The 140,323-nt window shown below is 54.3% G+C and overlaps 1 protein-coding gene and 1 pseudogene across 3 annotated transcripts; both read left to right on the top strand.

Annotated features, from left to right (window-relative positions):
* The first annotated feature begins 49,031 nt into the window (after positions 1-49,031).
* LOC118549886 (large ribosomal subunit protein uL11 pseudogene) lies at positions 49,032-49,572 on the top strand (annotated as a pseudogene).
* Positions 49,573-54,926: 5,354 nt separating this feature from the next.
* Positions 54,927-120,252, top strand: RUNX3 (RUNX family transcription factor 3). Of its 3 annotated transcripts, XM_078073621.1 has the most exons (9): positions 54,927-55,082; positions 56,775-56,931; positions 58,608-58,668; positions 60,026-60,097; positions 91,057-91,343; positions 93,198-93,354; positions 101,212-101,316; positions 111,932-112,090; positions 117,174-120,252. In XM_078073621.1, the coding sequence occupies exons 3-9, from the start codon at positions 58,638-58,640 to the stop codon at positions 117,701-117,703; spliced, it is 1,341 nt and encodes a 446-aa protein (XP_077929747.1). In that variant the 5' UTR covers positions 54,927-55,082; positions 56,775-56,931; positions 58,608-58,637; the 3' UTR covers positions 117,704-120,252. The 3 variants fall into 3 exon arrangements, with proteins under 3 accessions (XP_077929747.1, XP_077929748.1, XP_077929749.1); XM_078073622.1 differs by lacking the exon at positions 56,775-56,931; XM_078073623.1 differs by lacking the exons at positions 54,927-55,082; positions 56,775-56,931 and adding an exon at positions 59,321-59,588 and having other exon boundaries at positions 58,613-58,668.
* The last annotated feature ends 20,071 nt before the right edge of the window (positions 120,253-140,323 follow it).

Below are 140,323 nucleotides of genomic sequence, written 5' to 3' on the forward strand. Positions count from 1 at the left end.
GAGCAGGACAGAGAGTTCTTGTGTCTCTGGAAACTAAGAAAAAGCCTTGGAAAGATCCAATCAAGGAGAGTTGTGCAAGAAAGAAAACAAAACGCCGCTGAATTAGGTGTGGGCAAGACGGACGACAAAGAAGAGTGGGGAAAACAATTGTTAAAATCCACGAAAACGTGCAGTTGAATTAGGTGTAGGTTAGAACTGGGGAGAAGTTATTAAAGATCCAGACAGCTTCTGCTGCCCGGTCGCTTCACGAGCACCTCTAAGTTCTCCCTCCACGTGGGAACCATGACTGTGCCCCGCAGGCTTGTTTTGTGCAGAAAGACAAGGTAGGACTTTGGCCAGAGGTCTTGGTCTCAAAGAGCTTGGCCCTGCATCAAAAGATCGTCTAATAAATGTCCATGCGCACGTGTTACGTTCAATAAATGCTTATTTTATGTATCATAAGATGTCCTGCTTTAAATATTTTTGCTATTAACCAACCGCTGGTTTTGCTCTCATTGGATAAGAGGTGTCTTCTATTAATAGCATTTACCTCACAGGGCGGATGTAAGGACTGAACAAGGTAACGTATGCAAAGCATTTGGCCCAGTGCCTGGTAACACAGCAAATGTTCTGCAAATATTGGCTATTAGAATTATATTCCAATCCAGGGCCCCACTTGGCAGATGAGAAAACTAAGGTTTAGCGGCTGAGTAACTTGTAGGGTCACAGACTAAGTGGGTTGCAGATCAAGGCCTAGAAATGGAATCTTGTGACTCTGAATCCGATTCCTGCCTTCTGGAGGGCCTCTCCCCGGTCCTGAATTTTAGAGGGGTAAATGCTTCCCAGAGGGGCACTGGAATGCAGGCGGCAGGTAGGTACCCCTCACAGTGGGTACCCCTCAAGATCTCAGCCCCCCACCGGCTTCCCCCCCCAACTCAGGGCTGGTACATGAGTTCTCCCCACCCCCCCAGTTAAATTTGCGTAAAACGCTAACTTTATCATCTCAGTGGCCCTTCTGTGTTCACAGATCCCGTGTATTTTTATCTCAAAGAGTTTCATTCATGATTTGTTTCCATGTCTGTCTCCTCCAGCAGACTGGGAGCCCCCGGGGAGTGGGCACTGGGTCTGATTCATCTCAGACCCCGGGGCCCAGCCCAGTGTGTGGCACAGAGTGGGAGCTTCACAAATGTTTGTTGAACAACTGCACAAATGTGAATAACGGGGTGCCCCAGATTTCTCACCATCTCCACAGTAGACTTTCTGGCTGGGGCTGTCGTGGAGAGAGGTCTGGAACCCTTGGCCTGGCCTGGTGTCCAGCCCCCTCCCGCATCTTTTTCTCGTTCTCCACCCCTCCATCCCTCCGACCTCCAGCCTCTTCTTCCTAGGCCTGAGAGGTGGAGGTGGGGCAGGGCAGTCTCTGGGAACCCCAGCCCTGAGGTGAAGCTCCCCTCTCCAGGGATGGATGGGGTGTGGCTTGGGGCTGTGTCTCCTCTGAGTCACCTCCGTGGTGCAGTGGGGCTGACTCAGAAGGAGAGCAAGAAGGAGAACTTTGTTGGTCCTCGGGTCCTGAACCCCGCCTGGGCAGGGCTGGGGGGGCGGGGGGTGGAGGGGAGATGCCCATCCCAAGGAAGGTGTTCAGACCACACATAGGGAGCACTGACACAGATCTCGGATCTCCTGGAGCGGTCTCACACTTTCTGTGCAGGTGCACTGAGACTTGGAAGGGGCAGCTGGGTGTGGTGGAGGGTGGAGGTCCTCTGCCTTTATCTTCTCCCCTCCCTGGGAGCCTCAGCTTCTTCACCGTAAGCAAGAGGGTTAGACCCAGTTCCCCTCCAGCTAACTCCCAGCCTGAGCGCCAGGGCTTTGCCCAAAGGCCACTGGGGCCTGGAAGCCAAGACCAAGGAGTAAGAGCTACCGTGGTGGGAGCACCTCCCTACTGCGTGCCAGGGACTGGCAGGTCCTCCGTGTGCATGAGCTCATGTAGTCCTCATAACAGCCCTCCGGAGCCCTGTTTTGCAGATGAGGAAACTGAGGCTCACAGAGCCAATGACTTGCTCCAGGTGGTACTCTGAATTAAAAGGGGAGCTGGGACCCCAGGTCCACCTGACCCCAAAGTCCTCATCTTTGATTACTAGCTCCCAAAGATGCTATGCCTCCCCCATCTACCTGTGCCCCAAGATGCTCCAAGTGGTGTCTTCTGACCCTGAGAGAGAACTTTGGAGGCCGGCCAGGGCCACTGGTCCTTGTCCTCTCTTGTGTCTGTAGCCAAATGGCCACTCGCTGGGAAGCCTGTCCTGCCGACCACAGCCGTATCAGGCCACCCCTCCCTGAAACCTCCTGAGCTCCAAGTTGGGTGGACCATTCTGGGATAGGCATCTAATCTCCATTTTTCTTTTCTTTTCTTTTCTTTTTTCTTCCTTCCTTCCTTTTTTCCTTCCTTCCTTCTTTCCTCCTTTCTTTTTCTTTTTCTTTCTTTCTTTCTTTCTTTCTTTCTTTCTTTCTTTCTTTCTTTCTTTCTTTCTTTCTCTTTCTTTTTCTTTCTTTCTTTCTTTCTTTCTCCTTTCTTTCTTTCTTTTTCTTTCTTTCTTTCTTTCTTCTTTCCCTCTCTCTTCCTTCTTTCCTTTCTTTCTTTTTCCTGTAGCACATTTGGAGAATACAGATACACACAGAAAACAAAAAGAAAATTCATTCCTTCTCCTCTCCACTAGAATATTAACCTTTGGTGTGTTTTATTTCAGTTCTATTTTATGCACATGTAGCCACAGCTTTGTTTTTACAAAAACAGGACCGTCTGTCAACAGACATTTCCTGAGCAGGGGCTGCACTGGGTCCTCCTGGTCCACAGGCTCCTCTTCTTGGCTCATCACCAGGTGCTGCTCCACTGTACGGTGCTCCCGAGGCATTGCAGGGGTGGAATAAGGTGGGCACCAGGAACACGGGGTTTTGTGGCCTAGCAATGCAGAAGTGGGGCTTTGGAGGGGCAGATGTGAGTTACTGGCTGTGTGGCCAAGGTGTCACTCGACGTCTCTGAGCCTCGGCCCCCTCATCCATTAAGTGAGAATCACACCTGTCACGGGACAGGTTTGAGAATAAAGGGGCAAATGCATGGAAAGTGTTTGGCACAAAGTTAGTGCTCGACAGATGTTCTGTTGTGCTCTCTGTGGGCGACGGGGGCCTCTGTGCTGAGGGGTTTTCTCTTCCTGGTGTTCTCAGGTTGTAAAGGCAGATCCAGGTCATGGGAGACACCTAATGACCGTTCGGTGATTAAAATCTTGCCTGTTCGGCTTGAGGTTAGGGCCTGGAAAACCTTTCACCGCCCTGTGGTGTTTCCAGAAAACACAGAATCTGGCCCCAATCACCTTCCTTCCCACAGGTTGCAAGTGTGGGTGTGATTCTCAACCGAAAAACCAAAGCCAACTTCACAGCTGAAGACCACCAGCCAGTCTCCTCTTGGTAACAACCGCGACCCCTTGGAGTTCCACACCAGCTTCCCCCACCCCCTTTCCTGCTGGGGGAGAAGGGGGAAAGAACGGGGCACACTCAACTGGGTGACAGGCCAGGATTCAGGTGGGTCACAGGTGCCAACAGCCAGTAGGGGCTCAATAAATACTTGCTGCATGAACCACTGGATGGACAAGCAGACAAGCCAGCCGAGGGAGTGGGTAATGGGAAGAATTTGGGAGAAAGAACCTTCATCGTCTCTGTCTAAATTTCAAACCCCAGCGCTCACTATAGAACCAAGGGGTACCTAAAGGACTCAGCAGATTAGTGACCTCAGACACCCCTCTGCGACCCTGCTCTGGCCTCTGACTGCCTCAGTCCCCACGCCTGCTTAAGTATCCAGTGCACCCCTGGGTGTACTTGACCCCAAAGGCTGGCTGGCTAATGCTGGGCTTTTTGGCACCAAGGGCAGATATTCCAGAGAATCTCCTGTACGCAACAAACTGCTCTACCTGCAAACAAAGCCCGTCCCAGAGACGTGTCAAAGCAGTGAGTGTACCCAGCAGTCCCCAGTGCCCCAACTACCCAGTGCCGGGAGGCAGCCGACACACAGTGTGGCAAGAACAGGGCCGGGGGCTCTGTGTGCTGAGAGCTGCCATGGGGGCCAGGCAGGTGGCCTGTCCTCCCAGCCCCCTGCCCAATGAGGGGCACAGCCCTGAGGGCCGGAGGGCAGAGAGGGCAGCGGGGGTTTCCCAGATCAAGGGCAGGTGGGCACTCCACAGAGACGCAGTGGAAGGTCACTGGATCTGAGGAGGCAGGGCCACAGCATTAACCAGGGAAAGCAGAATGAGATGAAGAACAGTAATAATAATATGATAGTAACTTCCAGCGCTAAGCACAGTGAGCGAGGAACTTCGCTCAGATGATCTCCTTTAATCTCCACGATAACCCCTCTTGTGTAGCAGGTGCTAAAGACCATGGAATTTGGAGTCAGACGGTCGGGGTTCAGAACCCCGCCCACCAAGATTCATTCCCTCATCTCCCACAAGGGGTACTCAGAGCCCCTACCCCACTGGTGGTTGGGGGTGTCTTTCGAGGAATAGCTTGGAACAGTAGCAGAGAGAAAGGGCTTAAATCATGTGATTATTAGTGTTATAATGATGTTTACTGGTGCAAAGATGGGGGCTCAGAGAGGCCAAGTCACTAGCCCAAGTCCACACAGCAAGTAGCTGGCAGAGCCAGAATTTGCTCTTAGATCTCTGGGCTCAAAGTCCTACTCCTTCTCGACACCTGCTGCCTCAGTCTCCCTTGTGTCCCTTCTATTCCCTTAGTAGAGTAAAGTATTCAAAGCCACAGATGCCCTGACAGGAAGAGCCAAGAGGCAACATTCATTCTAGAGGAGCAGAGAGGAGAGGAATTTGCTGGAAGTCACACAGTGAGTCTGTGGTCCAGCCAGGATGGACCCTCAGACTCTCATGAGGGCAGACTCTCATGCCAATGCCCCCCACTCATCTCTGTGAGCCTGATGGTGGGGTCACCCTCTTTTCTAGTTCTCTGCTTGGCCATCACGTCCTCTGGGGCTCAGGAAGTGATGGCTATGGTCCATTCTAAACCACAGTGGAAATTTTTTGTCTGGGCCAGACTAGAATCCGGCCAGGGCACCAGGTCAGGCGTTCCCAGTCATATGCAAAGGGCAGGGGGTGTGTAAGTGGGTGAGGAATGGGCATTTCATTTCCACAACCATCTGGCTTTGGGATTTCCCTTGCATGGTGGGGAGCTATGGACCTGGTGGGCTTCCAAGCCGTGGATGGAGGCTCTTAACCTCGCCTGCCTGGACCATCCCGGGATCGTGCACAAGCCCCGTGTCAGGTCAGCTCAGCTGTCTGATCAGAGCCAGGTGCTGGCTCGGGGACAGCAGGTGGACTTCCCCTGCCGGCTCTGCCCAAACTTGTTGTGTGACCCTGGATGGGCCTCTCATCCCCTGACCCCCAGCTCCCCACTGCCTCAGAATCCTTCGCAAACTTCCCTTCTGGGATTCACAGGGAACTTTCTCAGAAGCATTTCTGCCTCTAAAGGATCCAGCCTCCTGAACCCAGCACCAAAGAGGAGAACTGAGGACAAAGTGGTGTTTTAGCCAAGCCGGTGCCCCTGGCTTCTTGTCTGTCCGTGGGCTGGTGTGAGGCAGTGAGCTCGGGGAGGAGAAATTCTGCACACTTTAGGGGCTGGGTAAAGTGCAGATGATTCCTCCTTAGGTTGATCTCAGAAGGCAGCGCTAGCCCTGCCAAGGCCTAGCAGAGCTTGGGTGCTCAGCTCTGGCCTGGCCTCTCGAGGGCTCTCCTGGAGGCGGCTTGGGTACCGGTGGAGTAGGCATCCCCGGGCCCCGGGGCTGGTAAGGGTGGGGTTGCAGCCGGAATCAGACCTGGCTGGGCACACGTCTGAGCAGCCCCGGACAGACCAGTGTTTCTGGGGCCCTTGATAAATCTTTAGTTTTGGTGGTGGAGGTAGTCGGGGGACACAGGGCAGAGAACCACAAATTAGGACACCTCAAGTCTAGTCCCTGCTCTCACTTGGTCTCCTGGGGAGCCTCAGACAAGTCCTTTGCCCTTGCTGGCCTCAGCCTTCCCCTCTGTACAATGGGGAGACACCTACAGTTCTGAGGCCAGCACAGGGAGTCGGAAATGGACAGAGCAGGGGCCTGGGTTTTCAGTGACTCTGTGGCTTTCTGCGTGAGGTAGGCAGCTGTGGCCTGGCGAAGGCTGCTCTCTCTGGGTTGGGGCATTTCAGCCAGAAGGGAGGCTGGGGTGGGGGGTGGGCTGGAGAGGCTCAAGTGCACAGCCTTCTGTTCATCTCCACTTGCCTGAACCCCCAGGACTTGTTCCCCCCACCTCCGCCCCAGGTCAAGCGCAGTTCCCTCCCACCCCCCTGCTGAGTTGCTGTGTGACCTTGGCCAAGTGGCTCTACATCTCTGGCCTCCATTTGGGGTAATGGAGCTGCAGCGGTCTCAGCGAGCAGCGGCCTGCGCTGGCCACCCGCTCCCCTTCCTTTAGCCACATGCCTCCTATTGTAGAGCCACCGGCTGGGAGAGCCCTTGGGGATGGCGAGGCCAAGCGGTTTTCCAGATGACAGACACTGAGACCCCCGAGAGAGGAGAGGCCCACTCGGGGCCCACCATCTCCGCTCCTCATGCCCTGTTTCTCTTTGCAGCTTCCTGCTGCCCATGTGCCTTTCCTGCTTCCTCTTCCAAGAGCATCCGAGCGATGGGTCGATCTCACCCAAGTGACAAGCCTGCGGCTGGGGCTTCGGGTCCTGGCTCCCCACCTTTCAAGTTTGCTGACGTCCCGAGCCCCTGAGTTCTCATCTGTGCACCGGGAGAACAGACCCTGTTCCGGGCGGGGTGAGGACCAGAGGGAGGAGGGGGTGCGAGAGGCACTTTGGGGCTGGGAAGGACGCCGCCAGCGTCCAAGCCGGCCCTTGTTCTCCCCAGCCCTGCTCCCCGCCCCCCCAGGGCCTCTCTCCTGCCACCTCCAGCTCTCTGGCCGCAGTGTCCCTTCGTGTCCGCGGTCCTCATGCCTCCGTGGGCCGGCACCGCCTCTTGCAAGGCCTGAGAGGCAGTTGGAGCTGCATGAAGGAGGGAAGAGCGGTGGCCAAGGCCCCAGCATCTGCACGCAACAGACAGCATTTGCAGTCAGAGGGGAACTTGGCTTCTGCGGTCCGCTGCCCTGCCCCTGCCAGCGCGGCCGCTCCAGTGCTCGGTGCTCGGTGCTCGGCCCGGTTCCTACCGCCGGCCTGCCCGCCCCCGCTGCTCCCTGCCCTGCCCCTGTCGGTGCGGCTGCCGCGGCCGTCAGAGCCCACAACGTTCCGTGTTCATGGCAATTCTCGAGGCCCCCACCAGACGTCACCAGACGGTAGCCACGGCTCCGCCTGGCAGGGCCACCCAGCCCCACTCCCCGTGCCATCACTCAGGGCGGCCCGGCTGCCCTCAGACCCTGGAGACCCGAGACGGCGTGCTCACCTCTTCCCTGGCACCTCTCTCTGACCCCAAGCCTACCCTGTAACGAGCGCCATCTGGCCTGACCCTGGTGACCTCTGGACCCTCAGGGACAGGGCTGAGGGCTCCTTCCTCAAGGGACAGCAGCCGCTTCCCAGGGTGGCAGGGAGTGGTGGGGGCATGAGACACACTCCCTCCATCTTACTCCCACGATGTTCCAGGGCCAGAAGCACATGACCCGGGATGCCCACATCCATGGAGGGGTGGCCACCTGCTGTCCTGAGAAACTGGGCTTTCTTCAAACTCCCTCTGGGACCCTCCTGTCTCCCCTAAAACCTTATGGAGCAGCAGGTCTAAGGGCCTGCTTCTCCCAAAGGGGTTTCTATTACAAGAGAGAAGTTCCTGGAAAACTTTCCCAGTGAATTCTCCTCCATGCTTCGCCCAGCCCCTGGACACGTTGGTGGCACTTGCTCAGTCCACAACCTTGAGAACCCCTTGTGTGCCAGGAAATGTGCTTGCCCAGGAAATGGGATGCAGCAATGAGGGGCCAGACCCATCCCTGCACTAGGGACACTCACAGTCTGGGTAGGAACCCAGGCAGACAATGGCACTGGTCATGAGAGGGACCGTGTGCCATGAGGGCACCTAAAAGGCAATCGTGGAAGGTTCCAGGAGGAAGTGACCTTCCAGCTGAAGTTTCAAGCTTGAGGAGGATATGGTCAGGCAAGCGGACTGGAGTCAGTCTCCAAGCAGAGGGAACAGCATGTACAAGGCTCTGGGCAGAAGAAGCATGCTCTTCGTAGCTCTTAGAATCCAAACTTTTCTCAGCTACCTTGTGCCAAGCTCCTGGGACTGGCGGTTAATGGCTTGGGCTCTGGGGCCTCATCACCCAGGTTTGAACCTTGCTTTGCATTTACTAGCTATGAGATAATGCATACGTTACTTGACTCCCCGTGCCTCAGTTTCCTCATCCATAAAATGGGAGTGATACTAGTAAGCACTTCCTAGAATTGTTAGAAGTAAATGGGATCATTCATGTAAAGAGCTTGGCACAAAATAAGTGCTCAATAAATGCTGGCAACTCTCATCGGCGATCAACCGCACCCACTGAGCACCTACCTTGTGTCAGACACTATGCTATGAATTCTACAGTTAATCTTCATGCAGATCTGTAAACTTGGCCTCACTGCCCCACTTCACAGATGGGAAGACTGAGGGCAGAGGACTGAATTGCTCAGATGGGGATGGCTTGAAGTTTTGGAAGAATCAGGGGCACCTTCTTGGAGGAGGTGGTGGCTGTGGTGAGTTTTGAAGATAGGCACCCTCCCAGCAGAATGTTTCAGCCCCTGGCCTCCCTGGGTCTGGTGACAGGACCAAGGGGCCGCTCCGGGCACTTCCAAGGCCTTCCAGGAGTCCCAGAGAGGGAAGGCCCCATCAGGCCAGGTTCTCAGACCACAGAGCCTCGAGCGAGCGTCAAGCAACAAAAAGGCTTTTCTCACTCTGGATGAGTCACCAGACCGAGAGAGAGCAGACGCCCAGTCCCTGTGCTGAAGAAGACGAAACCACACATCTGAAGAAGTTTCCCACGGCCACCACTTGCTTTAAATAGTTGCAGAGAAGTGGAGGAGGGAGGGAGAGGGAGGGCTGGGGGAGGCAGGGCTCTCCCCACCAGGCCCTGGCTGGGGTCTGCACCCCACCCGACTCAGGACTCTGACCTGAAGGCCCCTGGAGGGATAGCTGTTGATGGGAACTCAGGCCTCACAGGCACCAGGGGGACTGAGCTGAGGTCCTGAGCCTATGGCGGCCCGGAGGCCAGAGGCCAGACAGACAGACAGCTGAAGAGACATCCAGCCGGGCAGCCGGGTGTGGGGGCACAAGCCCAGGAAGAGGGAAGTTGACCTCACTCTGCACCCCGGTGCAGCCTCCAGGCCCCCAGCCAAGCTTCCTCGCAGGTCACCTGACTCCCCTCAGTGCTCCGCTGCCCCCCCAGCCCGCCTGGGTTCGTGACTGAGCCCTGAGCGGCGTTTCCGGAGGCAGGCCAGGACCCGGGGCTGCTGACGCACTTGCTGCCCCCCCAGGAGGGCCAGGTGAGAAGAGCGAGCCCCCATCTCCCTTTCCCGTAAATGAGCTCACCCACCCAGGCCTCGCAGGGATTCTAAGAAGTGGAAGCCTGAGCACCTGCTCCTCACCCACCATCTCGGCCTCCCCACGGTGGGGGATGGGGGTGGGGGAGGGGTGGGGGGAGAAGTGAGCCATCCTCACTTCTCTCAAGCTCAGCCCTTGGGCCCAGGCTGGGGTTCAGGGACTGGCCAAGGCTGCTCCCCTTAGGTGTGGAATAACACCCTCTATGTCCAGGCTGTGCCCGGTTTAGTTCAGGGTGACTCAATTTCAGAGGGTAACCTGGGAAATCAGTCTAGTTCCTTCCCAGGCTGGGACTAAGATCACCTCCCAGGTATTCAAGGAGCCTTTAGGGGCCAGCAGCGGCTCACTGTCAGCGCTTAGGAACTATCTGAGCCAAGGCCCAGAGAGGGCAGGAGCTTGCCCAAGGTCACACAGCAAGCCAGTGGCAATCCAGATGCACCTCTCTGCTGCACAACCCTGGCCGGCCCACGGGTGTCACTAATGAACATTTCTTGAGCATCTACTAGATCCTTTGAGGAGTGACCCAGCATTAAATAAGACTATTAATTTTGACTAATAAGTCAGGAGACCCTAGTCCTCAGGGCCCTGAGCCGGGGGTTCTTGGTGCTGACTTCTCCAGGTCTCTAGATCTCTGGGCTTGGAAAAAAATACAGATGCTGGGACTCCAGCTCTGAGACTACGATTCAGTAGATTGGGAAGGGCCCCAGGAATATGCATTTTGTAAGATTCCCCAACTTGATCAGGTGACTAAGCAGCTCCGGGACAGACTACGAGTGGCTAGTGGGCAGGTGCTGACCCCAGGAGAGGGTGATTTCCAAGAGGCCCCCAGAAGTGATGCAGCACTTGGGGCGGGGCTGAATGAAGGACGCCCCCCACACCTCCCTGCTGCAGGGAAAGGACAGCTGCCGCGGCACTAAATGTTTGTTCCCTCTTGCCCTGGCCCTCAAGGAACATGGTTCTCTCGGCCTGGTAGTGCTTGGTGGTGACTCTTGAGGTACTTTGGGAGGTAATGTGGAGCCCACATGCTGGCCTGGGTGGATTTTAGGGGCTGAGCCTGGAGCAAATGGGGCTGGCTGGCCCCTGGCAGTGGGCTGAGATCTGCCACTTAGCCCAACCCTGTGCCCAGCGCTGTGTCCGGCTGAAACCAGGATCAGGGAGGTCTCCTTGACTGCTTGACTCAGGGGTCTGGGGTGCTGGAGCTGATCTCTCTGACCCCGTGGTGAGGCCGCCCTTGGCCCTGCACGTGGTGCCCAGCTCTGCCACCTCATAAGGCCACCTGTCCTCTCAGAGACTCCGTGTCCTCTTCTGTACGAGGGGCAGAATAATTTCTTCCAGTGGATGAGGACAAGGTGGGGACACAGTGGCTGGTCCAGCAACCCGGTGAGCTAACAGGAATGGCCAGGCCTTTCTGCTGGCCCAGATCACCCCCCAGGTGGGGTACGTCCCCAGAGCCTCCCCGGCCTGTGTGGAGGTCACCGCGGCGAAGCAGAGTCTTGTCCCCACCCCTCTGAGTGGGACTGCTGCTTGTCAGCTCTCCGGCCCCCCATGTCCTAATCTGTCACACACACACCCCCAACTCCAGAAGGTCGTTGTGAGGATTAAAGGAATAAAACCACGTGACTGTGTGAAGAATAATAATTATTTCAACAAGCATTATCGGGTTGTTTTTTTTTTCTCTCACTAGAATGTAAGTTCCAGGAGTGGGGACTGTGTCTGTTTTGTGTCCGGGGCCTGACACGGGGCCCGACACTGGGGAGGTGCTGTTTGTGTTTGTGCAGAGGAGAGAGGAGCAGACAGGCTATCCTCTCTGAGCCTGTGCTTTCAAAGGCCTCCTTGGCTCTTGTTTTGCACGAGCGTGTGTGCACTCATGCACACGCATATGCACTCCTGTAGGTGGGTCTGACCCAGTGTGGAACTGTGTCTCGGGGCATGGGCCTGTCTGGGTCTGTATTTTGCATATGAGTCTAGCGTGTGTGAATTTGCATGTATGTCTCAGTTTGTATGCCTGGATGCAAGGACCTATGTGTATGAGTGTGCTCACCCCACAGGTGTCCAGGCCTTCTGCAGACATACGCCTGGGGGCAGGTGGTTAACTCTTTGTGTGTGTGTGTGTGGGGGGGGTTACCCTTGCTCTCCTGACCTCACTCTTCCCCAGGGGCTCCAAGTTATGGGCACACCTGGGGGTGCTAGACTATGCAAAGCAGAGGCCAGTCCTGGGGAAGCCCCTGGAGAGGGGTCCCTGAGGATTGGCCAGGGCTCCTCCCCCACCTCTCTGGGTCCCTCCACTGCCACTCCCTAAAGTAGAGCAGCCTGCCCCCTTCAGAGCCCCGTGATCCTCCCTTCCAGGGCCCTGTGTGTCCAGATGGCCCCGCCTCCCCGTCCCTGCCCCTCCTGCTCTCTCTCTCTTCTCTGCTGGTACTGCGCATGGCATCTCTCTCCTTCCTCCCGGAGACCCTCCTCACTTCTGCACCCTCCCCAGCTGCTTCTGGGAGCCACACTGTGCAGCAGGTGCTTGGGTTTCAGCTCCTTCGTGCTGACGATTTGCCTGCATCATCTCCCCACAGCCCCAAGAGAGAGGTCTGGCAAGAGCTCCATTTGACTGTTGAGGGAACTGAAGCTCAGGGAAGTTAGGGAATTTGTCCAGGCTCACACAGCAAGTGAGAGTCAGACACAGACCAGAGACCACACTGTCTCCATGCTTCAAGTCACCTGAATGGCCAAGCCTCGCTGGGCTGACCTTGTGAACCCACCCACCCCCAGATGGGATTCAGGGGTCTGGGCCCTATTCCATATGCCCATGGGCTTATGAGATGGAGACCCTAGGCTCAGGAAAGGGGCTTTTGCCCTCCCAATGGAGGACCCGTGGCCCATCCCCTGCCCCTGGTCTGAGCCACGTTAGGGCCTAGAAACTTCTGAGCCCACTGTAGTCAGGCCAACTCAAAGCCCCCCAGATCTTCCCACTGCCTGGTGATCCCCACAGAGAGATCAGAGTCCCTTCAACAGGGGCATTATTGTTCCCCCGGAACATGCTTCCATTTGGCAAGGGTGTGTGTGTTGGGGGAACCATGTGGCTTTGATTTAAATTTCACCCTGGAAAAACAATGGTTTGGATTAAGGGAAGAAACAGTTGGTGAAAAGTCATGAAAAGAAAGGAGGGGAGAAGGGGGGGCTGTTGTAGCAAAAACGGGCCTCAAACTTTCAAACCCACATTCCAGAGGTTTCTCAAGGCCTGCCATCCAGCCGTAACCTCCTACCCCAGCACACTCCCGTCTTCTTCAGTAGCTGAGCGGGAGAAGCTCTGGGAGCTGGAGGGGGCGGTCCCAGTGGTCCCACACCCTTCTCTCAGAGAGAAGGAAACTGAGTCTCAGAGAGGGGTGGCCACCTGCCCAGGGCTGAGATGGCTTCTATGGCATGCAGAGGAAGAGGGATAAGGGGTGGACCATGGGATCTTGCTGGTCCCGCTCTGTCAGCAAGGAGCTTGACTTCTCTAGGCCTGTTTCCCCACTGAGAAAGGGAAGAAAAAGGTGTTATGGTGCCTTAAATCACCACTGGAGCTGAGTAAAGCCCAGGAACCCCACACAAGGGCAGTATTTTGGCTCTGACATGCTGACCCTTTGCTCATGCCAGGCTCTGTGCCGAAAGCTTCCCGTCACCTGCATGAGACTTCCCAACGTTCAAAATCTCCATTTCACAGATGAGCAGACTGAGGTTCTGAGAGGCGAAGAAACTTGCTGAGGTCCCCCCCTGGGTCTTGAGGCCAGGTCTATGTGGCCCCAAGGGCTGTTTCTAACCCCTGGGCTGTGAGCCTGAGGCCAGGAGAGCAGAGTGGAGGGGATTCAGACTAGGGAAGTAAGAGCCAGGAAAAGTCTGGAAGCACTCCCACAAGAGTATTTCATGTCTCCTGAATCACCAGCTGTCAGAACTGGGAAGGTCCTCAAAGGTCATCCAGTCAACCCTCAGAGGGCAGAGGGGAAACTAAGCCAAGGAGGGTGGGACGTGTCCAGGTCACAAGGGGGTAGCGCAGGGCCCATATCTCCCAAGGGTCAGCCAAGGACTTTGTAGTGTGTGTCCAGGTTGCTGTAGAGCTGTGTGGATGGCCTTCACATTCAAGGATGACGCCGTTGGCCCAGCAGGCCAGCCCCAGGGAGTGAGTGGCCTGGGCTCTTCCAGAAGCCACATCTACATCTCTGACATGGCTGCTTAGGATCAGGATGCTATGGCTGTGCTTATGGGTCCATGGAGAGCAGGGTCAGGCTCGGTGTGGCCAGGGCGATGTGCCACGACGAATCAAGGCTTGGTCTGTGGCTGGGGTCAAGGCCGAGGACCCCAAGGCAATGAATTGACTATAGAGGACCAAATGGACTTCAAGCCTCTAGACCAGGGTTGCAGTTGCGTGGCTGCGGGAGCTAAGCAGGCTAGGACAGGGGTGGGGCTGCAAGTCTCCAGACCGGGGCTCTGGAGTCTCTGGAGGCAGGAGCTGGGGCTCTCCACGCCATGCAGCCCTCCTTCACACCCCCACTGCCTGGCTCCAGTGTGCTCGGATAGTGGCCAAACCCGGCTCTCCTCCCCTTCCCCCAGGACAACCCCACCCCTCTCCTCTGGGGAGAAGCCGCTGGTGGTCAGGCCCTGCCTCTCTCCTGATTTGCCTCCTGTGGGACCAGAAGAACCATCTGCCCCCTGGTTCTAGGTCCACCTGTGCTCAGAGCCCAATCTCACCCCACGTGAGCAGGAGAGGAACCATCTGGAGGCCAAGAGAAAGGCCGTTCTGCAGGGTTGGGTATGGGGATGCCGAGCAATGGACTGTCGTGGGCATCGCTCCCATCCAGGACACTCTTCGAAACGCTTAAACCCACCCCCGCCCCCATCCGGAACTATTCCTATTACTGAGCACTTACCCCCAACCAAGCCAGATGAGGTTGAGGCCGATACCCCCACTTTATGAGAGAGGAAGCGGAGGCTCAGACCTGTGCCTTTACTTGCTCCAGGTCGCCAGCTGGTCAGGATCGGGCTCACCCCAGGCTCACCAACTCTGAGACTGGGGCCATACCCACGCCTTGCATGGCCTCCTCCGCTCCTCTGCCCATCCTGGGCCCCAGGGGAGGACACACAGGCTGACTTCGACAAGGTGGGTGAGCAAATGCTGAGAAGGCCAGACCTGCTTTCTCAGAATCATAGGAGAAATGGTTTCCCTGCGGTGGGGAGCGAACCACATGACCGGCTGGCCCACCAGCCCTCTGGCGTGTGCACAGGGTGGCCCACCCTAACCCAGTGATGATAATGACAGCAAGCCGTCCTTAAGTGCTGAGTATGTACCAGATTCTGTTCAAAGCAATTTCCATGCATTTGCTCCTTTTTATCCTTCCAACCACCCTATGAAGGAGGGACTCTTATTATTCCCGTTTTAAAAAAAAAAAAGATAAGCTTTAGTGTTTACAAGTTTCAGATATACAGAAAAAACTGAGAAGATAATGCAGAGTTCCCATACACCCCCCCACACACATACCCAGGTCCCCCTAATGATTACTATCTGACATTCGTATGGAGCATTTGTTTTTTTTTAAGATTTTTTTTTTTATTTATTTATCTGAGAGAGAGAATGGGAGACAGAGAGCATGAGAGGGGGAGGATCAGAGGGAGAAGCAGACTCCCCGCTGAGCAGGGAGTCCGATGCGGGACTCGATCCCGGGACTCCAGGATCATGACCTGAGCCGAAGGCAGTTGCTTAACCAACTGAGCCACCCAGGCGCCCTCGTATGGAGCATTTGTTACAACTAATGAGTTGATGTTAACATCCATACCTTATTCAGATTTCTATAGTTTTTACCTGATGTCTTTTTTCTGGTTCAGGATCCCACCTGGGATACCACACTACACTTAGCTCTCATGTCTCCTTAGGCTCCACTTGGCTCAGACAGATTCTTAGACTTTCCTTTTTTTTTTTTTTTTTTTTTAATGACCTTGACAGTTTTGGGAAGTGCTGGTCAAGTACTGTGTAGAAGGTCCTTTTATTGGAATTTCTCTCGTGTTTTTCCTATGATTAGCCTGGAGTTACAGGATTTGAGGAGGAAGACCACAGAGGTAAAGTGCCATTTCATCACATCATATAAAAGGCACATACTATCCCCATGACCCATCACTGTTGATATTGACCTTGACCACTAGCTGTTTGTCAGGTCTCTCAACTAACAAGTTACTCTCCCCACCCTCAGACCCTTCCCTTTCTGTACTGTTCCCCCTCAAAGGAAGTCAGTAACCCATTTTACAGGTGTAAAATCTGAGGCACAGAGAGGTCAAGTAACTTGCCCCAGGTCACACAGCAAAGGTAAGAGCCAGGATTTGAACCCTGGCAGTTTGGCTTCCGGGGCCAGGCTTCTAACCAACTGCCATAAACTCTCAGGAGCATAGGGAGACATTTATAAATGTAGCATTAGCACTATTTTAGCAAAATAAGGCAGTGTGGGACCAAGTGCAGAAACTCAGAGCCAAACAGGCCTCAGTGTCGGGCTCATTCCTCCCACTGAGACTTTGAGCAAGTCACATCCCATCACAGGGCCTGACACACAGCAGGTGGTCAACAAACGGGAGCTTCAGAAGGTCGGGACAAACGGTAGATTTTTCGAACCAGGCTCCTGGCCGGGAAGATACTGCACGGTTGGGACAGGAGAGCCAGCCTGGGCCTGCAAGTCGTGTCCCATCATGCATGGGCGATGGGCAGCATCGCCTGCCTTGGACTGTGCCCAAAGGATCAGGGGCCGATGCCAGGTGTGGCTCTTGGCCTTGTCTGCTCCAAACGCGTGACTACCACGTGCTCTGAAAGCAGTAACAACTCAACCCTGAGCAGCTGGGCCGGAGGGACCCCAAAAATCACCCTCCTCCTATTTTACAGAAGAGGAAACTGAGGCTTCAGGGTAAGAAGGGGCTTAGCCAGGGCCGCACAGTGACATACAAGCTCACGCCGGGCCCCAAGAGGGATGTCTCGTGATAACGACAGGCGCTTACGCTTGCCCGCAGGAAGCCCCCTGCCATGTCTCATCTCATCTAATCTTGCCACGGCCATTCAACCACTGGCCCCATCTTGCTGAGGGGTGTCCACTCGGGGGCAGTTTAAGGCTATATTCACCGGACCAGCAAACGGAAGGGGTGAGAGGAGCCTGGCTGCTGGGCACCGAGCCATGTGTCCCCACTGTGCCACCAGCCTCACTGACTGCAGGCCAGGCCACGGGGGCCCCCGGAGTGGCCCCCCCTCACGCCCAGCTCCCTCACCCCAGCATCTTTGCAGAAGTATGGCCCCTCTTCATTCCACAAGGAACGCTGCTCTGTGTACTGTCCAGCCCATCTCATGAGACGTAAGAGGAAGACAAACCCACAGACAGAGGCGAAAGGACCCCACGCCTGCCACTGTTTGCCCTGGTGGATTTTCCCTCTGCTCCTAAATGCAGAGGAGCCAGCCAATCCAGAGGAGAGATCAGGCTGGGGGCTGGGCAGCTGCGGCCAGGGGTGGGCGTGGACGGGGTGGGGGTGGGCAGCACACGACCAACCAAATGCAATTAGTTTATTTAGCATCAACCTTGAAAAGTGTAGAGTCCTGCTGGCTTGAGGGACCCCAAGACCCGGTTCTAGTGCCACTGACTTGCTGTGTGACCTTGGACAAGTGACTTGGCCTCTCTAGGCCCTTGTTGCCTCACCTAAAAAATGAGGGGCTGGGGTCCATCAGTGATTCTCGACCTTGGTTACACTGGGGGTCTTTTAAAACACGTAATTAAGGTTTGGGGGGCACCCACCCCAGGTGATTCAGCTGAGCAGCCAGTTGAAAGCCCCTGAACAGATCCTGTGTCGGAGGCCTTCTGGCTCTGACATTTTACCCGAGTGTAGGGATCAGTGTCCAGCTCTATGACTTACTGCTATGTGCGCTTGGGCACGCCACTGCACTGCTCTGTGCCTCAGTTTCTCCATCAGTGGCTAGTCTTAGCCTTCCCTGCACGAGGTTGTTGGGAGGATTAACTAACCTGGTTGTGTGAAGTTCCGCCACATGCAGAGGAAGGACTGGACAAGCTGGTGTGGAAATAGTGGGGTTGACAGTCCTGGGAAGTGGGCCTCAGCGGGTCACATGGCCCTGGGGAGGAGGGGAGGATGCAGTGAGCTCTGCCCCAGGGCTTTCTCAGAACAGGTGCTTTTCCACCAGCCTGCGGGGGCTCCCTGGAGCCAGGGCAGCCGGGAGTGCGGCAGGGGCCTCACGGGGCAGCAAGCTCCCTCCTGGTGGGTGTGTGCAAGCAGAGGCTGGATGACTGCCTGGCTGACCAGGGGCAAGCTGCTTCGGGCATATTCGAAAAGGGTCAGGCAGAGATGGGGGCCCAGCCATCTGGAGAATGTCTGCTTCTCTCATCCCAAGATCCGGGCAGTCTAGGATTCCTTTGGCCAGTTCTTGGCCTCTCCCTCTTGGCAGCTGCAGCCTCTGGCTCCCCCTCCCCTTCCCCCTGTGGGCCAGGGGTGTTAGAGCTGCGGCAGGGGGTACCTGGTGTGAGGGGAGGAGGGAGACTAGAGGCGGGGGCTGGGGGCCCGTCCTGGGGTGCAGAGGAGGCTGCTGGCTCCCGTGGGGCTCGGGGCGGTCACCTCAGAGCCAACAGAGCTCGCTAAATGCCAGAAATGTGACTTTGGACAAGTCGCTGCCTCGGTAAGCCTCAGTTCCCTGTGGCTGCTAAGGTCTGACTGTGACGTGGTGGTGAGGCGGCCGTGACGTCACGCTCACAGCTGACGTCTCACAGGGCCGAGCATGCACACGCGTCATTTCCGTTTCTCGCCTCGAGTCCAGGCGGCTGGTGCGCACACCGCGCCGTCCTCTTGCCGCCTGTCCGCTCTGTGCTCACCTCGAGGCCGGATGGCGAGGCCTCTGGCCCACGGTGCATCGGCAGGAAGCGCCGGAGGACAGACTTGAACTCAGGACCGTCCGGCTCCCAAGCTCTCAACCAAGACAGCCCTAGTCGGCTGAAAGGGGCACAAAGAACGTGGTCGCAGGGCTCCCGGCTCGCAGCGGGTGCCACACCGTGGCAACGTTGTCGTGTGGCACAGTGACACCTGCTAGAATTCAGAAAGCCTGGGCTGCCAGTAGAGAGAAGGGGGTGGGGCTTCACTGCCGGCTCCAGACTGGGGCTCGCTGCAGGGGAGCGAGAAGTGTGCCTCCCAGTGCCCGCAGGACTGCTCGCACCTGGTGTGGGTGACAGTGACACCTGCGACATGGCCTGAGCACCTACTACTGCCTGCCGCACTGTGCTCCGGTCACTTTCCGTCCCCTCACTTGCAACCATCCAAAAGTGGAACTGCCCTGCTCTCCATTTTACAGATGAAGAAGCTGGGGCACTGAGAGGTTTAGTAAGCTGTCCGGGGTCACAGAGCTGGGAAGGAGCAGTCAAGGCTTACGTCCAGACTCCATCCGTGGACAGCTGTGCTCTAAGATGTTAAGTGTGGACACCTGCATAAAAGTCAGAGTTCTCTAGATGAAGCACCTAGACTCTCCGGACTATTGCTTGGAATCCAATCCGGACTCTGCCACTCCCTGGCTATGTGACTTTAGGCAACTTATTCAAGCTCTCTGCACATTCCAGTTTCTCCCTCAATGAAATGGGAATGAAAATCAAGTTCCCACCTTCTGGGCTCTTGTGACACTTCGTATGTAAAGTAGCCTGGCTGAGAGCAGGCCCATGTAAGTCAGCTGTGATCATTGTTATGGTTATTTCACGTTGTAGACAGCGCAGTGGTTACTTCTGGGAGTGTGATGGCAGGAGGCCTTCCACTTTGTTCTCACCACACTTTGGTAGCATTTTGCATTTTTTTCAATGAGCATTTACCTCCATTGTGATATACATATTTTTTTAAATAAAGAAAACCCTCTGGCTGAGCTGAGGTGTGAGTAGGCGGCAAGAGGTCTCTTGCGGCTAGTAAGCTACTGTCTTTAGAGAAAACAAGAGGGAGCATTTGATTGTACTTCATATAACCTGAGTCACGGCTTGTGGGTATGCGAAAGGCCAAGGCATTTCCATCCAGTTTAAAAACGATTTTGCTCCCACTGCACACTTGGCCGCAGAGGGAGCACTGGACCTCGAGCCCAGCACCTTAGGTGCTAGCCTCCCATTTTGCCACCACTTGCCATGAAACCTTTACTTCTTTGCCAGGCCCTGTGCCCCATGGGTTCTGGGTGTCCACTGTTCACCAGGCCCAGTGTGAGCCCTTGGGGACAAAACAGAGGACAAGGCAGAGGTGACCCCCATCCTTCTGTGACCCGTAGTCCGGCAGGGGAGGCCAGCACTACCAAGTCATTAACAAAGAAATATTGAATTGCCACCTAATGAGTGCAGGGGGGAGGGGCAGGGTACAAGGGCTCTGAGAGCCTCTATGAAGGCAGGAAGTGGTCAAAGCGAGGAGCAGATGAAGGATGCATCACAGGGAGAGAGGACAGCATGAGCAAAGGCCAGGTGGTGCAAGGGATCATAATGAGCCTAAGGGAGTGAAAGTGTGCCTGGAATAAAGGGGGCAAAGGGGAGCTTGGCATGAGACAAGGGAGGGTGCGGTGCAGGGTGGGCCATACAGAGAGGGTTGTGGTGCGGATTTGGCCTTCATCCCCAAAGCCACGAGGCCAGAAAGGGAACCAGTGAGATCCTACCTAGTGAGCTCCCTCCAAATCCTAAAGAGAAGAGATTAGGTAGAGGGTCAGAGTAGACCCCTGCCAATCTCCAGTTCCTTGAACTTCATAGGCCTGGGCATGGAGCAGCATCAATAAATAGCTCTTCCCCATCCACTTATCCATTCTCCATCTACTCACAGACACAAAATTTAGATAGCATTCTAAATTCTATAGATAGTAATTAAATTCTAAAAAGAATTTACTTCTTTTTTCATTTAATTCAATAACTTCTTTTTCTGGTTACAATATATGTACTCTATAGTAAAAAGCCCTGATGCTGGGATATAAGCCTGGGAAAGATTTTTGCAGAAAGCTGACTGGCCCTGTAGAAGCCTCCTCATCTCTCTGCATCCAGTAATAGTGCTCTGAGTGGTGAGTTGATGCCAAGGGAATTAGGGATTCAGCTCACTTCCTGAGGTTCTCCTTCAATGAAGAACAAGAGCTAGAGGATGTAGCTAGAAGGATAAGGAAGAGCTCCTAAGCCTGTTCTAGGAGCTGTCCTAAGACTCCTGAGGTCCTTGATAGGTAGTGAGTTCCCCATTCCCAGAGGTATGTAAGCTGTCAAAGTATATACAGATATATATTTTTTAAAGTGTGACTCCCATGCAAATATAGATTGAACAGATGTTAAAAATTTGTGTAATTCATGAACGAGAGCCGCAGTAAGATGGCAATGTTGTTTCAAAGGAGACTAGAGGAACACTTAAAGAATACTAGAGAAAGAATGTTAGAATAAAATGGCTCAGTTAGATACAAAACTTGTTAATGTCCTAAAGGGCCAACAATCCATAACCTTTGGGCGTTTTCTATTAGACAGAAATCCGTAAGTTAACAATTAACTTCTAAAGTCAGGCCTTTTAATAGCAGACACTAAGCCAAAGGTACATCCCTCCAGATAATTAAGCACCCATGGCAGGCCTGTTAAACGGTGCCCCGATATGACCGTGCAGAGACATGCCGCCTTCTCCTTGCCTATTTCCAAGTGTTAGATGATTTTCTCAACAAAGCCAGGCAAATAGCTGCAGTGCGAAGGTACGGGAAGCTCCGCTGACAGAGCGCTGGGCTGGTACATTATCTTTTGCTGTGTAAAAGACTATCCCCGAGTTTAATGGCTTAAAACAATAAACATTTATTATGTTGCAATTTCTGTGGGTCAGGAATTGGGGAGCACTTCAGTCGCTCCTTCTGGCTCCGGCTCTTTCGTGGGGTTGCAGTCATGCATCTTCCCTGGGGCTCAGTCCCATCTGTGGGAGCAGCCAGGGCACCATGAAAGGTGGAGCCAGCTCAGGGAGCTTCCACCAAAGGTTTGGTCCCTGCCTTGGCTGGGCGTGGGGGACAGACAGACCACCTCCTCCTCCCCCCTTGCCTCCCAGACCAGTCCTCACTGAAAGAAGAGGTGAGCAGCCAGGAGGGAGGGTAGTGACCTCCGGGGACCCCATGCCCAGCGGATACCCAGGATCCGATCTGGGAGGGCAACTTCAGAGGGAAGCGAGGGGCAAATCCAGCTGGGAGGGAGTCTGCCAGTTTAGGGGGTAATTATTTTGCAAAGCTTTACAAAGTTTTGGAAAATCTTGTTTCTCCCTCCACTGAAACCATTGTTTTTCAAGGGAAATTGAATTAGAAGGTGGTGGCTGGAGGACCCAGAGAGGGAAGAGTAAGCCACATGTTTTTCTAACTAACTGGGCATCTGTCCCGTGCCAGCAAAACCAGGAGCTCCTCGCACTCTGTGTTTAGGACCACCAGGGCTGTGACCAGGGATGGGAGAGAGCCCTTAGCAGCTCTGGGGACAGAGGCAAGGCTGGAGGTACCCCCTAAATCAGCCCCCTTTGTCTGGACTGGGAGGACAGTGGGACTTAGCGGAAAGGTGGAGTCAAGCCCTTGGTGCTGGGATGCAAGCCTTTTGCAGAAAGGCCTTGTTGAACCTCTCCAGCTCTCTGCAGCCAGGAATAGTGCCCTGAGTGGTGAGTTGATCAGAAGGCAAGACAGGACAAAAGCTCTTCTGTAAGGTGAAAAGTCCTGCTGTCTTCGTTACAATTAGATCACCGACATTACTTTTTTGAGAAATGGCCAATCGGCACCATCCTTCTGGCCAATTCCATGTGACAGTAGAGACTGGCTGGGGGCTGTGGAGCTGAAACTGAGCTCAGTGGGAGAAAGTGCAGGGATCGACTAGTGATGCCTGCTGTGGACGTTGGGGAAGCTGTGATATGTATGCCAGGTATTTGCCAACTCCGATCTAGTCCAATTCCCTCTACCTATTGATAAAGAAGCTGAGCGCTGAAGAACTAGAGGGGCATTAAACTTTCAAAAGGTGACTCTTCCTGCTTCACCTGCTTATTGACATATCCTCCTTCGAAACCCTTCCAGGGCTCGTGCTGTCTAAAAGAATAAAGTCCAAAATCTTTCCCTGGTCTTTCAAGAACCAGCCTGACCTGGTTCCAAGCACACTTTCCAAATGTTATTTCCCTCTTGAGGACTGATCCAACTGGGCAGGACTGCACACGCCCCGCATTCCCCGCCTCCAGGCTTTTGTCCGTGCTGGGCCTGGGCCTGGGATGCCCTTCCCACGCCTCCCCTGATCAGCTTGCTCTCCCACCACTTCTAGCCCAACCCCTACAGCCCGCCCTCTCTATTTTCCCTCCTGGTCCCGGCCAAACGGTGCACCGTAACAATATTCCCATGTGTCCTCTCCCCTGCTGAACAGCGAGTTCTTGGGACTAACCGAGTTGGCTCCATTTTCCACCTCCCCCCTTTCTAGCACAGAGCCAGGCATATGGATCTTCAGCAAATGCTCACTGAGTAAATTAAATGAATGTCTGCGCTCACAGAGGAAGGCAGTGGCCTCCTCGTCGCACTGGACCCTGGGCCTCTGACTCCCTGTGCAGTGCTCTCCTCGGAGCCCCAGGCGTCCTCCTGAAAGTCTGACTCTCCCACCTCAGCTCTCTTGGCTTTCCCACGGCCAGCTAACCTTCCTTTCATTCTCCCATCCCCCCGAGAGGCATTAGGAGGACCCCACTTATGCCTGGCCTGATCTGGACTGCTGCCTGGTGGTGCAGCCAAGAATGGAGAAAGCCATGTCAAAAATCCCACTATAATCTCCCCAAACCTTTGGCTCAGGACATTCATCTCTCCACATATTTCTCTCTCCTTCCAGTGGGGTGGAGATGGGGACCTGAGGACACTCTGATGCTCCTTTATCCCTGAGCACGAATGAGCCCAGTGCAGAGGAAAGACCCCCTGCACTGGGAATCTGTCACAGGGTCTGACTGCATGACCTTGGACAAGTCTGATACCCTCCCTGGGCCTCACCAGCACATGAAAGAAAAGGACCCCTCCAGTTCTAGCAGACACTGCTCATTCCTGCCTCCCAGGAGAGCAGGAGGTCTAGGACTGTCTCCTGGGGGAGGAGAAGGGGCCCCACCACTCTGTGCCCTGAGGGCCTTGCCTCTTGGTCCCACACTCAAGCCCCCTCCTCTGGGGCCATGTATCTCGGGCTGCCAGGGAGACTGTTTCTCATAAACCCAACTGTCACGAAGCCCTTCCTGGGCCAAAGTGATCTGTGAGCTGGAAACCAGAAGATGGATCCATCTTCTCTGTACATTTGGCAAACTGAAATAACTTTGAGGGGGGCCAGCTTTGATTAAAGACATTTACCTTGTTAAAAAAATTTATACACATACACACTGTGTGGGCGTGTGTGTGTATTTAGACTCATTTACATTATAAAAAAAAATACATTCCTGCAAAGAAAGGGAGGCTCTGGTTGAAAGAAAGAGAAAGAGAGAGGGCGGGAGAGAGAGGGCGGCAATGGAGAGAGGAGAACTGAACTCTAATGATTTGGGCATCTCCGTAAACAGCACTAGCTGCATGCAGACGCCCTGAGTGGGCTTCCAAACCCTCCACCTCCCACTCCTCTTTGCCTTCCCCGAGCTACAGGAAGCAGATTCCAGCCTCTAAGCCTTTGCTCCTGCACTTGGCCCATGTGGAGCGTCCTCCCTGTCGGCTCAGTCTGACAGTGCGCTGGGGAGGCAGGACAGATGATGGATTCGGGCTCTGGACTCAGAAAAGCATGGGTTCCAGCCCTTCTTCTGCCTCCTTCCTGCAAGTTACTTCACCTCTCTGAGCCTCGATGTCCTATCTGAAAATAGAGATAGTAGGAATATCATCCACTGGCTTTAAATAGATGTAAATATTCTAACATGCTTAGAAGGGTGTGTGGTATACATTAAGTGCCGAAGTTTAAATAATGAAAAGGTCCATAAGAGCTCCAGCATGCCTTTGCTGACAACTCAGCCCACCATGCTCCTGCCTCCTTCCCACTTCACTCGACAAGGCTGACCTTCCATACGACACTGGGATGCAAGTGCCACGGGGGCAGGAACAGGTCTCCCAGCCACTGGACACACAGTGCCCAGTCAGTGTCTGTAAATGAATGAATGAATGAATGAATGAGTATGCAGCATGGCCGCCCTAGGGGGGTGGGGCGGTTCATTGCAAGACTGAGCACCTGCAGTCCACCCCATGCTGGGATTTGGTAGCTTCATCTATGTCCCCTCCTTCAAATTAGGCCTCCCGTCCCCACCTCCCTGCTGCCTCTGGTACGCACGCCTACACGGCCCACGAGGCAAGGCATGCAGGAGACACTCAGCAAACGTTTGTCCCTGGTGAGGCTGGGAATGGAGAGGCTGCAGCAGCCCATCAATGCCCAGCCTCTGGGCAGGCCAGCTGATTCCAGACTCTTGGGCTGTTTGATTTTTTGAACCACATGAATGTGTCACTAATTGGTCCATTTGCTCCTGCTGCATAACAAATACCCCAAAATGCAACAGCTTAAAAGAAGCATTTGCTTTTTTGTTGGCGATGTTGTGGTCAGGAATTCAGGAGGGGCTTGGAGGGGCGCTTCTCATTTGGCACCTTGTAAGCAGGTGCAGTCAGATGCTGACTGGGGCTGCATTCATCTGAAGGCTTGACGGGGCCGGACGTCCAAGCTGGCTCACCCCCACGGCTGGCGGCTGATGCCAGCTGGCAGCTGGGAGTTCAGTGGGGCCGGCAGCTGGAGTGCTGACACGTGGCTCTCCAGCACGGTGGCCTTAGGGTAGTCTGAGGTCTCACGTGAAATCTGGCTTCTCAGGCACAGGTGTCCCAAGAGAACCAAGCAGAAGCTGCATGGCCTTTGATGACCTAACACGAAAGTCACATCCTGTCACTGCGTCTTACTCTAATGATGGAAGCACAGTCTGCCCCCAACCACCCCCCCCGCCCCAGCCCTGGATTCAAGGAGAGGGGAGGTAACATACCTCTGCATGGTATGAATGTCAAAGAATTTTATTTTGCCACACTGATTTAAAAAATTGAATCGATTTTCCCTTTTTAAAAATTTAAGGAAACCTTATATCTCCACATCAAAGAGAAAACCAATATCAAGTGACTGCAAAAGGAAATATAAGGATTAAAGAAGGCACGTATTGAATGGAGCTCTGGGTGTTACATGCAAACAATGAATCATGGAACAGTACATCAAAAAAATAAATAAATAAATAAAGTAAATATAAGGAAAGCAAAAACATGGTATTGCTTTCCTATTGCTGTGGAACGAATTTATCAGCTTAAATCAACACAAACGTATTACCTCGCAGCTCCCATAGGTCAGGAGTCCAGGCACGGGGGCCGCTGGGTCCTCCGCTCAGCGTCTCACCGGCCTGGAATGAGGATGTTGGCCGAGCCAAAACCTCACTGGGGCTGAGGCTCCTCTTCGCAACTCACTGGTGGTGGCAGAATTCCCCCCACGGGAGCTGTGTGGCAGCATCTGTTTTCTTGCTAGCTGTCAGCCAGGGACCACCCTCACCTCCCAGCGCTCCGAACTGCCCACAGCTCCTTCCTATGCAGCCGCCCACAGGCAGTTCACAGAGTGGCTGTTTGGTGTCTTCCAGGCCAGCAGGAACGCACCTCTTGACGCTTGACCTTCTTGTAAAGGTTCCTCTGATTAGTCCAGGCCCACCCAGGATAAACGTCCTTCGATTCACTAAGTCGCATTCCCCAGGTCCTGTCCACACTCAAGAGGACGGGCGCGTACTCGGGGGACTGGGGGGGGGGTTGGGGGGGAGAATCCCGGGGCCATCTTAGAATGCCGCCTACTGCAACTGTTATAAAGCCCCAGCTGGAGACTCTTCTGCCGAAGCCTCTGGCTCTGAGACACTATGTCTGGGTGGGAGGCCGGCAAGTATAACAGGGGTGTTAAAGACCCTCCAGCACCCAACCAAAGCTTCTGCCCTGGTGGTAACCGAAGCCTGAGTGAATGGGAAGTGTGCTCCATTGTCGCTCTGTGAGTCAAGGCTCCTTTAACGGCCCCTCAAACCACCTCACAGACCAGCCTCTGGGAAGCACAAGACCAGACAAGCTTTCGCCTTTCTAGCAGTCACATTCTGGGACCTTGACCATCAGTGTCAGCTCCATCCTCTCTGCTCATGTGACTTAGGCTGGTCCCAGTGAGCCTAGGATTTGGGAATGGGCTCTGCAAACCATAAAGTGCTGTGCTAATATATTAAGGGTTATTATGATTAGGCCTGCCTCCTGAGCTGAGCCAGGCTGGACTCCAGAACTCCTCCAGCTACGCCTAGCGGCGGGGCAGAACAGCGTCCGGCTCCCAGGCAACCCTCATGACGTTAAGCAGCTTTCAGGGCTCCTGTAGCTGGAGATGGCTCCCAAGGCACCAGGCTTGTCATCTCAGGTGTCTGAGAAGAAATTTGGCTCCTCCACAGGAATAACCTCCTCATTGCCCCCCAACGGCTACATTAGAGATGGTACACGGACCAGCATTTGCTCGTTTCATGGTTATTTATTCTGTTTTAGGGGCAAAATCTCCAGTGAATCAAATCTATGATTCCACAGGTAAGATTTCTAAGGATGAGGCTAAGTTTAGTTAAATAAAAAGAATTCACATGTATAAAAATATATATTAAATGAGGAATATTATGTGTGATATGAATTTAGAGTAAGAAAAATTGTGAGGTTGTTACCGGAATGACTGAAATTTGGAAAAAAAGACATCTTTGGGAGGACAGTTCACCACAAAGTGGCCTGCCGCCCAAGACTGTGAGGTGTGGCTTGGTTTCTTCCTGAGTCATCAAACCCAAAGTCAAGGAGTTTAAGCCGGGTCCCTGCCTCACCCCCCTCCCCACCCCCCTTCACCCCGCCAAGTTCAGGATGCTCTTCTTTAACAATGGGCAGAGGCAGAGAAGCAGAAAGCATCTCTTTGTAGATCCAGCTGCCCAGCTGGACCGGGCAGGACAGTGGCCCTGCTGTGTTCTGTGGAGATGACCAGTGTGTCCTCTGCGGCCATCCCCACCGGGGCCAAAGGGCGGCCTGGCCGAAGCCGGCTGCCCATGGGGCCCGACTTCCTGCTCAGAAAGACCCGAGGGGACCTGGAGGCTCCTGGGCCTGACTTCTGGTGGCCAGGGAGGGGACCGGAGGGAGAGCTTGTGGCAAGGGCGCAGGGGCGCCAGGGTGGGGCGGCTGGAAGACATGTCCACCCCGGCACCAGGCAGGGAACACCCAGGCAGGAAACATGGGCAACCAGCAAGCCTTCACCTCAGAGACAGAAAAACCAGCATCGGCAAAGAGTAAATAAATCCACCCTTCCTGGCCTGCGCCTCGTGTGTGGTGGGCAGGGCGGGCAGCGTATAGTGGGGTGTGCGGGAGGAGCCGCCGGGGGGAGCAGGAGCAGATGGGATGGGGGTTCTGGTGTGGCCTCTCCAAGGTGCCGGAGCACCAGCCCACAGCCCCCTGGCCTGGGCCGGGGGCCCGCGGGCGCTCAGAGCTCGGTTCCTGCCGGGATGAGCTGCGGGAGCTTTGTTGTCTACTGTCTGTTGTTGGGGGCTCCTGGGACAAGGGAGCTGGAGGGCGGGAGGAGAGGCAGGCTGGAAAGGAAAGCAGAGGAGTTCAGGGCCTCTGAGCATCTCAGAGTTGCCATAGCTGGAGCGGCTGACAGTCACTGAGCACTGCCGTGTGGAAGGCCCTCTGCGGCGCTGTCTCCCCGGGCCCTCTCAAGGCCCCTGGAAGGGAGGCGCTAATGTAATCCCCAGGTTACAGCTATGGAAACTGAGGCCCAAGGAAGTTTAAAACAAAACAAAACAAAACCCCTGCCCACACGCACACAGCAGGGAAGCGGCCAGGCCCTGCCTGGGTCTAGCTGTCACCTCTGCCCTCAAGAGTCCAAGTGCATTTTTACGTCGAGAAAACACGTCCTTCGTATGAATGTAATTTACCAAGATGCGCTCACACCCACGTACCTATCCGTAACCAGCTTTTCACTCCGTGCACTGGGAACCTCGTGCCAGCTTCCTGACTTCGATCCTGACACTTATCAAGGCTGCCAAAACCCAGGTCGGGGCTGAGCCTCTGCAGTGTGCCCTGTCCCGCGACCAGCATCCTAGGGGGAGGGCGATGGCTGGCGGAGAGGACAGCGTCTCTAGGAGTTGCCGACGACAGCACCTGGCACCTGGTGAGGGCTCAGGAAGTTCATCCAGTGCACATTTGCTCTTGTCTCCTCTGCGACAGGCCCCGGGCTGGGCATCAGGGTACAGACATCCGACACAGATCTCCTGGTTGGAGAGCTCTCAGTCAAGCTGGGCCATGGGCCGCAGGGAGTCAGATAACTCCAGGATGGCGAGTTGTACTACCTGGCAAGAAGAAAGACCCTTAACCCTCAGGATACCTGAGAGCTGACAGGAACACCACATGGGATAGATACTGGGGCGGCAGGAAGCCCCAGGAGGGAAAGGCCTCTACAGATGGACCGGTCAGAGACAGCTTCCCCGGGGAGCTCCCTCTGAGAGTCTTGGGAGGAGGGCCAGGCATAAAGGAGGGAACATTCGAAGCAAAGACCTCAGGAAGGAGGAGTCTGGGAAGCACTGCTCGGTGAGCGTGATACCCACGTGGTTGACGGCGTGCCGAGCCGGGCCCCCGACCGGCAGGATGTCACATAAGCTTTACGACAGTGCAGTGGGGGCAGCTCACGATGGGCCCATTCTCCAGAGGAGGAGGCTAGCATGCCCAACCACCCTGGTTTCCTGGGACTGTCCTGGTTTTAGCATAGGAAGTCCCATGCCCCAAGAAATCCCTCAGTTCTGGGAAAACTGGGACAGTTGGTCATCATAGAAGTGCTCAACCTCAGCACTACGGACATTTGGGACCTGCTCATCTTGGTTGTGAGGGGCTGTCCTGTGCTCTGTGGCATGTTTAGAAGCATCTCTACCCACTCGATGTCAGTTGGACCCCCCCACTTGTGACAACCAAAAGTGTCTCCAGGCATTTCCAAATGTTCCCCTGGCGGGCAAAATTGTCCAGCATTGGAACCATCACCCTAGAGGAAACCGAGGCTGTATGGCACTTATCCAAGCCCACAGAGGTGTAAACAGCAAGCCTGGGGCTATTTGAATCACAAATACATGGACTTTCCACTGAGCCACATGGCTGCTCCTGGCATGGGGATCAGGACATCTGGAAAGAGCTCTCCGACGTGCTGTGTGTCAAAGGCAGGGCACTCCTCAACTCTGGGCCCTCGTTTCTTCATCTCTGAAGAGCAGGCATCAATCTGACAATCTAGGAGGCCCTTTGGGTTTAGATGCTCTGCCTTCCCAGGGACCAGGGCAGGGGCAACTCAGCTGGCATGGGTGGGAAGGTGGGGTGCCGCACGAGGTCACAGGCAGGGAAGCTGGGGGTGGGGCCTGGGTGGTGGTGAGTGCAAGGCCCTGTTGTCTGCACACAGGGCAGATCGCATCTGGGCACGGGAGGGCTCTGAGCTGCTCACCGCGGGTGCCTTCAGAGGAGAGCGGAGGGAGCTAGAAGACAGGGGCTGGTGGGGTCCCATAGCTGTCTTTGTAGCCGTCATCATCACTTCTTTCTTTGACCCCTGCCTGCCAGCTCTTTGCACTTGGTGAGTGCTCAAGAAATCGTGTTTTGAATGAATGAATGAATGAATGAACGAATGAATGTCCAGCCCAGCTCCCACCACAGCTGTGCAGAAACCAAAGTCCCCAGGACCTCCGAGCTCTCCCAGGCCTGTTGTTGAGCCATCACCCCCACGCTGCTCCTGCCTCCCCACCGTCTCAGCCTCCCCCACCGGGCCTGGCACATGGGGGCCACTGCAGGGTTTGCTCCCTTCCATGGGGTTATTCTCCCTTTCTCTGGCAGAGAACACCTGGTGTCTAAGCTGGGGGATGCCTGACGAGGAGGGGCTCAGAGCCCCCATGCTCCCCACCTCTCCCGCCCCCCACCTTGTGGTTTGCTTGCAGAGGAAGCAGCAGCTGGGCCCAAACACAAGGCTTAGAGATGTGCTTACTGGGGCCGTGTGGAAAGTTACAGCCACCACCACTGAGGTCTTTGAAGACCAAACTGTTTGTGTTCCCCACAGCTATTTGTGGCCAAGACGCCCACCACCCCCCACACGCCCTGGCTCAGAGCTGGAGACTGAGCAGAACTCAGAGCACTGTGGCTATCCCCCAGCCAGCCCAGAACCCAGGCCAGACCAAGCCAGCCCGGAACTCAGCCCACCAAGCCAGCTTATCCTAAGCCAGACAAGCCAACCAACCCAACCTATCTAAGCTAGCCCAGTTCTACAAACCCAAGTGACCTATCCCATCCCACTAGCTCTACCCAACTAACCCTGCCCATGCCAACCCAAACCAATCACCCAACCAACTAACCCAAGCCAAGTAATGAACTCAACCCATCTAACCAAGCCTAATTCAACCAACCAGACCAACTCAAGTAGCCCTACCCCACCCACCTGATCCAGCCCTCTTAATTAGTTAGCCAAACTCAACTGACCCATCCCAAGTCAGCCAACCCAACTTGCTATGGACTGAATGTTTTTCATCCCCCTTTGAATTCATACCCTGAAACCTAAATCATCAATGTGGTGGTGTTTGGAGGTGGGGCCTTTGGGACATAATTAGGTCATGGGGGTGGAATTCTTATGATGGCATTAGTGCCCTTATAAAGGGACAAAGAGAGCAGAGCTTTCTCTCTCCACCTTGTGAGGATATAACAAGAAGATGGCCATCTGTAAACCAGGAAGAGGGTCTCCGCCAAGAACCTCACAGTGCCGGCACCTTGATCTTGGACTTCCAGCCTCCAGCACTGTGAGAAATAAATGTTTGTTGTTTAAGCACCCAGTCTATAGTGTTCTATTATAGCAGCCTAAGACTCAACTCAGTAGCCTAACACAACTAACCTAGCTGAGGCCAATTAACCAGCCAGATCCATCTAGACTAGCCCAAACCAACCCAACTCACCCAACCCAGCTGAATAAACCCAGCTAAATAAAGCCAGCCCAATATCCTAGCTCAACTATCACAATCCAACTCACTTTACCCAGCTCAAGCCAATCTAGTCCTCCTAATCCAAGTAATCCAACTCAATGCAACTCAACAAGCTATTTTCCCTAACCAGTCCAGTGTAACTAAGCCAACTCTACTAACTAGCCCAATCCAATTAACTCAGTTTAACTAATCCAGTTGAGCCCAGATAACCCAGCTGAACCTGACCTGGGTGGTGGGCCCATCTAACTCAAATCCACCTGGTTTAGGATAAATCCTCCTAATCTAGCTTGTTCCTGTTTAACCCAACCCCCTTCTAAACATACTACCCATGCTCTCGATAGAAGGGCAGTCCAGCTCAGTGAAGCAGGTGCTTTCTTTCTGTATTGAGCAAGGCCCTGAGGAATGTCATGAAAAAGACTGAGGCCCTGTCCTCAGGGAGCCCACAGTCTCCTGGAGTTTGGGAGGAGTTGGCGGGCTCCCTGCCATGGAGTGATCCTCCTGTTGTGGGGGCCTCCTCAAATCTGACCCAGGCCTGCAGCATGGAGGAGACTGCAGTCAGGGCTGTGGGAGCTCTTAACACCAGGAACTATGGCAGACATGCCCTGGGTGCGGGTCCTGAAGAAGCAGGGTTTAGATAGAAGGAAAAAGGAGGGAAGGCATTATGGGCAGTTGGGAGGACCAGAGCAAAGGCCAAGAGGTGGGGAAGCCCTGGGTCCTGCCTGATGAGGCTGAGCAGCCGGCTGTGCCCGGGGAGCTCGACGTGGGGGTGGCGGGGGGGTGGGGACAGGAATGGAAGGGTGGGCCGACATCAGAGCACAGAGGGCCCCAAGTGTTGCCTGGAGGATTGGATCTCTGTGTCTTGGGCAACAGGGAGTCAGGAAGGCTGCTGAGCAGGGTAGGGTCTAATCACACAAGTGCTTCAGAAGGTTCTTCTTCTTCTTCTTCTTCTTCTTCTTCTTCTTCTTCTTCTTCTTCTTCTTCTTCTTTTAACTTTTTAAAATTTTAAGTAGGCTCCACGCCCAATGTGGGGCTCAAACTCACAACCCCAAGATCAAGAGTCACATGCTGTACTGACTGAGCCAGCCAGGTGCCCATGAAGGTTCTTAAAGAGTAGAGGGGAAGTGGGGAGGGAAAGGCTAGCCTGGGTCAGGAGGACTGAGGATGCCACAGGTGGAATGGAGGAGGAGCTCCTAAGAGGGGAACAGCAGCAGACAGGGGAGAGAGGAAGAAGGGAGGGAGGGAGGAAAGTCAAGGAAATGCGGGGAGAACAGAGAGAGAGCATGCATGTGAGGACATCAGCTTGCAAGGGCTCTTAAAGCTGTCTCAGCTCAGCATACCCCTTTTGCAGATGGGACGCTGAAGGCCAGAAACCAGAGTGTGTCTAGGGCTTGGGACCCAGCCCAGACCATCAGCCCAGTGTTCCGTGCCCAACAAATACTAGAGCCCAGTTCTGGGGGCCATCATAAGGACCCTATCTGAAGGCCCAGCTCCTGAGGTCCCCTTTCTGGAGGCCAGCTTTTCCCCATAGAAATAGCCAATGTCCCAGGGCCCAGTCCCTGACCCAATGGGGAGCTGTAGCCTTCTTAGGAGACAGGGGCAGGCCCCAGGGTTGGGGATTGGGTATCATGGGGCCTTTAGAAGGGAAGTTGCCAGGAGGGGTAGGAATGTGTGGATAGGGGACAGTAACTGACACTCTGGGTGTGAAACAGACCAGTTATGCCCCCATAAGGGCCATGTCCACTCCATGAGCCCTCCCCGGGGAGTGCAATGTGCCCAGATAGGGGGGAATATTGTCACCCCCATCACTGAGGGCAAAGCAGACTGTCTTGACTGATCATTGTTCTGACTTCCTCCTTTGACCCCTGGGGAAACTGAGGCCCAGAGACAGGGACTTGCCTAAGGCCACATGGCAGGTCAACGTCAGAGGGGGACTAGAACCAGATCGATGACCCCAGCCCAGAACTGTGAGACCTGTGCCGCCAGGCTACTTACCAGAGGGAGATAGCAATGAGGTGAAGCACAAAGTTGCCAAAGCATGGGGGGTTGGACCTGAGCCCAGAAAGTGCCCCCTGGCCCCGGCCTCTTCCTCCCCACAAGCCAGGGCTTCCCAGCATGCTCTGCAGTCTGCCATATACCAGCTGACTCTCCAAGCAAAGTGTTTCTGAAACTCAAAGGGAACTATTCCTGGCTCCAAATCCTCCACCCGCATGCATCTGCTAGGCTGAGTCCCATCGATTTCAGCTTTGGAGGAAAACAGCTGCTTTCCCTGTGCTGACAGCACCGATCAATAACAACAGCCCTGCCCCTTGCCAGGCCAGACAGGCTTGTGTGGCTGGGGGCAGTGGATCCATACCAGCCCAGAACCTTTGGATCTCGCCTGTCGCAGCCGTCTGCCTCCCTGCCACCATTAGGGAAGGGAGACCAGGAGATACACAGCCTACTGGTTTGAAGAGTGAGTGCCCAGGGGGGCAGCCAGGCTTTGGGGAGGAGAGGAATGGACAACATGGGACAGGGATTGAGTGTCGAGTGGTGCTAAGAGCCTAGCTGTTCCCAGAAGGTGGGAAGAGCATGGAGCATCTTTGAGAACATAGCCCATTGATAGAGGAAAACTGAGTCTCAGAGAGGAGCCAAGGGCCATTGGGCAATCTGCCCATCTGGCCACATGTCAAGGAGGTCGGAGCTGGACTCCCAGATCTGGGACACAGCCCATTCTGCCTCCTTAAAACCAGAGCCAACCAGGAAACCATAAAGAGAGGCCACGAGCTGCCATCCTCACTCCAGGAGGACAGAGATGCTCTCCCCTCCGGCTCCGTAGAGATGGTCAGTCCACAGCCTGACCCTTGTTTTGCTCAGTAGTCCAAGGACATGGCCAGTGAATCAGACGCTTGGGCTCAAATCGCAGCTCGACCACTTATCTGCGGTGTGAACTTTTGGTGTCTCCATTCTCCTACCTGTAAAATGGGAATACGAGCGTTTCTCTCGATGCAAAGTGTTCAGAGTGGCACTGGGTGCATGAGGACCCGGTAAATGTTAGCGGGTATGATGACTTCTCAGCACTTGACAAATAACTGTTGTGTAAATAAATCAGAGGACCCCCCAAGATCACAGAGGGAGTCAGTGGCAGAACCAGGACGAAAATCAGGCTTCCTGACTCCTTGTTTCCTTTTATAAGAGGAGGAGAAAGATGCTGAGAAGGGTCAAGGAATTCATGCACAAACTTGCTTGGAGCAGTGACAAGCCCCCAGCAGATGGCAGACATCATGCTCGCTGGGATCCTTCTGCCTGGACTGGGCTCTCCGTGGCCCAGCGTGGGTCACATGCCCACCCCCAAACCAATCAGGGAGGCCCTGGTGGCTAGGTCTGGACTAGGGGCTGTCGAGGGCGTGACCAGGTCCACCTGAGCCCCAGGAACTGTATGGGTTGTGACGCGGTACAGAGGCAACACGTTCATGCCCACAGCGCCTGGAATCTGAGCCACCAGGAAGGGCAAGAGTAATAATCATTTCCATGGTTTCCAAGCACTGCTCAAGGGATGTTCACACCCATCTTATCAGGTGGGGACTGTTAGTACCCCAAGTCTCAGATGAGGATTCCAGGGCAGCACAGGGAGGCTAAGAGCCTCTTAATGATGATGTCTGGGAGGACACTGTATGGAGAGTCCCGCCCAGGAGCTTCCTTGAATCTAACCAAGAAATGTCACAACGTTCTCCTGTTCAATGCCCGTTAGAGGCGTGTAAATTCATGATAACAGCAGACACTGATTAAGCACTTACTATATACCAGGTGTTGTTTTAAGCACTTTTTACATATTAACTCATTGAATCCATGCAATACTCCTACGTGGTAGGTCCTATCATAAGCCCCACTTTACAGATTAGGAAACCGAGGCACGGAGAGGTTAAGTAATGGGCTTAAGGCCCCACAGCCAGTTATTGGAAGTCTCAAGGGAATTTCAAGCACTCATGGTTTTGCCGCACAACAGGGTAGAGCGCAGTTAGCATTTCTGTAGAACACCCCCCTCTGCTTCCTCCTGGTTGGACAGAGAGCTAATGGTCCCTCCCGGCCACCTGCCTGCCAGGCATTCTGCCGGCTGTGTTACCTACATTTAGCCTCACTAGCCGGACCCCAACGTCAGCCTCCTCATCCCCATTTTACAGGTAAAGACACTGAGGCTCGGAGAGGCAGTCTGACTCATGCTGGATCATGCCCCAGTGGAAAGAGGTAGAGCTGGGCCTGGACTGGTGGGGGCCCACCTTTCGCCCTGCGGCGAGGGCCTGGATGAGTGGGGCACAACCACGGCGTGCGGTGGAATGTTCTGTGCCCGTCCCAGCTCTCTCCCAGCACACGTCCAGAAAACCTGTCCCGAGGGAAGGCGGCAGCGGCCGCGGCGGCGGGGGCCTGGGCGCCCCATGGGCCGCACTGTCTGAGGCTGGATTCCAGCTGACCTTGGCATTGGCTCCTCCAGGTCCACAGCCTGACCCTTGTTTTGCTCAGAAACCCCACACATCATTTCACACAGGAAATTCAACCTGGCCTTCTCACGTCCTGTTCTCAAGAAGAGGGGAAAAAAACCTGTAAAGTCAGTCACTGTGTTGTTTTTTAAACAGACTTTGAAATGTTTCCTGAGAGGGAGGGAGAGCTCGAGAAAAGGAGAGAGAGAGAGCCCCGCAGACAGAAGTGGGAGGGAAACCGTGTCAGAAGGACAAAGAATGAGAGAGAGAGAGAGACAGGACAAGGCGCTTCTGGGAGGGAGCCGGTGTGGGAAGCTTCAGGAGCAGCCGTGGGGAAAACCTGCGGGCCGGCGGGGTCCCCTGGCCCCCAGCTCCCCTCCACCTCCGCCCAGGCCAGGGTGGAGGGAGGGAGCCGACTGACCTTGGTGGTGGCCGTGGCCGTATGCTGGGCTCGCTTGTGGGGGGCCACTGTGACATACTCGGGAATTTCGCAGCTGGAAATCGGCCTCGGTGGGAGTATTTACACCACGGAAACTGGCCAGCGGGACAAATCAGGACTTCTTTCCTTTTCTTTTCTTTCCTTTTTTTGTTCCTTTGATCTTTTCGGAAGAGCCAGGTTACCACCAACACACCACCTCCCTGGGGGTTCATTCCAGTCCTGTCTCTTGATAGCTGACTGACCTGGTCTTGTAGCACTCTGACCCTCAGTTTCCCCACCTGTGCTATTAGAAGACCAATCCCCATCCCACAGGGCTGTTGGGGAACGGAACTCGGACTCTGCATGAAACGCCTGCACACGGACACCAACTCACAGCCCCTTCTTCCCTGGGACAGCTCCGAAGCCCGACCCCCTTGGCCCTCTTCATGTCCCCTTTCGGGCTGAGGTTTCCCTGCTGGAGAAAAATGGATTTAAGCCTCACCCTCGTTCAGTAGGAAAGCACTGATCCTCCTGACGGGGGACACTGGTATGTTTCTAAGGCCTTTGCCATTTTAATGCAGTGTGTACTTACTGAGTTCTCTGTGAGCGCGGCATGGCAGGGAAGGGCATGGGAAGGGGATGGGGAGGCAAGAGGAAAAGATAGAGATTTCCTAGAGTCACAGGAAAGAGAGATGAGGTGGCATCCAGAAATGACTGGCACTAAGAAATGGATGACATGTGGCTTTGAAACATGGAAATCAGGGGAGGCTCCCAAGAAAGATCATATTTGAACTGGGTGGTCCTTCCTTCCCTCCCTCCGTTCCTTCCTCCTTTCCTTCCCTGCCCCCTCCCTTCCTTCCCTCCCTCCCTTCCTTCCTCCTTTCCTTCCCTGCCCCCTCCCTTCCTTCCCTCCTTCCCTCCCTCCTGCCTTTTCTTCCCTTCCTACCTCTCTCCTTTCCTTCCTTCCTTCCTTCTTTCCTTCCTTCCTTCCTTCCTTCCTTCCTTCCTCTTTCTTTCCTTCTCCTCTCCCTCCATCCTTCACCCCTCCCTTTCATCATTCAATTATAATTTATTCATCCATCATTCATCATTCATCCGATATTTCCTGCCCTCCCACCCAGGCTAGGTGATGAGGACAGAGGGAAACAACATGCCCCCCCCCCCCCGGCCTCCAGGAGCTCACAGGCAAGCGCAGAAGACAAACCCACAAGCAGCCACTTGCGGTGTGGTGTGGTCCCCTTCACAGGCCGGTGGGATTGCAACCGTGGGGACAGTGAGGGGGACATTCCAGGGAGCAGAGGTCTGGAGGCCTGGAGGTTGCACTAGGCAGAGCATGTTCAGACGTCGTGAGGAGCCCGAATGGCTGCAAGGGGCACGGGAGCTGGAAAGGGAAGTCAGGCCCTTGAGTACCTGAGGCAGGACACCTCTTCATCATCCCACGGCAGGAGCCGCTCCACGGACTGGCAGGATAAGGAGAGGAAGTGGGAGGAGGAGGGTCACTGGAGGCCAGGCTCCCCCACACCAGACTGCCTTCTGAGGAGCTAGGGAGCTGCCATCCCTCTGCAGTGGGTACCCGGGGCCTGGGTGCCCTCAGCATTTGTCCTCTTCCTCTGAAAACAACATCTGGGCTTTCTTAGAGGAACGGCCCCTCCTCCGTGCTCCCTCCAGATGCTTCTGCATCACCTCATCATGAGTCAGAGCAGGTCACTCCTCTGCTCCCAATCCTCCAGTGGCTCCCAGTACCCTGGCAAGAGAAGGCCATCTCCAATGAGCTTCAGGCCCTACACAGTCTGGCCTCGTTACTCACCAACTGCCCCTTTCCTGCCCGCTGCCCCCAATCACCAGCTCCAGTCACACTGGTCTTCTCGCAGCTCCCGGATCAAGCCAGCCTGCTCCCACCTCAGGGCCTTTGCCTGTGCTGATCCTCTGCCTGAGATGAGTAAGGGCACAGCTCACACACTCGTTTCATTCAGGTCTGTGCTTGGATGTCCCCTCATCAGGGGGGGCTTCCTGACCCCCGAGTAACTTCCAGCCCGCTCATAGTCATCAGATGGGGGTCAGCGGGGAGCCAGCGGGAGGCGTGAAGAACCCAGCATCAATCACGCCTGGATTGATGTAGTTCGGCCGCTTACCAGTGTGTGACCTTGGACATGTCACTTAACCTCCCTGCACCTCAGTTCCCTCACCAGTTAAATGGGATACGATCGCCTCTACCCTGCAGAGTTGCTGTAAAGATGGAATGAAATGAGACCATGCACTTGAAACCGTTGTAGGATGCTTGACGCACGATGGACGCTCAGTACGGTTTGGCCGTGGTCTTGACCGCAGCTACTTGCGATAGGGCCCCAGCCTTGTCCTCCTGTGTGGGTTCCAGTCTCAGCTCTGCACACCCTGGATATGTGACCGTGGGGGAGTTACGTGACCCCTCTGGGCCCCCATGTTCCTTGCCTGCCAGAGAAGGCAGTAGCCCCTGCCTCACAGGGCTCTCGTCGGGCTGGAAGTTAGGAGGGATGGTGGACACGAAGCACGTGGCCTGTGCTCCGCACGTGGGAGGTGCCCATAGTCAACTGGGACACGTGACCCAATAGGGAGGGCCCAAGCTTACAGATGCCCGCAGTGGCTGGATTTGGGGCTAGCTAATGGTGCCTCAGCTGGCTGGAGCCATGGCTGGTCTTACGCATTCATTCAACAAACGTTCACTGAGTATCTGTATGGGCTGGACACTGTTCTGGGTGCTGGGGACACAATAGAGAACAAGACAGGCAAAGACCCCAGCCTCTGTGGAGCTTTCATTTGTGGTAATAAGACGAAGTGTCAGAGGATACACGTCAAAGTGCTGGACATGGGTCCAAAGTATTGCAGGAAGAGGCTGGTCTGAGCTGTGGCGCACGGGGCAGGGACCCAGCCCTTGGAGATGCATTGACTGGGTGACATGGCTGCTAAAATTGACACCGGGATTCTTTTTTTTTTTTTTTTAAGATTTTGTTTATTTATTTGACAGAGAGAGACACAGCGAGAGAGGGAACACAAGCAGGGGGAGTGGGAGGGGGAGAAGCAGGCTTCCCGCTGAGCAGGGAGCCCGATGTGGGGCTCGATCCCAGGACCCTGGGACCATGACCTGAGCCGAAGGCAGACGCTTAATGACTGAGCCGCCCAGGCGCCAACACCGGGATTCTTAACTGCATTACTAAAGGTAGGGCACCCAGAGGAAGAGGTGAGAGTCACCTTCTCCCCAATAAGGCTCATACACACCCCCCAGTCCCCAGCAATAGGGAAGGTCTGGCTCATGAGTGGACCTCTGTGTCTGTGCTCGCTGCCACCCACTCTCGCTTCTTCTGTAAACACCACCTCTATTCTCTTTTGAGAACTCCCCAACACCCTCTCCCCCAACAAATACACACATACTTTCGGTCCATGTGGTTTGAGTGAAAATGACACCATTCCCCAGCTCCAGAGATGAGCGTGTGACCCAAGTCTGACCCGTCAGGGCACAGGATCCCGCATCTAGCCACTGGCTTAGGGGGGAGCACATTACCCATGCCAAGCCAAAGAGAATCAGTCCTGGGACTTTGCCTAGAACTCTCAAGTGCGAGGCAACTGGAAGTCTTTTCCCTGGGATTACTAAACTGATAAAATGTAAAACTTTGGTTGCTGAAGGCCACTAAGGAAAAAGGCCTGCCTGAAAATGAGGCCAAGACAGAGAATAGCATTATGGAGAGCTGCAGAAGGAGAATAAGAGAGCCTGAGTCCTCATAATATTGCTTGAACTCCAGCCATGCCTGAAGCCATAACCCCCTGGAATTTTGCAGTTATATGGGCCCACAATGAAGCCAGTTTGAGAGAGAGTTCCAATATGGAACTACAAGAGCCTTTACCAATACAATTCAGTCCCAGACAACCCACTCGGAGAACTGTTGATCGACTGGATCACAACCAGAAAAAAGCAAGGATAGCAGGGGGTTCTTCTTAAAACCATGTCATTTGAGGAGCAGTTGAAGATGGGGTAACCTGGTGGCAAAGAACATGGGTTTTGGAGTCAGTGCGGGCCTCCTACTCGGCTCATATTCCTCAGGTAGCCTTAAGCAAGCCCCTTCACATCTCTGAGGGTCAGTTTCCTCCTCAGTAAAATGGGCACAATAACAGTGTCCCCCTCAAAGAGGCCAACATAAGATAACATGGGTAATAGAAGAGCTGACTTAGAGGCCTGGAGGGCCTCAGAGTGGATGAGGGATTGGCATAGTGCTGGACTGGAGCAGGAAGGGGTGGGGGTGGCTAGAGGGCAGAATGGGGGCTGATGAGTGGAAGGATAGAGGCAGACTTCAGTTCAACATGATGAAGAACCTTCCCCTAGTCAGAGGTAGCCAAAAATGGCATGGGCTGCCCTGATGGGTAATGAGCTCCCTGTCACTAGAGGTATGCAACCACTTGGAATGCTATAGAAGGGATTCAAGCATTGGGCAGAGGACTCCTGAGCTCCACGAGGGGTGAGGAGGAGTCATGAACCAGACTTCAGTTTTAGCCAAACTGCTTTCCAAGGGAATGTTTAAAGTTTTGCTCTACCTCCAACCCCCTTCAAATGAATCCCTAGGCTCCATCACGCTGGTGTGCTTTTTCTTCAGATCTGCAATTCCAATTTCAGGCTGATTCAGTTCCTTGGATCTGCCTCAAGGCAGGGAGCAAAAAATATGTAGGAACCATTGTCAGGCCATAGAAAGGAGGGCCACCTGGCCTCCTGGCCCAGTCAGAGTCCTAGCAGTTGGCTCAGGGAAAGTCACATCACCTGAGCCAAGCCAATGAAGGTCAATCCCAGAACTTGCTGAAATTATTGAAAAGGAAGCCCTCCCTTTCTGTGGTTTGCTAAGCTTAGACAATGTTAGAACTGCTGGCATCTTTCTTGGTGCCTCCTGAGGAGGGCCTGCTCATGAATGAAGCCAACACAGAGGAAAGGAGAACAGAGAGAGAAAGAGAGAGCACGTGAGAGATTTTAAGGAACTGGCTCACTCTATGGTGCAGGCTGGCAAGTCCTGAATCTGCAGGGGGGGCCAGCAGGCTGAGACCCAGGGAAGAGTTGATGTTGCAGCTCCAAGTCCAAAGGCAGACCTCTGGCAGAATTCTCTCTTCCTCGGGGAAGTCAGTCTTTTTTCTCTTAAGGCCTTCAACTGATTGGATGAGGCCCACCACATTATGGAAGGTGATCCGCTTTACTCAAAGGCTACTAATTTAAATATTAGTGTCATCTAAAAACTATCTCCCCAACAACATCTAGACTAGTGTTTGGCCAAATATCTGGGTCCTACGGCCTAGCCAAGTTGGCACATAGTATTAACCAACCCAGTTGGGTTTCTCTCACTTGAAATGACCAAGAGTCCTGATGGGAGGCAGGGGGGACCAGGTGACCTTTCTGTGCTTCTCTCTAGCTCAGGCACTCCACCTGGAACAGAGGCAATGAATGAAAGGAGTGTCTTGGAAAGAGCACTGGATTGAAGAGCCAGACCTGAACACAAATTTCTTTTGTTGTAAGAAAAAAAATAATGAAGAAGAAAGAGCAGGTTGAAATCAAAGTCAATGCAAAAACAGCAAACCATTCCTCTCTGCTTCTTCCAACACCCCATTGGGTGTTCTAGCTGGAAGTGCAAATCGTGGAGTAGAAACCCACAGATCCTGAACTCAGGAATGGCTCAGAGTAATCCCAACCCGGATACTTGTTTGCTGTGTGACTATGGGTTATTCCTTAGCCTCTCTGAGCCTCCATTTCCTGACATGGAAAATAAAGACACCACATTATCATGCAAAGATTAAGGACGTGAGTATGTGAAATTTAAGGCCTGTATATAGTAAGTGCTTAATATTTGCGAGCCAAATCTGAACAAGGTAGAAAAGCCACTGAATGCATTTACCAACACCCATGTCACCCAGTACGCTGTGCCAGGCACTGAGGGAACACGAAGAAATGGAAGCTGACACCTTGGCTACGAAAAGCACAGAAGAGTAGAAGAATGAGGCTTGCAGCTGGGGACTTCCTGGAGGAGGGGCATTGAAGCGGAGCCATGAACAATGAGCTCGAGGTTGAAAAGCGCAGAGCTTATTTCTTCCTGGTCAGTGCAACATGTGTGATGAGAAACAGCAAGAGGGTTTCCTGGAAGGCCTCCCTCCACCTCCAGGCTGAGGAGTATGGAGGTGATGCTACCAGTCCTAGGGAGCTACAGGAGATTGTAGACCAGGAGAGGACCAGGCATTTTGCATCCAGTGGGGCTGAGGATTCCACCCCAGCCCTGGCTCCAAGAGTGAGTGGCCTCTGCCTGCGCCGTCCCCAGGCTTCCCAGGGCCCAGCTGAGCAGTGAGAACCACGCAGGGAAGCAGAGAGCAGCCGGCCCGTCTGACACCTCGACCACATACAAGACAAGAAGTTTATCTGATGTGCCTTAATGTGCAGAGCTGACAGAGCAGGCGAGGGAAGTGTCTTGATTTCTCTCTTGCTTCTGGCAGCTCTGCCTTGGAAATACCACCGTAGTCTTGCTGGTGGGCGCGGATGGGGCTGTCATTACTCCCCACGGAGTGGCAGGCCCCAGAAGGACATGGGGCCCCGTGCGCTCACACCCAACACTTCCACGGCCATGTGCGGGCAGGTGATGGCCAAAGTCCTCAGTCTTCTCTTGCGGGCTCCAGAGCTATACATCTACCCGCCTTCGACATTTCCTGCAGGAGACCTGCTCAGACATGGCGGGACCAACCCGAACCCTCACAAGTCTGGACTCCACAGGCTCCGCCTCGTGCCCCTACTACCATCCGCCCAGGCTCCCCACCACAAACTCAGAGTCATTCTCCGCTCATTCACCCCAGCTTCCTCAATGCCTCTTGACTCCATTCCCCTACCCCCCACTTCTACATAGCCATGGTCCTATTTCTGGCCTTAGTGCCCCCTCTTGGACATCCCCCTGCCTCCAGGTGCCCCCTCACATCTCCCACCCAAACCCCTCCTCCCACCCAAGTAACTCTTCTCAAATGTAAATCAGAGCCTCCCCTTCCCTGCTCAATACCCTACCCAATACCCTGCATGGCTCCCCATTGCTCACCCAGGGCTAAGCGCAAATGCTGTTGCAAGGAACACCAGCTATGTCTTTAGAATTGACCCTTGCTGGGGCACTTGGGTGTTTCAGTGGTTAAGTGGCTGCCTTCGGCTCAGCTCATGATCTTGGGGTCCTGGGATCGAGCCCCGCATCGGGCTCCCTGCTCAGCGGGGAGTCTGCTCCTCCCTCTCCCTCTGCCCGCCCCCCCCCGCCCCGCCGCTTGTACTCTCTCTCTCTCTCTCTCTCTCAAATAAAATAAAATAAAGAATAAAAAAAGAATTGACCCTTGCCGCTGTGAAGACCACCTGTCCGCGATCCAGGCCCAGAGAGGATTGCCAGATAAGATACAGGGTGCCTAGTTAAATTTGAATTTCAGATAAACAATAAATCATTTTTTAGTATATCCCATGCAATATTTTGCATCCTGTATTTTTATTTGCCAAATCTGACAACCATGGGCTCAGAGCCAGCTCAAGCTGTTGACCCCCTTGCCTACCAATGGCCTTGACTGAGGGCTGCCTAGATTGACCCTCGGCACGCCAGAGCCAGCCTACTACATGGGAGGGCAGGGAGACAGGGGCCTTCTAACAGTTGTTCGGCATAGCCTCATCCTTGCTGCCACCTCAGCCCAGAGCACATTTCCCTGTGCCCACGTGCATTTGGCACCCCCATCCTCCCCACCCCACCCCCACTCTCCACCCGTTTCCACATCTCACCTGCTGAGTGATCTCCCTGACCACCTACCCAATCCAGTCCCTTTTCCTGCTCTGGTCTTCCAGAAGCGGGACCACACTTGGCCCAGAGCTCACTTAGGTTTGTTGCTCTTGACCATCTGTCTCCCCGATGAGGACCCAGCTCACTGTCCACCGTGAGTCTCAGAACTGAGATTTGTGCCTGGTACATCGTAGGTCTACTGGGCATGGAAAAAAGCAGTCCATCCTTCCATCCGGCTCACTGCCCCCAGGAGCCACGCGGGAGGTGATAGGATAGGTCTCCCAGGCTCCCTGAAACGAAGGGGCACCTCACAGAGCAGCGGGCACTTGCCAGACATTTCAAAGCACAGGAGGGGTGGGGCTGGAAGGATCTTTGGAGGGCTGTCACATAAGGGTGGGTGGAAGCTGGGCTACAAATTTGGGAATCCGTGTTTTCACAAAACCCAAATGCACGTGGGTCACAGACCTCTGACCCCAAAACACCCATTTATCGAGACCCTTACTGCAGAGACGCCTCCAGCACCTCGAGAACACATTCCTGGGGCGATCATCCCCCAATTCAGGCCCAAATGCTTAGCCCTTCACAGGACAGCTCCTTTCTGTGACCGGGCCGTCCTCCTCTTAGCCTTTCTTTGGGTCCCAGGATCCTTCGGGAATGTTATGAGAGCTAGGGACCCTCTTCGTGGAAAACTCACATTTTCCATGACTTTGTGTGTGGTTTTCAGGACCCCCCCCCCAAAGCTTCTGTACTCAGGGAAAGAATGCCTTTGGTAGGATAGGACCTATCCATGCGGGAGAAGATTGATGAACATTTAGGCATGGTGATGACATTTGGGGACAGAAAGGAGAGGAAAAGACACTGACTCAAGAGAAAGATGTGCCCCCAAATTCTGACAGTGTTTAATTCTGGGTAATAGGACTAGGGCAGTTACACATTATTTTCTTTGGTCTTTCCAATGGCTCAGCATTGAACTCTGATGACTTTTGTAGTCAGGGAGGGGAGGGGAGCATAACTAGAGGGAGAAAAGCAGATGGAGGAGCGACATAGTCCTGGGCCTGAGCAGGATTTCAGCCAGCAAGGGGTCTCAGCTGTGTATCAGCTTTCTGGGGCTACTGAAACGACCACAAACTGGGGGGGCTTAAAACAACAGAAATGTATTCTGTCATGGTTCTGGAGGCCAGAAGTCCAAGACGAGTGTTGGCAGGGTCGTGCGTCTCCAGAAGCTCTAGAGGAGAGGACTTCTGTGCCTTGTCCAGCTTCTGGGGGCCAACAGCGTTCCTTGACTTGGGGCCACATCCCTCCAATCTCTGCCTCTTCTTTTCTGTGTTACCTGCCCTTGCCTCGTTCTTATAAGGACACATATGACAGCAGTTAGGGCCACCTGAATGATCCCAGATAATTACTCATCTCAAAATCCTTAATTTAAATCACATCTGTCACCACATAAGGTCATAGTCACCCTTTTGCCATAGAAGGTAGTATCACGGGTTCCGGAGATTAGGATGTGGACATATCTCTTTGGGGATCACTGTTCAACCCATGATAGCCAGGCTGGCCTGGGTGGGTAGCTGGGAAAACACCTGTTTCTCCGAGGATGCGGGCCCTCCAGGAAAGCCCTCGTGAGGGGTACTGGGGAGGGGGTCAGATCCAGAGGAGACAAGCTTATCTTGAGGGTGGTTGGGACAGGAACCTTGGGGCTAACCTTCACAGAGAGCCACCAACAGAGGCTGGTGAAGGGAGTGGCGGTGGGGATCACTGTGCCGGTCTGTCCTTAGCGACAGGGCCTGCAGATTACATGCACCCCTGACCCCAGCCCTCCCTCCTCCATGAACTAGTTCTCCAGAGAAAACTATACAAATGCAACTCAGATCACGTCACACCCTTACCCCAAGACTTGTCAACACTCTCCTCACCCGTGGTTGCTTTCAAACCCACCTCCCACCAAGCCGACCCCGGCCTGCCCGTTCAGCCTCTCCTCTCCTCCCTCTCAGCACCTTCCATCACCTCCTGAACCAGGCCAACCTCTTGTCCTCCTCTGTCCTTGGCCCAGCAAGCCCGCTCTACCCAGACCTCGCGCCCCACGTGTGGGTCCACCACCCCCCCAAAGTATAACTGTCACTGCCCCTGTGAAGACTTCATAACTAAAATGAAATAACGCTCTGTGAACTTACTTATGGAATGTCTGTCTCCTCTGTCAGACTCTAAGTCCCGTGAGGGGAGAGATCAGACCCGTTGTGTTCACTGCTGCATCCCCAGCCCCAGGCTTCCGCTGTGACACATAGTAAGCACACAAGACACAGTTGATGAGGAAATGAAATGAATGTCTGGCCCAACTACCCAAGCTCCCTCTTCGTCAGTGTTTCAGAAAAGCAGGGACATTCGTTCAATCATATGGTCATTCAACAAACATTCGTGGATGCCCGAGCTGGGAGCTGGGGACGCGCTTCCTGTCTTCCAAAACTCAGACCGGCGGACGGGCCTGGACGCAAGGAGCAAATGCAGCTAGAAGCATGGAGAGGGCAAGGAGTCCGGATGAGGAGCGACTTCTCCGAGGACGAGGAACCGCGGCAGGGAGGAGGCGGGAGGTTAGGGCAGGGGCAAAGTCACCGTCATGGGAAGCAGCAGGGAGCTCTGGAAACACAGTGCGAGGTCTGGAAGGCTGGAGTGGGAGGAACGGGGGGAAAGCCCAGGGCTTCCTGTCGGAAGTGGGAAGTCAGTAAAGGCTCAGGCAGGGTACCCACCGATTTCCCACCTACCTGGCTGACAGGTGAAGGGACCAGAGGCGCTATGAGGATTCTTTCCAAGGTAAAGTCACCAGTAAATGCAGAGCGGAGAGTGAGCCAGGATCCAGCGTGGGGACAGCGTGGATGGCAGTGCCATTCACAGAAGGGGGGAAGGTGTCTGATGGAGTCCCTTTGGGAGCTGTGACGTTTGCGTCGTCCGTGGGAACTCTGAGTGGAACCTCTGGTAGGCAGGCGGCCACTTCCATGTATATTGGTTACATTCCATTCCTCCCTCAGATCTGCTCTCCATCTCTCTCTACCTGCTCTGCACACCTGGGGGCTGACGCCAATGGCCGGCTTCGTCTGGGCTCTGTGTCCTCTGGCTTCCCGGTCCCTATGGGGCTCAGCCAGCAGGAGACACTGGCAGGAGTGTTCCTTCCCCGGTCAGCCAGGGTTTGGGAAGTGTCTGCATTCCCTCCCTGAGTCATCCCCTCTGCTAGGGATGTTGAGTTCCCGTACCATCTCCCCTCCCTGGTCACTCCAGGCTGGAAGACGGCTTCCCACGGCTGCTAGAATCTGGGTATATTGGCATCCCAGGCTGGCTCCCTTAACCCTGCCCACACGTCCATAAAAAGCTGCTTCATTGGGGCGCCTGGGTGGCTCAGTCGTTAAGTGTCTGCCTTCGGCTCAGGTTATGATCCCGGGGTTCTGGGATCGAGTCCCACACTGGGGTCCCTGCTCGGCGGGAAGCCTGCTTCTCCCTCTCCCACTCTCCCTGCTTGTGTTCTCTCTCTCGCTGTCTCTCTCTCTGTGTTAATAAATAAAATCTTAAAAAAAAAAAAAGCTGCTTCATTGAGGCCCCTCGGTTAGACCTTTGAGGGTACCATCCATCTCCTGCAGGATCCTGACTGATGCACTCTTATAGGGCATCAGTTTCTGGGTTCTTTATCTTGACTCATTGGCCAGTTGTGCAGTCTTGTGCTGGTACCTCTCTGACTTCATGACCATAACATCCTAGATCCTGGTGTTTGGCAGAGCGACCCTCCCCTGCTTGCTCCTCTTTACAGAATCATCTCGGCTTTTCCTGGCCATTTATTTTTCTACATGAGCTCTAGAAACAGTTTTTCAAGTTCTGTAAGAAAAAATCTTGTGGGGGTTTGGATGAGACTTGTTACTAATTAATTTATAAGTTAATTTGGGGAGTATTTGCTGCTTTTAAAAATTGAGTCTTCCCAAATACAAACAAGATACTCCAAACAAAATCTTCCCCACGAGTTAGAAAACAGAAAGGAGTGGATGAAAAGTATGCATTTACCTCCACTTCCTAGCTATAGAGTGTTGTTGTTGGTTGGCTGGTGGTTGTGCATTTTTTGGCTTTGAAGGTTTTTTAGGCCTGAACCTACAAGGTCAAAGAGAATAGGAAAAAAGATAACAACAACAGAGTGTAGGAATCTGGAAAGCATCTGCGTGAGAAGTCACTGACTTGGCAGACCGAAGAGACCTGAATTCCCCATAGACAGAGCTCTGGGGAAAGCCAGGGAGCAGCTCAGCTTCTTACGTGGCAAAACAGCCAAAGAACCAGGGATTGGGCACAAAACATGTGTCTGGAAATGGGGGTAAGGAAGAACAGCAGGACTATTTGAAAACCTGTAGGAAGTAGTTAGACCCTCAAATCCTCTCCCTCACCCCAGTGGAATCGTTGAGGCTTATTTTTTGGAGAGAGAAAAAAACAGAGGATCTCTGGACAGGAAGGGACCAGCCACATAAAAGGCAGAAGCTACCACACTGAAAATGAAGGATCAAGTGGACATAGTATATATGCATTTAGGAGCCTCTTGCCCCAGAACACTGGCAGCCACTCCAATATCCTCCAAGCACATTAGAAATGTCTACCCCACAGAATCTCAGCAGACTAAGGGGAAAGATCCAAAGACACTAAACAAGGAAATGATCAAGCCAGACTCCCCCTATATGAAATCTAGAGCCAGGCAGTCCCACACAATTATACAGAGCTTCCCATCAGAGTTTCCCCACTATTAAATAAAGCATATAGACAAGGATCATCAGCCATATGAAGAAAGCCTCTACTAGGAAAGACAAGCCACCTCTGTCATGCCGCCTAAGTTCAACCCCAACGAGATCAAAGTCATGTGCCTGAGGTGCACCGGTGGTGAAGTCAGGTGCCACATCTGCCCTGGCCCCAAAGATCTGTCTCCCAAAAAGGTTGGTGATGACATCGCCAAGGCAACTGGTGATTGGAAGGGTCTAAGTATTACAGTGAAACTGACCATTCAGAACAGACAGGCCCAGATTGAAGTGGTACCTTCTGCCTCTGCCCTGATTATCAAAGCTCTCAAGGAACCACCAAGAGACAGAAAGAAGCAGAAAAAGGTTAAGCACAGGGGAAATATCACTTTTGATGAGATTGGCAATATTGCCCAACAGATGCAACACCGATCTTTAGCCAGAGAACTCTCTGGAACCATTAAAGAAATCCTGGGGACTGCCCAGTCCGTGGGCTGTAATGTTGATGGCCGCCACCCTCATGACATCATAGATGACATCAACAGTGGTGCAGTGGAATGCCCAGCTAGCTAACTACAAAGGAAAATATTTCAATAAAGGATCATTTGACAAGGAAAAAAAAAAAAAAGTAACTTAAAGAAAGCACAATAGGCAGGGAGATTAAATCTTTTCTAAAAAATTCTATCATTAATATCCTCAGAGAGATAAGAGAAGGTACTACATCTATGCAATAAGAATACAGAGTTATGAAATGTAATCATTAGAACCCAAAAAGTACAAATTCAAATTACTATAACAGAGATGAGAAACTCAATAGAAACACTGAAAGAAAAAGTTATCTTCCCCCAAAAGACTAAAAAAACACAACACAGGGGCACCTGGGTGCCTCAGTCGTTAAGCGTCTGCCTTCAGCTCAGGTCATGATCCCAGGGTCCTGGAATCAAGTCCCGCATCAGGCTCCCTGCTCAGTGGGTTGCCTGCTTCTCCCTCTCCCACTACCCCTGCTTGTTTTTGCTCTCTCACTGTGTCTCTCTCTGTCAAATAAATAAAATCTTTAAAATAAAAAAAACACAACACAAAGAAATAGAAAATAAGAAATAAGAATTTTAAAAGGTATTAGAATCTTAAATAATTTAGAATTTTAGAAAGCTCAACAAAAAGAGAGAACAGTGAAAAAGAAAGAGAAAAAATGATCAAAGAAAAATCAATGCAAACTACCTGGGAATGATCACCATGAATGTTCTGACCACAGGGCTGGTTAAATGTCCGGAACAATGGATGAAAATAGAACCACACAAAAGCACCTTATTGTAGAATTTCAGAACACCTGGGACAAAGAGAATATCTTCAAAGCTTTTAGAGAGAGAAATAATAGGCTATTTTCAGAGATTAGAATGTCATCAGACTTATGAATAGCAGCACAAAAAGCAAAAAGACCATGGAAAAATATCTCTGAAAAGGAAAAGTTATTTCAAACATGATTTCAAACTACCCATAAAGTCTGACTGAAATTATAATCAAATGTAACAAGCTCACAAGTAAATCTACCTCCCATGTACCCTTTCTCAGGAAGCTACCAGAAGATGTTCTCCATCAAAGGGAGTAAACCAAGAAAGAGAAAGAATCCAGGAAACAAAGACTCCAGTGTAAGAGGGGCAAAGAGAATGAAAGTGAAAGAAGATGAGATAAGAGTGAAAGAAGATCCTAGGTTGACAGCTGAGCAGCAGGCTAGAGAGCAACCAGTCCAGACTAGAGCAGGTAGGGGGTTCCAGAAAAGAGGACTTCAAAAATCAAAATAAATAAAATACCTGTTGTTATTGAATTTCCTAGTAGGAGATTTGGACAACTCATGGAGAGTTTGGGGATGAATCAGTGGTAAGTACACAGAAAATTATGCAAATGAAAAGCTAAACAAACTACAACTCCAGGGAAAACGAAAAGCTGTACAAGCAAGGAAATGTAATCAAAACATACATATGACTCAGCTGTGAAAAAAGCATTTATCCAGTTGTAAAAAGGCAAATAGTAACAATTAAGCTAACTAAAATAACTATCCTGGGAGGATGGAAAGGGTGCATGGTAAAGAGAGGGCCAGATAGAAGGGAGCCAAATCCTCTTCCCTGGTGGAAGGTCAACAGGTAATGCCTAGAACTGAAAAATCACGATGAGCTTGGTTAGCATGGTTTTTTTGAGAAATAGAGTAAATACTAAAAGAAATAGCTAAAGGAGTTGGAAATGGTTTCTCTAAGGAGTGGGAAGGAAAGTCTCTTAGAAACATTTGACTGTTTAAACTATGAGTATTTATAACTTTGAAGAAAAAAATAAAAGCTAAAATAAAAATAAAAAGATAGACAAAGCAGTCTTCTCTGGTGGAAATGGTGGAGAGAACAGACTCCCCCTTCCCCCATTCAGCCTAATCCTTGATACTCCTTCCTCGGGGGCACCCCAAGGTATTGCCTAGGCGGGTTCCACCAGACACTATTTAAAAACCAAGGGCTAACAGCTGAAAAGTGGAATCTCAGGCCCTGGGACAAGTGGTGAGGGAGTGATTCTGAACCCCACCAACTTTCCCTGATATCATGGAAGTTTCGAAGGGTTGAGAGCGGATATGAATTAAGGTACAGCATGTGAAACAGTGAATCCTTGCCTATGAGCACTGAGAGATGCCTTAGAAATCATCTATCCAGTCTGAATAGATAGTTCCCCTACAGGACAGGTTGGCCTGAGGATGTTTTCTGGCCTTGAGTGAACTTTGCCCAGCGGAAGAAGCGAGAATTGTTGGAGAGTCATTGTTTGTAGAACAACTCTCAACCAATGAGAGGTTAGAGTTGGTGGATTCATACCCCAGCTCCCCGACCCCTGTGTAGCAGCTCCTCGTGGTATTCCAGCCAGGTCCTCAGAGGACCCCCAGGTGCTCAGAGTGGCTGCTTGCTCTTGCACCTTGTGTGGATGGGCTGCCTCCCCTTCCTTGTGTCACTTTCCCTCCCTCATCCCTGCTTCCTGGGATCACTTCTCAGATACACTGCTTACACGTATTCCCGAGACTCAGGGTCTGTGTTTAGGGGAACTGAAACTAAGACAATTATCTCACCCCCTCCCTCCACCGATGAGGAGAAATGACCCAGGGAAGGAAAAGAACGTGTCTGATTTTACACAGCAAGTTACTTGCGGAGTCTGACATCACAGAAAGAGCATCAGGCTGTGAGTCACTTGTTGTAGATCTTGGCCTTAGCTACGTGGCCTAGGGCAAGTTCCTGCCCCTCTCTGAGCCTGGTTTCCCCAAGTGTCAGCCTCGGCCTGTAGCCCCACTGACTAGAGGGGCTTTCTCCTTACCTCAGAAAGCCCCTCTTTCTGCAACGCTGCCTCTTACGTACAAATGCTCAAAGCGCCCTAGTCTGAAGTCAAGAAAATGCACACACACAGTGACAAGGAAGCCACAGCCCTGGATGGTAGCTAATTCTCTAATTTCCTTGAGGGTTGCTGAAATTCCTGGGATGCTAGATCGGTGGCATACGAAATGCCCCACCATTTCCCAACCACATAATGACACCCCCCCCTTCCTTTTTCCTGGGTCAGCAAATTTGCTGGTCGGCACACCCCTGCAAACGGGGTCACTGTGATCGAGAGAGGGAGAGAGAAAGGGAGCAAGATAGAGAGAGGAGGGAAATAACATTAAAGACCAAATCAATTTTTAAACATTACAACCTGATCCTGGCTTCCCCTGGGGCCCAGCCCCCTCAAGGAGAGCATCAGGGGCTGGGAGCTGGGGGTAGGGTGGGAGGCAGGGGGGTGGGGGGGGAGAAAAAGCTTCTGGAATTCCAACTCCACTTCTTCCGACTCTGCAAGCACAGAAGGGTCCCTTCTCCTCTGGGCCTCAGTTTCCTTCTCAGTACAATGGGAGTACCCCCCCCCACACACACACACCCCACTTGTTGGAGGAGTAACCAAGGGCCCGGGTGTCCAGAGGCAAGGGCCCGGGGTCGGAGAGCCTGGTCACGAACCCTGACCTTACCATTTCATATCCAGGTTATTTGGAGCAAGTTCATCAGTTTCTCTGAGCTTCTTCTGCTCAGCTGTAAAATGAGACTAAATCATGGTGAAATGGGCTGTTGGGGTTCAAATCCTGGTTCCACTCCTCTGAGCTGAACCTGAACAAGTCAGTGAACCCCTCTGAATCTCAAGATCCTTATCTGTTCAATGGTCAGATTACTGTAAATTAAGTGAATTAATTTACAGAAGCTTCTTGGAAGAATGCCTGGCACATGGTAAGCGCTAGTTTCTGATTATTGTTACAGTTGCTATTACCAGGTTTGTGGGGAGAATGTGCGAGAGTGAACAGGGGACAGGGGGCACAGGACCAGCCCAGACAAGCTCACTGAATGGGAAGCTGGTGCCCAACCTGTGGCCTTCCGAGGCCCCCCCTCGGCCAGCCCTGTGGATGGGGGCACCCTTCCTGCCACCCTCCCACCCCACCCGTTGAGGAGTGCCCGCCTCCCGCCCCTTTGTGGTCACACAAAGCTGTCCCTCAGCAGGTCTAGGCCCCTGGCAGAGCTCTTTGACGCTAAAAATAGATTATTCCACTGAAAGACTCAGAGAAAAGATGGTTTTATGAGCCAAAAGGGGCTGTAGTTTGGGGTTTTCTTTCTTCCTTTGAGGGGCCCGGGATGCTGGGGGGGACAGCATCTTATGGGCAAGATTTTCCAGGCCTCAGAGGAACACGAGAGGCCACTGGGCTGACCAGCATCTCAGGGAGGATGTGCTGTGGCCGGAGTGATCTCCCCAGCACGCCCCGTCCTGCAGCCTGGGACCCAGGCTCAGGCAGCCCTCTGCTGGGGACAGCCCCTGGCAGCCAGGAGAGTCAGGGCCTCTCCCAGCGGGGCCTTGGCGGGACTGGGTGGTGGGAATCTGCTGGGGGCCCCAAGAACCGGGGGAAGGTTGTGAATCAGCCACATGCCCCCTCCTGCTGCCAACTCTGCCCTCCTCCTCTCCCCACCCCACCCCCACCCCGGTGGCTGCCCAGGGCTCTCAGGCCCTTAGCAGCTTACCTTGCCAAGTGCCTGCCACGTGCCCTTCCCAGGGTCCCCCCTCACCTGCACACCCTGGGAAAGAGGGGCTTTGGTGAGGACGGTGAGGTGCTGATGAGACCAACTGACATCACACGTGATGACTGGGAATCCCAAAGCTGGGATCTGAACCTGGTTCTTCTGACACCAAGTCCCTAGCACCTGGACCTCCCCAGAGAGGACTTGAAGGAGAGAAGGGGGGTCAAGGGTTACAGGGGACATGGCAGCAGCACGCGTACAGTTGAATCCCCTTCTCACCCTGCGACCGTGTGATGCCCTTCCTTCGGCGAGCCTCAGTGTCCCCGGCTGTGAAACGGGGAGAACCATCTCTGCCTGGTTGGCTTTGTGCAGAGGTGGTAGTGGGATGGGGGATGGGGGAACGGCGGAGATCCTTTAGTTGAGGCCAGGGGACGCTCTCCCCAGAGAGTGGGGGAACAGCCCCTTCTGGGGTGGAATTCAGCCCGCATTCTCCACCCCCACCCCAGGTGGCCAACCCGTCTGCGGGGTTCCAGTGCTCCTGAACCCGGTAGCGTCTGCCTTTGTAACACAGGACTTATGACCGAACTGTATCCGGACCCAAAGGTGCACTCATGGTGGAATTTCAGGCAGGAGGCAAAGCTTTGAGTAGAGCTGCTGGGGTCCTTGGTGAGGCAAATGCTGTGGCTAAAGACAGTCATAAAGTCCTCGGTGCCACTGAACCTATGGGACCGCCCAGCTGCCCAGGCGTGGCCGTGAGGGGTGCAGCGGAGGGGGGCCCGGGAGAAGGGGGCTGATGCAGGAAGGGGGAGGAGGACAGGGGAAGGGTTTGGTTCTGCAGGGGGCACCATGAGCAGTCTTTTGAAACGAACAACAGGAAAGAGAGAGGCTGAGGGTGGGGAGGGGAGAAGGAGCCCAGAAAGCGGGCGGAGGGCAGGGTGAGGTTGAATCCTGCTTCCTCCACCTGCGAAGTGGGTGACCGTGGGCAGGTCTCTTCACCTCTCTGACTGCCCCCTGGAAACTGGGCACGGTTGGCTGGTCTGAGAGGCCACCATTGGAGACACCGTGCATAAAGCTCTCGGCACGTGCATCCTGAGTGGTAGGTCCTTAGCTACTGATCCTTTGGCTTGGCCTGGGTATCCTGGCCCCTGGGTGGGCTGCGTGGCCTGCAGACCTCATCTTCTACCCTGAACATGGGCCTATGCTAGAGCAGGGTGTAGACCTGGCTGAGGTTGGAGGGAGTTGGGGGAGGAGGGCGGGGGAAGCTTACCTTGATGTCTCTGTGCGGGAGGCCTGAAGGTGGAGGGCCCTGGGCAGCCTGCAGCAGGTATCACACTCCAGCACCTTCCCTGAGCCCAGCACTGTGATTTGCTGGTGGAAAACCAGAATTTGAACTCTAAGGCCAGTGCTTGCCTCAGTTCCGCTGCCCATTTCATCCAAGCTGACTGCTAGAGGCTAGAACTTGGGGGTAATCCCTGGGATTGGTTTTTTCCTCATCAGAAAATCAAAGAGAGCCGCCCCTATCCTGCAGGATATTGGGAAGGCCCCGTGGGTGCAGGGGTATGCCATCTTTCTAAAGTTCCTAGACGGCCCGCAGCCAGTGCTCCTGACTGGTGACATCACTCCCCAGTCACTGTAGCCCAAGGTTATAGTGAAAGTTTCAGCTCTGCACACAGGTTGAGAAAACAGATTTCATCACCGTTCATAGTAGGTACTTTCTTAACTAATTTCCATGTAACCAGCTCATGCAGTTCACTGGCATTTCTGCTGTTATATGCCAATCGATCCCCTTGGCTCGCAGATCCCTTGCTGGAATCCACACCTTCTGCTCCCACCAACCCACTGAGCTGTCGACTTGCCAAACATCGGTTGGGTTTGTTCTCAAAACCATTTATGCCAGTTGGGTTTTCGTGGTTACAAAATGTCATTGGATATTATGCCAGTCTGGGGCCATTTTGCCCTCAGATCCATTCTACCCCCTCCCCCCATTAGGCTCTATAATGCAGGGCTCTGATTCCATTAAGTCAGCTGGTTCCGGCTCCACTCCACCAATAGGAGGCACTGGGAGGAGGTTAAAGGGTGGGAGGAAGAGAGAGCCCCTTTGATATTTGTCTAGGGGGCATTGCCATCGTGGCTGAGTCTCCTCTGTGGCTCCAGCAAATTCGACTCTCATACCACGCTCTGCTTCTGCAGGTGGGGGAGGGTGTGCTGGGAACACCGCCTCTGCCTGCATCTCTCTTGCCAAAGGGTGGTAGTGGCTTCCTGCTGCGGCCGATCTCGGGGCTCCTCACCACCACGGTTTGGCTTCTCAGCTCTTCCATCACCCGTGTTGCCAATAACCCCCCAATTAACTTTCCTCTGTTTCCAATACTCAAAGCAGCTTCTGTTTTCCTGATTGGACCCTCACTGATAGCAAGGCAATGTTATCAATGATACGATGCAAAACAGGAGTGACTCTTTCTAGGAAACTAGGTTGAACACCTTGGAAAGACTTGGCGAAGGCAAGTTGCTGAAAATAAATTGAATTTGGTAGGGGTGGGACATGGTAAAAGATTGGGGGAAATAGTAAAATTTAGGTGCTACTGGATGCGGATTTCTTCGTAGGCGTCTTAACACTCACATTCCACTTCAAAGAAGTCCAAACTGCAAATTGTAGGAGGTGCCTTCTGGGCTGGCTTAAGCCTGAAGACTAAGATGAAGACCATTTAATGCACATTTATAGGATTAAAGTTAAAATAAAGGGTTTATGGCACATAAATCCTATTTTTTAATGATTCCCTTCCTCCACCAGATTTCTAGATTAACCTGATCTGATCGGTTCAGAGGCCTCGGATGTTTTTTTCAGTGGAGAGCAAGAGGAAACAAGGCCGCCTGCTGCATGCTGGGAGAGTGCACAGTTGGAGCTGAAGGAAGGGAATTTCAGGAACTGGGCAGCTCCTATGTGCCAGGTGCACTCCCAATATTTTCTCATTTAATCCTTTTTGCAATGGTGAGAAGCGGGTGCTGCAATTGGCCCCACCTTACAGGCGAGGAAGCAGGCTCAGAAAAATAGCCTCCGGCCCACAGTCTCACAGCTTCAGGAATATTCCAAAGGCAAGCCTCAGGAATGTTCTTTCTGCTTCCCCAGCAGCCTCCAGGGGTTCATTCAGGCTGGCATTCAGGCTTCCAAGGGGGCATGTGGAGATGATAAGCCTCTTTAGGGATGGACCAAACCAGGCACCCAGGAACACAGTAAACCACCCGCTGTGCAGATGCGCCCCTGGGCCCAACACAGCCTCCCGCACCTCCTCCTGTTCCTGGGCCTAGCCTCAGCTTCCCGGGGAAGGGGAAATCCCTCAGGGTGACCAAGTTACAGATTGCTATGGGGGGACCCACTTTTACACGTGGAAAAAACAGCGAAGCGTGGTAGGGTGGGCTGCTCGAAACTGGAGGTGGCGTTGGTAGATCGGAAACAACTCCTGGGCTGGGAAGCAGGGGACCAGGGTTCCACTGACTCACTGGGTGAGCTTGGGGGAGTCTCTGCCCCTCGGGGGACCTCAGTTTCCACTTCTGTTAAAGAGGGTCTTTCCTGCCGTGTCTGTCTCTGATCTGTTTCACAATGTGGCGGACTCCAAAATGTTCCAAATGTAACCAGGAGGCCAGGGCCCCTTGGCAGGCTCCATGCTCCACTGACTCAAACAGCCCTGCCCAGGCCGGGCCGGCTGCTTGGCTCACAGAGGGGGCCGTCAGTCCTCCTATGTGACCGACGCTTCTCTACCTGCCTACTCATAACAGACCCCAGACTGCGTCACGGAGACTCTGGCAAGGAAACAATGTCTATGGTGCCCTCACCCGGGTGCCTCTCCCTGCGAGAAATGTGTTATCCCCATTTGACAGGGAAGGAAACTGAGGTCCAGAGAGGGGAAATGACTTGCCCCAGGTCTTGCAGCTGGGATTCAGCAGAGCTGAGAGTGGAATTCAAATCTGACTCCAGAACCCTGTGGCTTTTACCATAAACCTGCTTCCTCCCCGGACAAATGACAACCCACACCACTACCACACCCACCCGCCGTTGAGGAACAAAAGACTGAGCCTGCACGGGGTTCCCAAGGAGGCCCAGGCAGCGAGTTTCCAAGGGCGTACTGCTCCCTGGTGACCAGTGTGGCTGTGGGCGGGAACCAGGCTCTCTGGGGCCCTGGACCAGCCCCTCCTCCTCCTGGATGCCCCTCCTGCTCCCTGTTGGCCTTCAGAGACCACCATGAGTGTGAGGATGGTTTCCGGGGCCTGGCTCCAAGCTCAGGCTCCCTGGGAGAGGCCAGGGGGCAGTGCCCAGGCGGCAGAGGGCTTCCTGAAGTCTCAGGACTGAGCCCAGAGGGCACTGCAAGGTGCTGTGGGATTACGGCTGAGGCCAGGCTAGTAAATCAGAGGCTGGTGTTCTAATCCCGCTCACAATACTCTGTGGCCTTGCACAAGCGGACTTCAACATCCTGGGCCTCAGTGTCTGACCTATGAAATGGGCAAGTAGAGCTTGCAAGGGAAACCGTGAAAGCCACCACACTCCACCTCCCACCCCGGCCCCCACCTGACCGGGCTTCTGGGGACAGAGTGTAGGACTGAATCATTTCCCATGTCTTTTCTACTTCAGAGTCCCTCTGAGCCTTGAACCTTCTGGGACATGAAGGATTCCAAAAGTGTCCTGATAAAGGGTAATGGCAGGGGTGTGTTTGTTGGGACGGGGGTGGGGGCGGGTGGGGACGGCCATGGAGGCAAGGAAGCCCAGACACACTTGGCTAAAATGGAGAACCCCAAGGAGATGAAAGTGGGCAAAATGAACAAAGGGCCTTGAATGCCAAGCTCAGGGCTCAGAACCCAAGCTCCGCAGAGGGCTCCTTGGCACGGACGGCCCTGCTGCTGGCTTTCACCAGGGAGGCCTCAGTGGGCAGGATGCACTGGGGTGATGCCACTTCATGTGTTTCCCTTTGTACTTAATCCCAGCTGCCGTAAAATCCCCCTGAAGTGCCACACATGTGGACGCTTCTCCCTGGCAACAGCGGTGGTGGACCATGGCAGGGTGTCAGCCGCAGCCCCGGGGCGGGGGGCATGGAGGGGAGCCCTACCACCCGCTGGTGGGTCTGGTGAGGGCCCTCGGGGCTCCCAGCCCGCCCAGGCCAACACTGGCCTTAATTAAAAATGAGTCTCCTTACAGGATCCAAACCACCGCCCAACCACCCCCTCCAACTGCTTTCAGTTCTGCTCCCGGGCCGCGTGCTGAGGCCAGCCCCACAAATAAAAACCATCACTTTTTTTCCCCCCTCTCTTTCTCTCTCTCTCTCTCTCTTTTTTCTTTTTTCCAAAAAGGAGAGAAGCAGCCACAAAATCTTCTAAGAGCTGTGACATCACAGCCCAGGTGACCCCAGCCCAGCCAATGGGCCAAGGCCGCGAGCTGGCTTCTTGCATCCTGTGAGCTGAGGTTGGGTTGACACTGTGAAGGCCGGTCCCTCAACCACAGAACCACAAGGCCAGGCCCTCGGCCGCCTTCAGGGCCCTGCGCCGGCGCTGGTTGGCTCCTGATCCTCCCCACCCCCGGGCCGCCCTCGCACCCAGTGGAGCCCGGGCTCTGTCGGGGGTGAGCCTCATTCATTCATTCCCTGTGGCGCTGATGTTGGGCCTGGCTCTGCTCTCGCTGCCCTGTGAGCTCCTCCGCCCTGGCCCCTTCCCGCCATCTAATGATACACTCTGCATACGCTTCTGTTGAAAATTTGTGGCTAGACATTCCTGTGGGACTGGGAATCCAAATTCTTGGGTACAAACAGAAACTTACTTTCCTTGGGGATTTTTTTTTCTCTCTCTCGCTCACACACGCACTCTCGCGTTCTTTCCTTTTTTTCTTTTTCGTAGCAATAGGGGGAAAAAAAAGAGACAAAACAAAAAAAAAAAACAAACAAAAAGCGACACTACCACCCCCCTTTTATTTTCAAAAGTAGCTAGGAAAAAATAAAACGACAGCCAACCAAGTCAATCCCAAGCCAACCCTCTGAAGGTCTGATTTCTCGCCTTCCTCAGAGAGGGGCATGGCCATGGCATCGAACAGCATCTTCGATTCCTTCCCGACCTACTCGCCAACCTTCATCCGCGGTGAGTAACGACTGCCCAGGGCCCTGGGCTGATCCTTTTGGGTGGGGAGCTGTGGCCAGGCCCCGGACGGTGTCCCTCCACCGACCACCCTGGCTGCCTTCAAGTGCATGGCCTGCCTCCCTAAATCCGCTGAGTCCTGAAAGTCTGAGGTGGGAAGAGGGGTTGGTGGCCTCCGTGGTCTCCTGGAGTGGACTTTTGTGGGACTTTTATCCTCAGTTGGTGGGGACAGTAAGTGGTGGGGGAAATGGATGCCACAAGACCTCAGCGGCCGACCTCGAAGGGTCCTGGGATGGAGAGGACATGGAGGATATCCTTGTGACCTGAGGCTTCCTGCCTCACTCCTGGTCCCTGCAGCCCCAGCCCCTGGCCCTCCACCCGAGCTCAGGCAGACATGGGCTCCGGGACACACTCAGGTCTCCCAGAGCCAGGCCAGCCTCTATCAAGAGCCATGGATCTGGAGATCTTTCGGAGGACCGCTCCCAGAATTTCCAAGTCATCCTGGGCCGAGGGAAGCAGAGGGAGGAGAAGGAGGCTACAAGGTTTTGTGGAGAACTTGCAGAGCTCTGGGATGCACCAAAGCTGGCTGAGCGTTGGGGGAGCAGGCCTGGGGAAGGTTTACAGATTTGGCCACAGGGGAGAAGAAAATGTTTCTGGGTGGCTTTTGCCTCTATTCGTGGCCTAGAGCAACCCAGAGGTTTGCACTCCGTCCTTCAAAAAGGATAGGGTTCCTGGATCCCCCACTTGGAACCTCTGATGGAGGCTGGAACTCAGGGGGAGACTTCCTGCCTCTGCCTGGTTCTTAGGGCTGATGAGCCCTGGCCTCAGACAGCCCCCTGCTGCCTTCCTCTCCCTCGCCCCCCGGCAGGAGTCCAGATGGGGCTGTGCCACCTGAGCCTGGGGTCCAGAGGCCCTGAGCTGGAGTCCCAGGTCGGTGGCTACCTTGCCCAGTGGCCTTAGGCAAGTAACGTAACCTCTCTGTGCCCCAAACGGAGACCCCTCTGGCCGTGACATTCTGATCGTCTGAGGCTGGGCATGGGCTGTGTATGAGGGCAATGCCTCGGGGCTGTACACGGAGACAGGTTCTCCTCTAGAATAGAGGGGCTGAACGGAATCTAAAACTCCAAGGGCTGGCGGGGGCGGGGGGGCAGGTGTTGGTGTTGCCTTTCCTCAGCCGAGGTGGTCAGCTGACATACAGAAGTTGGTCTGACTGTCTGCCTTTCTGTCCACTGGCCTGTCCCACTGCTGGCTAACAGAGTGACTCAGAGCCAGTCCTTGGGCGGCCAGCTCTGGGCAGGGACCAAAGTGCATTTGGGTGCTTATTGTTTAAAGGTTTCTGCAAGGGCTTATCTGAGGTGGGAGCCCTTCCTCCTGTCTGGAGAGAAGCTGAGGCAGGTTACACAGCTGCAGATGGGGACTTGGGGGGTGGGGGGCTGCCGTCCCAAGGCGGATGCATTCCCGCCAAACCTGGTTGTGGCTGGTGACAAGCAACAGCCTCAGGTCTGGGAGCTGACAGCCGTGGCTCCTTCCTTCAAGCTGCTCCTATTATAACGCTATTCCCTTTGTAGTCCCCAGAGCTAATTAAAGGCAGTCTGTGGCAAGAAAATAAGAGTTTATAAAAACCATTTGCTGGGTCTTTGTAATCTGTGTTTCTCCCTCCATGAGCAAGATGGAGAAATGTACCGTTTAAAACAAAGGCATCTTGGGAGACAAGACTAAGGAGCTGCCACCTAAGATGGGTTCCTGAGGCCATGGAGCCCCAGAGATGGTAGAGAGAAGCACAGAGGCTGAGCGAGAGGAGGGCTGGTGGCTTTGGGCTCAATATGCGCCCAGAGACAGGAGGCTGCTGGGCACAGCAGGCTGATTCCTGGTGGACAGGGACACAGATGTGCTTTGTAAGCCGGGGGCCGTGGGGACGGCTCCAGGTCTGGGGTCTGAGGCGTCTGTCGACACTGGCTGGCCCCTTCTCTCCTGCCCAACTCCATTCCCTATGTTCTGCTTATAGCACACTTACTTGGGGGATGTGTCGCCCGAGATTCACAGGGCTGCCACTGCCGATTCTGTCCCCAGAGAGATCCAACCCCTGGGTGCTAAAACCCTGGGCTCTACACTGCCCTATGCGGGGTCCTTACCCTGTTCTGAGCCACAGATTTTTCTGGAGCCTCAGGAAGCCTATAGAGTCCTTCTCAGAATCACACTTTTAAGTGCATAAAACCAAACCTGAAGGACTGTGCAGGAAACCAAATCTATGGAAATACGGTTATCAAACTATAAAGAAAGCAAGTGGTGAGACTGTGACCACGTGCCTCTGTCGTGACACACGGAGCACAGAGAGCTCAGGAGCTCCAGTAACGGCCACCACAAGGTGGTGACGAGGGTAAATGGTGTTTCCAGATCACCTGTGACAGCCCTCACGACACTGAAGAACATCTGTGATTTCAACTGGTGACAAAAATCACTGTGGAAAGAGAAGCTGCATTTTAGTTGGAGGTTCGTGAAAGGAAACGTGTCACGTGTTCCCAGCCCAGTGCACAGACGTCCTGAATTCAGTGCAAGCAGGACCTCCAGGAGGCCATGCTGGCGGGGGGGCAGGGTCCTCAGGACCCCCACACGTCACCCTGGGGAGCTTTCAAACACATGGATTCCCAATTCCCAAAGGTACCTCAGTTCACTATGGGGAAGAGGTCTGGGAAGAGGGCGGAGAGCCATTCCCACCGTGAAGTAGAGGGTGAGGAGGAAAGAGGGCAAGGCTCAACCCAGAAAGTTGGCAGACTGACGGCCGAGTTCCAGGCACCAAGATGGAAAGAGTGAGAGGGCACGGGGTCTCCTGGGGTGCCCCTGGGACCCCAGCAATTCTCCATTCTTCCGCCTCCTCCTCTGTGGGACTAGTCCCGGACAAGGGGTATTTATTCCTCTCTTTGACAAATGGAGACGCTGAGGCCTAATGGCTTTGACTCAGATGTACTGCACGACTATGGGCAAGTCCCTTCCTCTCTTTGGGCTTCGGTTTCCCCATCTGACAAACACAGGCAATGGCCTTGAGGATGCCCAAGGGCCCATCCACAGCTCCAAACTGCCCGTGAGGCCCTTCTCTGGGGCATCCCCCTCGCAGCACACCCCTTAACTGCACCCACGCGGGCAACAGTGCTCCCCACTGGGGTACCCTTCTGGGGAGGAAACTGGAGGAAATGGGCCTGAACTGCAACATGCAGGATTTAGGAGACCCTGGGGAGGCAAAGGTTTCCATTTATCCGGTAATCCCACAAAAGCTTATCAGGGAGTAGAGTGTGGAGATTCCAGCTCGGGCTCTGGGTTCTGACTCTGCGCCTCGCTAACTGTGTAGCCTGGGGCAAGTCACTTCACCTCTCTGTACCTGTTTCCCCATCAGTAAAGTGGGGATGATGATCACACCAAACTCCCAGGGCTCTGGAGAGAATTAAATGAGCAGGGTGCCTGGCACAGAGTACACGCCCAGTAAACATCCTCATTCTTATAATTTCCATGAGCCTGGCCTTGTGCTGGGATCTTGGATACAAGGGTGACTGGGTCAGGCTCTCTGCCCTTGAAGAGCTCAAGGTCAGGTGTGGAAAGAGATGAGTAAACTGAAAATTGCACTGGGGTGTGATCAATGTTATAAGGAGGGAAGAACGGGGGTCTAGAAGTTCAATGAAGGGGACTAGCCCACTTGGAGAAAGGGAGAACAATCCCCCTGGAGAAGTGACATTCAGGCTGGGTCTTGCGGGGTGCAGAAGTGACAAAGGGGGGAAAGAATCCCAAGAGAGAGAATGGCCTGGGGCAAAGGTGTGGAGACAGGAATAAGATGACTCTGGGCGCCCTTGGGATGGCCCGGAGTGAGCGGAAGAGCTGAAGGACAGCCGGTCTGTCGGTCTGTCTGTCGGGCCCCCTGTCGAGCCAAGATTCTCTCAGCAGTGGTTGGGTGGTTGGCTGGCAGCTCCTCCCCTGAAGACGCCTGGGAGAAACGGAAAATGGCCTCTCAGGCAGGAGGCAGGCAGGCCTGGGTGGAGGCAGGGGTTGGACAAAATGGCGCCAGGCAGCTCTAGCCCAGATGGTCTGACTCAGAGGTCACCGGACACGGAGGAAGCTGCCCAGACCAGAGAGGTCAGTCAGTGTCCTTTCCTAAGCTCTGGGCAGTAGCCAACAACAAGGGACTCTCCTGGTTTCTGCACTGAAAGTCCCAAACCCCGGGCACCGCAGGACGGTTGGTCACCCTGAGTGGTGTGCCCATGGCAGTCTCCCCCTCCCCCGCCAACCCTGGGAGATGAACGGACTGACCAGACGGACCGCCAGCCATCCTGCGCCCACTATGGTGCTTACCTGGCGCCACGTCTGCTGGGCCCCTTTGACGGTGGCTCCCGAGGCCGCCTTGCACACACCCGTCTCCCCAGACCACCCTGTCTGTCCGAAGTGCCCCCCAGGGAGACATTCCTGGGAGCCCCCCACCCGCCACAGGGTCTGGGCGGGCATGAGCCGGCCCCACACAGTGGGACTGTGTGTCCAGGCCTTACCCACGCCCACTACGGCAGCTGGCGGCCCCCAGCGGCCCCACTGGTCACATAGAGGGCCCATTGACGCCTGGGCCTTGAGGCTTGAGGTGGCCGCATCAAAGCTGAGGCTTGCTTGGTTGCCTGAGGGAGTGGGGGAGTTTATGCAGGGGAGGGGAGCTGGGAGAAGGATGCCCCTGAGCAACAGGGCCTGAAAACCTGACCTTCCAGAAGGCTCTGAGAGGCAGGGGAGAGCAGCATCCTCTGATCCCAGCCTTGCCTCTGAGCCAGTCCAGACTACTCAGTAGGTGGGGAAACTGAGGCCTGGGCTCAGAGTTTGGTTGAGGGCAGGGGAGGGCCAGGCGGCCAAAACAGCAGTCCTTATTTCTGTCTCCTGGAGATGCCTCATCTGCAGGCCCATTCTCAAATCCACCACCCAGGGTGTGCCCCCTGGTAGCTGGGGAGTCTCATCCCATCTTCAAAACGAGCTCAAACACCCCCTCTGCCAGGAGTCTTCCCCGGAACCACCTGCAACCACCAAAGAGCCTTGGCCTCCTCCAAGCTCTCAGTCCCAGGGCCAGCCTCGGTGCCCACCTTAGTGCCGAGTATCCTGCCTTACTTGGTGGAAGTAAAGGGAAAGAAGGAGGGAGGAAGGAAGGAAGGAAGAGCTTTAGCCCCTGGTGGAGCCCGGGCCCTCTGTCACTGGCCTTGAAATAGCACCTCCCAAAGGCAGCCCCCAACCCACCCCGTGTGAGGGGGGGGGACTGGGAATTGTGGGCCTGGGGTGGGAGTGAGACCCAGTCGTACCTTGAGAAGTTACAAGAACCAGAAACAGTGAGCCAATGCAGGAAAATATTGGAGCTGGCAGACAGAGAGTGCCACCTCTCATTAAATAGATGGGGAAACTGAGGCCCAAAGAGGAGTCTGGTCTTGTGTCAGGTCGAATTCAGCAGCAAGAAACCAAGTTTTCTTGTCTACCCAGCAACAGACCTTCCGCCTGGCACATAGCGTAGGAGTAAGGCTGACCAGGTTTGTGCTGTTGTGTAGGCAACGCGTTAATTCACCTCTCTGAGCTCAGTTTCCTCCTCTGTGAGATGGGGCTGGGAGCACCGACCTCCAAGGGAGCTTTCACGGAGTGAACGGGACCTGCTCTGTAGCCCCGTGCATGGGCTGGTGGGCAGCAAGGGCTCACTCAGCAGTCTGTCCCAGGCTGGGCTAGGGCCACGAGCTGCGCCTCCAATTCTATCACTTGCCAAGGCAGATGTTCTCAGGGCCAGAGACGGGTAAGCATGGGGGAGACTATAGAGAGACTGTGAGGCCCCTTGTCGAGGGCTCTCTGGGATGGTGGTGGAGAAGAGAGCGTTGTTTGGGGACAAGGCAACATAAAATGTGGTTACAAGCCCAGGCTGCAGCCGGGCACTGCCACTTCCCTGCTGTGTGGCCTTAGACAAAGCGCTTCAACTCTCCGAGCTCAGTTTCCTCATCTTTAAAATGGGGAGAACAAACAGTAGCCAATTCAAAGCTGGTTGGGTAGAGTCAATGAGAATATATATTATGTGCTTAACGTAGGGTCTGGTGCAGAGTGAAGCCGTCCATAAATGCTGGAAATTGTTGCTATTTAATGCCCCCACCCCCCACCCCCTGCCTCCTGGGCAAGAGCCTGTCTGACTCTGAGCGGGACAAGGAAAGTGAGACAGCTGCTTGTCTCCTCTCAAGGCCCAGCTTACTGGCCACCACCCCCCCCCACCGCCCCCCGCAGATACCTCCCTGGGTCCTTCCCCTGTCCCCTCCAGGCCTGGGGAGTGCCCTGCCCCACCCTCACTCACCCCCCCCCCCCCCACACACACACTTGTGGAGAAGGACCACCCAGTGTTTCTTGCTAAATGGGTGGAGGAAAGGGAGGATGAATGGGCAAGCAATTGAATGAACCAGGACTGACCAGCCTGGGAGGTTTCCAGCGGGCCTCCTCACTTCCCCTTTGCCGGCTGGCTCATTCTTTGAAATGGCTTGCTGGTGGGAGCCTGAGCACTCCCGTCCAATCGGCACCGCGGCGTGAAGGTTTAGGTTCCTCTTTGGGGTTTTCTTTTGCGTCTGGGAAGTGTTTTTGGCAAAAGGTTCAGACTTACATGTGGGCGGAAAGGGTGGATGCCCATAACTTACGATTTGCAGGGGTGACTAAAGTCAGCCCCCCTCAAAACATCCTTCACTGTGTGACCTGGTAACTAAAATTCCACCCTGATCACTCAGTTGCTCCTGGGAGCCCATCTGGGTCCCTATAGTCATGATACTTTGGAGCCAGTGGGTCCGCCTGGCCTGCTCACCTTTGTTTATTTTATTTTTTAAGTTTTTGTTTATTTAGATAATCTCTGCACCCAACGTGGGGCTCGAACTCATGACCCCGAGATCAAGAGTCTCATGCCCCACCACCTGAGCCAGCCAGGCGCACTCACCTTTGTTTAGAGGAGAGAGGTGGCTGGGTGCAGAGCAAGCAGAAGGTATTAAGGGAAGGGAAAACTCAGGGCTCTCAGATGGAAAACAGGGTGAAAGGTAAGAGGGTGGAGAGGAGAGGAAAGGTTCATTTTGGTCATGCCCCTGCCTGAAACTCAACTTGCCTGGGTGCTCTGTGGCTGAGCACCAACACCCCCACAGCCCCAGGAAGTGCCCCCCACTCTGAGGATTTCCCTGTAGTCCTACCTCAGTGGACCTCAATCCTGTTCCCTGCCCATGGAGGAAGTATGGGGGGGGGGCAAAGCCCCTCCCAGGGTTCTGCACACCCTCCTATCTTAGGAAGATGTGTCAGGTCCAGGAAGGTTGGAGTGAGGAGCCCCATGTTGGGGGTGGCCCAGGGGTTCCCCCTACAGAGCAGCCATATACCTCCCCAAAGAGGAAAAGAAGCCAGCTCTGAGCACAAGGCAGCTTTAGAAAAAAGACTGGAAGGAAAACACTAAAATGTCCTAGCTAATGCTACACAGTACAATTATGGCAGGGAGGCTTTGTCACTAATTATTTGGCAATTGAATGTTTTCTAAACCTATAAACACTGAGCTGGGCCTCCTACCAGCCTAGGCTGCAGTGTGGGGCCAGCCTGCTCCTGCCAGGCCAGGCGCCGCTGGCCATCCCCCCCTTCCTCTTGCCAAATCACCATGTCTGTCATCTTCCTCCCGGGCCCTACCTCCATAGGATGTAGAGGAAGGGTCTGCCCTGGGCTGGGCAGAGCCGTGCATACAGCAGGTACTCAGGAAATGCTCGTGGCCTACATTGTGGTCCCAATCTGGAGACAGTTTTCCTGGAATGCCCAGGGCTTGGGATGTGATGCGGACCAGTTGGAGCCGCTGATCTTCCAATGGACGTTTATTGAGCATCGACTGTATGCATGCCACACACTCTTCTGGGAACTGGGGATACGGGAGCAAACAAAAGGCAAAGATCCCTACCCCCGCCCCCCCACCCCGGAGCCGATGTTCTAGTGACAAGTGGAAAGAGTTCGCCTCTGGAAAATGCCCCAGGGAGATAGGCCAGCACCCCTCTGGTCTATGCCCTTCCTATCTATGCAGAATTTCAGCCTTCTGGGACTTCCATAAATGCTCCCATGAGCCCATTAAATCTTCATCACAGCTATCCCTACCTCTGTTGCAGAAATGAATACATGAGCAGACTCAGTAATGGTATGACCAACTGAAAGTAGCATTTAGGAGGAGAAAGGCAATGAGGAAGGGATATGGGATCCACATTTGTTGATGACTTACTGTGTGCCAGGCCCTGTGTGGTTCCTTTGCAAGAGTATCTCATTTCACTTCATCTCTACAGTAATCCATGTAGTAAGGGTTATTGTTATTATAGATGGGGAAACTGAGGCTCAGCAAAGGGATGGGACTCACCCAAGGTCATGCAGCTAGTAGCCCAAATGCATGTTAGAACCTGTCGGTCATCAAAGCCAGCCCAACAAAGCTCTTCCTTCTACCTGGCAGACATCTCTTCTTCTTGCAGGCCCAGGAACTTACCACCTCCATGGAGCCCTCCCTGACACCCCCAGGCAAAGTGACTTATATCCTCCTCTATGCAACCAACACACCTCTAGGCCCTTCTCAAATAATTCCAGACGGCTTCGCAGGAAGGGTAGAGTCTGAGATGAGTAGGTCTGGGAAGGAAGGAACATTGGTGGTCCAGGCAAAATTAATGGTGTGGGCTAAGGGATAGAAGAAGGATCACATAGAAACGGTTTCTTAGAGATGGGAGAGCTTGTGGGTCTTGTGGAGAGGTTGAGGGAGAAGAGGCTGGAGGGGAGGTGGGCCAGGCCTAGAGGTCAGGCATGGCGTTCAAAGCAGGGAATCCAGGCAGGATCCAAGCTGGGCAGTGATGTGGGACAGAGCATCCCGTGACGCACCGGGCCGCCTCTGAAATAGGCCAGCGTAGACGTGCACCTTGAGCGCGGATATGTGTGTGAACAGAGACCACAGGGGCCCTCCCGCGCCCACTCGCAAGCCCTATTTTTGTCACTCTCCAGGCACACATCTGAGAGATCGAAGCATACTTGTTCTCAGGCACGTAGAGTGAGTGCTCCGTGGATGGGCACGTCTGTGGTCTGAGGAGGACAAGGGCACTGGTTCAGAGCCGTCGAAACTCGACCCATCCCGGGGAGAATCCCAGCACCGGGCCGGTGACAATTTGCAGGGCACGGCACAAAAGGAAAACGTAGGGCCCCCTGCACAAAAATCATAAGGAATTTCGGGATGGCAACCACAGAATATTAAACCAAGCACGGGCTTCTTCTAAGCAAGGCACCGTGAGCAACTGCATGGTTTGGGTGCCCAGGAAGTTGGCCTGGCTTAGAACAGCCCTAGGCTTGGGGGTGGGGGGGCTGCGCCTAAGAATAAACCTCTGTCTGCCTTTCCTTCTTTTGTGTTTTATTCCTTGGACTTGGGCAGGCTCCCACTCTCCATGAGTCCACAATTTAAGAAATACTACTACTAATAAATTAAGCCTAGGGTAAGATCATACCTTGAAGCTTTTAGAAGCAGCAAGAACTAATTAGGGAAAACACGAATCCATCAACATCCCCACCCCACCTGCATTTTATGTTGTAGATCTCCTGAAGGATCTAGGAAATTTAAAAATAAACTCTAATCTCAACACCCAGAGAGAAAACCATTGTCATTCGGTCTATTTCCTTCCAGACTATTTTTCCCTGCGTCTGGTGTTTACCTCTGGAGTTACCTCTTCTCTCCGTGGGTGAGGCCAGGCGGAGACATACAAGATATCCAGGAACCTCATCAGGAATGTTAATGATCATGATACGTGTACATCAGGCTATGTCTAGGAAGAGACTAGTGTAGCTCTGTCCAACGGAACTTTCTGTGATGATGGAAATGTCCTAGGTCTGTGTCACTCAATGCTGTAGACCCTCGTCGCATGTGAATATACGCACAGTCTGTCCCTAAAATGTGCCCACCCAGTCCACAACTAGCACAACTGAGGGACTAAATTTTTAATCTTATTTCATTTTAATTATTTTAATTTAAATAGCCACATGGGCACGATAGCTACCTTGTTGGGCCATGCAGATGTAGGAGAGCGTCTGCCCGACTGCTCACCCAGCTTTATCTCTTGGAATGAGATTATGGACTTTTTCTTTTTCCAACTCGAAATGTTTGAAAAATCTTATACACAACAATCATGGATTGCTTTTGTCATCAGAAAAAAGCTACTAAAGATTTTTAAATTTGTAATACATTCAATGTATGGGGGGGTACACTTCAGATTTTTAAAAGCAAATCACTGGGGAAGATTGATCCTGGCAGAATGAGATCTATTTTTACTTTTCCTATCAATGTTCAGAAAAAGAATGTGGGGTTTAGAATCAGAAGCTGTGGGTTTGTCTCCCGGATCTGCCACTTACTGGCTGTGTGGCCACTTAACCTCCCTGAGCCTCAATTTCCTCATCTGTGAGATGGGGATATTGACGCTACTGACCTCCCGAGGCTGCTGTGGGGACTGAACCAGACAGCAAAGGGGAGTGCACAGGGGACCCGCGGAGCAAGGGAAGAGCTTTAGTGCAGATGATTTCTGCAGGGGTGGAACCGCGCCTCTCTGTGAGGGGCATTACTCACAGTTCTCGCTCGCTCGGCTCTGTCTGCCATTTCCTAGAAACCAGGAAATGAGGGGGGCATCTCCCACCGTGTGTTCAGCAGATGGTGCCAGGTGTTGAGCAGAAATAAAGGGGCTCTGTGACCAAACAAGACTGGGGAAGGCTGTGTCAAACCATGTTCAACAGAGTATCATGCTGAAGGACTTTTCAGAGCCTTTAATATGCTAAGGAACAGGCTCCTCCTCAGGCTGGTGTGCTGAGGAACCCACTTTGGGAAAAGCTGTTCAATCCACCCTGGCTACAGGCCCCGTGGGGGCAGGGAATTATTTTTTTCAAGGACAGAGGAAATTGTTTAAGACTTGAAAGAGAAATTAGCTGGATCCTCAGTGCAGAAAGGAAAATACAAAATTGGAATCAATAAATGCATTATTGTGTAGGAAATAAAATTGTAACAACTCAACTCTTAAATAGTTATAATATTAGCAGCAAACACTTACATATAGCTCGTACTAATGCCAGGCGCGATGTGCTTTACATATCTCTGCTCATTGAATCCTCACAACCCTATGAGACAAACGCTATTACTAAGTCAGTTTTATAGATGAAGAAACTGAAGGCCAGAGAGGTTAATCCACCTGCCCAAGGTCACCCAGCTGGGGTTCCACCCCAGGCAGCCCGCATCTGGAGCCTGTGCACCTCATCACAGCACCGTAGCTTTGAGCTAATCGAGGTATTCTCGATGGAGGAACATTCCTTCGCTTCCACTGGTCCCCTTCCTGGGAAGAACTGGTAGCACTTCCACAAGCCTGGTCGATCAGAACCACTTTCTTGCTGGGTGAGTCAACACTGGGCTTCAGTTTTCTCATCTGAGAAATGGGTCACTTGTCACCTGAGGACCAAAGCGGGGAGATTTGTAAAGAACAGTGCACGGTCCATTCAGAAGGCACTTGATGTATGGTGGCCCTTTTTCACCAGGGCATTGACTGAGGCCCAGAGAGGGCAAGGAACGACATGGTCGAAAATGAGCTTGGAAAGCACTCCAAAAAAGCTGGGCCAGAATCCCATGGCCCAAGCAAAGGGCTTCTTTCTCATCTGGCTAGGGCCTGTGTTATCCTTCTCGTGACGGCACTGTGAGCACTTTGGTGGGGGCCTCTCCCTCTGGGTTCCTCTCCCCGGGCCCCCAGCTCCCCTAGGGGTCCCTCCTACCGAGTCCAGATTCTTTGATCCAGCATCATGCCCGAGGCTACTGGCCTGGGCATCTTGCAGAAGTCCCCTGGAATTCCCTCCTCAGGTGGCCCATGCGGGGGGAGGGGCATGCACACACACCTGCCTCTGCCCATTTAGGGACCCCCATGCTTGCCTGGTGCTCATTCCTCTGCCCTGACACCCCTGAAATTGACTGCGAGTATTGGGCTCGGCACTTTCCATACATCACAACCCTACGGGGTCAGTATTTCGTCCAGAGGAGGAACGTGAGAAATGAAGGCACTTGTCTAAGGTCACGTCGTTTAGGAGCAGTATAGCAGGGCTTCAAAACCAGGCTCTGCCCACCCCTTCCACAGGCACAGCCCAGTGCAGGAAAGGCAGTTCCCGAACACCCATGCGATCCGCTATGCACCCCCACGCTTCCCCTGCTCCCATGCATGTCAGGGGCTTTGTTGCTGGGGTGGGAGTTGGGTAGTTGACCCTCATATCCGAGCTGGGTCCTTCCCTCAGGCTGGGCCAGCTTCTCAGGCTGCAACCCAAGGGGGGAGCACAGGGCTCTGAGCTCAGAAGGGGCTCCCGCACTTGGGTTAATGCTCTGCAGCTGCCATCTTGAAATTCTTATTTCATCTTGAATTTCGTCTTTGGATTTGTGCTTTGTAAGTGAAGTTGGATGAGACAGAGGAGCATGCGGGGACTTGGGGCCTGGGCTCAGGCGGGCCAGGCATGAGTGTGGGCATGGGGAGGACAGGTGCACATGACCCACACACCAAGGTTTTGGGGGGGAGCGGATGTCTGAGGGTCTGCACTCACCCCACAGTGTCCCCATGTCCAGGGGAATGCAACATTAAATAGCAAATACAAACATCATGACAAGTCAAGAGATGCCATGGAAGAAATCTAGGAGCTTTCAACAGGGATCCTATATGTTCCGCAAGTTAGGTAGCTGGCCCTGCCTGAGGATTGGGGGAACACGTGCAGTCCCCAAAGATACAGCGTGGGTGGCAAGGGAGCCCAGACCCATGCTGCTTTTTTCCCACGTGAGAGGAGTGGCAATTCCTCGGGTAGTCTCCTGGGGCATCCTGGGCTTTGTCAGGAAGAGAAGACCCAGTCCAAGGGCCTGGGGACGTGCAATTCCTTCCAGTGACTGACCTGAGTTGGGCATTTCTGCCTGGGACTGCTCGAGGGTACGCACCAGCTCAGACTCCCGGGGTGGTCCCATACCCTGAGCAGAGGCTCGCCTCCCAGCTAAGCGCAAGAGGGGATCTGGACTTCCGTGCCCTCCCTGGCTGGACCAGGCCGCAGGCCAACACTCAGCCCCCTGCCCCAGGGAGGCTTGGCCCAGAAGAGTGGGCCAGAGGTGGTGGGTGGACTCCTGATGGCTTCCCTACCCACCCGGACAGTGGGCTGGTCAGACAGACACCTGACCTGGGGTTTTAGATACATCGCGGCTGATGAAAAGCTCATAGTGGCCCCTACTGACTGGGGGAGGCAGGACTAGGCTCAGTCAGTGACATCCTGAACTTGTGATCAAGGTCTGCTCAAGGTTGGGACTCAGTTTGTGCCCATTCAGGGAGCTCAGATGAGGGTCTTGGATGTCTTGTTCACAGCCGAGCCCCCAGTGCTGAGCTAGATCTAACTCATAGGTTGGGCTCAGGAAATACAGCTGGGGGAATGAATGAGTAAACACAGTCTGCTCAGGGAGCCCAGCCCTGGACCCTGAGAAGATCTGAACTTTCAAATCAGCCAGACCTGGCATCTTTGCTCTGCCACTCCCTCCCGTACGGCTAGTTGCCTTCCCTTTTGCTCAGTTTCTTCATCTGCACAATAGGGAGAATGACAGCACAGAGAATTTACTAAGACAATATTTCAAGTGCTCAGCTCCGCCCGTAGCCCATGTGAAACGCTCAGTGTGTGAGAATTAATACCATTATATTAATGCTCAGAGTTTTCTCTCTGGCTCTCAGATCTCAGGCCTCAGCATTTTTTGAGTGTTTTTGTATAGTTTCCAATTTTTTCCAATGTGCTCATATTGGAGCTGACCCTTGAACAACACGGGTTTGAACTTCAAGAATCCACTTATACGTGGATTTTTTTTCCCCATAAATACAGCACAGCACTGTAAAAGTATTTTCTCTTCCTTCTGATTTTCCTGATAACATTTCCTTTTCTCCAGCTTACTTAATCATATAGAATACATGTGACATACAAAAAATTCATGAACAGTTTATGCTATCAGTAAGGCTTCCAGTCAATAGTAACTAAGTTTTGGGGAAGTCGAAATTTATATGCAGATTTTCATATGCTGCACAGGGGTCAGCGCCCCAACCCTCACATTGTTCCAGGGTCAGAACCAGTTTTATCACAGGGGCGGGTGTGTGTTGTGTGACGGACCCAATCGATGCTGTATCTTAACAGCATTGTTTTAAACAGACAGTAAATGAAAGGAGGCAAGTCAGAGTCAGCTTCTGTCACGTATCCCCTGGGGTCCCAGCCTCTGGAGGCCCTGACAACATTTGAGGCCCTGTGCCCCCGCTCTGGGCATGCACCCCTGCCCTGCATGCGCCCCTCCCCCCACTCATTAGCCTTCAGGTCAGACCAGTACCAGCGAGGGGTTCTGGGTAGGACCTATGGGTGTGGTGGGGCCTCCGTCACAGCTCGGCAAAGCCCGGCCTCCACCTTAGGCCCCGGCGCTCGCCCCACCCGCACCGTGCACCTAGGAACATGCACATGCTCACACAAGCAAACATGCAGCAGAGGCCACACCCCCTACAACAGACACCCGGACTTTTCAGGAACCCCTGTCCGTGGGGACCAAGGGACACCTGGTGATGTGGTCTGAGGGAGGCCGCAGGGGAAGCTGCTTTACCCCTACCCAGGCTGGTCCTGCTTCTCTGGCCAGGAAGTCCCTCCTCTTCCTGGGAGTCCCCAGACACCTGCCAGTGGCCCCTGTCCAGTGGGCTGGTGCTTGAGGGACAAGGCCTCACGGGGAACCCGGGACTGACGGCACAGGGTACAGGTCCCGGCCCAGAACAAGGTTTCCCGGCTGGGAGAGGCCTCAGAGATGCCTACAGGGGACCCATCATCTGACAGGTGGGGAAACTGAGGCCAAGAGAGGGAGGGGCTGCCCAGGGTCCTCAGGAAGGTGGCAGTGGGGGAGGTGGCCTAGCCCCATGGCCGTGCACCGCAGAGGCGGCAGCAAGGAAGGCAGGCTCTGGGTGGTTCGGCTTCCCCACACATCTCCCTGGGGCCATGTGGGGGCCTTCCAGCTCCAGTGGTCTGATCTTCTGGGAGCTCTGGAAGGCTTCAGGGAGCTCCAGGTGAAGTCCACACAGCTCCCTGGGTGGTGGGGGAAAGAGGATGCAAATAGGAAGGGGCCCTAGGGACCTGGGTTAACCCCCTGAACTCATTTCTGGCCTCTTCTTCCTGTGGGGTCAGTTAAAAAATAGCCTCCCATCTGCCAGGGCTGGGGGTGGGGGAGCGGGCTCCATCTGGGGCTGTTCGGGTCCCCCTAGCCTAGTACTCAGACCTGCTCACTCCAACACCGCCCCCCCGCCCCGAAGACCAGGCTGGGCTGTCTGTGGCGAGGTGGCCCATCTGACGAGTTCTTTCTCCCTTTGACTCAGCACTGAGTATCACCACCACTCTGCTGAAGCAGTCGCAAGCCCAGGGGGCTGTCGTCTGAGTCTCTGCCCGCCCATTTTATAGATGGAGAGGGTGAGGCGAGGCACGGTGGCATCAGGACGTAGGGCAGGATCTGTCCACCAGCTTCTAGGCCAAAGCCCTGCCCTTGCTTCCCAGGGATGCTGGACTGTGCCCCCCTCAGGGAGCAGGCAGCAGGAATAGTGGGGCAGGGTCTTTGCGTCCCCAGATTAGAAAGCCCACCGTTCCCTGGAGCAGAATCGGCAGTCTACCTGGGTGTGGCCCCGGGAGGATGAGGTAGTCAGCCTCACCTGGAGTCAGGCTGACCTGAGGCCGATCCCAGGTGCCCTGTTTCTCTGCTCTGTGACCTCAGCCAGGCCACTTAGTTCTCAGACCCTCAGGATCCTCATCCGTAAGATGGAAGACAGCCATGCTTGCCCTGGAGAGTACTTGTGAGGACACACGGAGATGCACAGGGCCTGGTATGTGGTGAGCTCAGGTAGCAAATTATTAACAAGTATGAGGTCTACACACGCCTGAGGTCATAAGCACCCTCAGATCGTGGTCATCTGTGAGGCTGTTCTGGTTGGAACTGAGTATCTGGGATGGAAACCATAAGCCTTAGACCATAATGTGGACAAATGGCTGAGTAAATGGGTATTTTCAGCCCAGTGGAACTGGCTGGCTCAGAACTGGTCCTAAGGGAGGAATCTGGGATGGACCTAAGATGTGCATACCAGGGTGTTCCCGGCAGCGTCTTCATAACAAATGCACAAACACCCGAAAGGGCCAGCCACGAGGGAACACTACGGTGGTCCAGCGGGGAAGCGGGGGTGTCTTCACACTCCCCCTCCCCGTCCCCCCCAACCCCCCCCCATGCCCAACAGCACAGACACATGCCTTGCCAATGGGGAGGGGATTTAATGAGCAGGGCAGGAAACATACACAATGTATTGGTGCGTTTCATAAGCAGGTTGAAAACAGCATGTAATATATGTTCCCAATGTTAGAAAAGAAAAGGAGGTCGGGGGAGGAGAGAAGAAATTAAACCTATACGTACAGTAGGAGCACCAGAGGGCTAAAAACCAAAATGTTAACAATTGTTCTGGGTGGCAGGATTATGGGTGGTTTTAATTTTCTTCTTCGTAATTTTATTATTTTCCAATTTTTCTTTAATGAATGTGTATTATTCTTATAATCAAAAAAAAATGTGTTTTAAGAGATGGAGTGGGGGGATTAGAGATTGTTCTTGTCCTTTAATAGACTCTAAAACTGAAGCCCAGTGTGAAAAAGATGAATATTCATTCATTCGCTCATCCATCCATTCATTCCCTCACTTACTTATTCACTCATTCATTCATTCATTCATTCATTCATTCACTCATCTATCCATCCATCTGTCCATCCATCCATCCATCCATTTTCAAATGCTTCTAGACACCTCCCTAGAGCCAGGGTCTAAGCTTCACAGCCAAAGGGCTGAAGGTGACCCATCTCTGATCTCAGGGAGGTCACAGTCTGGGGCAGAAAAGGACATGATGGCAAGTCCTTACGATGCCTTCATACAAGGGACCACAGAAGTAGTGAAGAGAGGGGGGCCAGGGCAACCTGGGAGCATCAGAGATGGTCTCACAATGAAGGGAAATTAGGACAGGGCTTTGGTGCACATGCAGGAGTTCTGGAGTTCCAGAATGGGGGAGGGTACCACTCGCAAAGGCATCATGGGCTATATGAGAGAAGATCTACTCTGTGTGGGAAAGTGTGTCAGGAGATGAAGCTAGAATGTTCTGCGAGCCAGGTTCTTCAGCGGCTTTGAATTGCCTGGCTGTGCCACTCAGTGGTCGCATGACTCTGAGCAAGCTGCGAAACCTCCTGGGCCTCAGTTTCCTCACCTGGAAAATGAGCTAACGACCTCATCAGGTTACTGCAAGAACCACGCTAGGCAACAACTCTAACACACTCAGAACAGTACCACGTGTGTAGACAGGGCTATAACACGGGTCGCCTTGATTATTTGCTATTATTTACACTTTATCCTGGAGGCATTCTGGAAACCAAAATGTTCTTAAGCTAAAAATTAACGTTAATTCATTCATGTATGTATTTCATTCATCTGCCAGATGTTTATTGAGACCCTTGTATATACCCAAGCGTGTTTTTAGGCACTGGGGGTAGAGTTGCCAGACCAAATACAGGACACCCAGATTATCTGAGTTTCAGACAAATAAAGAATTGCAATATTTGGGATAACTTTATATGAGAAAAGTGTCTGTCGTTGGTCTGAAATACAACTTAACTGGATGCTCTGTATTTTTATTTGCTCAATCTGGCGACTCTGACTGGAAATGCAACACCAAGTGAAAAAACAAAACCCTTCCCTCCTGGGGGGGACATTCTATGGGGGAGAAGAGACAATTCATAAGTAGAGGCATAATTTCTCAGGCAAGGATAAAGGTGCTGAAGAAGTTTAAATCAAGGAACAGGGCTGTATTGATTTCCTAGTGCTGCTATAACAAATTACCACAAATTTCGTGGCTTAAAACAACACGCATGTCTCATCTTACAGTTCTGGGGGGTCAGAAGTCCTACATGAGTCTCACTGGGTTAAGATCAAGGTGTAGGCAGGGCTGTGTTTCTTTCTGGAGGCTCTGGGAGAATCCATTTCCTCACCTTGTTGGGCTTCTAAGGCCACCCACTTTCCTTGGATGGTGGCTCCCGTCAATTTTCCATGTCACATTACCACTGACTGTCCTCTCCTGCCTCCCTCTTCCACTTCTACAAGGACCCTTGTGAAAAATTGGGCCCACCGAGAAAGTCCGGGATAAGCTCCCCATCTTGAAGTCCTTAACCTTCATCACACCTGCAAACTCCCTTTTGCTGTGTAACGTCACATGTTATTGGTTAGAGGGCTTGGGATGTGGATATCTTTGGGCGCCATTATTCTGCCATTATTGAACCACAGGGGCTCAGAGAAGGCTTTTCACAGAGGGTGACAGGGACCTGAATGAGGTGGTGAGTGGACCATGCAGACAGAATGTGAGGGGCTCTCCAGGGAGAGGGAACCCTATGTGCAAATGCCCTGCAGTGGGGGGTAGGATTGGTATTTAAGGACCAGCAAGGAAGCTAGTGTGGCTGGATACAGGGAGGGATGGAGAGATGAGGATGGAGAGATGGAATGGGGGGCCGGCCGTGCAGAATCCCAAAGAGCTAATCCCTCCCCCACTCCTGTCCTTCAATTCCCTAAACCCTGTCCCTAACACCATCCTGCTCTGCTAAGCTGACAGTCACTCCAAGAATACTTGCATTAAAGACCAAACTCCTCCCAGAAGGATTGTAGGATTAGAAGGAAAGTTTCCCTGCAGCATGAGGGATTCAAGCTAAATGTTTAGAAGAACTTCCTGTGTGCTAGCAGGAAACGGTCAGTTACCTGCCAGAAAGTTTGGTAACATGTGGGAGACTAGGTCTTGACTGAAGGTCAAAGGGGCCAAGTGCCCCAGGACCCCACATTCAGGGACCAGCCAAGCTCCCAAGGTGAGTGGTGAGTCCTGACCTTGACCACTGGCCACACTGTGACCTCAGGAAGCCACGTCACCTCCCCAAACCTGTTTCTCCAACACAAGAGAGTTGGACTCAAGGATCTTCAAGGTCCTCCCAGGGTTGACCAGCTGTAATTTCCACACCCTAAGACTCTCTGACTTTAGGGATCGTATATTCTAGGACAAAAACCTCATAACTGTGTGACCGCAGACAGGTTTGCCTACCCTGCTGAGCCTCAGTCTGGGCACTGTAAGTGGGGGTGACTGCAGAGCCCACCTCCTCGGGCGGAGTGACGGTGATTGGGCCGAGCACACAGGCAGCACTCAATGTGAGCTCCAGGGACAAGGATTCTAAAGTCACTCTCAGGGCCTCAAGTCTGTGACCCTATCTCCAAGAGCCTGACATTTGCCGGCTGTGGAATTTCAAGTCTCCAGGAACCCCCCCCAGCAACTGCCAGCGTGCCCCCAACGCCCTGGCCTCCCCCATGTGCTGGGTGGCAGGCCTACCCCATGACCACATGAAAAGCCATTCCCCCAGGGTGTCCCCACACCTGGGAAAACCGGCAGCCTGCCCGGCACTGGCCCCGCCTGGTGGCTGGAACACCGGGCAAGATCAATGAAGCCAGGCTGGGCTCCCAGTGCAGCCACCTTGTTCCAATCAGGGCTGGGCGCCTTCCGCTCCGGACCCCCGCCTGGCCCCGAGCTGCTGCCCCTCCCGGGCCCTGCCCAGCAGCCCACGTTTCCAGCCCCGTGACCCCGGAGAAACGGTGCCCACTGCCTGACTCCCCTCTGGCTGCAGGCTGCCCAGACCTGGGCGTTGAAGAACCAGCTGGCCGATGGGGCGGCCAGAGGAGGACCAGGGCCCCAGGGTAGGGGCCGGGTCTGGTCCTGGCATTCGGGCATCAAGCCATACAAGCCCCTCCCACCTCCAGCCTCAGTTTCCTCCACTGCACGTCGGGCTACTACAAGTCACCCCATCTGGTTCTGGGGGCCATTGTGAGAAAAGCAGAAGAGACAGGAGGCAGAAAGTGTTTTAGGAAATGTGGACATGCCCGGTACAGAGGAAGGGGGAGAAAGCAGGTGGGAGAAGCCAGTTCTCCCTTCCTCTATCTGGGTCCTTCTCAGCCTCCAGGTCTTGGCTCGGATGTCACCTCCTCTGAGAGACCCTCACTGAGCACCTGCTCTAAAGTATGGGTGACCATCTCCTCCCCCTACACACCCACCCAGTCATCTTCCATCCCTTGGTCTTCGTCTGTTTTATCCAACATCCCAAGATGCTATCAAATATTGGCGTTTGTCTGTTTACCTCCTTGTTTATCTCCTGCCTTCCCCGCCGAATCAAAGCTGCATGGAGCTGCTGCCTGTTTTGTCCATACCTGTACTCCCCGCACCTAAAACAACCACCGGCACGTAGGCTGGAGGTACTCAATGAGTGTTTGCTGACCGAGCAAATCTAGAGCCTCCTCCCCGTCTGCTTCTCATTTCTCCTCTTCCTGTCCATCCCAGCTCCCCGCCTCGGGCACAGGTCTCCCTGAGGACAGGACTGGGAACATTTTCCCCTGCGCTCCTATGGATGGGGCCAGGCCTCTGTGAGCTGAAGGAGCTTCACATCATCAAGCCCAGCCCTGATTTGACTGAGCCTCAAAGATGGGGCAGTAAGAGGGCCCAGCTCCCACCGTAGGTCTGAGCACCTTCTAGGATCCCCTTCCAGAAGCCCCCTCAGGTGCAGCCAGAGACACACAGGTGCTAAACGTCACATTCTTGCCAGTGACAAATGCATGCCAACAGTAAATGACAAAGAGTGCCCAGTGTTTGAGCCTGTGGCCTAGACATGCCAGGCAGGGATTTATGAGCCTGCTCAGGTCTCTGTTTGGCTCTGCCTACATCCTCAGCACCTCTCCGAGGGCCGTGGGCCTGGTAGGCAAGGAGGGTAGGTAGGCTGGCATCACTCCGGGAGCAGATCTCCCTGGCCGCACCCCCCAACACCAGCCATCCAGCCCTGCTGGCCTTTGGTCTCTCGGGGCCACCTGTGGACCCTGGGCCACTGCTCTGTCTTGCTTCCATGGTGTCTACGCTCCCTATGTAGCCAGGCCAGGCAGCCCAGGCTGCCGGGTGCAAAGTTCAGCTCTCACATTTACCTGTGGGGTGAACTGGAGCAAGTGACTAACCTTCCTGTGCCTCAGTTTTTCTAGTGTTATAATGGGGATGATGACAGGGGGCCCAACACATAAGGTGGCCATAAGAATTAAATGAAATAATACCTGTAAAGCATAGATAACATTCTTTATTATAACTGAGGGTCCCGGGTTCCTGGGGTGAGCAAAGCACAATTTCAGCATCAATAGAGCTTGGTTCAAATCCCAGCTCTGCCGTTTCCTGGCTTCCTCAGTCAAGTTCAGTTCCTCGCCCATAAGGAGGCCCAGTGACACATATCTGGAGGACTACTGGTAAGATTTAAGGAGCTCAGTAGGGAGCATGCTCAGCGGGGCCTGGGGACCCAGAAATGCCCCATGTGGGGGTGCTGCCATGAGGAGGATGGCTTCAGAGGCCACCAGATCATTTGGCTGAGATTGAGCTGGTAGATAGGAGAATCTTGTTGAAACAGTGATCTGGTCGAGAATAAACACTCCCCAGTTTTGACACACCATGGGCAGTTTTGCAACCATATACAAATGTAAGCATTTTTGTCCATTTTTTTTTAGAGCTTTGGTGGGGGTGGGGAGGAGCTTTTTCTATTTTTTCCCCTTTGCTTTTCTTTTAAAATGTTTTATTGTAAAATATAGTAACAGAAGAGTATATAAAATATAAATATTGCTTTAAAAATAATAATAAGACAGACATCCAGAATAAATAATAAAACAGAAGCCACTTAGCTGTGGCTTCCAGACCTGGACACTTAGGGCCTGACAGGCTGAGGTGGACTGGGGAGCAGGAGAGGAGGGACAAGACCAAGCCTGGGCCTTCAAAAGGCTTGTGTAGGGGAGAGCTGGGCCAGTGGGCAGGAACTCAGAGTCAGGTCCAGCTGCCGGTGAGCCTCCTATGTGACCCTGAGCACGTCTCTGACCTCTCCTGGACCTCAGGAGCCCCAGAACTGTCCTAGATTAACATGGAATTCTAGAACATTGAAGATGGACAGTCCTCCTGAGGATCAAGTGTGGCCCAATGCACTTAGCTCCCTGATGAGGTGTCTGATGACCAGAGAGGGGAGGGACTTATCCAGAGTCACCCACCAAGAAACAAGGGGACGGCTCCCCTGGAGCCAGCAGCCAGGTCCATGAGCCTTGGGCCTAGCCCAGGTTATAGGTCATAATCGTCTTTAGGCTCCCTTCAGGCCCAGTTTTCTAGGATTCATTGAGGACTGGGACTCCTTTGAGTTGATCAGGACATAGGGTGCAACTGCTTCCCCAACCAGGGAGGGTGGCAGAGGGAAACTGGAGCATGAAAGAGCGGAGGAAGCCACAGAGAAGAACTTTCAGGTGTTTAGAACCCAGCACTGGCGAGGGGTGGGGGAGGCCAGGACTCCAGCTACATCCCCGGCCAGACTGGAGACAGTGACCCACATAGAGAGCTAACACATTTACAAGCCGAACAAACAACTATAAAACCGGGACACCCCCCACCCCAGCCGTCTGGATGCAGTCCCCATCCCTATCGCACAGCCTGGTATGGAGTGCTCCACTAGCCACTGGGCATGCGCCTGAGCACCCTCACTTCTCTGGCCTCTGTTATCCCTTCTGTTATTTGGAAAAAAAAAAAAAAAAAAAGCTTGACCACGTGCACCGCCACCCCCACGGAGCATGGTGAAAATGAAATATTGCAGCCCGCGGAGTGGTTCAGACACTGGCTTTGGAGGGAGAGGGACCCAATTCCAAATCCAGGCTTCCTTGCCACGTGGAACACTCTCTGAGTCTCAGCTGCCACATCTGCGCAATCCACACGATTGTTCTAAAGTTCATCTCGGATAATGTCGGCAAAGTAGGTGCTCAAAAAGACATGACTCCCCAGGCCGGGGGAGATGTCGCCATTGGCTGGCAGGGTGACTTGTGGGCAGGACTGCTTACCTAATTTGGGGGGGCTCGGTGCAAAATGAAAATGCAGGCCCTTTGTTCAAAAAGTCTGAAGGATTTCGAGGCAGTGAAGGCAGAGCAGGAGATCAGGCACGGGCCCTTCTGCAAGCAGGACGTGGGGTTACAGGCCTGGGGAAGCCAGCCCTGCCAATGGGGCATGGGGGGGCCGCGGAAGCCCAGCTCAGGTGGAGGGGCTGAGGCCCTTCCCCTGGGGCTCCCACCGCCTCTCCCTGGGGCTGCAGCTGGGATCCCGACCGCCGGGCCCTGCCACTCTCGTGGCCACGGGAAGCAGCATAAAAGACCGACTGTTCTCCACCTCGTTCTGCCCCGTTTTTATCTCATGCCATGCATACAGCACATAGTTGATTTCTTTCCGCAAAGGGCTGCGCTTTTTTTCTTTTCCAAGGGCGACACTGGAAAGCCATGTGGCTTTTATTGCTGGCAGGAATGTCTGAGGCGTTCCTTCACCACCACATGAAATGGAGCCGTAATCTTCATCTGCGTAAGGCCAAAGCCCCCGGTCGCCTCAGAGCCATCAGCCTCTGAGATTAATTAAGGCTTCACAAGGACTGACAGCCATTAGGACCTTTTTGGGGAGGTGGAAAATCCCTAATGGGACTGGGTGGGCGGTGGGGTGAGGAGGGCCCACCACAGGGAGGAAGGCACCCTGGACCAGAATCAATGAGAGAGGGTGGGATGGGGTTCCAGACTCAGCCCCTGGCCTGGGCAGTGACTTTGAAGGAGACCCTTTCCCTCCCTGGGCCTCAGTTCTGCCACTTGACAAACGGGAGATTTGGATATGATATCTCAGAGCCCTGTTGAGGCTGACTTTCTAAAATTCTGAATCCTGCCCACAATTCTCATGCCAGGATTCTAATTCTCTTCCATGACTCTAACTTCAAGCATCTGATTCTGGTCCATGAGAACAGAGTGTGGGGCCAGGCTGCCTGGTTGGAATCCCGGCTCCATAGTTGCCCAGCTGTGTGACCTTGGGCAAGTTTACATCTTCAGTTCTCTCACCTATAGAATGGCAGTGATGCTGTACCTCCCCAATAAGGGTCCTGTGAGGCACAAATGAGCACAAAGTGTGGGATTAGGCCTGGCATGCCGGACTTAACCGTAGTCAGTAATGATTAATAGAGCTCAAGATTCTAATCCCGTGGTTCCAATTCAATTCCAAATATTGGTTTTGGACTGGCGGCTATTCTTGCCATCTGATTAAGGCTTGGAGATGTTTTGGACCTGAATATCCTCCCTTCTTTCCTCCACAATAGGGAGTACGAGAGGTGACAGCCACAGAGGAGCCCTTTCCCTCCCTGACTGCCAGAGCTGAAGCCCCTTACTGGGCCGGGGAAAGAGTATGCCCTTTCCAGAACCCTCCTGGGCTCTGAGTTACCCAGGTCCCTCTCACCAGTCTCTGTCCCCTGCCCCCCACCAACGAAGAATCCTCTGATTTGATGACTCTGCCAGCAGGGAGTTCTGCACCGGCCCGCTGATGTGGCCAGAGAGTCCCGGGCACTCTGACCAGCCAGCAGAGCAGAGACAGTCTGGATCAAGGAATCCTGTTGAAACAAGGGCCCTCCGGTTCTGAGGCCCAGAGTGGGGAAGCTCTTTACTCTCTGAGCCTCAATTTCCCCATCTGTAAAATGGAGAGAATAAAAGATCCTGCAGAAGCCCCTTGAGGGTTAGCCGTAATTGAGGTGAAACTCCCAGCACACAACAGGACTCCAACTAATTAGGGAAATTATTAGTCATAGACCAAAGGGCTCTACCAGAATTATTTCCCTGTTTCATAAATGACCAAAGTGAGGAGCAGGGAGGGCAGTAGGAAGATCAGACCCCTTGACGGGAGCCGAAACCAGAGCCCGCTTCCCTGGCTACTGATGGGGCCTGCCTCCTCGCCCCTGGCCAGGCACATGCTGAGACCACCTCTCTCCATCCTTCTCTCCTGTCTCTCCAATTCCCCAAGCTGAGTGCCCTCTCAGGAGGACCTACAGGGGAGTTGGGGGTGGAGGTCCAGGGCTTCGCAAAAGAGGGAGTCAGTGCCACCTGAGGAGGTGGGAGGTGAGGAAAGGGGCCCCTTGGACTCGACCCCAAAGTCACAGTGAAACCTACCTGGGGGTCCACGGGGAGCCAGCCTGGTGCCTCCAGGGACCGTGGAAGCTCACTCCTACCGTTCCGATGGGGATGCTGAAGACCTGAGGGAGACACCCAGACTCTGGCATCTCCCCTGGAGCAATGGGTGCTCACGGTCTCATCTGTACGTGAGGCACTGGGGGACCATCGTGCAGGTCCGGGTGGATGTCAGGGGTGGCTGTCCGCCCACCTTGCTTTTGGTCGCACCATGCTGCCCGCTGGCCTTGCCAGGGCTTAGTCCCAAGTCTTGCCTCTTCCTTAGTGAAACAGGTCAAGTCTCTCCCACTTTCTGGGCCTCAGTATCCCCATCTGTCCCACTGGGGACTACAGCTGAGTCTACCTCCTCACAGGCAGGTTCTGAGGCCGGACGCGAGCATGAGGTGGGTAAGCCTCAGCAGACGACCTGTGCAGCCCCTTTCAGCCTCCCAAGCTGGGTTGGAAGGTTCTGCTGATTTCCACACCTATGGCTGTTTCACCAGGTCTATCGCCTCCCCACCCCACCCTCTGCTGGCTCCATCACCCTCGTGATCACTAACGTTTATTGAGCACTTTCAATATCTAGACGCCCGCTCCTCCCAATGTTTTATTCAACCAGTGCAGGGGTGCATAATCAGGTGGTGCCTCTGATCACCAAATTTTGCGTCCGATCAGGCTTTAACCCCACTCTGGTTCTCCCTAACCCAGAAAATATTGAGCAATATTTCTCTTTGTTTCGATGGGCATAACACCTACCCCCACATGATTGCTGGGATGGAATGAAAGCCTGTGCTTAAAGCCCAGACACAGGGCCTGGGCACGGGACTACCTCAGCAGTCCTCCCTGTTGCTGTTCCTCCCCTTCCCCCGACCCCGCCAGGGTTCGGAGGAGCCTCCGCGAGGTGCAAAAGTGACACATGCAGTCAGCGGGAGAGCCAGCAGCTGTGTCCTAACCACAGGGCTCTCTCCAGCTCCCCCGCCCTCCCCTCACAGTCTGGCCCTTTCCAAAAAAAAAAAAAAAAAAGCCACCCTGTAATTTGAGAAGCACACTTGTCCTTCTGCACATTCGGGAGCCTTCCAGAGAGGCTACCCACAAGGAATTCTCTGGGGTAAGGGCCCCCAACCCTGCCAGCAACAACCCCTGACCATATTGTTGTTGTTCTTCATGACCCTTTCTCACTAATTTTTATGTGTGCGTGTGTATAAAAATATATATGCATAAACACACATATCTGAAATCGGGATGCATGCAAGGCTTGGTTTAACTAGCAGTATTTTCTTTCTTTTTCTTTCACATGGAGCGATTGATGGCATTTTAGATGTGGTGAAACACAATGCTCCTCCCCTCCTGGAGGGAGTCTAATCCTCTGGATTGTGAAATGGAGTGATCAGAACCACCTCCATTCACAGAAGGGGAAACTGAGGCTCACTGAGGGACAGAAATGTCCCATCTTAAGTTCCAGGCCACCAGGCAGGAGGGCTTCACCAGAGTGAGGGTGTGGAGGCCAGGCTGGAAGAAATCATTAACTTCTAGGAGACAGTCCTCTGCTAGTAACTGGACTGGGGCTCCCAGGAGACTTGGGATAAAGGGAACGCAAGCCTCCTTGGGGATGGGGAGGTAGCTAACAGTGTCAGCTGAGGCCCAGAGAGTGTCTGTCTGTAGGAGGCTAGGGGGTGGGGGCCAGTGGATTTCCAGTGAGGGTCTAAGAGCCTAGGGGAAAGAAGGTGAGTCTTCTTAAGGTCCAGGCTCACGTAGCCCTGTGATGGTTGCTGGAAAACCCTCCCGCAAGCCGCCTCTGCCTAGAGGCAGGTCACAGACAGGCCTTACCTCCCCCAGGCAGCCCCTAGGCGAACCAAGGGGGATGCAGGATAGCCATGGACTAGGCTCTGAGTCCTGGAAGCTTTGAACATGAGAATTGGATATTTCACAAATGGGAAGTATGAGGCCCACAAAGAGGAAGAGACTTGCCAAAGGCCCCCAACAAGGGGGAGGCCTTATTTTTTCAGTGTGATACAAGTGATAGCTTGCATGGATGGAGCACCCCCATGTGCCAGGCCTGTGCTAAACACCTTAGACACATTTCTGTGAGGAGGCCACTATCATTTGCCCTACTTTGCGGATGAAATAGACAAGAGTCAGAGAGGTTTTAAGCAATTTTCCCTAGATCACAGGTAGGTGGTGGAAGAAGGCAAACTGAGGCAGTGGAACTGCAGATCCAGGCCCCTTCCACAACCAGTGAACTTCTTAGGTTTTCCATGCTACATATGTCCCGTGTCTGGCACACTTGGGGGATCCTCACCTCTCCCCAGGCACCAGACTCTTGAGGAATCAGACCTGCCCTTGTAAGCTCTCTGGCCTGTGGGGAGACACATGCAGGTACCTTACTACTACCATCACTTTTAGGGTGCACTCCTAGACCCCCTCAAGCGGCCAGAGGAGAGCACCCTGACACAGGGTCATTTTGACCCCATGGATCCCACTCCCAGGGGCAAAGGATGCTGGCGGGGTGGGGGGGAAGTGGCCCCCAGATCCTGAGTTCTGTGGGCCCCAGGTTGGGTCCCTGCTTACTCAACTCTGGGCCAAGGTAGGCCCAGACCTCCTGGCTTCCTCAGCCTGCTGTGGACAATTTGGGCTGCTCTTAGGTGGGAGCGTTTCAAGAGAAAGCAGGAGATTTGTACACCAGTCCACTAGAAGAGGGAAAGGAGGTGGCTAGCCATAGAAAACAGGGAAGAAGAGGGTATCCACGTGTCCCACGTAAGGGAGTGGGAGCTGTCCAACTGTCTCTCGAAATGGTAAAAAGAAAACAGAAAGAGAGAGAGGTGACCCTAGGTTCATTGGTCAGGGATGGGGAGGATGTAAGTTAGCCATAGGTAGAAACTGGGAATTTCTGGCCTGTTCTTCTGCGTGTCCTCCTCAGCCTCTGGCCCCTCAGGATGGGACAGGAGAGGACTGTCCATTTCTGGCAAGGAGAACGTTCTGTGGGTCGGAGGGCACAGAAACCGTCGGGTGCCAGAGATGCCAGGGCAGTGGGCATCTGTGTCCATCAGGGGCAGGCAGGTAGGGCAGCCTTTGGTCTGACACAAAGCCGTTGGCTTATCCTGTCCGCATAGATGGTGAGGAATCGTCTGGAACGTCTGTCCAGGAAGGGCAGTTCATAGGAGGCGGGCCGTTGCGCCTGGACGCGGGACCGAAGCTGGCACACGTCTGTGGGCAGGGCCTGGCCGGGCAACTCCGCGGCGGGCAGAGTGCAGGCGCCAACTAGCGGTGGCTCCCGAAACTGCTCCCGGCCCGGCGGGCCCCGGCGACCGCAGGCTGGAGACCCAAGCGTCCCCCGGTTCCCGCGCCCACACGCCCACACGCAGTGAGCACCCTCCCGAGGCCTGGACCTCGCCGGATCCTGTGCCAGGTGCCGAGACCCACAGGAACCGCATTTTCAGGATGTCCGTTTGTGAACCCGCCGTAGGATGAGGGAGAAATCGGGCGGAGGGACAAGTAAGGGCACGGGTGCAAACCGAAACCACTAGACGAATCGAATTTACAAACCCAGACACATTGGGTCCTGGCCCCACAGCCGCTCCAGGGCCACACGCGTCGCTCCCCCTCCCCGGTCCCGGGCGGTACCTGGCCACAACTTGGTGGGCCTTTTGGCGGGAAGCTCCCAGAGGTCGGACGCGCCAAGGCCCTGGTGCCTCGTTTTCTTCTGGTTCCGCCGCTACAGCCAGCGCTCCCGAGAGAGCAGGGGCCTTGGCCCCGGCGATCTGCAACTCCGAGATGCAGGCTCTATAAAAAGATGCCGTAGGGCCCTTCGCTGTCCCTGCCTTCGAAATGGCCCGAGGGGCTGACGTGACGCTACGACAGGGGCAGGGACCAGCTCTCCAGGTGGTCGAGGTTGGGCCAGAGCCGGCCCGCCCTGAAGCGCACGCGGGGCTTGAATTCGTTGCGCAACGACGAAATGGCGCGCACTGGGCCGGGGTCAGATCTGGGGCGCGATCTTGCGGCCAACTTCGGACCCTATCCTTCTTCCCTTCTGAGGCTCGGAATCTGTCGTGCTGCACCTGTCAAGCGCCCGGAACAACGAACATTCAGCCCAGTCTCCGAGACGGCGGGGAGACTCGGCGCGCGCCCGTCGGTTCCCTAGACTCCAGGGAGCCCATCTGAGGCGACAATCCAGAATGAATGGGGGCTTGATTTTTGCAGTTCGCCTCCCCGCTGTAGCTTGTCCTTAGGCCTAGGAGGCGGGAGAGGCCAGGATTGTTTGCCGTGAAGCCCTGGGAGTCGCTGGGCCGCGCGGGCGGGAGTGAGAGCGACGGTGCCTCCGCGGAGCGGTCTGCGTCCCTGCGGCGCGGCCGAAGCACACCGCCCCGTAAGACGGAGGCATGGGCCCTCGGGGAGCCGGTTTGCATCCACACGGAGGAAAAAAATTGCCTCCTCTGGAAGCCGGGGGGCCCTTAGCTTGGCAGCGATCCTCGCGTTTGCCGCACGCTGGTCTTCCTGCCGTGGACCCGCGTCCTCTTGCACGATGCGGGACCGTGGCTATATGCGCGGGGCAAAAATCAGGGGGAAACACTCGCGTTTTCCAGGCCCCATCGTGTTTTTCAAAGAATCACAGGCCGCCACAACGAAGAACGACGAAGCAAGGCCTGCACGGTCCTGAAAGTTGCTTTGGGGGGAGCGGAGAGGAACGGGGTTTGTCACCCCCAAGCCAGATTCCAGCCCGCGGGGGACACCCGTCTGTCCCCGGTTGGCAACGGGGCCAACGAGGCCGGGCCCAAAGCCGCGCTGGGCTGGGAGCTGCAGAGGCGGCTGCTGGTGGTGGAATCTCGTGTGCGGTGGGAGCTCTTGGGCGGAAATAATTGGCGGGACGGCGGGGGGCGCCGGGCACCGGGTGAGAAACCTCTTTGGGGCAGCTCCCCGCTCGATGTCGCCGGCCTTGGAGCCCCCGCGTCCCTCAGCTAAGAGTGCAGGCATCAGAGGCCGAAAGCAGCCGGAGCGGGGAAGGCCCACAGCCACCGGCAGCGGGGAAAGGGTGCGAGAAGGGGAGCCGCGGCCCCCGCGTCAGGGAGCCGCCGCCCAGGAGACAGCCGCAAAGGAGCCCTCTGTAGGGCCCGGGCGTTTTAACCACAGTTTTAGCATTGACCCCGGGGCCCCCGAACTTTCGAGGAGCCCTGGGCTAACGCGCCGGGCCCCCGACCCGGGCGTCCTCCCCGGGGCGGGACCTTCCGCCCCTCCCCGTTGGGCGGCCTTCGGCGGTCCCCGTTCCTCCCCCACGAGCGCGCCCGAGGTGCCGGCGATGGGGGCTCCGATTGGCTGCGCGACGCGTCGCTCGGGCCGGCCCCGCCCCCGCGGGCTCCGGGGTACTAACCCGGCGCGGGCCGGCGCGGCGCCGCCACTTGATTCTCGAGGATTTGTTCTGGGGCTGCGGCCGCGCAGTCAGTGGGGCGGCCGCGAGCGGGCCGCGGGGGCGGGAGGCGGCGGCGGCGGCGGCAACACAGCCCGCGCGGGCCCCGCCGCGGCCGAGACAGACGTCCCGCCGCGAGGGGCGGCCGCAAGCGGGCCGCGAGCCTAGGATGCGGGACTAGCGGGCAAGGCTGCGCGCGGCCGTCGGGGCAGCGAGGCCTCGCTGCGGGCGGGCCCCGGCGGGGCGTCCCCGGGCACCGCCCCCTGCGCCCTGAGGCCGCGGCCCGGCTGCTTCTGCTTTCCCGCTTCTCGCGGCAGCGGCGGCCGAGGAGGCGCCCGCGCCGGCCGCCCCCGGGGGAGCCGCGCCGCCGCCGCCCGCCCGGCGCCCTGACGGCCGCTGTTATGCGTATTCCTGTAGACCCGAGCACCAGCCGCCGCTTCACACCTCCCTCCACGGCCTTCCCCTGCGGCGGCGGCGGCGGCGGCGGCGGCGGCAGCAGCGGCAAGATGGGCGAGAACAGCGGCGCGCTGAGCGCGCAGGCGGCCGTGGGGCCGGGCGGGCGCGCCCGGCCGGAGGTGCGCTCGATGGTGGACGTGCTGGCGGACCACGCGGGCGAGCTCGTGCGCACCGACAGCCCCAACTTCCTCTGCTCTGTGCTGCCCTCGCACTGGCGCTGCAACAAGACGCTGCCCGTCGCGTTCAAGGTGAGTGCGGGGCCCGGGGCGGGCGGACACTGGCCCTGGGGATCCGGGCGTCTCAGCTGCAGGAGCCAGGGCCCCGGCAAGGGAAGGGAGGGGACGTGCCCGCTACCCCGCGGCGAGAGCCCAGCAGCCGGGCCCGGGGCGCTTTCGGTCTCGCTGCGCGCTCCGCCCGGGGACTTTGGCGTTCCCTCTCGGATGCACCGGCACGGATGGCTTTTAGGGGGGTTGCCCCCTCCACCTTCGGGGAGCCCTGCTGAAAGACGTTGATGAGGAAACGGGCGGATGGGGCTTCGCTCCTCTCCAGTCCGGATCCCTCCGACACAGCCTTGCAGGCAAAGGGGAAGAAGAGCCCCGGGACCAGGGCGAGGACACCGGAGGTGGGGTGCGGAGGGTGGATAGGGCCTACCCTCCACTGCCGGCACCCCTCCTCCTGCACCGCTTCAGAAACACTTCCTGCTCACACCCTCAACCACTGGCTTCTGAAATTTTACACCGGGCGACTCTAGGGCTGAGAAGGGGGGCACCGAACCCTAAACGTTTGCGGCGGGAATCCCGAAATGGGGGGCGCCCCCACTCCTGGCAGCCCCCAGTCATTCAGAGGATCTTTTTCTCTTTGCCAGGGAGTAGGCGACTGTTTCATTTTCATTTTTTTAAGGGGGCAGCGAGATGAAACGAAAACGCCTTGGTTTTCCCCTAAACCTCTCACAGCTGCCGTGAGAAAGGGCAGGGCAGGAAGGGCCAGCGGCTGGGGGTGGCGGGTGCCCGAGGTGGCTGGAAACAGCGGCTTCTGGCAGCTGAGGCCGTCCTTGCTCCCATTAAGAGGACTCCAAATTGGAAAAAAAAAAAAGGATGAGTGGCTCTTGGAGGTCTCCCGGGTGACATCTTAAAATGCCAGTGGGGAAAATCTCCCGGGGAGGAGGGGGAGGGGGGGGGCCGTGTGACTTTAATCCTCAGATCGGAGGTTTTACTGTCACTTGGAGCTTAAAAGGAATCTTTGAAATTAAAAGAAGACAGGATGTTGACAGGAAATCTGGCCTTTTTAATCAGACCCCAAACATTTTCTCCTTGAAATTTTTACCATCTGGATCCCTAGTCCCTGCACGCGGTGGCCACGTTTAAATGGCTGTGACTACATTTGCAGTGTGATTCCTTTTCAAAAGGCATCTGCCTCTGCACGCTGCTTGGGGTCGGGGAGACCGTATCAGGGGGGGCATCTCCACCCCCATCCTGCAATTCCCAGCAGGTGCATCCTCCTGCTATCGAAAGCCCCTCTCTCACTTTAAAGAGGTTTTCTGTACAACCCCTCTCAAGACACCGGTTTGTTTTGCATTTTGCATTTTCTCTGCATAACGAATTCCGGCTCTGCAGAGGCCAGCAAACTGGGCCCAGGCCACATTTCAGGGCCAAATTTCATACCCCAAACGGCTCTTGCATTAATTGAGCATGGGGAGCAGTCCCGTTATTATTGTTGTTGATACTATTTTTACTTAGAGATTTGGTTGCTAGGAGCATGTTGATTCCTCTTTTGCTCAGGCCTGAGGAAAGAGGGGAACTACACCCCAGACCATAGTGATAGAGCTCATTCACAGCTCTCGCTCAGATTTCATTGCAAGGATGATTTCTCAGGACTTGGCTTAACCAGTTGATCTAGGATTTGGGTGTGGAAGGCGGAAATTTCGGCTTCTTATTTTTGTTATTTGGGGGGGAAGGTGTCCGTTGTGTTTAAGCCTCTTCTCCGCTCTGCCTTTGAGAAATCCTGCAGTGTGCCTGAGACCTAGGGGAGCTGCCCGGCCCCTCCCCGCCTCTCCCTGGCCTCCCCTACCTTTCTAAGCTGTCCCCCTGCCCCTGTGCCTTCAGGTGGTGGCGTTGGGGGATGTGCCTGATGGAACAGTGGTGACTGTGATGGCCGGCAATGATGAGAATTACTCTGCGGAGCTGCGTAATGCCTCGGCAGTCATGAAGAACCAGGTGGCCAGGTTCAACGACCTTCGCTTCGTGGGCCGCAGTGGGCGAGGTGAGCAGCAGGGAGTCTGCGCACGCTGACACCAGCAATGGCAGAGGTCTGGGAATGAAGCTGAGGGCAAGCCCTTGGGGTCCCAAATGGGAGCCCCAGAAACAAGTCCCTAGGCCTGGCTTGGTCTCAAACAGCCATTTGGAGCCCCATGGGGGTGTCACAAAACCCTTGGAGGATGCGAGTCCTTCGCCAGAAAAAGGCACAATTTGCTCCCAGTTTCTGGGGTTTACTAACTCTCGAAGCTGTCCGTGTCACCTCTCTTTCCCGGTGGAGTATTCTGGCCTCATAAAAGATGTTAGGAGGAGATCATGGATTAAGGAGCTCGAAGGGGGACCTCGTAGGTCTTTTGTGGCAAGTGGGCTTAGCGGCCGGTTTAGACGAATGGCTGGTCTGCAGGGGCCCAAGCACCCCAGCCACTCTCCCCTAGGGGCTGGGATCTCCCAGAGCTTCAAGCTTTGAGCAAGCTTTGAGGCTGCCTCTCCCCAGCTGTGGTCTCCCCAAGCCACAGTTTCCCCAGCCCTTGAGCCTTAAGGTGGTTTAGAAGAGACACGAGTGCGGTGCAGGCTGCCGTCCCCCACCTCAGAATCAAGGCCGGTGTGCCCCCCCGCCCGTGTGATCAGCCTCTGGCGGGAGGAAGGCAGGCAGGACCAGCCGCCACTGCGGGCGCCCCCCCGCCCCCCGGGGCTCTTGAGTGAGAGGCTGCTGGGACCTGAAACCCACCATCACTTCTGGGTGGGGAAGTCCTAGAAACTCTGCCCCAGTGAAATGGAGGCTTGAGGACTCGCTGGCCCTTTAAGACCAGGCTGCTGAAAAGCGGGGAGTGCCCTTCCCAAGACCCAGCCTGCCCTTCCAGCTTAGTTAAGAAAGTAAGCTAGGTTCCCTCTGCCCCCAGTTTCGACAGAGGCTGAGGCAGAATTGTACTTTTCATCACCAATAAACAAGACCTTTTCAAGGTTTTAGTTCGCTCCGAGCCGCCAGCCCTGCTCAGCAACGGGCATCTGGGCACCATTTTTTCCTTTCCAACCGTTCAATGTATACATACAAATGTCAAACATATTTTGACTTTTCAGCATTAATTAAAACCAGGGCATTATTTGCATGTAATAACTGTTTACTTGTTACTTTTTATGAAACTGAAATAGTTTACATTCTTTCAAACATTTCCTGTTCCTGTTGGCTCCCTTCCCCACGCACAGATTTCTTTCAAACGTTGCCCTTAACTGGTTGCAGGTTGATGGATGGAAAATGTTTGCTTTTATGAATTAAGCTTTCATTGCTGCTCCTAATTAGTCTCCAAGCCCCTTTTGTCATCCCCAATCTCTCCAGCCTTTTGCAACTTAATCCCAGCCGCAGCCCTGAGTGGAGAGTCACTCGCCACCGGTCGGTGGCTCGCTGGGATGCAGCTTGACTTTGGGACGGTGGCCAGGTGTGCAGGCCCAGGTGGCATGAGGATGGGGCCGGCGGGGGGGGGGGCGGTGCAGGGAGGCCCGCTGTAGCTGCAGGCCCTGGTGAAGCAGGCAGAAGGGAAGGTCCATCCCGGGAGCCCAGCAAGGCATCAGGAACATGGCGCCTTACTCCCTGTCCTGGGAGGTGAGATCGAGAAAGAGAAGATACGGTGATACCCTGAGTGAGCAAGGGCATGCTGGCCGGCTGGCCTTTCTGCCCCATAAAGTGATTTCTTTGTGGCATTTATGCCCATGGACCTGTACTCACCCTGCAGGGCTTTAGGGGAGAGAGGTGGGTTTGCAAAGCATCATTTAGCTGGTGCTCTTGAAGCAAGCAAGGCTGAGGCTGGGGTTGTGGCTCTGGAAGATGCAGGAGGCTGAGTTTATAAATCATTCTCACCGCCCTTCTCCCATCAGTCTCACTGGTCCTGGGGTGGGGGGGGGCAGGAAGGGGCCTGAGTGGGAGCTCCAATACCTGGGGACTTGACAAAACTTTCAGACCTCAGAGGCTCGTGGTATTGAACAATCTGGGCTCCACTACCAGCCCACCTGGATTTCAGTCCCAGCTCTGCCGGTGACTTGCTGGATGACATGGGGCAAATGGCTTAACCTCTCGGTGCTTCAGTTTCCCCAGCTGTATAATGGGGACAATAATGACCTGAGATTTTATGAGGATTAAGGAAATCCTGAGATTTTATAAGGATTAAGGAAATTGGCACGACTGTATCACTTGGCACATATTGAGAGTTGGATCCAGGTTACAGATTTTGTTACTTCAAATGCCTGCGACTGGAGGAGATCTTTGAAGTCCCTTTGAGTGGTGTAGTCACTGATTCTGTGATTATGGTGCGGTTTGGGCGGGGGCGGGGGAAACCCAGAAGGTGTGAATTGTGGAGTGGGAGAAGTGGAGGCGGTTGGCAGTGAGAAGGAGGGCGCAGGGGTCGTGCGGCCCGCAGCGGCCCGTCTGCCGTGCCCATGCTGCCCATTGGGAAATTCCCACCGAGAGGGCAAATCAGTGATTGACCCAGACAGTGGGGCACTTCAGGAGTTGGGACAGGTTGGAGTTTGGGACCCAGAGCCTTTCCCTGGCCCTCCGACTTCTGCCAAGACCAAGAAGCCAGATGGAAACTTCTGTTTGTTTCCTTGCCTTTTATTCCTTGATGCCGTCTTAATTCCAGGAAGATAGGTTTCCACGGAGGACATAGACACACCACCACCACAGAGCCCTCACGATAAGCCTGAAGGTGGGACCCAAGGCAAGGCAGGGAAAGAAAGCAAGTTGTTGGTGTCTCCAGCAATTAGGCCCCAGGTTCCCACCCCACCAGATGTAGTGCCTTTCTTACAACAAATATTCTGTAATGCACCCTTCACTGTCCTACAGTGAAATGTGTAACTAATGGAACCTACCTACTTACGTGCAGTTTCAAAATCCATAGAAGTCCATAGCTATAATGGAGAACAAAGGGGAAAGGGATTTATGATAAAATATCCATCTGAATATATAAATGTGGGGCGAGACCGCACTGAGGTGAGCGGGTGCCTGCCCCCCTGGCAGAAGCCCCGGGAGTGCCACGGCAGACCTCCAGCTGGGCGTGCAGGACTCAGAGTCCGCTGCCGTCGATGACATGGTCTTCTGAAGTGGTGAACAATGCTTGGCAAAGTTCTGAACAAAGTTTCAGGGGGGAAAAAAAAAGAACTGTCTTCCATCTTGGAAAATTCAACAGATACTAAAAGTGTGCAAAAATCCTTTGCTTTCTTTTATGTAAAATTGACTTAGGCTCATGGCTCAGAGAATCTTTGTAACAAGTGTTTCACACCCAGGAGGAACGACTACCTGGGTGCGCTGTACGGTGCTGAATGTCTGTGTCCTCCGCCCCCCACGCCCCCTCTCCGGGACCACATACTACAAATTCCAAAAATGTCCTCTAGGAGGCAGCCTAGGTGAAAGTGAAAACAGCATGAGTTCTGGAACTGTCATTAGCTGGTTAAAAAGAAATCATAGTAGGTAGAGCGAGATTTGAGGTGAGATGTGTGGGTGCAGCCTACAGGCTTCTTGACCAATGTCGAGAAAACCCAGAGGTCCCCTGACACGTGTCTCCCACCTGCTGTCCATGAAGCCCCCATGGTGGGGGTTTATGACACGACAACCCAGGCTGAGAGGGACAGAGACTGGCCCAGAGCCACACTGCCAAAGGTGGCTGTAAGTGTTGATTGGCAGGGGCCCTGGGTCCTGCGAGATTGTCTAGGGTCACCTAGGGCCCCGAGGGGTAGCTGTTTCCAGACTAGGACTTCTCCCCTCCAGCCGGGCCCGGCCCTGGGAGTGCCTTGATTTGCAGTTCCTGGACTTCTGGCTGATGGCAGGTTTGCCAGAGGTTCCTGCACAAAATCCTCCACCTTCTCTGTCATCTCAGCTTCCTGCCCTGAGACAGGGAGAGATGGGAAGAGGGGTTCACCACCAGGTAGAGAGAGAGAGGTGAGGGGCACTCAGGGGGACAGCTTTCCCCCACCCCTTGTTCGGGGACCCCCCGCCTCCCATGGTACCTGACACGTGCCCCTCCCTTCCACTCCTGCTCCCAGGTCCCGGCCCCTGCCTTTTGTCCTTCTCCCTCCCTCCTCCCTTTGGGCACCTGGGAAGGGTGGTGCCAGGCCTGGAAAGTGGGAGGAAACTGTAGAGGAGGGCTGATGGCCTCAGGGGTAGTTTGTGGTTTGCTGCCTGGTGAGAGTGGGGGCTTCTCACTCCCCAGGAGCAGGTCCTTAGTATGGGGTTGGGAGAGGGGCAGGCTCCAGCACATTCTAACCTTTCTGGCCCTGCCTAGATACTGTTGACCTGGATGACTCATTGCCCCTCTGTGAGTCTCAGTGTTCCCATCTGTAAAATGGAAACGGTTGTCTCTCCCATAATGCATTTAACAAACATTTCTTGAGTGCCTTTTATGTGCCGGATGCTGTCCTAGGGCTGGGGACACAGCAGTGAACAAGACAGAAGTTCTGGTGCCCAGGGAATTTACCATCTAGAAGAGGGAGACAAAAGAAAATAAATAAGTAGAGGAATTGCCGAAAGTAATAAGCACAATGGGGGAAGTTTGAGCAGGGAGGTTGGGAGTGGGAAGGTCTCTGATGCTTCACATTGAGCTTCTTAACCTTTTTTTTTTTTTTTACCCCATGGGCCACTTGACAGTTTCAGAATAATGTGTTTTAAAGAATAAAATAAAATACAAAGGATTACAATGGAAACCAATTATAATAAAACATAGCAAAATGTCTAAAAAAATTGGGATAAATGTGCTCTTTTAGTAGTGTGTTAAATAATAAGATGTGGCAATGGGTCTGATGACGACCGTGATTTTGAAGTTGTGATGAGCATAAAAGATATTTAGAGAAATATGCAATGTCTGTAATGTGATATGTAAATATCTGTGACGTCTATTGGTGACAAGGTCACAGGGACTTCTATAATACCTCTGTGGTTTGTTGCCCACGGTCATACTTGAGGGAGATGCTAAACTGTAGCCAGGGGTTAGAGACAATACAATTGTCTCCTTTTTTCCTGTCCCTGTTCACAGGGCCCGCTTAATCCTAAGAAGGAGCCCTGGATGCCAAGTTTAAAATGCCTGCTTTAGATAAAGGGGACAGAGAGGGCTTCACCGAGGAGGTGACTTTTCAGTGGAGACCTGAGGGAAATGAGGGAGACACAGGAGCACTTCAGTAATTGGGGCCCATCTGGCCCAGCACCTGGCAGTGTCTAGGAGGTGATGGAAGCAGCAGAGGCCCAGGGACCCCCCGCACCCCCCCACCCCCTGCCTACCCGGGAAAGTGCCCAGCTGGCAGGGGAGGGAGGAGTCCAGGGGGAAAATGACCAAAGAGGGAGGGATGGCAGATCCCAGGAAGGGAAGGTGGGCAGGGAGCCTGAGGCCACCTGCCTGGCATTTCCCTAGACCTTCTGCACTTTCGGTTTCCAGAAACCATGGAAAGTGCCCCTGTGGTCTGAGAGTGAGGGGTTCGATTTCCTCTGACCCAGGACTCCAGGGGCAGGTGCTGTGTGCATCTCCATCCCTGCCTCCAGTGTACTGGCTCAGGAAAATTCTTCCAGAGAGGCCCCACCCTGCCCCAGTTTGAGTCACACCTCGATTTAAACCAACCCCTGGTGTCTCAGAAGCCCTGGGGTTCCGTGGTGTGGCCCTGGAAGCCTAGCTGGTTTACTTTTGTTCTGGATTCTCCTGTTTCCGGGACTTGAGTTTTCACATGATCACTGGACCCAGCCCGGCAAAGAGAACCACAAGCTCTCCTTCCCTGCCTTGAGTTTTCATCTCCTGCCTGTGAAGGGGGGTAGCAAGACTGCCTGCCCACCTTGGAGAGTTGCCGGGAGTGCAGGGAAAGCAGAGGGGTCCCCATGGGCAGCCTCCCTCAGTTGCCCACCCTGACCCAGCCCTGGCAGACACAGGTGCACTGAGCCATTGGGCCTCTGCCCTTAGGGAGTCCCTGGATCGATAAATGGGGTCCAGAGATAGGGATGCTCAGAAGCAGAGAAGGAGGAGGCCAAGCTTAGGAGATGAGCAAAGCCCCCCCCCCCCCGCCACCCAGCACCCCAGCCTCCCCAGTCTCATACTGTGTGGGGGCTTTGATGCTGATAAGAAGAGGGCAAGAGAGAAGGGACTCCTACTTCACTGAAGGTGCTGGGAGAATTGGGTTGCCCTTATCTTTCCCTTATACCACACCCACCAGTTAAACCCCAGAAGAATCAAGGAATTAAAGGTAGAAGGTAGGGAGAACGCTGTTTATCTAAGGTAAACCTTATCTGTTTGTTACATGGGGAACCGTGCCTGAACATGAAACACTAGGAGAAATCACCAGCAGGAGGAAGAACTGAAAATGCTAAACAGCTCCGTATCAGAAGGCAGAATGTAAAGGCCACTGAGCTGAGAAACTGCCACAAAGAGGGTGGGGAAGTGCTAATAGGTTAACACAGGCTGATTTCTAAAAGGCACTAGAACGCGAATAAGGAAAGCGTAAAGGAACACGAAGCGATAATTTGTGTTGGGTTGGGACAGACCATAATCATATAAAAAGTTTCAGTCTCACTAGGCATGCAGAGCGGCAGATGAAGTCAGGAGCATGTAGATCTTCCACCTTGATAGGCGGCCATACTGCCGATGGCCTCGTGCTGAGTGGGGGCGGTCACGGTCACAGTGACTCTGAAGGAGCATCCTCTCACTTGAGAGATCAATGCCCCTGAATGCGTCCCAGCCCTCTGATGCAATGAAATCACTCACCACTTCTTGGAATCTGTTCTAAGGAAATAAGCAGAGATGGAGACAAAGATTTTTATAAACAAAAGGTCATTTTCGTTTTATTTTAAATGGTAAAAAAAAAAATTATTATTTTAAAGGTTTTTCCTCTCTTAGGAATTTTGAATGGAGACTTTGGAGCCAAATGTCTATCTAAAAATAGAACAGAGTTCTGGAAATAACAGTTACGTCTACAAATGAAATGTCGGCAGCTCCCCAATCAGCCCACTTTCAGCGCCCCCCCCAGGGGGCCTCCGGGAGGAGGCTGCAGGGGCAGCAGCAGGGAGTAAGGAGGCAGATAAAGAAAAGACGAGGCTTCTGTGGGTTGAAGTATTTTGCAGCCATTAAAAATGAAGTTTATGAAGAATTTTTAATGACATCAGAAAGTGCTTATGATGTGAGGTTAAATGAAGAAGAACAAAACCGGGGTATGAAGATACGTATTTTGGGATCCTTGCCATTCTATAAACACACATACCCACCCAAAAGGGACTAGAGCACAAAACACCCAAATGTTAAGTGTTTATCTCTGGCTAGTGGAACTGTGGGTGATTTTTCTGTGTTCCCCAAATTTTTTATAAAGTTCATAATTTACTTCCAGGAAAAAATACGTATTTTTTTAAAAGATTTTATTTATTTGTTTGAGAGAGAGAGCATGAGCAGGAGTGGGGGGAGAGGCAGAGGGAGAGGGAGAAGCAGACTCCCCGTTGAGCAGGGAGCCTAACCCATGACCCCAGGATCGTGATCTGAGCCAAAGGCAGATGTTTAACTGGCTGAGCCACCCAGGTTCCCCCCCAAATATGTATTTTATACATATTTTTATAAATACACGGGGTGCTCCCCACCCCAAAATCATGAGGGTCTCTGGGTAGAAGGAATGGCACAAAGGCCAGGAAGCAGGGAGGAAATAGCAGGGTGCCCAGAGCATGGGGTGGGGGAAGATGATAAAGTTGGTGCCAGACCTCCCGAGGCCTTGAATGCCAAGACCAGCAGGTAGAACTTCACCCAGAGCCCCATCTTCTGCCCAGGTTCAAAGGAGAGAGATCTGCCCCTTCTGGAAGGGAGAACAGGGTATTGTTAATAGCTCTAGGTGCCAACCTTCTGCCTTTATTCTCCACTCCCCCCAGGGAAGAGTTTCACACTGACCATCACCGTGTTCACCAACCCTACCCAAGTGGCCACCTACCACCGAGCCATCAAGGTGACCGTGGATGGACCCCGGGAACCCAGACGTAAGTGCCAGAGTCACTGAGCCCCCTGGGTGGGGGAAGAGAGCCCCACATGTGGTGGAGAGGGCAGCAGCCAAGGTCAGATAGATGGCACTGGGTCCCTGGAGCTCTCCTGTGGGGGATCGCAGTCCTGGGCTCTACATCCCAACACACACTGTGTGCCTGCCAGCAACCCCTGAACCCTCTGTGCTTAGCCCTGGACTGCTGGAGGCCAGCGAGGATGCTGGGAGGGGAAGAGGCAGAATTAGCTTGACCCCCTTCCCTGTAGGATGCCTGCCCATGGAAAGGGGGGAGTGGATGGGCCGCTAAGGGAGTATGGATTTGCAGTTTGCATCTGTTAAGGAAAGTCTTCAGGGATGGAAAAGGCTTCAGATAGGGTATTTGTGAGGGGAGGGGGGTCAGGCCAGGTTTGCTCTACTCCACCCCAGCTTCCTCTGCCAGGGGCTGAGGGAGGGAGCCATCAAAAACAGGAGCTGGTCTGGCTGTGAGGCCAGATCCGCTCCTTGGAAACTTTCTTTGGATCTCAGTATGTGACTTAAGTCACACAGAGCCCAGGCACTCTGACCCCAAAACCTACACTCAGGAATGCAGATTTGATTCTGCAAATATTTATTGAGCACCTACTATGTGCAGGGGGTCCTGATGTGTGCGTTTTAACATCAGAGACACTTGTGTTTAATTGCTTCTGCCTGCTGAAGGACCCCCAGTTTGCAGATTTAGATTAGGGAAATTGGAGGGAGGGGCAGTTGCCACAGAGTGGGCCAGAGCTTTACGTTCACTGAATGAATGAATGAATGAATGAATGAAACTGAGAACCAGCTGGCCATCTCTGGATTGGCTGCTTTCTGACCAGGGTCCTGACCAGAGTGCTTTCGTGGACCACCCCCGGATTTGTGACCTGCTCAGTGTGGGGCATTGAGAGCTACCCTGTCTTGCTCTTTAGGATAGTGACCCTTTGCAGTTTGGAAAACCCTCTCACATTTATTATCTCATGGGATCCTTGTGACAGCAGAACCAAAGGGTCACCCCAGTTCCAGTGAGGAGAGAATCCAGGCCAGGGGACATTGAGAACCTGCCAGGGCCTCCCACAGTCTGCTGAGAGGTGCCCTGTCTTCCTAAGACAGTCTGGGATTTCTATTCTAAGCTGGGTGGACTTGGGGCAGGAAGACAGAATGGGGACCTGAGCCCAGGAGCCTCAGAACAAGGGTGTGGCTATGCCAGGGTGTCGTCAGTGAGGGCCACCCAGGCCTGGCCGTGGGCTGGCCCCTTCCTTCTTGGGAATCAGGCTGGCCTGGCTCCCCATCTAGCCAATTCCTGGGCCATGAGGCTCACAGGCAGGCATCTGCTCTGGCCCTATTCCTGTTGGGATTGGACTTGGATGGGTCCATGCCCCTGGCCTTGGGCTTCATAGCCCTGGACAAGTTGTGTCTTCTTTTTGGCCTCAGTTTTGTCATCTGTGAACTGGGTCAGTGATCCCAAGAGTCTCAGGGGGTGATGTTTAGGAAGCCCTTGTGAGCCGTAGGCCATCATGATGCAGAGAGCAGATTCTGAGCCAGCCCGCCCGGTTGAGGGACCTCAGGCAAGTTGCTGGCCTCTCTGGGCCTCAGCCCCTCCTCCCGGAAGTGGGGTGATACCACCCACGCTGCAGGCCTAGAGATCAGTGACGGCATGTGGATAGCATCTGGCTGTGGCAGAGGGAAGGGTCCTGGTGAGTCACTGGATTCATGGTGTCCTGTTATCCCCAGTACCTGGCCACTGCCATGCATTCCCACCACCACCACCATTAGTGGATGGTGACCCTCTCTTGGTCAGCAGCAGGATGGCTGCTGAGAAACCGAAGCCATGGCCATAGAGGTATAAAGGAGGTGACATGCCACTCTGTCTCTAGGGGCCGAATCGGGATGGACAGGAGCCACGGTTGGGCTCAATGTGATGCTGCAATGCTTAGCAGCCACTCCACAAAGCACCCAGTCCGTAGAGGCATGCGAGCAGGGGGTCCCGGAGCTTGCTAGGAACATTCCCTGGGGGGCCCAGCAATGCCTGGAATCCCACAGGGCCGTCCACGTCCAGCCCCGCTCATCCCAGAGCTGCCCACCCTCCCCCTTGAGGCTCCTGGATGAGGATAGAGGCTCAGCTCTCCTGTGGGAGCCCCCAGTTCGAATCCTCTGCCTACTCCTCTCTCCTGGGGTCCCCCAGACCTGAGACAGCCCTTCTGGGGGGGTGAGCTGATGGGGGAGGGTGACACGGGACAAGGCAGTAGAGGCCAGAGGGAGACGAGGCAGCAAGAGGAAGGAAAGGAAGCTGGGCCGGGGGACAGGCTGGAGTCAGAGGCTAGGCTGGCTCCGCGACCTGAGGCAGATGGCGGCCCTCTCTGGGCCTTGGCACGGGCCAGACCCATGGGTTTAAAGAGACTTGTTCAGACAAAATCTTAGCAGAAGCTGATTTCTGGAAAAGAGCAGCTGTGGGAGGGGGCGGCTCTGCAGGCCGCCCGTGCTGAGGACCTGCTGGCTTCTGCCCCCGCCCACCCCAGCCTGTGGCTCAGGCCTCAGCAGCACCCTGGCCTCTAACCCTGACCTGGCCTTCAGTCTGTGACCTTGGACAAGTCCTCTTCCTTTCCGGGCCTCTCTGTCCCCACCTATATGAGGTAAGAGGCCAGCTGCTGGTTGCCAGGCATTCCCCACGTGCCAGACCTGGTGCGAAGTCCCCGTTAACAGGCCCTCAGCCACCCCAGGAGGGGACAGGCCAGGAGGCAGAGCCCCTGGCCCAAGGGTGAGCTTTAGTGCCCCCCACGGGCTCCAGTCTAGGACTCAGAGAAGTGAGGGCCACTTGGAAGGGCCTTCCCACCTCCCTGGGCTCATCTGTAAAATGGGGACGATAGTAGCTCTCAGCATCTGCCCTGCGGGGTCGTCCTGAGTGGTAAAGGAGCTGGTAGCTGCCCAGCCCCGCCGGAAGTACCAAACCCTCATGGATGATCACAGGATTTCCTTTCTGGGCTTTTCTCCTGCTTGCTGACTCCCAACCCCATGTGAGGCCTGAGCCTCCTGTGGGGTGGGGTGGGAGTAGGGGCTGGTTCTGGGAGCCAAGGAGTGGGAGTCTACAGATCCCTGAGGCCCAGCTGTGGGTTCTGTGGCTGGGTCGTTCCCCTCTGGTGCCCTGCAGAGCATGCCCGATCTGCAGCCAGGTGGCTGGCTGGGTTTGAAGGCTGGCTTGGTGGCTTCCTGCCTGTGTGGCCTTGGTTTCTGAGGTTCTCAATGCTGGTGTCCCTCATAGTCACTGGGGGCTGGTTAAAAAAGCAGGTGGCTGAGCAGGATCCAGGATTCAGGCAGGAGGCAGTCCAGTGCCTAGCAATTCTGGCATGGACCGTGGTTTAAGAACCACTCACCCCATCTTCCAGCCTTAGCAGGTGCTGATACCTGAAAGGGTAGGACCCAAGTTCTTAATCCTGCCTGGGGCAGAGGGGGGCAGTTCAGGCATCTTGCCTGTGGGCCCTTTCTTCCCAAAAATGTACATGGAATGATTTCAACAAATATTTTCCTGGGCACCTTTCATGTGTCTGGCACTGTTCTAGAAGCTGGGGATGCCACAGTGAACCCAGTAGATAGGCTCCGGGGAAAGATGGTAAACAGCGGGGGTCACCACGACCCACAGGGCCCCACCTGCTCTGTGCTCATTACCCCCTGCCTTCCTCCCTGACATCCTTGGCCTCACTCACCCCACTCTGGCCACCCCAGCCTCCTGGCTGGTCTTCCAACTGGCCAGCCACATCCCTGCCTCAGGGCCTTTGCACTGCTATTCTCTCTCCCTGGAACACTCCTCCCCGGACACCCCCGGATACATGGCTTGCTCTTTCCCACCCCGAATGAAGGCTTTACTCTAACTTCTCAGCGAGCCCTCCCCTGACATGTTGTTTCAAATCATACACACCCCCGCCCCCACCCACACTCACCAGCCTTGATTTTACCTAGAGCCCTGATTACCTTCCAAGATGCTATAGAGTTCACTCATTTATTTCTCATCTCCCCTTAGCGGTGCTTATGCTCCATGGGGCAGAGGTTCTTTCCTCTGCTTTGCCAGATGCTGGCCTGGACCCCGAAATACAGACATGAGCACTTAGGAGGTACTCAGTAACTGTTTGTTGAATAAATGAAGTAAGCGAATGATTAGCTGACTTAATTTCAGGTAGTGAGAAGTCTTAGGAAGAAAAACAGAGCTGGGGGGAGGGGTGGAGAGTGCACGGATGGGACATGGGCAGGGAGCAGATCCAGGTGGGGGCCTCTTAAAGAGGTGACATTTGACCAGAGAGGTCTGAAGGAAGTGAGCACAGAGCCAGTGGTTGCTGGGGGCCCCAGACAGCATGGGCAGGAGAAGTGACCCTAACTAAGCCTGTCTCTGGGCCTTTGAGGGCCCTAAAGTTGCCCCAGTTTCGTTCGCAGCTCCAGGTGTGGGGAGGCAGAGGGATGCCCGGATTGCAGAGAGGCAACGGCTTCTGGCCCCCGGCTCCCAGGATCCCCTTGATCCCCAGGGGAGTGCACCCAGCAGGAGGGAAGGGGTTAACCTCAGACCTCCCGGCTTCCCCTAATCAACCCCAGGCCGATGGAAGCCCCACTTGCAGCCCTGGGAGGGAGCCGCTTGCCTCCCTGCCCGCTGGCCCCCCGCCAGCCCATTTCCCTGCCCAGCCACCGACCAGCTTTCATCTGCTCACAGGGGGCCGATTCAAGGCGGACCACCCCGGGCCCAGCACCCGCCTGCGAGTCCGCGCGGTTGTTAAGAGTCGGGTGTAAATCTCCTGACAGGCCACAGAGCGGGCCTCGGGCCCGGGTGCCCCACCCCACGGCTGGGCGGACAGCGGCTGCTGTGTCTGCGTTGTGACCGCACCAGGGCCCGGCCAGGCGGCCGAGTGGCTTCAGACGGGTGAAGGCCCCGTCACGGGGGCCCACATTGTTCCCAGGAGCCGATGCTCTTCCTGAGCCCTGCCCAGCTCTGCTTCTCCCTGTTCCCCGTCCCCTTTGCCTCCTGTCCCTCCCCCACCCCGCTGAGGCTGAGCTGGTCTCTTGCCAGTGGAGCCTCAGTACCCGTCAGCATAGCACTCCTCTCTTGGAGGTCTTGGGAAGCCAAGACCTGAGCTGCCAAGCTTCATGCAGCATGCTGACCGTTCCAGGTTTGACCTGACCTCGTGCCTCCACTTTCCCATCTGTAAAATGGGGGCACTGGTCGCAGCCTCTCAGAGGGCTGTGGCCCTTGTGGATGACATGCACGGCCCACCTAGCACAGTGCCTGGCCCATCGGAGATGGTTGCCAGTCTCATCACGGGGGCTGGCGTTGGGCCAGCGTGAAGGCAGGGGGATGGCCCCGCTGGTTCCCCCAGAAGCACCAGGTACCTGGTAGGTGCAGGGACCCCATGCTGGCCCAGCTGGTGGTGATGAAGGATGCCCTGGGACTGGCGGTAAGGGAGCCCCCAACCCAGAACCAGGCCCTTGTCTTCTGCCTCCAGCACTGGGTGACCCTGGGTGAATCACCCAGTCTGGCTGGGCCCCAGCATTCATTCCCCTTCTTCTGATCCTCCTCAAACATCTGCGAGGCTGGGCACCCTCACTGTGTAGACCAGTAAGGAAGAACTGTGGAGCCCAGAATACCTTCCTTGAGGGCCAAGGCTAGACTGCCCATCTTGCCCATCTAATTCCTGCAGCATGTCCACACACCCTCGGGAGTCAGAATGGGATCTCCATTTTACAGATGAGACAGCTGAAGCCCCGAGGGGGAGAGTGACCTACCCCTGATCGCCAGTGGGTGAGAGCTGGCTCGTACAGGCCTGGGCCACTGGGACCCGCCCTTCCACAAGTGAGGGTCCCAGCACGAAGGGAGGCAGTGTTGCAGGGGTGTGCTGATCTGAGCCCAGCTCCTGGAGGCTGACAGGTAGCCCAGGCCAGGTGTGGTGGGCCCAGGTGGGGCCTTACTCAGGTGGTCCCCATCCTCCCTGCAAAGTGCTTTCCTTTTAAACACTTGGGGTCTGTCCTGCAGCTCATCCTCCCCTCGGGGGCTAGACGGTAGGGAAACCACGTTGCAGGTGTGGCAGCTGAGGCCCAGAGGAGGAGAAGGGCTTGGTGGGTGAGAGCAGAGCATGGTTAGAGAGCTGGACTCTCAGCCCTGAGCCTCAGAGCAGGGCAGGGCTCCTGGGGGCGTCCACTGAAACCCTCTCCTCTTCTCCCCAGGCCCACCCTCCTGGGCCTGCAGAGAGCCGGTCTGGGCCCTGGGCCTGGGCTGGGCCCTAACACCCATTGTCTGGAGGCCCTGATGATCAAAACCCAGGCAGGCCCCTTTCTAGCAGGATGGCCTCCAGGAAGAGAAGATGGCCTCAAGCCATCTGCGTGACCTCAGGCATGTCGCTGACCCTCAACCAGCCTCCACTTCCTCACCTGCAGAATAGGGACGGTGCAGGGTGAAGCCAGGCAGGGCATGTGGACGACTTAGACGCTGGAGCGGAGGAAGCGTTCCGTGAGTTCTGGCGGCTGGTTTTACTTCCGGTCGTGCTAGCTCCTGCTGGGGGCCTGTGGAGGTGCTGCAGAGGCTCGGTGCGGGGACGGGGGGTCTGCCTGCAGGGGAGAGGCCCTTGGGGTGAGCCCCGAGCGACAGGGAAGCGTTCGTGGCAGGGGCTCCCGCTGCGCCGTGGCTCTGAGGTGTGAGGGACTACCTGAGAAACGCCGGGAAGAGCAGCACAAGAGGAGGTGGGTGGTGGGGGCTGAGCCGTGCGGTCGAGGCAGCCCTGCCTTCTCTCCTTCTGGAGGCCCTCAGATGGCCAGGGGCTGAGCTTTGTAAGCGTCAGCCGGAGACTTTCAAAGCTAGAGGGGCCTCCGTGAGCAAGCTGTATGGAGGGGAAACTGAGGCACGGTGTGACAGAGCTGGGCCCCAGGTGGCCACGTGAGCGGGGCCAGAGCTCCCAGCCCGCTCCCGCTGTGGGTGGCCAAATGAAAGAGGTCTATTCTGTAGGCCCGTCTCTCCTCGGGCACAGGAAGTTCCGTTCTGCTCCAAATGTGACGGCCGGGGCCCTGTGGCTCGGAGACTCTCTGGCGCCCTGGCCACGTGGAGCCACCTCAGCTTCCCTCGGCCCCTCCCTGGCAGTGGCCCCGGAGTCCCACAGCGGCAAGGAGGCGAGTCGCAGAGTGCTGTTAGGGCGGCCCTGCTCCAGGAAGCGTGGCCCTGGCGAAGCAGAGCCCCCTATGGTGGAGGGCGTGCTCTCGGGCCAGATGACCTGATTTCTACCCCAAACCAACCGCTTGGCGCACATCTCAGCCGGAAGCCTCAGTAGCCCCACCTGGACAGTGGGAGCAAAAAGGAGACTGTCAGGAGGAAGAACATTCTGTGGACTTGGCCTCGGGGGTCTGCACGCCGGTGTTGGCTCTGCCGTCCCGGCTTTGTGTCCAACTCACCACCGCGGCCCCGGCGTCCCGGTCTCTGATGTGGGCATGATAATCCTGCCTCCCGGGGCATGCGCTGGGGTACAAGTGGCCCGTGTGGCCGGGGCGCATTCGGAGACCTTGTTTGGCCGCGAAGGGGACACCGCGGCTTGCAGGGGGGCGGGGACTCGGGTGAGGCCACGGGGCGCACAGGCGGCAGGCCCGTCCTTGAGCCCACGCTGGCTGGGAACCCTGCCCTCCTTCCGCTGGGCTGCGGGCGTGAGTGTGAACATTGGTACACAGCGTGACTCAGAGACAGGACTTCGTCCCCCAGTGACGGTAACGACAAGGCCTGAGGTTCTGCAGCTGTCCTGGCAGCACCCCGTTGGCTCACGTCAAGCTTGTGGTTGACTGAGACACCCAGAACCTCTGCACCCAGGCTGCTCGCAGGTCAGTCTGCAGACCCCCACGTCTATCCGGCCGACTTCCTGCCTGTTGACATTGTTCTGAGTTCGTTTGTCCCCCAGCTTGTCCACATCACCCCGCCATTTTCAGGGGCCACCACAGTCGTGTCAACAACATGTCTTCCAAGGGGCTGAGCCCCGAGACACCCCCCTAGAGACCACCTCCCGAGGGGTCTCTGTTAAGCAGTCCTCAGTTGGCTAAAGTTACCCAACCCACCAGAAAATGAAATCTCAAACTTTGAGGTTGCAAACTGGCAGCCCGTGAGCAGGACACATCCTACAGGTTGGTTTGGGGGTTTTGGGGTTTTTTCTTTTTCTTTTTTTTCAGTGTTGGAATTAATTGCCAACATGTAAAGATTTCACATCAAAGCAGGTTTCTTCTGGTAAACGGGGAGCTCTGACCACACTGGGCCCACCCACATCAGGGCACTGGCCAGCTGGACCGGGTGGCACCTACCCCTTCTGCAAGACACACCCTCTCCAGTCTGCCCCACTCCCCAACCATCCCGTGTGCCTCACTTACGTGACTTGCCTGGCCCCCACAGGCATCAGAGTCTGCAGCCCCAGCTCCAGCTCAAGTCACCCCAGCCTCCATTTGCCCCCTTACCAATGGTCCTGGGAGGCAGCCCAGGGGGGCCTGGCTGGAGGCCGAGTGTTCTCATCCCAGCTGACAGTGTCCCTTGGGCTCCACGCCTCGGGCGTCCTCCGAGGAGAAAGTGGGTTCCTGCTTCTTGATGACTTGCTGAGCCCACTGTGGCTCCCAGGACTACGGGTTCATCTCTAAGAGCATTGGGATGCCCATTTGAGGCAGGGATGGGCAGGGAGCCTGGGCGTGTCTGGTGCCAGAATCCATTGCATCCCCATTTTGAAAATCAGAAATCAAACCCATTTTGAGGCCTCCAACTCTGTTTCCTCATTCCCAAGGGCAGTCACTAGTCATTTCATGCTTTTCTAGGCCCCCAGCATGTTTCCAGGCCTCAGGAAGAACAGTGAGGGTTTCTATTTTCCCTCCCACCTACTTCTCTCTTCTCTCCTTGTCAATCCAGAAAACTTGGCATGTCACTGCAGACCCGAGGACTCAGGCAAGCCTTTCCTCTCCCTTAGCTGCTCCCCATGCTTCTCCAAGGGATCCCAGATCCAGGACATCCTTCTCCCTTCCTCACTGTGTGACTGAGGGCAAGCCTCTGCACCTCTCTGAGCTGCAATTCTCTTTGGAAAAAGAGAACCTGGCCGCCCTGTTTGCCTGGCCTCCTGCCTCAGGGTCGGGGTCAGGTGCAGAGGAACGGTCCAGCCTCGGATGTTAGGCTAATGGCTGGTGTCTAGCTGATCAGCCCATTCTAGTGTCTGTGCTGGAGAAATCCCCAGACACAAAGAGGTGTGAGGAGGGTGGTTTTGGAGAGTACCGCATGTGAATAGCGGAGGAAATGTGAGAACAGCCTAATCATCCATCCTAGAGGATGACGGGCTGAGTGAGCTGTGGCCTCTGGGGCTGTGACATGCCGGATGAGGGACATCTGCTGGCTAGTGGCTGGTCCTCCTCCTCCTCGCTGTGCCCTCACCGTGCCCCAGGGAGGGCTCCCAAGGTGTAGCGGGAACTGCGCTGTTACCACGGGGCTGGGTTACTCCCCCCATTTTACAGATCAGGAAACTGAGGTGGGACTCTGGGATGTGCTCCTGGAAAAGCGAGCTAGAGAATGACAAACCAGGCTGAGAGCGTTCAAGAGGTTCTGTGAGAAACTTGCTCCATGTTTTCCATGCTGTGACACCAAAAAAGGCTGGAAAGAAAGACCACCAAACTGACCACGTGGGGGCTTCTGGGGAGGGGTTTAGGGTGGGTCAAAGGAGCCATTAGCCTGACCTGTAATTCTGTAATGCTTTTATTTTTGTAGCGGTTCATGTGTTGCTTGTGAAATATAAAATGAATAATTGAAAAAGGGAGGGGGAGTCCCCGCAAGCTTGACGTCATTCGGAAGCCGTGAGGGTAGCCTCAGCTAGGCCGCAGAGACAGGGGCGTGGCAGCCCGACCCTGCCCACACCCCCGGGGCCCAGGAGACGAAGCTGGGGCCCCTCGTGAGTGGGCCCCGGCAGAGAAGTCATGGGAAATGCTAGCAGTTTGTCTAGGTGTGATGCGCCAAGCCAGGGGTGCTGGTCCCCTGTCCCCAGCTTCCAGTCAGAGGCGGGAGCTCAGCCCCGCCCAGAAGTGCCCCAGGCCTCTTCTCATCCCCTCGGATTTTCCCTTCTGTCAAAGGCCGAAGGCGGGGAGAGGAGAAGCGCGCCCTGGGGGTCCCAGGGTGGCTCAGGGCTGGAGCAGCCGGTTGTCACACTGCAGGACCGCCTCCCGCTATTCTTGTAGATGTGGGGAGTGGGGGTTCTGGGACACTGGGAGGCAGAGGGTGGCAGCACTCCTGGGTTCTCTCCCTAGTCCCACAGGAGCCCCCTTGAGCTACTTTTCACAGACCTGCTGCCTCGGTTTCCCCTTCTGCACAGTGGATTGTAGAGGTTCAGGTAGAAGCACGTGTATTCCTACTCAAGCAGGCAGGGGTGAGACAGACCATCATGGCAGCCCCAAGGCAGCACATCGTGGCCACTCTCTGTCCAGAAAGCCTGTGGGAACCTCAGCAAAGAGGTTGGTAGTCACCTGAGGATTGTCCCTGCAGAGGTCTCAGGTTGGACCTCAGGGAGAACCTCCCAGCAGAGTGAGGCATTTCTGTCCCCCTGAGACTCTCGGGAACCAGCTGCTGATGGGCTCCCCATGCTCTGCAGGGCACCGGCAGAAGCTGGAGGACCAGACCAAGCCATTCCCTGACCGCTTCGGGGACCTGGAACGGCTGCGCATGCGGGTGACCCCGAGCACGCCCAGTCCCCGTGGCTCAATCAGCACCACCAGCCACTATAGCAGCCAGGCCCAGACCCCCATCCAAGGTACGGCACAGGGGGAGCCGGGGTGCGGGGGGTGGAGGGGGGTGGACGGGACCCTGGACGTGGTCCTGCTTCTCCAGACCAAAGGCTCATTTGAAGGTCATTCACTGCACTGCCTTGTTTGATGAAAGAGGGCGCTCTTGCTCATTGGCTCCTACAGATGTTTCCTGGGGATACTGTGTGCCCAGAGTTGGGCTAGGCCCTTCATTCATTCACTCAGCAAACATGTACAGACGCCTACCACGTGCCATGCGCGGGATCAGCATGAATAGACAGGCCCTGCCTCCAGGAACTCACGGTCTCCTGAGGGACATGGGTATTAATCCCATAGTGTACCCGTTAAAATTGGGGCATGACTTATCTAAGGAGCCTGTGGACCCCACGTGTCCCCCTCCTGAGCCCTCCGAAAGAGGGGCAGTGGTGGATGCCTCTGCCCAGGGCTGGGGCGACATTCTGAGGCCACGACAGCACTCGGACAGCGTTTGTAAACAGCAAGGCGATGGTGCAGCCCTGGACACACACAGCATTTCCTGGGGAAAGTCCCCCCTTGGCCCAGAGACTTCTCCCAAACAGAGAAGACGAGGGCGGCCTCTCAGCTGAGGCCCCAGACAGCGTCTGTGTCCCCATTGCCTGGGGGGACGCGGCAGGCACGAGGAGGCCTTGCAGAGGAGACGCATGCCTGGCCCGGGGCAGGTCCATACATGGCCCAGTGAGGAGCATCTCCTCCGTTTTCCGGGCCCTCTCAGCCAGCAGGCTGGAGCACAGGAGCCTGTGTGGGGTGGGCCCTTGGACCAGTGGGGCAGAGAGCCCTCATCCGAAGTGCCGAGAGTGCCATTCCTGCAGGGCCTGCTTACAACCCATCTAGCAGAGGAGTGAACTGAGGCCCAAGAGATTAAGAGCCACTCTTGGGTCACAGAGCCCATCGATGACCAGGTCCGAAGTCCCCCACACACCTGCTCCCAGGAACTTCCTGCACTTCTGAGGGTGCAGACAAGGGGGCCCCAAGCAGGAAGAGCCCGGGGTGGGGGTGCGAGCTGACCTCCTTCTCCATGCTCCAGGATGAGCTTGGGGCTTACTGGGGCCCTCCGCTAAGGGAGGCCTTGCCCCCAGCCCTTGCCACGTGCGCCAGGCGTGATGCAGTGGCCGGGGTCTTGATACGGCCTTGCAGCATGAAGAGACGGTCCCTTCTTTTCCAGGATAGGAAGCTTCTGCTCTTGGCCTTGCTGAGCCCCCAGGGTGAGGAGAGACCCGTGGGCTAGTGAGTTTGAGACAGTCAGTGGTTCTGAGCCCCGGGGGGCCTGCGCATGGGGGTCTGACCTCCAGAGACCGGGAGAGGTAATCTGCTCTCCAGGTTCCTGTCCGCCCCTGCCCGAAAGCTGTCCCTGCTCCCGTCTCCCCCAGGCCAGCCCTTGTCAAGGCACACTGGCCTGACACGCTGGCCATGGGCACAGCTGGGGCCCAGGGGGTATTGGAGCCCGGCCTGGGAGCCCCAGATTCTAGAAGGTGAGGGTGAACAATGGCTTCCTGTGCAGCAGCTCCCATGGAAGGAACACCTACCTCTCCCCTGCCACAGTTGATGGACACGGCTTAGAAATCGGTGCCTACAGAGCCTGAGGCAAGCCTACCCGCCCCCTGTCCGGCCACTAAGGGCCGGGCCAGAAGCCCTGCCTCCACCCTGGGGCTGGGAGGAGAGGAGGCTGGGCCTGTAGGGGGTGTGGCTGACCCAGCCCTTCCCCTCTGCAGCATCCTGAGGCAGGGCCCCCAGGCCGTCCCTCCACACCCACGGGCAGCCCGTGTGGCCCTCTGCCCCAGCCAGCTCTCCCCCTTCCGGGGCGTGTGCTGTCCGGAGTGAACCTTGCCGTCAGGTGGACCTGGCTAGGGATCTGGCTCTGCCAGGCCCCGGCTGTGATCTCAGGCAGATTACTTCACTTCTCTGAACCTCAGTATTCTCATCTGTAATGTGGGAAGAAGAGGGGTGTTGGCAGGGCCGGGTTTGGGGCCCCCTCACTGGCATTCCCCCTGTGGTGGGATGAGCCTCTGCCCTCAGACTCTGTCCTGGGGATCCCCCTCAGGACACCCCACCATCTCTTCTGTCGATGCCCCTTAATAGCTTTGACCCCCTGGCTTTGGTCACTAGGAAGCAGTGCCGAGGCCCCGACCCCTCCAGACGCCAGCCCCCGGCCCCCTCGGCTGTGGCTGCCCACGGTGGGGGCTTCTCGCAGCTCAAAGGCCTCATTCAGGCACCATGCAGCAGCTGGGGCAATTTGGAGAAGAAAATAAACATTTCCTTCCAGTGTTGGGATTGGCTGCTCCTCAGCCGACCAGCTCGGGTTTCCTGGGGCTACTGGGTTGGGGGTGCGGGGTAGCAGCCACAGGGGTGCTGAGGGCAGGCCCTCCCCCACCACCCAGGCAGTGAGGCAGGAGAGGACAGTGGCAGTCTGGGTGAGCCCAGCTCAGGCCCACAGCCCATGGGAACTCCAAGGGCCACGCGCACCAGGCCCGGGTCCACCTTGCATGGCCCTGGGCTTCCTGGGCCCTGTGCTTCCTGGGCTGCAGCCCTACTGTCACGTTCTGGGGTCCCTGCTTGAGTTTCCTTTGTTTGGAGGATGGGGCTCCCATCGCGTGGGCGGCACTCACTTCCTGGGCTCAGAGTGGGGGTGTCAACCTCGTGCTTGGCTCTGCTCGGGGAGCCAGGCGCTGTCCACAAGGCCTTCTGCCCTGGTGTGCTGAGCTGAGGCGGGGAGCCAGGCACCTCTGACCCCTTACACCCCAGGGCAGCACTGACCAGCCAGGGGACCTGTTAGAATACTAGATGTTCCAGAAGGCCCCAGTCATCTGGTGCCTTGACCCCCCCATCCACCCACCTGGAGTCTGGGAGCGTTGTTCCGTGCTGATTCACAGTCAGGACCAGACCAGAGCCTGCTAAGGCAACAGCCCCAGTGGAGTCAGGAAGATCCCAAAGCCCTGAGAAGTTACAGGGGTCACCTGAGGTCACACAGCACCTCAGGCAGATCTGGGGAAACTAGAGGCCTGAGGGGACCTGCAGCTCGCCACCCTTAGCCAAGCCTCAGAGCAGGCAGGGCCCACGTAGAGCTGGCCACGTGACAGGGACAGGTCTCCCTCTGAGTCCTATTTGGTGGGGGTAGCACAGAGGGGTTGGGGCCAGACAGACTTGCCCTCGGGACCACCACTGGGGGATCATCCACCTCTCTACTGCTGCCCAGAGTCACCCCCTCTGCCAGGGTACAAGGAAAGCCCAGGGTCAGGGACCCCCCCTTTGCAGGGCCCTGCACGGGCCAGTTCTCTCGGGTGCTCAGAGCAAGAGGTGCTCCAGCCGGTGCACAGTGCAAACCCTCATCGGAGCCTCTACTCTGTGTGGGTCTAAGCACTTCACATGTGGGAACTCATTTAATCCCTAGCAACTGTTACTGTCTGTATTTTTCATGTGGGAAGACATGCACAGAGAGGTTAAGTGACTTGCCCAAGGACACACAACCATAAGTGTCGGACAACCAGGATACACACAACACACAACCAGGATTAAGTGCCGTGCTGGGCTGCCTCAGAGACAGGACAGCTACCTGTCAGGCCCATTCCAGAGCTCAGAACCTGAGCCCTAGGATTCTGTGCCAGGTCGTGTGCTGTGTGACCCTTAGGCAAGCGCCTCACCCTCTCTAGGCCTGAGTTTTCCTACTGAAGGGGTTAGACTCAATCCTGGTGCCCCTTTGAATGCTGAGTTCAGGGGGTCTGTGACTGCACGAGTAGGGCGCAGAGGCTGAGAGGCTCTTGTCTGGGAGTCCAGTGAGGACCCATACCTGCAGGAACTAGGGCAGGGCCTGGGCCGGACGCCGGGTCCCTCCGTGTGAAGGCGTGTTCGGCCCACCAAGCCCCTCCGGCTGCTGTCTCACTTTGCTGCTGAGCCAGGTGAAGGTGGCGTCTCTTCCCTGTCTGGCCCCCTGTCAGCCTCAGCCCACAGGACAGCCCTGGGGACACAGGCCCAGGGTGAGGGACAGACAGCGGCTGTGGGGCCAGCCCCCACACCAGCAGGAGCTCCTGGAAGCTACCTGAGCCCCACCTGGGCAGGAGAGGTACGCACACCCAGCAGCAGCGAGCCGAAAGCAGAGGCCCTGGGATGAGCTCCAGTCCTTCCTGTGCAACATTAGGAAAATCAGTCTCTCTCTCTCTGGGCCTCAGTTTCCTTGTCTGTAAAAGCATGCTCCAGCTCCCAAGCTCAGAGCACCATTGGAGACTCTCTTCATACCCACAGTCTTACCAGTTATTAACAGGGAGGGAGGAAGGCAGAAGCTGTTCCTCACACCCCCAGCAGCCCAGGTGGGCCCACCTTCATGCCCTGGACAGGCTTCTGCACTGCTAGGCTGTAAAGAGGACTCCATGAGGAGAAGGGAAAGTCCTCCCCCTTCTCCACGTGCCCACGGAGGCCTCCAAGGCCACCCATGGCCCAGGCACCTGCTCTCACCTGCCTCCCAGGTGGGGCCGCATTCCGAGTCGGGCAGACTCCAGCCTGCAAGCAGCCCAGGGCAGTAAGAGCGGAGGCAGATCTAGAAGCAGGGATTCCCCGCAATTGGCCGGTGAACCAGGGCCCCGGCGCTTCATTCTTTTTTTTTTTTTTTTTTTTTAATTATTTGGGCCGCCTGGGTGGCTCAGTCATTAAGTGTCTGCCTTCGGCCCAGGTCATGATCCCGGGATCCTGGGATCGAGTCCCGCGTCGGGCTCCCTCCTTGTGAGCCTGCTTCTCCCTCTCCCATTCCCCCTGCTGTGCTAGCTCTCTATCAAATAAATAAATAAAATCTTTAAAAAAAGAAAAAGATTTGTCTATTTGAGAGAGAGAAAGAGCACACGTGCTCAGCGGGGACGGGCAGAGAGGGAGTCTTAAGCAGATTCCCTGCTGAACATGGAGCCCCGCGCAGGGCTCGATCTCACAACCCTGGGATCATGACCTGAGCCGAAACGGAGCCAGGCGCCCCACCGATGGGCCACCCAGGCACCCCTCCCAAGGTCGTTCTTGAAGAGGCCCCCCTGGGGTGCTGTCAGACTGCGGCTGACTGTCGCCCTTGCTGTCCCCCAGGCACCTCGGACTTGAACCCTTTCTCCGACCCCCGCCAGTTTGACCGCTCCTTCCCGGCGCTGCAGACGTTCACGGAGAGCCGCTTCCCGGACCCCAGGATGCATTACCCCGGCGCCATGTCGGCCGCCTTCCCCTACAGCGCGACGCCGTCGGGCGGCCTCAGCGTGGCCAGCATGCCAGCCACCAGCCGCTTCCACCACACCTACCTCCCGCCGCCCTACCCGGGGGCCCCGCAGAACCAGAGCGGGCCTTTCCAGGCCAACCCGTCCCCCTACCACCTCTACTACGGCGCATCCTCCGGCTCCTACCAGTTCTCCATGGTGGCCGGCAGCAGCAGCGGGGGCGACCGCTCCCCCACCCGCATGCTGGCCTCGTGCACCAGCAGCGCGTCTGTCGCCGCCGGCAACCTCATGAACCCCAGCCTGGGCGGCCAGAGCGACAGCGTGGAGGCGGACGGCAGCCACAGCAACTCCCCCACCGCCCTGAGCACGCCGGGCCGCATGGACGAGGCCGTGTGGCGGCCCTACTGACCCCCCGCCCTCCCCCGGCTCCAGGCGGAGGCAGGGACCCCACGAACCTTCCCGGCAAGTGGCTGGCCCGGCTCGGAGGCTCGGGGCAGGAATGGGACTTATGCTCCGGGCCAATCATGGGCCCAGGGTCCACGAGTCCTGGGGCCCGGAGCTGGTGGGTGGCTCTGAGAGCATCTAGTCCAGCCACGTCGTTGTACAGAAAGGTAGGGACCTCCCTCAGGCCGCTGCCCTATAGCTCAGATCCTCATCTCATCCCACGTGCCTGTGGGAAGGTATCCTCCTGCCACCTCCCCTGGAATAACCTGGCTGTCCCCAGCCGTGCCCGGTGCTGTCACAGGGCCCAGGTCCCCTGGGGGCAGAGACCATCTGTTCCAGAGAGAGGTGGCATTTGCCCAAATGGCCTGCGTCTGACCCACGGGGCCCTGGAAAGACCTCCCCACCCCCTCCCCTTCCTCAGAGACCCTGTTACCCCATGGGCCCAGCCCTCCCTCAGCATTTATGCAAACTGAATCAGAACTGGAAGGTCTCCCCGCCCCTGAGGGGGTTTCCCCTCATTGTATAGATGGGGACGGGACCCATCCAGAGGCCCCAGGAAGTCGCTGGCAGAGATGGGATGAGAAGACCCCCAAGCCAGTCGCCCCCCGCCCCACCCAGCTCTGCTCCCTAGAGTTCCTAACAGCTGAAAGCCTCCCACCCTGTCCCAGCTGTCTGCGGGTCCCAGGCCCCAGAGACTAGCCAATGGCAGCGGGTCCCTAAGACCAGGAAAAACACCTGCACACAGGTCCTCGTGCACTTTACCAGCCCAAGGCGTTCACCCTCTGTTCTCTTGGTGGAGGGCCAGGGATCCCCCTTCACCCCCCTCCTTGGCTGGTCTCAGAATTGCCATTTTTAGAAAGAGCACAGGGACCAGAGAGGTCCTAGCAGAAGGCATCGGGGTGAGAGGTCACAGGGTCAGATTTCAGCAACCCTGTCCCACCTCGGTCCAGCCAAGCTGTGCACACCCCCAACCCCCAGCCTTGTGGGCAGGCCCGGCCAGATCTTCCAGCCTCTGACAGCACTCCATCTTGAACCAGTCTGTGCTCCAAAAGCAGGCTTGAACAAAAACCAGTTTTTAAAGCTGATTTTAGAATAAGAAGCATCAAACATTTTCAAACCCACGGTCTCTTAGAGGTAAAGCCCTACAGTAGTGACCAGCAGCCCCTCTGCCTTCAGAGAGTGTGGCATTGTAAGGCCTTCCGGCGTCCTACCAACTTCCAGCCGAAGGCCCACGTTGGTGGGGACCCAAGGGAACCCCAGGCGACGCTAGAGCTCACATCTGCGGCTCGCAGACATTTGCCCAAGAGGAATTGGAGAGGTGGGGAGCCGCGGCTGCGGGGCGGCGGGACCGAAGGGCTGGCCAGCCTCGGCGCAGCACCCCCTGTCCTCAGGGGGGAGGTGTTGCCCCTTTAGTTTGCAGATGGGAAAGCAGGACCTGCCCAGGGGTTCAGGCTGCACAGATGCTCATGTCTGAGTTTAGTTCTAAAAAGACGCAAGTGGAAAGGACAAGAAAACCCGTAAGGGCTAGACAGCGTGTGGTTTTCAGTCATCGTTTCAGCCACATCCTCTGTGGATGTGACGACCTGCCCTCCGTCCTTGTCGTCTCTGTGATAGCTCTCGGCCTGCCGTGCCACCCCCGACCTGTAACAGCAACCAGATGATGCGCACCGGATACACACTCCGGCGAGCTAGGAAGTCCTTGTGGTGATCTCACTCAAACCCCTCCCGCTGCAGTTTCTCTGGTCCTGTCCTCACTGGAAAAAGCAGTCTCCATCTCTTCAAGATAGCTGCTGGGGTGTCCTGCTGATTCCCTGCACCCAGGGGGGCTTCCCACCCCTTCTCAGGAAGCAGCTACAAATCCATTGCCCTGGTACCTCCCTCACGCCTGTTCTCTGTGGTTGCAGACTGGCCCCAGGCCTGCGTGGGAGGCGCCCTGGGGTTCCCAGTGCCCAGCACTTTGTAGCCCCACTCCGGATTACTAGCCCTTCCTGATAGCCAAGGCCTGGTAGGGGCAGAGACAGGAAATAAATGGATCTCCCCCCCACCCCCCCCACCCCCGCCGACTAAAAGCGATGACAGCCATGCCGAGTCTGTTTTTAAGGCCCATAGTGGGTACAGACGGCTCGGGCTGCTAGGAATGGTCCTTATTTACAAGGCTGCTTTAAAGTTGTCCTCGGCGAACACACTGATTTAGAAAGCACAAGGAAACGGAGGGGTTTTGATACCATATTACTGTAAGCTTGGTGGTGGTGGGCACAGAGCCTTTGTGACATACTGTCATGTCGAGGTGTTACTACCTGCCACACACACATCTTCAGTGAAACCGTCCCAGAGCTGGGAAGGGGGGGAAGGGTGGAAACTGCTTTGCACTATAATTTGCTTAGTATGTTTGTTTTCAATGCACAACTTGCTGTACAGTAAACTGTCTGTCTTCTGTACTATTTAACTGTAAAATGGAATTTTGACTGATTTGTTACAATAATATAACTCTGAGATGTGTTGAAGGATCCCAATGCCAGACTTCTAGGGCTGTGTGTATGGGGTTGGAAGCCGTGGGGGTGGGGGTGGGGGGCTCTCCCACCGTGGCCAAGGAGGAACAGGGCAGGGCCTGGGGACAGGAACAGGACTAAACCCACTGCTTTGGAGACCTCCAGCACCTTGGCCTCCCTGCATCCAGCTCCATCAGTAATGACCACGGGGACCGCTCTGGGCAAGTGCGGCCTCCTCCTGGTGTGGCTGGAACCCCAGAGGGACGTCAGACAGGTCTTCATGGTGCCACCACGACTCACAAGTAGCCCGAAGGAGCAGTGTACCCCATCTTGTTCCCCAGGCTCGGAGTGGGGCGGGGGCAGAGGCGGGTGGAGGGAGCACAGCCTCAGGGAGCACCCCGCCCCAGGGCCTGTGTTTGCTGGGCCCGCAGCAGTTTAGCAGCAGATCAGAACTACAAAGCAGGCAGCTGGGTCAGCTCCCCCCGTTTGCAGATGAGGCAGTAAAGGTGCAAAGAGAGGGTGTCACCTGGCCTCCCATCTCCCCAGAGGTGTTTGTGGCTGACGGCGGGCGCTGTGCGTGTGACTGCGGGGGGACCTGTCTCGGTGCCTGCCAGCGAAGAGGCCCGGCCGCCCGTGCCTGTCCAGGTGGGACCTGAGGGGGTGAATTTTCACAGAACAGACCTTATTCTCTAATGAAAATACTTCAAAACTAATCCCAAGACTTTGCCCCTTTCCGTTAGGTCGGTCTGCCTGAAACCCAACACCCGACAGGAAGTTTCCCTTTCCTCGGCCTAAACCCTTGATCCGGGCCCCTGCCCCCACAGCACCCCTTGGGCCCCAGGGGCGGCAGGCTGTCTCCCAGCAAGCCCCGAACCCCAGCTGCAGAATTTCTGAGTGTGCTCGGGTGGCGTCTACCTGGCATGAGCAGGGCTGGTCCTGGACAGGCCAACACTCTGCTTCCAGAAATGGGTTGAGTTGGGGTCACTTTGTAGGCAATTGTGGAGATTGGGAGGGGGCCACAGTTCAAGCCCCTGCGCCCCAGCCACACTTTGGTGCCACGGCTGCTGGGAGACGAGCTGTGACCTCTAGAGCCCCTGACTCAAAGCTCCATCGCCTTCCCCCAGCAGGCACGGACCAGCGCACCCAGCTCATCTCATCATCCAAGACGAGAACTGAGGCGGGAAGAAGTCCTGGGACTTGGCCCTGGGGGGGTGCGGGGGATCACAGAGCTTGAGGGCTGTGGGGGCGGTGCTGCAGTAACCACAGTGGCCTGCAGGTGGCAGCAGATGGGGAGCGTGCAAGGTCCCCTCAGGGTGATGGTTCAGTGGGACTTCCTAAGCTTGGGAGCTTCATCCTCAGAAGGGCCTGGGAAATGTCTTGGTTGGAAGAACGATTTGCTTTCCCCCTTTAGCTGTGTGGCAGTGGGTGGTCCCTGTCCCCCTCTGAGCTTCCTTTTCTATTCATACTTCTACTCTATACTGTGTCCGAGTACCAGTGCGTGAGTGGAATCACAGGTCCCATGATCACTAAAGGCCCTGCTTTGGGACAGCCGTTTACTTGGCTTGAGGGAAAGTTTGACATCCCTAGTTCGGTAACCCCAGAGTCCTGGAGCCCTGGCCAGGCGCCCCCACCTCCCCTGAGCTGCCATCAGGAGCTCAGGACATGAAGCAGTCCATCCAGGATGAAGAGGCCATTTTGTCCCAGAGTCTGGGAGCCCGTTGGCCTCCAGAATTCCATTTTGGAGGCTCCAGGAGTTGCTCTGGGCTGGGCGGGGCCTACAGTCTCACCAAACCCCACGCCCGCCCCACAGCCTGTGTGTGGCTGGCCTGGCCATAGGCTGAGAGCGGCAGTGCAGGCCTTGGGGCTCCCAGAGGTGGCCTCCTGGGCACGAGGCTGTGCTGAGCACCTCCTGAGAGGGGATGTGGCCCCCAGACAAAGCACTGCCCCTCGGAGCAGTCCTGCAACTGCAGGGCTTCCGGCCATAGGGACGGCCCTGGCTTGTATTCTGAGAGGGATGTCCCGGCAGGATTTTATGGCCCGACACAGTGACACGTGCCCAAGGGGAATATTGTGAGGGTCTTAGAAGACTCCTGGGGGGCCAGCAGGGGGTATTCCGGGGAGGATCAGGGTTAGACGCAGACCCCATAAACACAGGCACCCAGGTTCCCCCCTCCTCCGCCGGCATGGCCCAGGGGCAGCTCTCAGCCACACCAGGTACCCGCTTGGCCACGTGAGCAGGGGATGGCACGTCAGTGGGTCGGTTCGTTTTGGGGTCGTAAATGAAATGAGCTGTCAAACAAATGGGGGTGGGGGCAGCCAGAGTGAAAGAATGAACTGTTCCTTGCGGAAACCCGGAGTGCCCCCATTCCTCCCCACGAGGGCCGGGGAGCTGGAAGGGGGAGGGGCCGCACCCCCCAACATCCGCATCCACACCTGTGTGGTCCAGCGGCTAGAGGAGCCTGGAGGGCCGGATTCCAGGCTTCCTATTTTTAGTTTTGCAGCTAAACTCGTGCTGTTTTATATATTTATATTGACCCGTGGAGAAAGCCTGCCCTGAGCCCGGCCAGGAGGAAGGCTTCAGGGGAATGGGGAGTAGAACAGCCCCAGAGCCAGTTTTCTGGAGCCACTTTGTGCCCACGCCGACTGCTGGAAACAGTTGTGGCCTCGTTGGTGTCCTAATGGGTGGCAGCTATCTGGGCCACACCACCCCACGCTGCTCTTTCGGCCTGATGTCTGCAAGGCCTTGGCCAGGGTTGTTCACTCATTCGCCAAACATAGACCCAAGCCCCACCGTACCAGCAGCTGCCAGACAGCAAGAAGAAATGGCAAATAAGTCACAGCCACGCTCTTGAGGAGCACAGAGGGCTGACAGGCAGGAAAACAAGTGTGCTGACCCATGGGATACATGGTGTGGATGAGACAAGATGGAAAGATCAGGAAATTCTCCTGGCAGAGATGCGGCAGCTGGGCCGCATCTAAGCATCTAAGCAGAGGGCACCACCTGTGCACGGGCCTGAAGGACGGGAGCTGGGCAGTGGGGAAAGCGGAGTAACAGCAACAGGATGCGGAGACAGGGGGGCCCAGGTCACAGGGGCCGGCGGCCAGTCGGAGGGGATTTGGTTCTGCAGACACTGGGGAGCCAAGCTGAGGTGTGGCGGCACATTCAGATAGGTGTGTGTTGGAGGGGACAGCACCGTGGTGGCGTGGAATGTGGGCTGCAAGCAGGTGCAGAGACCTGTTCACAAGCTACTGCAAGAGTCCAGGCAGAGGAGGGCAGAGCCTGTGCAAAATGGCAGGAGGAGGAGCAAAGCGTTCCTAAGGCACTTTTAACACTGAAGTCACAGGAAGGACCCCAGGACCTAAACCTCAGCTCTGTTTTTCTCGGTTTCTCAGGGTTATAGCCTCTGAAGGAGCCACCGGAGACAAGGTTGCAATAAGAGTTTGCAATAAGAGTTTTTGTTATTGACAGCTGTGCAAAAACAACAGCCCTGCCCTCTCCCTGACCTCCCACCCCACAGGTTGTCCTGCCTCATGACAACCACCTGACCACCACACCCAAGGCCACAGGCAGCCTCTCAGACTAAAGCATTCGGGGCTCAGAGTCTGGTCCAGCCACCCCACTCTCCTCTGTGGCCTGAAGATGTAATAGTTCTAAGACCTTGAGTTTGAGGTTCCCAAGTTCTATGTATTACAAACTGTAAAATCACATTTTAAAATTACACTAAATAACAGGGTGCTGGGTAGCTCAGCCAGTTAAGCATCTGACTCTTGGTTTTGGCTCAGGTCATGATCTCAGGGTCGTGAGATCGAGCCCTGAGTCGGGCTCTGGGCTGGGTGTGGAGCCTGCTTAAGAGTCTCTCTCAAAAATAAATAAATGAAAAAACTGCTCTAAATAATACATAGTCACGGGAGAGAAGGGAGATAATACAGATCACCAAAAAGGGCACAAGAAAAATCACCCACAATCCCACCCCTCCAAAGATAAGCATTGTTAATATTTTCAGTGTTTTTTTTCCCCCATCCAGAACTCTATTTTCTATAAATATGTACTTTTCCAGGAATAAACATTTTTCTAGCCAGGTATACATTGTATAACAGTATATCAATTAATGCATTTTAAAGATAGAAACAAAAGCAATCTAGAATGAAATCACTGAAAGGATGGGGTTATAACTGTTTTCCATATTCTTCTTTATATTTTTTGGTGTTTTCCAAAGTTCTCCAAAATGAGCACATTTGTCAGGGGGATCATATATTATTAAATTTCTAGACCCTAAATATGCAGGCAGAGGAGTTCAAGATTGGGTTTGGACCGAAGCTTTTGACATTAGCTGAGGCATCACCTCTTCCAGGGAGCCTTCCTTGATAACCCCGTGCTAGGTTTGGTGCCTTCTCTGTGCATTTATCTTTGAAATAATAACAACAACAGCTAATACTGCTTGCCAAATATTTTGCCATTTTTAAAACTCAACTCATTAAGGTGTATACCATCACTATCCCCATTTTACAGATGAGGAAACTGAGGACCAAGAACAGAATTCCCCCCCAATTCTAGTGAGGGCAGAGCAATACCTGAGGAGGTTGTTTGCTCCCCATCAGCTGAAGGTATTGGAAACTCAAAGTAAGAACTGACTTCAGGGAAAAGGCGCTATTTCCTGCACACCTGGGTTTGTGCCCCATGGCTTGTATTTGCATAAAGACTGATCATCAAAGGGAAAAAGAAAGGAAAAAGAAATCATTTTCTAATTTTTGGTCTCTTCTTTTAAAAAGTAGAAGCAGATGGGGCACCTGGGTGGCTCAGTCGGTTAAGCATCTGCCTTCAGCTCAGGTCATGATCCCAGGGTCCTGGGACCGAGTCCCACATTGGGCTCCCTGTTCAACAGGGTGTCTGCTTCTCCCCCTGCTTGTGCTCTCTCTCTCTCAAATAAATAAAAAATAAAATAAAAAGCAGAAGCAGAAAGGACTCAAGGTTTTATGGCCTTTTCTCTGCTTCTGAGAGTGATGTGTCTGCCTTTCTGGGTTGTGATTCTGAGAGTCACAAAGCAGGAAATCGAAAGACGGAAATCCGTGTCTCTGCACCCTCTGGTGACCCCCCAGTCCATCCTTCCCCATTCCGAGAGGACGCCCCGTGAACGAGGCCTCCCTGGAGGCGGGCCACGGGGCTCACTCCCCCAGGACCCGCACACAGGGGGGCTGTCTGCCGAGGTGGCCTCGCACAAGTTCTATTTCTTTTTCATGAAAACAAGTCAGTCCTAAATCACCAACGCCTGAAATTAGAAAAATACGAGGCCCATATCATCATAAAACGATTTTAACACGGCGGGGCCCTCCTGGTGGCAGGAGGGGTGGCCAAGAGCTCCATGGCGGCCCCTTCCAGTTGCAGCCCCTGGAAATGCTCAGAGGGACGCGAAATTTGGTTTTCATTAGCAGCGAATGTGAGGAGTTCTGTCGCTCTGAATGGACCTTTGATTCTGGCTGGCGGTGGAATCTTTCCAGGGCCCAGTGAGTTTTGTTTTGTTTTGTGTTTTTTTCACAGAAAATGGGCCAGGCCCTCCTCGCTTATATCTCCCTGGACTACACGGGGATTGGGCAACACCCCAACCTCTTGACTTCTAAAGTCAACAGCTGGGGCGGGCAAGAGAGGCACGGAGACCTATTCGGCTTTATTGACTCTGAGGTTTTATTAAAAATGTTATGTTTCCTTGAGGTCTGCGCCAGACCCAACAAGAAGCCCGGCCAGTGAGGGGCTGGCCCGGGCGGAGGGGATTTTCAGCACCTGGAAGACAGCCTGCCTTGACCTGGTTTCTCCCACCCCCGTGACCCCCAGAAATGGCCTTAGCTTTAGAATCTCCGCAGAAAACCCAAATTCTTCCCTTCTGTCCACTTTAAGTGACAGAACATCGGCCTGCTCTTTTACTCGTTCGCTGGGTGTTGGTTCAGCACCTCCGGGCGTGCTGGGTGCCCGAGAACCAGCTGTGGAGGCACCGGGGTCCCAGGCCCTCGGACCGGAGGGACGCCGCGAGCGAATCTGTCACCTGGTTTCAGAGAGTAATAGGGGCTGTAAAAAATAAAGTAGGAGAGTGAGCTGGAGGAAGACTGGGAGCCGGGAGGGTCCCTCTGAAGAGGGGACAGCACGGGACCGCCCGATCTCAGCTGCTGGGCTTGCTGCCGTTTCTCCAGCGGGCACACCCGCAAAGCCGTTGGCCCTGACAAGGCAGGGGCCACAGAACAGCTTCCTGGCCCTGCCCAGGGGCTCTCTTAAGGCCCTGTTCCCCATCAGATCATGGCCAGTGACCGTCTTAGCTACGGTTCCCAGAGGCAGATCCAGAGGTAGGGATCTGTGGGTCGTGGGCTTTCAGGAGTGGAATGAGGGAAGGGGGACAGAGCAAGGGGAGAGAGCTAATTGGTGAGGTCTTTGGGCTGGAGACTGGCCTCACTCTGGTCTCCCAGGGGCCTCTGGAGCATGAACGGCACCACTGAGGTGCCCCTTCCCCACCGAGAGCCAGCCTTTTGGACTCCAGTGTCGGTCAGCCAGACTGTGGCTTGCCGATCCCCAGGAGAGACGGAACCTCCCTGGTAAGATCCCTACTATTGGGCAGAGAGCAGGTCTCCAGAGAAAGGGGCAGATGTGCACTGTTAGCAGCCAATACTCACGCAATGTCCACATGATGGACCTGGGTGATGTCCGTGGAATGTCAAGATTATCGAGGACATTGTAGTGGAAGCTTCTGGAAAGTTACCCACATCCCCTTCATAGGCCAATGCCCCCCTTCCCCTGCTGCTGTGAATCTGGGGAGCAGGAAGGGGCAAGACCATGTGTGCCAGAGGGTAGAAGATAAACCTTGTGAAGATTCAGGGGTCCATCATGTTGATGAAGATATCAAGGACCCAAGGGGCTGAGGCACACGGAGCTGTCACCTCTGAGACAAAACACATGTTGTACCTTTCCTCTTCTACCATGCAGGAGACAAAAAAAAAAAGCCCCCCTCCCCAAGATATATCCATGTCCTAATCCCTGAATCCTGTAGATATTACCTTATTTGGAAAAAATGGGTCTTTAAGGATCTCAAGATGAGGATATCATCTTGGGTTATCTGAGCAGGTCCTAAATCCAATGACAAATGTCCTTATAAGAGATACACAGAGAAGAGGAGGAAGCAATGTGCCAACAGAGGCAGAGATTGGAGTAATGAAGCCACAGGCCAATGAATATCTGGAGCCACCAGGGGCTAGAGAAGGCAAAGAATGGATTCTCCCCTGGAGCCTTCAGAGGAAACATGGCCCTGCCAACACCTTGATTTCAGGCTTCTGACCTCTAGAACTTGGAGGGAATCTATTGTTTAAAGGCACCCTCTTTGGCCTCTTTGAATTTGGAAGCAGCATATACCACACTTGGGAATAATACTCTGACCTATTTATTAAGTGATTAGAATGCTAGTGGGTGCTTTTAATTGTGTTAAAATACACATAACATAAAATTTACCATCTTAACCACTTTAAGTCTACATTAGCCATCTTAAGTGGCATTAAATATATTCACATTGTCGTGTGACCATCGCCACCATTCATCTCCAGAACTCTACATCTTGTCAAAATGAAACTCTATCCCCATTAAACAATAACTCCCCAACTCCTGGCAATCACCATTCTACTTTCTGTCTCTATGATCTTGACTATTCTAAGTACCTCATATAAGTGAAATTACAAAGTGCGTGTACTTTTGTGACTGGTTGATTTCACTTAGAATAACGTCCTCAGGTTCATCCACATTGACATATGACAGGATTTCCTTCTTTTTTAAGGCTGGATATTATTCTGTTGTATGGATACACATTATGCTCATTCATTCATCCGTTGATGGACACTTGGGTTGCTTCCATGTTCTAGCGACTGTGAATAATGCTGCTATGAACATGAGTGTACAAATATCTCCTCAAACACTGCCTTTCATTCTTCGGGATACATACCCAGAAGTGAAATGGCTGGATTATATGGTAGTCCTGTTTTTAATGTTTTGAGGAGCCGCCATACTGTTCTCCACAGCAGCCTCCCCACTTTCCATCCCCGCCAACAGTTCAATTTCTCTACAGCCTCACTGACATTTGTCAGAGAAAGCTTTCAGCTTTGAGATGAAGAGAGAGACGACTCTGCCAAGGTCCAAGCTATGATGCCCTGCTCTTCAAGCCACACAACCAAGAAGATTCCACAGGGCAAGAGAAGGATATTGGGCGAAGTCATTGGCAAACCTGGTAGAAGGGGGTGCTAGTGCAGACCCTTAGGGTTGTCGGCAGCAGAGAACGACTCTCCTTTTGAAAAACAGTGTTTGGCCTGCTACTGGATCCTAAGAAAGACTGAGCACCTGGGACAGGAAGCAGCTCTACTACCTGAGCTTCCAAACTGAGCTAGGGATTATCAGATCCACCAGGTCATAAGGGTAGGAGGGCATAGCAGCAACCCCATATAGACTAGAAATCGTATACCACTTGGAATCAGGACTGGGCAGATCCGGAGGATCCAGGTAAGTGAAGAGGTGCATCAGACCCCCCTCCCCATGTCATCTGCTTCTGTCGTCCCTATCTCTATCCCTAGACACACGCCTCATGGTCACAGTTCTCTACGGTCACCTGTCAGAGGAGCAAAGGACTCAGGTTTGGTTCATGGGCTGGCACACAGACTATGAGCAGTACATCTGTTCACCGCCTTCATATGGAGGAAGACGTGCTACCTGTCAGCGCTAACTCCCGGGCTCAGGTGCAGGCTCTTAGAAGCAGAACCACACAGGAGGCTCTCAGAAATGGTCAGCTGTAGCCTTTTCCCAGTTATGCCCTTGGCATGGCCTGGTGCTACGGATTGCATGGTCTCCCCTCCAAAACTCATGTCCTTCCTGGAACCTCAGAATGAGAACTTATCTGGAAATAGGATCACTACAGATGTAATTAGTTAAGATTAAGTCATACTGGAGTCGGGTGGGCTTTTAATCCAATGGTGTCCTTATAAGAGGAGAAGACATGGAGACAGAAACATAGGGAGAAGACCAGAGACTGGAGTGATGTTCTACAAGTCAAGGAACACCAAGGATTGCCAGCCACTACCAGAAGCCAAGAGAGAGGCATGGAAGAGACTTTCCCTCAGAGCCTCCAGAAAGAAACAACTCCGAGGGCACTTCAGTCTTGGACTTCCAGTCTTCAGTCTGTGAGAGAATACGTTTCTGGTATTTTATGCCACCCAGTGTGTGGCACTTTGTTAGGATAGTTCTAGGAAATGAATACACCTGGAACCGTGTGGGTGATGGAAAGATGGGCAACACATGGAGGCACTCGGCTTGGGCAGGGAGGCCAAAAGGCCCGCACTGTCATCTTTTGGCCAGAGAGACTTGGAAAGGTTCTTATGTTCCAAAAGCAAAATGAGAAAAGGAAAAACCACACATTTCCACCAACTTTCAGGAGGTGAGGACTGCCACCCCACCCAATGGGAACTTGGGTCCAGGATGTGGACAGAAGTGTCATTAGTCCAGGCAAGGAAACATATCCAAATGCTCTTGAGGTTGTTTTTGGAACTGCATTTGGCCAGATGGGAGAGGTGCTGGGCCAAGGTCCAGTTAGGGGAAGAGGAGGGAGCAGCCGGGTACTGGGTGAGCAAGTGAGGGAGATCACTCCTCTTTACTCCCAGAGACCCCTTGTTCATAGATGTAGGTCTACGAAAAGCAGAGAAGGGGAAACCTGGCTGGGGTCTTGCCAAGTTGCCCCTCTGGGTAGGAGACCAGTGGCCATATCACCTCATCCTGGCATCTTTTAGTGAACAAAGCATGTCCTCAGGGCAGAGGAAATCCTTAAGGAGCAAGAATCCACTAGAAACATCTCACTCAAGTACCACCTTCCCACTTTTTGCTATATCAGCTACACTAGTATTTTACTTGACAATTTTCTTTAAAACATTGTCTCTTTCTAGTCTCTTCAACAAATGCTGGGACAATTGGACATCCACATGAAAAAATGAGTTTCGACCCCTACCTCACACCATATACAAAAATCAACTCAAAATGGATCAAAGACCTAAATGTAAACACTGAAGCAATAAAACTCTCAGAAGAAAACAAAGGGGTTGAGGCACCTGGGTGGCTCAGTCGGTTGAGAATCCCACTCTTGATTTCAGCTCAGGCCATGATCTCAGGGTCATGGGATTGAACCCTGTGTTAGGCTCCATGTTCAGCACAGAATCTGCTTGTCCCTCTCCCTCTGCTCCTCCCCCCACTCACGTTCTCTCTTTTTCTCTCTCTCAAATAAATAAATAAATAAATAATTTAAAAATAAATAAATAAATAAAAATCTTGAAAAAAAGAAAACAGAAAACATAGGGGTTAAATCTTCATGACCTTGAATTCTTAGATATGACACGAAAGCACAAACAACAAAAGAAAAAATAGATAAATTGGACTTCATCAAAATAAAAAAAAAAATTGTGTGGCAAAAGACACTATTGACAGAGTCCAAAGACAACCTACAGAATGGGAGAAAATAGTTGCAAATCATATATCTGATATACAAGATTAATATCCAGAATATATAGAGAACTCCTAAACTCAACAAAAAAAAAAAAGATAAAAATTCAATTCAAAAATAAACAAAGGACTTAAATAGACATCTCTCCAAAGATGATATGCAAATGGCCAGCAAGTACATGAAGATGCTCAACATCACTAATTATGAGGGAAATGCAAATCAAAAGTGCAATGAGATACCACTTCACATCCACTAGAACGGCTACAATTAAAGGGGAAAAAATAAGGAAATAGCAAATGTTGATAAGGATGTGAAGGAATTAGAACTTTCATACACTGCTGGTGGGAATTTAAAATGGTTCAGCCCCTTTGGAAAACAGTCTGCCAGCTCCTCAGAAAGTTATACACAGAGTTACCACATGACCCAGCAATTCTAATGCTAGATATATACCCAAAAGAATGGAAAATAGGTGTTCCAACAAGTACCTGTACACAAATATTCCCAGGAGCACTCTTCACAATAGCCACAAAGCGGAAACAACCCAAGCCCATCAGTGAGTGAATGGGTAAACAAATGTGGTCTATCCATACAACGGAATATTACTCAGCCACACAAAGGAATGAAGGACTGACACATGCTATAACATGGATAAACCTTGCAAACATGATGCTCAGTGAAACAAAAGACCACAAGTTATAGGATTCCATTTATGTGAAATGTCCAGAATAGGCAAACCCATAGAGATGGAGAGTAGATGAGAGGTTGCTAGGGGCTGGGAGAGGGGGTGATGCATAGTGACTGCTGAAAGGTACAACGTTGCTTTGGAGGCAATGATCATATGAGTGGTAATGATCGCATAACCTCATGACTATACTAAGAACCACTGAATGGTACACCTTATAAAAGGGTTAACTGTATGGTGTAGGAATGATAGCTTTTTTTAAAAAATTGTCTTCCAGTCTGGACATGTTGGGGACCAAGCCGCACGACTGAGGCTTTTGCTCTTTATGGTAACAGCACCTACCTCACAGGACTGGTGGGCAGACTCGTGAGCTCATGCCGTGATTTGCAAATGTTAGCTTTCAGCAGAACCTTCTGGAGCACTTGTCAAAGACAAACTACTAGCCACATCCCCAGGGTTTCAGATTCAGCAGGAGCCCAAGAATTTGCATTTCTGGCAAGTTCCAGAGGGATGCTGACACTGCTGGTCTGTGGCCCACACTTTGAGAAGCACTGAAGGGATTCATGCAAAGTGCTCTGTGTCCGGCCCCAGAGTAAGGACTCAAATAGCACGTGAGTCCTGACTTCTCTGAAGGGGTCACATGAGTCACGTTCTCAAGCCCTCAGAGCTCCTGCAAAGCCATTTTGCGTGGTCATCTCAAGTGCCCCTGTGGATTTGACAGAGAAGTGACTTTCTCCAGGGCAGTGAGACGGGCCTTCAGGATGAAGTCTCTCCATCCCTGCTCTGTCATCTGCTCACTCATCCAAATGTATCCCGGGCACTTGCCCCATGTCAGGGGCGTGCTGGGCTCTGAGGGAGCCCAGGGGTGATTAAAAGCCAGTCGCAGAAGGTCACGGCTGGGTGGAGAAGACCACGCTGATCCTGAAACAGTCATCATAGCGGTGTGTCCGAGGTGCCACCCCATAAGGGTACACTTTGAGCAATCCCCAGAGACGTCCAGAAGCAGGCTGGTGGCAACGCCGAGATTTCCTGCAGGGTTCGGGTTCTCTTTCCAGCTCAGGGCTGACCCCAGAGAAGCGGGCAGACCCCGCTCGCCCAGGGGTGGGGTGCCCCGTGAGATCGCTGGCCTCCAGGGAACGCAGGCACATCTTTATAGGCTCAATCGCCAAGACGAGCTGCTTCTCAAAGGAAACCGGAAAGGAAGACATTCAGAAGGGTAATAGTGCTCAGTATTTCAGCGGTTCTAAGAGGCGCCATTTTTCACATTTTACTATCTCTGAAAACTGGGGTGTGTCTTACCAGAGCTGTTGGCCAGGGGCCCTCTGGATGGCGTTCTCAAGCCAAGCATCTCTCTAGTATGGGTTTCTGTGGCTTGGGAAAAAAAAATCCTGGAGACAGTACAGGAGTATTCTTCTTTGCCTCTAGGAACCAGACGGCTGTGAGTACAGGGCAGGGGAGGTGGGCAAGCAGACGTGTTTAGCAGCATTCTTCCTGTGGGAGTGAAAAGTGGGGAGCACTGCACAATGCAGAGCCCGTGGAGGGGCCATCAGTCCACCTACGGATTCTTGGAAGAAAAGCTGCTTCAGAATGGTTAGCTTGTGGCAGAGGGATTAGGGAGAGCATAAAGTTAGCCTTCTAGGGGGTGCTGGAAATCTCTCTCCTAAACCCAGTGGTAGTTCAATACTATGCTGGTAAACTGGTCCCTGAGGGAGAAAAAAAGCCCAGAACTGTAGCATTTGCCAGTTTCCATGGTGTAAATATTCCCACGACGGCTGATTTTGAACAATAAACAGTTTAAAAGCTGGTTTGCAAAATTCCTAAATATTTAACAATCAGCCCACCAATGATCACAGATGTATATTTACATGGATAAAAACTCATCAGATATACTTATGATTTGTGCACTTTATTATATGTAAGCTTTTGCTGAATAAAATGCATTTAAAAACAGAAAGAGAGAGAGAGAGAGATCACCAACACTTGCTGACACAGAGGACAATATTGTTTACAAAAGCACAGGTAGGGGCGCCTGGGTGGCTCAGTCGGTTAAGCATCTGCCTTCGGCTCAGGTCATGATCCCAGGGTCCTGGGATCGAGCCCCGCATCGGGCTCCCTGCTCGGCGGGAAGGCTGCTTCTCCCTCTCCCACTCCCCCTGCTTGTGTTCCCTCTCCCACTGTGTCTCTCTCCGTCAAATAAATAAATAAAATCTTTTTTAAAAAAAAAGCACAGGCATTGGTCACTCTGACTCAGAGTCAGATTTTGAATGTGACGAAGTACATTTTCGTGTAAATTTCGTATCATTTTATTTTCATATAAATGTTCCTTTTATGTATGTACAAGAGTGATATATGTATGTTATGCACCTAAATCTAGAGGAGCTTTTTTATTAAGTGTGAAATAAAAAAAGTCTAAGTGATAAGAAAGTATTGTCTTAGCCTAATTGACAGCATTTTTATTTCCTATGGCATATAAAATAGTGGTGTGTCTGTATGCAGTGATGTCATAGATTTGTTGAGATATAACAAGGCATTTTTGCTCAGTTTTACAGCTGTTCTCAAGAGTTGGCTAGAACACTGGACCAGGAATTAAGAGATGGGTCTGGATTTGCTGCTCTGTGACCTTGGGCAAGTCAGCTATCCTCTCGGAGCTTCAAGTTCCCTACTTCTAGAATAGGAATAATAACACTACCCACCTCCCACAGCTGCATCGCGTGGTTTAGCATGGTGCTTCAGGGACGCGTGCTAAGAGTTCAGCCAAGGGCTGCAAACTGTTGCTGCTGCCATTTCTTAGACTCTCTGAACCCTCATCTGTCAAATAAGCCCCGTCCTAGGTTTGCTGGGAAGATCCAATGAGCTAATGTGTATAAACAGGCTCTGCAAACTGGAACGTGCTGTGCTCACAAAAAGGACTGTTAAGAACAGTCTAAAGATTGTGAGCAGTACACATGGGAAACACATCAGGGCCACGAAACCATGATGGGTCACGTCGCCCAAGGAAAAGAGCCGAAAAGGGAACCGCGAAAACAGCGCCTCAAGACTCAAACCCCACTTCCACACATGGAAACATCTGTCAATCTGTGGTTAGAGCCGCCGGCCCAGCCTGGCCGCTTGGTCATTTCAGAATGGAGAAGTGGCCATGGGAACGGCATCCTCGTCTGCGAGGGGCTGACGTAGGGGCTGAGACAGAGGGTGGGGGGCGAGGTGCCAGAAGCTGAACTGAAAACGTCTCAGTGAGGCAGTCGCACCCCCTGCCCAGCTGTGCTGTGACAAGACCACATGGCCCACGGCTAAGGAACGTGGCCTTCCCAGCCAGAAGAAGCTGGGTTCAAATCCCAGCTCTGCGCAGATCCTCCAGCTGAAAACTGTGGACTAATCATAGCTACTTTCAGGATCATTGGGAGGATTAAGTTAGATCACGTCCACAAAGCTCTGGTAGGCTTGGCACACTGGAGTGTCTCTGTAATGTGATGCCACCCAAGGCCATCAGTCTCTGTGCCCCCGGTGAATCAGGGGGGCCAAACGTGGAAATCCACGTTTACCGTGACGTGGTTAGTGCTGAACAGAGAACAAAGTCTGAGGTGCTATAGAAGGGCACAGGGTGTGCCAGAAGTTTCCTGGAAGAGCTCCATCTCATCAGATGGGTAATTAGCCAAGCAGTGGAGGGTGGGAAGGGCTTTCCTGGCAGATACGAGAGCGTGAGCAAAGCCAGGAGGCTTGAGGCAGCCAACTGTCCTACTACACAAAGGGCTGATGCTCTGAAGACGGATCCCTTGGTTTGGGGGGGGAGTCACAGGGAAATTTCTTCCTTATTCTGAGCCAACGTTCATACTGGCAACGAAGTGGACTGTTGCTGCTCCTTCCAGAGCTTGAGAGTGAGCTCCCCAACACCCGAAGCATTTAAGGACAAGTCATCACAGGGCCAGTCCCAGGCCTCTCGCCTCCAACACCTTCCTTCCTGTGTGGCAGGGGGCCGGTGTCTGTGGGCTGCATGTCCCAGACTCCCTTGCCAGTGGGTTGTCAGCGCAGTTCCGGTCAGGCAAGGCAGGGTCTGGGGAGACGGAAGAGGGGGATAGAGACAGAAGCTGGCATCTTCCTCCTCAAGCGAGATGGCCGGCAGCAGCTGCATCCCCGCCGTGGTCCAGCTCCCACCCAGCAGCCTCCACCTGGCACCAGGCAGCCCGGGCTTCCAGGCTCTGCCGACCCCACCACCCCAGGGCAGAGCACCCAACTGCAATCAAGGGCATCCCCTTGATTGCTCCCTCCATCCCCACAGCACCAGCTCCCTCCATCCCCAGGGCACCAGCTAATCTCTGGGCTGACTCATCATCCCCTCTTCGGCTCTCAGCTCTCCCCTGACCTGTGGAACGAACTCCCTGTATAAGTCTCTCTGTCTGAAATGGCTAGCGTGTTTCTGCTTCTTGGTTGGACCCTAAATGACAGAAGACCCTCCTGCGGTCATGTGACAGGACTTCAAGTCATCGACGGGAGGCTGATCCGGAAGGGCCTTTGTAAGGTCCTTTGAGACTCTCGCCCAGCCATCCACGGCCCCCATCTCGTCCCAGCGCCACTTCTCTCTGAGCGGGCCACAGGCAGGCCAGTCCCACACAGACAGGTCCTCGAACAGAAACCAAACCCCCAGCCCCAACCCCAACCGCCGGAGAAGTCCAAGAGCCCTTCCATGGTTACCCAGAGCGGAGAGAGTCAGTTCCAGATCACAAGGAAGAATTGCACAGAGAGCTGGAGAAGGGTCCTCTCGCCCCACTTTTAGAGACTGGGTCCTGCTTGCAGGCAGGCAAGGCCTCCTCTACCCCCTGGGCCAGCATCCCCATGTGAGGGTGAGGAAACGGGCCCAGAGAGGGAAAGTGACTTTTTTGGAATTCCCAGCGGGGGAACAGCAGAGCTGGGGCTGGAACCCAGGTGTCCCAGCTCCTGGCCCGGCGCTCTTTTCCCTCCTGCGTTATCGGGTTCACCGATGGGACTGTGCACCCGCTTGATTGCAATTGGGTCCAGCCAATGGGCTCTGGTCCAGCCAGCCCATTTCGGGATGTTTCCTACACGGACCTAAGGGCATCTGGGCAGTGGGAGGCCTGCAGCCTTGTCTAAAAGTGAAAAGCTAAGGGTGACCTAAGTGTCATCAGCAGGAGGTTAGTCACAAGCGTGGCCTGCCCACCCCTTGTGGCCCTGGGCAGCCACGAGACCGTACACGGGATGATCTCGGCCCATGGCATTTCCACAGGGGAGCCCACGTTAAGGTGTGCGTAGAGAACTCTGAGCAGGGGTCAGTGTTGGGGTGGGACAGGGGTCTGCACTGGAAATAACGTGCTTTTCACTTGAAACCCCTCATGCTGCTTGCGTGCCGGCCTCGGGCACACCATTGTTCTAAGAATAGTTAATAAAGTTGTCTTTAATATGTCACTTAAAACATAAGGAAAGAAATGGGTTGGGGCTCTATGTGCTAACATGGAAACATCACCCCGATAAATGAGCTATCTGTGTAGTGTGCCCTCTGGGAGGAAAAAAAATACTTATTTACATATAGAAGGAAAAAAATGCCCAGAAGGAACAACACCAAACTGTCGACACAGGTTAAGATTTGGGGAGGGGGAGAGGAGAAAAGGACACTGCTTTTTACTTTATCCACTTCTGAACTGTTTTACATTTTTTTGATGAACTTGTTTTATTTTATAATTAAAAGCAAAGAGGAAAAAACCACATTTTCAGTTACAAATGCCTATGGTTGGCTGGGGTCTCCTGTGGTCTTCCTGGCACATGGCAGACTCAGCCTGACCCTCCTCTGACTAAGGGAGGAAGGGAGGCAGGCTAGGAGCCCCACCTTTATGTTGCAGAAAGCTGGGCCTTTTAGGATGCCAGAGAAAGATAAGAGCGAAGGGGAGCCGTGGCATCAGTTAAGTCCACCCCATAAAAGGAAACTGCTGAAGGCCCCTGTGTCTTATCTGCATTCTGCACCTAGAGTCTGTGTTCAGGCCTGCAGGGTGGAAGGATCCGGACAAATAAGAAGGTTGGGAGGTGGGAGGGAAGAAACGTGGGCCACCTGGAGCATCAGGAGGGATGGCCAGAGGGACCAGAGAGGAGACCAAGGCGGCTGGAACTTGCCTGTGGATTAGATGTGTGATGTCCTCCATGCGGTCCCAAGAGAAAGGGCTGGACTCCATGGGAGGAGACCCCCAGTACATAAAGCTGGACTCCGTTATCAGAAAGAACTGGCAGTTGAGAAAGAGCAGTGAAGCTGGAGGCATAACATGTCCTGATTTCAAAGCTACAGTCATCAAAACAGTGTAGTATTGATGTAAAAACAGACACACAGATCAATGGAACACAATGGGGATCCCAGAAATAAACCCACACATATATGGTCAATAGATCTATGACAAAGCAGCCAAGAATACACATTGGGGAAACGACAGGCTCTTCAGCAAATGTTGCTGCTGGGAAATTAGAGAGCCACATGCAAAAGAATGAAAGTAGACCCCTATCTTACACCGGACACAAAAATGAACACAAATGGATTAAAGACTTGAATGTAAGACCTGAAACCATAAAACTCTTAGAAAAAAAACATAGATGGTAAGGTCCTTGACATTGGTCTCTGTGATAATATTTTGGACTTGACACCATACTAACAACAACAACAACAAAAAACAAAAAACAAAATGAATAAGTGGGACCACATCAAGCTTCTGTAGAGCAAAAGAAACCACCAACAAAATAAAAAGATGACCTACTGAGTGGAAGAAAATATTTGCAAATCATATATCTGATAAGAGGTTAAGATCCAAAATATATAAAGAACTCCTACAACTCAATAGCAAAAAACCAAACGATCCAATTTGAAAAAATGGGCAGAGGAACTGAATAGACATTTTCCCAAAGAAGTTATCCAGATGGCCAATAGGCTCCTGAAAAGATGCTCAAGATCACTCATCATCAGGGACTTGCAAATCAAGATCACAATGAGATATCGCTTTACACCTGTCAGAATGGTTATTATCAAAAAGACAGGAAATAACAAGTGTGGGGGAGGATTTGGAGAAAAGGGAACCTTTGCACACTGTTGGTGGGAATGCAAATTGGCGTAGCAACGGTGGAAAACAGTATGGAGGTTCCTCAAAAAATTAAAAATACAACTACCACATGATCCAGTAATTCCACTTCTGGGTATTTATCTGAAGAAAATGAGAACGCTAGTTTAAAAAAAAGATATCTGCACTCCTAGTTCTTTGCAGCACGATTTACAATAGTCAAGATATGGAAAATAAGCTGAGTGTCCACTGACGGATGAATGGATAAAGAAGATGTGATCTATATATACAAGGGAATCTTATTCAGCCATAACAAAGAGGGAAATGTTGCCATTTGCAACAACACGGATGGACCTTGAGGGTTAAGTGAAATAAACCAGACAGAGAAAGACAACCACTGTGTGATCTCTCTTACATATGGAATCTAAAAAAATACTAAAAAACAAAAAACAACCGAACTCACACATACAGAGAACAGATTGGCAGTGCCAGAGGTTGGGGGTGGGAGCGGGTGAAATGGGTGAAGGGAGTCAAAAGGTACAAACTTCCAGTTATAAAATAACCAAGTCATGGGGATGTGATGTACGGCATGGCGACTACCGTTAATAATATCGCGTTGCATATTTGAAAGTTGCCAAGAGACTAGATCTTGAAAGTTCTCATCACAAGAAAAAAATTGTAGCTGCATGCGGTGACAGATGCTAACGAGGCTTACTGAGGTGATCATCTGCAATCTATACGAAGATCGAATCATTATGTTCTACACCTGAAACTAACATAATGTGGTATGTCAATTATGCCTCAATTTTTTAAAAAAAGTTAAAAAAGAAAAAAAGAGCTGCCAATAGACCAACCTGAGATCAGATGAACTGCCTTGAGAGTAAGTGTCCTGTCATGGGAGGAGATCAAGCAGAGGCTGGGCACTGGCCAGCAGGACACCATAAAGGTGATTCAATCGCAGGACGGAGGGGTGGATTCTCTGACATCCAGAGTCTGTGATCTTGGGACAGGAGGACCCAGCACTGGGACAGCCCAGTTCGCTGAGTTCTCACTATGGGCCCAGCACTGTGCAAAGGGTCCTTCCAACTCTAGAGCCGCAAGCCTCGCGGCAAGGCCGAGGGCGGGGTACCCCTGCTCCCCTGTCCCACAGGTGAGGAAAGGGCTCCGGGGGCCAGGCCCCTCAGTGTCACACCTGTCGCCCTCCTGAGCCTCAGGTGCTCCAGTCAGCAAGGCCCGCCTCTCACTTGCTTCCCCTTCCCTGAGAGGACACTTCGCCAGTCTCTCCAGCTCTCTCTGTTCTCATAAAATACATATTGCCTTAATTTGGCACAACTGTGTTGTGCTGAATTTTTTAGTATTCTATCTTACTTTAAATTTGAAAAAAAAAAAATTTAACCCCTCAAAAAGGCGACAAGAAAAACACAATAAACTCCCATGTCCCTTTCACCTAGATTCACCAATTATTAACATTTTGCTATATGTTCTCTCTCTCACGTACCAGTATACTTGATTTTGGGCGGACCCATATGGACGTCCGCTGCACACATGGGGACCCTTCACCCCTCGATGTCGCAGGCGCCTCCGGAGAACAAGGACGTCATGTTACATAACCTGGGACAGCGATCACATTCGGGAGAGTTCACACGACACAACACTGTTCCCTGACATACAGTCCACATTCCTTCCACCAACTGTCCCAACACTGTCCTGTCTGTCATTTTTCCATGTGCGTGTTTCTAGTACATGGGTTCTCATCCCCATCCCTGCTTCTTCTGCTCAGCCCACGACGTGGGATCCCTGTGTGTCCCTGCGGGCACACGGCCACCTTGCCTCCAGCTGTGGCACGCCCTCCCCACCCCCCAGCGAGGGACACC

Source organism: Halichoerus grypus, chromosome 5 (assembly GCF_964656455.1).
Source record: "Halichoerus grypus chromosome 5, mHalGry1.hap1.1, whole genome shotgun sequence".
Taxonomy (NCBI): domain Eukaryota; kingdom Metazoa; phylum Chordata; class Mammalia; order Carnivora; family Phocidae; genus Halichoerus; species Halichoerus grypus.

Coding starts and splice junctions, on each gene's coding strand:
- RUNX3 (XM_078073621.1), top strand. CDS start 58,638: ATGAAGGATTCCAAAAGTGTCCTGATAAAGG. Junction 91,344..93,197: donor CGCTGCCCGTCGCGTTCAAG/GTGAGTGCGGGG, acceptor CTGTGCCTTCAG/GTGGTGGCGTTGGGGGATGT. Junction 112,091..117,173: donor GGCCCAGACCCCCATCCAAG/GTACGGCACAGG, acceptor GCTGTCCCCCAG/GCACCTCGGACTTGAACCCT.